The sequence below is a fragment of the Mastigoproctus giganteus genome, chromosome 2 (assembly GCF_048544385.1).
Source record: "Mastigoproctus giganteus isolate SK-2022 chromosome 2, ASM4854438v1, whole genome shotgun sequence".
NCBI classification, from domain to species: domain Eukaryota; kingdom Metazoa; phylum Arthropoda; class Arachnida; order Uropygi; family Thelyphonidae; genus Mastigoproctus; species Mastigoproctus giganteus.
The window spans coordinates 247,476,449-247,589,374 of record NC_143576.1 but is presented as its reverse complement, the minus strand read 5'-3'; the positions used below and the strand labels follow the sequence as shown (position 1 = coordinate 247,589,374).

Sequence of the window (112,926 nt, the reverse complement as noted above, 5' to 3'; positions counted from 1 at the left end):
TTATGATGACCTCCACTTCCAGCTCATCACCTTTTTACCCAGAGATAAAGAACAACACCTCCTGGACGGGAGGCAGGAATATATTACCTTCTCCAAGTTCGCTGAAGACTTGTACAGAAGAAGACGGGACCTGAACGCACACTAGCCACATAATGGCTAGTTTGCGTTCATAACACCAAAATGTGCATAACACCAAAGATAACCTACCGAACAACCATGAAGATAAACAAAAGATCTGAATGAAGGACGAATAGAGGCCGTTCTGGCGGCCTGAGCCAAGCACTAGCCTGGCTCTCCCTTAACACCCCTTCCTGGCAGAGGGACGAGACGTCCAGTCGCCTTTCCCCCCTGCTACCCCACCTTTCATTCTGGTGAGGCATGGGCATGCCTCACTGACCACCTGGGGAAATCTCCTCTGTTGCCCCCATACTTCTGACTTTATCCCCCAACCTTCTGCCTTCCCTCCCCCACTCTACCTATACACGACGCGAACGCTCTACACATTAAATTTAATGTAGCCTAAAAATAACTTCGCCCAGTCTCGGCCTCATTATCCCACGCACTGCCCTGCTTCTGCCATATGAATGCATGCACACGTGCTGTATGCAAACATCCGAAGAATTATGACTTAATGGATCGTATATATTTATATACGTGTATATTGTGTATCACTGTTGTGTTCTTATATGTATACGTGTATGTGTACATGTTTTTTTTTGTTGTTGTTTTGAAGGTCCTAACCACCGAAATCTCAGGAAATTACGTGGCAGGACCTGCCAGAGTAACTTAAGTCTACTGGGTTCCTGGTCTGCCTCCACAGGGCGATGGTGGGGCAACGCTGGGCTCCAGCGGCTAAAAGACCAGACGAAAAACGGTACACGACATTACACAGGTACAATACCCACACACTTTTAAACCTCGCATTCCCAACAAACTGGTACACCCACAAAGAAAGCAACGCGGAGATGGGGGAAACCCCTGGTGCCGCATGACAACAATATACCTTACACCTTACCTAAACATCATGGGCACAACACATGATCCACACACTTTTAATCTCTGGCTTTGGCAGAATACTGTCCTCGATACAAAGAACATACTCGGAGATGGAGTAAATCCCTGGTGCCGTTAGACTCGAAAATACTCTATACTCTAAACCTAAATATCATTGCTGGCCAGTTACACCCTTTCATGGCAATGATCTTCCCCTCTGGTGGTGCCGTCGTTCAGCAGAATAATGCGCCATGCCACACCGTCCGGATTGTTCGAGACTGGTCCGCTGATCACGACAAAGATATCCAGGTATTGCCCTGACCTCCAAATTCCCCAGACATTAATCCCATTGAGCATCTGTGGTTTGTGTTGGAACAGCAACTCCGATCTGCGGAGTCTCAACCGCGGACCTTACAGGAGTTAAAGGATCTGCTGGTTACGTGTTGGTATCAGATACCACAAGACACATTTAAAAATCTTGTAGCGTCCATGCCTCGCTGGGTACGAGCTGTTTTGGCTGCATGTGGAGGACCAACATCACATTAGGTGGTCACAATGTTTTGGGTCATCGGTGTATACTTATAACTGAAAAAAATTATACTGTGAAGTCGTTTGATTTGGATTGCACTTTGGATTCGAATAATACTATAAATGATCCTGAGGCACATAATCAACAGGATGAAACAAAATCAGAAATAGGTATGTAACTTATTCAAAGGATTTGAATAAATTGAACTAAATCTGGAAGAGTTAGAAGCAGCTGTGAAATAGATTAAAGATGGTAAGGCCCCTGGGCTATATTTAATTGAGGCATAGGTTGCAAAAAGTGGCCAAAAAAAGTAGCCATAGTAAAAATTTTAACAAAAGGTCCTGATCGTGATGTAGCTAGGTCTGAGTCTTGCCAATCAATTTAGCTGCTCTCTATAGCGGGAAAAGTATTTGAGAGATTAATAATATAATGAAAATATACAAATAAAGTTTTGTACCCAGGCAGTTTAGGTTATTATTGTTGTTGTTGTAGGATCATCAGTGACTAATGCCATATTGCTGTGTGTATAATGTCTATAAATTGCCTGTGTTCTGTAGTCTATTTTCTTCTTGCTGGACGAAAACCCGAATTTCCGGGAGTAAAAACTATGCTACCCTCGCCTGAGACCAGCTAACTCAGCCACATTATGAATAACGCCCATAAAAATTCCTCACCGCATCGAACGGACTCGAACTCCTTTCTACCCGGTGTGAGGAAGATGGCGATCCTACCAACTGTGCTACCCACGAGGGCCAGGCAGTTTGGTTCCAGAACTGCAGGTCTACTGAAGATGCAGTAAGGGTCATGATAGAAGGCACTAAATATGCATTAGAAAAATATGTAATGGGAGTATTTTTAGACTTTAAAGGAGAGTTCGATGAGATGTGGTGGGGGAGTGTATTGAGACGATTCCTGGTAATGGATTTACCAGTAAAAGTATATCAAGTAAAGAGGAGTTATTTAAGGTTATTGTGAGAACATGCTTCAATGAGATAAAAATGCAAATATCTCGAGGATCGCCCCAAGGATGGATCAGTTGAAGGACCGTATTTGTGGAATATTATATTGGAATGTGACTTACTTGATAAAGAATGGGTATGTTTATGCAGATGACTTGATTATTTTAATTAAAGACTACTCCAGAAGGCAAATTGAAGAAAAAGCACAGCAAATTATGAAGTTTATATGTGAACGGGCAAAGGATAATAAAATAGAGTTGTCCATAGTCACCTCTAAGATTATAATGCTAAATGGTAAATTAAGTATGAATAGAGCTGTTCTTCAGACTCCCACTTGTTCCTGAAGAGTGCTTCTGTGGTTATTGTTATTTGCTCGTATCAAAATAAGGATTGTAAGATAAACAAGACAAGCAAAGAGTTCATGTTGAAATAGATCGAAGATTGCAAGATAGGTGGAACAGTTCCGAACAGGGGAGAGTCAATTGTGGTTGTCTGCCTATTGTAGGAAACATGAAAGAGGGTTAGGTTGGCCTGACTTGGAATTAAATGCAACGATGATCATTACAGGACACGTACCCAAAGCCATATTGTTTGAACCAGGAATTATAACATCTAGATTGTGTGCTTGTGGTGAAATGGAGAACTCGGATCATATAGTTGCGCATAGTATGCTATATTGTAGGGTTGCTCTTACGAAGAAAGGCTTAAGTTTTGCAAGTGACAGTGTTTGGAGACTAGGCACCTGCGAGGCGATCTGATTGAAGTGTATAAAGCCTTGAATGGTTTAAGCATGCTCAATGCTGATGGCATTCTTCCTCTTGCTCAGAATAATCGTCCGAGAGGGCATAAATTGAAATTGAGGAAAGACGGTTGTAGGATAGATGTGCTGAAGTTTGCCTTTAGCCAGCAGGTAGCTGATTGCTGGAACAAACTTCCATCTGTCGTTGTAGAAGTTGATAGCTTAAATAGATTCAAGGCATAAGGAAAGTATTTTTGAGGAGCAGTCTACCTCTAATATTTATTAGGGCTCATGGATACACTGATCACTAAATTGTAACCACCCCATCTGCAATGGACTATGCTTCCAAGGTAGCAGTGGTTGCTTAAAATGGCGCATGCTTTTCTGGCAACAGCTAGTACCCCTGGTGCTTATGGACCAACGTTTCATTAGTGGGTTCTACCAGCATCCCGTAGAAGACCGTGTGAATCGTTCTAGATTGCATTTTATCCCGGACAGAAGCGGGACTTTCCAGGACGATTTTGAGGCTTGTCATTGAGCCCGAACTATGCACGACTGGTTCGAAGAACAGAGTGAAGATATCACCCATCTTGATTGGCCTCCATATTCGCTTGACTTCAATACAATTGAACGTTTGTGGGATTTTTTTGGAACGGGAAGTGAGGCGTAAGGACCTGGAACCATTATCTATTCTGACACTGTGGAAATCCTTGCTGGCAGCATGGTTGCAAATGCTTACGGACGTCTTTTAAGAAGCTCTGCGATTTCTGCCGCCCAACAACATACAGATCTCGGCATTATTTTTGATCAAAAGCTCTCCTTTCTACCGCACATAGACCACTATAAATAAAGTTCTGTCGACTCCGGTGGATGATTAAACAACAACTTATGCACGTCCATGACCGGGCGGTTGGGTGAAAATATATTAAGACATGTGTTTATCCGGTCATACTCTATGGCGCCGAAGTCTGGACTTCAACTGCTACGACCCATCTTAGACGGATTTTTGCGGGGGAATTCTAGCTACTGAAATGGGCCATATGGAAATTTTGGCTATCCCCTACACCAAGGACCACCCAGATGGCGGCAGCTCCCAATATCAGACGTCTTCCTGCCATCATTCACGAGAGAAGATTCCTCTTTGCCATCAAAATGATGGTCGACATTATTTCAGTACCAGATTTCTGGGCTAACTGCGGATGGAGGATCCCGGTCTCAAGCCTTAGGGCTAATCCAATCCTACAGGCCATTCCAAACTGGTTACAGCTATCTGATCGGTTCCTACCCGTGCAAATGCTGCATGACATGTACACTCCTTGGACGTCGACCTCTACAAATTCGCAGTCGATAAGAAATATAGGCAGAAAGTACTCTGTTGATTTCCTTCCCAAAACCACGTCAGAGGACATTAGAACCTGCTCCCGAGAACCTATCAAGCATTGCCATGGACCCATACCTCCAGTGTTCAAAAACCTTTCTGGAGTCATAATGCTTTTTTTTGTTTTTTTTTTCATCTTTGTTTATTATGTTGTGTAATTTATTTTATGTAAATCTCTGGCTTGAAGTCGTGAAGAAAAGTTGTATACAGCAATGTGCCTTCTGTATATAATAAAGAGTTCTTCATAAATCTACTGGATTCAGTACCTAGGTGAACAGTGTCTCTTGTCCTAGTATTAGATAGGTGGTCACAATTCAGTGATAACTGAGTGTTAATAGTTGAGTTTCTATGATATTATTTTAGAATTTTATATGTATAATGTATGTCGTCTTCTGTATTTTAATTTTGTATATTAGTATTAGTATTAGTAACGGCCGCATGGTGCAAGAAAGCCTATAGCTTATGCTGCACCAGCCAAAAAAAAAAAAAATCCGAACAAAACAATGATAAAAACAAAAAAAAATAAATAAATAGATAAATAAAATAAATAACTAATTAATAATAATTAATAAATAAAAAAATAAAATAAAAAATAAATAAAAAGGAAATTAAACCTATCATCCTATGCGCTTCCCTTACCCGAAAGTACTATCCAGATGACCTTTGAATTTCTCCAAACTGTCGGCCTCTACCACCCATGACGGCAACTTATTCCAGTAATTTATAACTCGCTGGCTAAAATAAAACTTCCTGCAGTCCAATCTAAACATTTCCTCCCGTAACTTGAATTTATGTCCCCTAGTTCTAGCATCTTTTATAATCTTGAAAATTTTGTCCTCATTCATTTTACTGATGCCTCTCAGAGCCTTAAACACCTCAATCAAATCTCCTCTAAGGTGTCTAGTTTCCAAACTCTGCAACCCACATATTCGAAGTCTTTCATCATAAGGACGCCCTTTTGCTGATCTCACCAGGCGAGTTACTCTTCTTTGCACCCTTTCAAGAAGCTCGATGTCTTTCTTTAGGTGCGGTCTCCATAATTGAACACAGTATTCCAAGTGTGGTCTAACATAAGCCTTATATAATGGGATTATCACGTCCCTATCTCTACTTGCAAAAGTTCGATTGATCATCGATAGGACACCATGGGCCTTCCTTGCAACCTGTTTACAATGATCAGAGAATTTCATGTCTGACCGTATCTTAACACCCAAGTCCCTTTCCTCCAGTACTGGGTTTAGTTGAACTCCACCAAGTGAATAAGTTATTTTGGGATTACTGTTTCCCAGGTGTAATACCTTACACTTTGTTGGATTAAATCACAGCTGCCATTTTTCTGACCATTCCTGAAGTCTATCTAGGTCTCTCTGAAGAAGCTCAGCTTGACAGTGATCATTAATCACTGTCAAGCTGAGCATGTAATATGGCACGTAACTCTTAGTATTTTAATTCTGTATATTGCATACTTTTTGTTTTATGTTGTATATGTGTATATCGTGTACCTTGATTTTATTTGTATATAATATATATATATATATAAATGAGTTTTTCAATGTAACTCTTCTTTAAAGGAAAAGTTTAAAGAGTTACACAGAAAAGAGGTATACAGTAGATCAAATGGTTTCAGTGAAAGTCAGTTTAATAAATTAGATATAACAGATGCACCTAAAAGCTCAAAGCAGCATTAAAAGATGCAAGAATATATGTAAGTTGTAATAATATGAATTGAATTAAGTATGCATAAATGAATGTGAAAGTTACACAAGGTGCCAGTAACTATAAGGGTGATGAAAGTAGAAAAAGAAGAGTAGTAGATTAGTGAAAGGTGAAAGAATGTTAATATCCTAGAGATTATGATGAATTAAGTAAATTATGGGCTGAATTGCCAAGCCAGTATAAAGTGGGGGAACTGTAAAGTAAAATTAGTACAACAACATACTACTAAAATAAAAATAAAATTAAAATTAAAATGGTATAGCTGTCATCAGATATGGGGGGGAACATATTTATTATTATTATTAATTCTGTATTATATTAGACCATTTAGTAAATGGTCTAATATAACACAGGGTGGTTTCATTAGACAAAAGGGTGGTTTTATAAGACAAAAGATAATACATTTTTAATTTTTGGTTTCAACACCACAGGATTTTAAATGTTACAGGATGTTACAAAAGGTGTTGAAAATGCTGTCCTTGCATCCGTACGCAGCTTTGTAGTCTTTTCTACATTGAGTTCCGAATCCTCTGAGGCATTCTTGGGTCATTTCTGATTTGCTGAAATGTTCCTTCAACCCGACGCTGCAATTTCTCAACTGTGTTAATGTCAGAAGTGTACACAAAGTTTTTACATGACCCCAGATACAAACATCCATAGGATTTAAGTCTGGTGATCTGAGAGGCCACATTACAGGCCCACCTTTATCTATCCACCGTTAATCGTACCTTCTAATTAGATACCGCCACATCTCGAGCAAAATGTGAGGATGCACGATCGTGCATAAACCACATGTTCTTGCGTTGCTGAAGTGAAACATTATCATCATCAAGTAGGTCTGTAAGAACATTCTGCAGGAACTTTAAAGGAGATTGGGCAGGCAAAGGCAGATTATGAGAAATCCTTGGAAAAGGATGCAAAGAAAAACAACGATAAGTTCTTTACCTATGTAAACTCTAGAACGAAAGGGATGAATCAGATTGGTCCACTGGATATTGATGGTTCAACTGTTGATGATCCTGCTCGAGTGGCTAACCAACTAAATGAGTATTTTGCATCTACATTCACCCATGAGGAGTTATTCAGAGAGGGGAATGCCAGAGGTGAGTTAAACTCTGGCAGTGAGGTGGATGATTTTGTAATAACTGAGAGGAAAGTGGAGGAGAAATTGTTGAAGATAAACATAAATAAGGCACCCGGAGCGGACGAGATCTATCCAGTTATATTAAAGGAGGCAGCAAAGGAAGTAAGCAAACCCTTAACCATAATTATGAGAGCTTCTTTGGACTCAGGGAGGTACCCATGGACTGGAGATCTGCAAATGTGACCCCAATTTACAAAGGAGGATCAAAGGGCAACACAAGCAATTATAGACCTGTTAGTTTAACTTCTGTTCCCGGAAAATTAATGGAGGCACTGGTTAAAGAAGCACTGCAGGATCATCTAGACAAGACTTCAGTTATAGCTCGGACACAGCACGGTTTTGTTAAGGGAAAGTCTTGCCTGACCAATTTGATTGAATACGGTAATGTGGTCACAAAGGAACTGGATGCAGGGAATAACTTTGATATCATATATTTGGATCTTATAAAGGCTTTTGATACTGTTGCACATGGAAGACTGCTGCACAAATTGGAGCAGTGTGGCATTGGAGGAAAATTGCTGCTATGGATAAAGGGATGGTTGAGTGGGATAAGACAGAGAGTGGTAATCAATGGATACTGCTCATCGTGGACTAATGTTATTAGTGGAGTCCCTCAGGGTTCAGTGTTGGATCCATTGTTGTTTTCTGTATTTATAAATGATATTGATGATGGTATATCAAACTTTATGTCCAACTTTGCAGACGACAAGAAGGTTGGCAGGGTTGCTAAGGACACTAATGACAGTACGCTGCTGCAAGAGGATCTAGAAAAGTTGAGCAGATGGGCTGAGAGGTGGCAAATGAAGTTTAACGTTGACAAATGTAAAGTACATAGGGGAAGCAGCAACCCCAGAGTGACGTATCAACTCTGTGGTACTACACTGACGGTGGTAGAGAACGAAAAGGACCTGGGGGTATTTGTTCAGGCAGATATGAAGTTTTCGGAGCAGTGCAGACGGTCTGCAAGAGTAGCTCATAGTGTCTTGTCAATGATATACAGGAATGTTTCTAGCAGGGATAAGGAGATGATTATCCCCTTATATAAGGCAATGGTCAGGCCACACCTTGAGTACGGTATACAGGTCTGTAGGCCTCATTTCAAGAAGGATATAAAGCTGCTGGAACGAGTACAGAGAAGGGCAACAAGATTAGTGAATGGAACAAAGGGTTGCTCTTATGAAGAAAGGCTTAAATTTTGCAAATTACAGTGTCTGGAGACTAGGCACCTGCGAGGTTATCTGATTGAGGTATATAAAGTCTTGAATGGTTTGAGCATGCTCAATGCTGATGGAATTCTTCCTCTTGCTCAGAATAATAATTTGAGACGGCACAAATTCAAATTGAGGAAAGATAGATATAGGATAGATATGCGGAAGTTTACCTTTAGCCAGCGGGTGGTTGGTTGGTGGAACAGACTTCCATCCTTTGTTGTGGAAGTTGATAGCCCAAATAAATTTAAGGCTGAGCTGGACAGGTACTTGGAAAGAACGGAGGGGTGAAATGGGAGAGTGTTTTTTTTTTTTTTTTTGGCTGATGATGCATAGCTTGCTTTCTTGCATCATATGCCTCTACTAATGCTAATGCTAACTTAAGGTACAGCTCTCCTGTTAGCCTCTTTGGCAGAGAGTGTGGTCAAATTAGACGGTCTCCTAGTAGCCCTGCCCAGACATTCAACGAAAAACGTTGCTGATGTAGTGACTCGTGAATTGCATTAGAATTTTCGTCGGACCAAATGTGACAGTTGTTAAAATTAAAAATACTATCATGAGTAAACCCAGCTTCGTCAGTGAACAAAATGTTTAAAAATCTCGAAAACGATTCACTTAAGGACCCATGTTTACTAGGCTTTTTTGCCTATTGTAGTCTGTACATTTCACCTGTAAATTATTTACCATCACTTTTAAAACACCCTGTATATACAGTATATAGCGCATGCCTTTATATTGTTATATTTCAGACAAGCGAAGGATATGATAGGGGTACAGTAACTGGCGATGTAAAATTCGCCACACACACTGCTATGACTCAGTTCACGCTCTTGCACTGCAACCCTTCTTGTCGAAATTCCTGTATTTTATTCTATTCTTTATAACAGTCTGCGAGGTAGCACAATGGTATCTTCACTGTCCTCACCACACCGGGTGGTAAAGGCCCCGGTTCGAATCCCGTCGATGACGCCAGGAACTTTAATGGGATTTTTTCATTCCTTGGCTGAGTTAGTCGGTCTCAGGCGTAGATAGCAAGGTTTTTTTTCCCCCAGAAACTGGGGTTTTTCGTCCAGCAAACAGACAAATCGACCATAGAACACACGCAATTAACAGACATAAGATACAAAGCATGGCATATGAATTTAATTATTCGAGTGGCCTAAATATAATACTATTCTTTCTAACACCCTTTCCTCAACATCAAGTGTTATGCTTCTGTGCCTAGCTGCTCGTACTCCATGTGAGGTGGTAGCCTTTGCTACCAAAATGTTTAATAACATTTTAAATTTGTCTTGGCGCATTATGGCCTTAGCTGCCAATGCGCCATTAAAAACCAAACCAAACCAAACCAAACTCCATGTGAGAAGCGCCCATGTTCTCTAAGAAGTTAATGAACCCTGATGAATGTGCTACGTTAGGCTGCTTTCGGCGCAGAAATGCTTCTTGGTAAAAACGTGCAGCCTCGAGTGCACTGCCGTTGGCTTTACCATACATAAAGTGCATGTCCGCATATTCTTCATTGCTGTAACCTCTTTCCATGTTGACTATCCTTTGACAAGCTAGTATGCCTGCTATGTCTCAGAGCATTGAGGCACGGGAAAGGGAAAGAAGGATCATAACCTAACCTAAACAAACAAGTCAGTGGCGGATCCCAACTCTGTACAGTTCACCATGTCAGTTGTGGATCCCAACTAGAAATGTGCAATATCTCGAAAACGATTCACTTAAGGACCCATGTTTACTAGGCTTTTTTGCATATTGTAGTCTGTACAGTTCACCTTTAACTTATTTACCATCACTTTTGAAACACCCTGTATATACAATATATAGCGCATGCCTTTATATTGTTATATTTCAGACAAGTGAAGGCAGATTACGAGAAATCTTTGCTGTGCCCGTAGGAGGCGTGCTCTCTTGTTCTTCATTTATAACAAAGGTACGCAATGTGGCTGTCGGCTGTTGTAGCCCATTCGCGACGAAGTGCGACTAGTGGTCCGTTGCGATATTTTGTTCTGCGCACCAAGGTTGTATTCTGACATGATGTGCGACATTGTGGCCCGTCTGTTTACTTGACAATTCTAGCCATCCTCCTCTGACCTCGTTCATCAACAAGCGATTTTATTCCCATGAGTGCCGTTGAGAGGATCTTTTCTGTTCGTTGCACCATTCTTGATACACCCTTGAAACTGCGGTGCTAAAAAGTTCAGGAGAACTGCCGTTTCAGAGATGCTTTGTCCGGCACGTCTTGCACCTACTACCATGCCACGTTCGAAGTCCGTTAGATCACTCCTTTTTCCCCATTCTTGCTACGATTTGTACGCTTAACTGATACTAGAAAGGTTGTTCTGCTGCATTTATATCCACAACGGTGATCATGTGACTTGCAACGTTATGGGACAAACCATTTGTGTGCACAGCAGGGGTGTACCTAATAATGTGGCAGCACAGTGTATGGGTATATATAAGAAATTACAGGTGGTCCTAATATAATCGTTTTTTGTATATTAATGACCTTCGTTTTTTGTAATTGGTTATCAAGTTTTCTCTCTGATCGCTCACTGAGGGTGATGGTAGATGGCTCTCTCTCTTTTAACTTCTCCACTAATGCTGGTTTTCCCCCAAGGTTAAATTCTTTCCCCACTCTTTTCCTCTTGTATATTAATGACCTTTTTCTATTGACCAGAAACCCTATCCATAGTTTTGCTGATGATAGCACATTGCATTCCGCCTTCCAGTTGCATTCCGGCTGACCATGGACTTTCCCGGGTTCGAATCCCGTCAATGACTCTGGGAAATTTTATCCGCTTTTTTCATTACATGGCTGAATTATTCCGTGTGTGACTAGACAGCAAGGTTCCCTCCCTCCTTAGGAAACTCAAGTTTTTCGTCCAGCAATATAGGCAAATCGACCAGAACATATGCAATTTATGGACAATCAAATATGCACATGTTTATAAGTCGGTCTACAGTGGCCCAAAAAGGGCTTTTTTTTTTTTTTGACCAAGAATACGATCAGCTGTGTTTCCAAGTCCACGATACAACGAAACCTCTTCCGTATAGGCCACCAGAGTAATTGCCCAGTCAAGGTACCCATGCTTACGGCCACCCATCGCCAGCGATGCTTAAAGTTTGCATCTGAACAGCATCATTGGACCATTGGCGACTAGAAAAATGTTGCCTTTTCTGGTGGATCGCGTTTCCTACTATGCGACGTGGATGAAAATGTGCAAAGAATCACTCCTATTCCAACCTCGCCTCTCCCAATGGAGGATGGACTTCCTCTACAGGGGTGCCATCTCTTCCTTTAACTTCTGTTTTCCTGTGGAAGTCTTTCTATCATTCACCTTCTTTGCCTTCACGTGTACTCTCAGTCTTACGCTATCTCCTCCATATTCCTTTACAATAAAAACCTGATTTATTATTTTTTTTTCCCTAGTAACCCCTAGGGAAAAAAAAAACGACTCATAGTGACCTGGTTCGGTCACTAGGGGTCGGTGATGTCCCAGAGGTCCTTAGTCTCAGAGGCCAGATGAACAAATAACCCACCACTACACTACATAAGCTATACATATATGACTCACGCTATCTGGCCGTTACAGATTGAATACAGGCCGTTACTGTATTCAACACAAGAGAACTGATTGCAGAGTTGTGGGGAACTACAGATGGCCTTTTTCCCTAAACACTATGTACTATGTACTGCATCCTGGTCAAACTCAAACAGACAAGTGGTGGTAATATTTTGATATGGAGGATGTTTTTTTTTTTTTTTTTTTTTTTGAGAATATCTCGAGGCCCTCATACTCTTAGACCGCACCCCGAAGGCTGAAAACTAATTGTCCATTGTGGTAGATAATGTACATACATCCCTTCATGGTGACTGTCTTTCCAAGATTGTTTTCAGGTGTGTTCCAGCAGGATAATGCTCCCTACCATGTTATCAGTATTTTTCGAGAGTAATTCGCCAAACACGAAGATACTTCCTTGGCAGCCAAATTTTACGGATATGAGTTTCATAGAACATCTGTAGGAGTACTTCAATTGACAAATCCCAAGTTTGGGATCCAGAATTGCAACAGTAAATAGAATATAGTGTTTCTTGTCAAGCGGCACCGAGCGTTCCCCAACTCCGCGTAGTATACTCTGTGTCGTAGTACAAACTCTGTAAAAGCTAGGAATATTGTGAGTTAGTATGTAGTCTGCGTAGTGTAATATTGGGGTACGTTGTTTCTGTTGTCATTTGGCCATTGGGCTCCTGGTAATATCCTCCGTTGCCCGTCCACCACCAAGAAGAGGTAAGCCGGGTGTAGAGTATAGATAAAGTCTCTGGATAGGGCGAACCCTGGACCAATATTGCGATAATCCACCACGGACTATCGCAATCCTGGTGACATGGTACAACATACCCCTTGCAACGTCCAGAAGCCTCATAGATTCCATGTCTGGCTGTGTGGCGGTGGTGCTGCTGGTAAGAGGAAGACAAGCCCAGTATTAAGTAGGTAGTCATAATGTTTTTACTGGACAGCCTATGTTTTAATGCTATAAAATCGAAGGTTTTAAACTTGGGAAGTAATAATCACAAAATAACTTATACACTTGAATAAGTTGAATTTAAAGCAGTAGAATAAGAAAAAGATTTTTGGATCCAGGCAGACATGCCGTGCTCTGGGCAGCAGAGACAGGCCGTTAGGTAACTAAATATCTTAGAGGAGATCTGATTGAATTCTGAGAGGGGATAGTAAATTAAGTTACCCCAATGAGCAATTGACAGCTTGAGGAAATTCAAAGATCAGCTAGATCGGAGCCTCTGTGTGAGGAGTGAAACACAGGGTAGTTTTTTTTTTTTTGTTGTTGTTGTTGTTGTTGTTTCTGGGTTCAAGTAGCCAATATATATCAACATAAGTCCCTGATAACAATGACATCATCGTGTAAATAATATAGTACAGTATAATCAGAATTTCCTTTTTTATTTTAATTATTCTTTTTTCATCGCGGTAAGTTATTAACTTATTACTCATAATTTGTTCCTTCTTTATTATCCTTACAAACACTTTTTTTGTGTTATACATGCGCTGTAATTGAATGGAGTGTAGCTATATTATAACGAAATAGTAAATTCACTAGAATATTCATAAGTTTTTATATTTTTTTCAAAAGTTGTTTACAAACAATTTTATGTAAAAAATTAATAATTATTGTTTTTAACTTTTTTTTTTTAAATTAAATTGTGTATCTATGCTTTTAGTTTCTGGTCTTGTCCACTAGGGCTTATCGTGCAAAATATTTGTATAAAATGAGAAATTGCGGCGGATTTTGTGGTGGTTGGTTTTATTGTGTGACTGGTGGAACTTTCCTTGGTTTTGTTGGGTTGTTTTTGTTATGGTGAGTACATTGGATGAAAATTTGATTATTATTTATAGTAAGATTGTTGAATTTAACAGATAAAGTTATGCGTTACTTATAAGACTGAATTGATTTTTGATTGGCATGGCTTTGAGTTGAGTTTATAATGACAGTCGTTCAAAGAATATGAGGGTTTAAGATTAATAATTCAAATATTCGCCATAAAATTTCGCTAAGTTATTCGTAGTAACTGAAGTGTGATCTTCGTTTATGCTGATCAAGATCGCGTTTTTGTGTAATATTTCCTTTTGGGAACTGTATTTCGAAGATGGTGGAAGTAAAGGTAACTGCGATCTCAAATGCGCGATTGGAAGCGTAGATAATTGAAATCACGCCGTTAGGAGATCCGGTTTCCTCTGGCCGGTTTAGGAAAGTAACAAAATCAAATTACTTCGAGCACCTTGTGTGCTTATCCATCTGTAAGGATGGTAAGTTTTCTATTTGTGTTTGAGTGCAACTCATTTCACTTGTTCAAGCTATTCTAGTGAAGCATGAACTTTGCACTTTCGTGAGTGGGGCAGATTTTCAGCTTCTGCTTTTGTAATCTGAAATTTGTTTCTCCTTATGCTTTTTGCCATGCTGGCAAGTTACCCTGCTTGCGTAGCCTAAAAAGTTGAGGAAATTAACTGTTTAATTATTAGGCGTTATAAGCGAATATCGTAACTTCAAAATGTATCAGCAAGGTAGCACTTGTAAACTGCACCCGGGGGGGGGGGGTAAATTCACCTAATTTAAAACTCGTTTTGTTGCATACTTGTATGACTAATGCTTGCCTAGCAGTCGTACTCTTCGTATTTGAAGACTAACCGATCGTTCCGAGGAGCAGTGATTGACATGTCTAGCCCGCTATGATTAGTCTTAGTGGTTAGTTCCCCCTGCTGTTTTAAAATCTAACTCTCCGATTTTAAACACCCTAAGACTAACCATAACTGGCTAGACATGTCAACCACTGCTACTTGCAACCTTCAATCGGAAGGGGTACCAGATTGTAAAGCCTAACTTGTTTATTATAAGTGGTAGTCTCTCGAAAGAGACTGACGTTCTGATTTGTAAGTACTACTCAAAGTTTGCATGGCGCGAGGGTGGAAAAAGCAGGTCTGAATAGTAAATAAGTGAATCGCAATTGCTGGTCAGTAAGAGTAGATCCCAGTAAATAGGGACGGCCCGAAATTAAACTACATTTTATATTTTTGGCTGTACATGAAGTTGTAGTTACAGTACAAAATGTGCATATTAACCAATATTTTTGGTGACATCCTTTACTAGTCCACGTCCATATGTCGGTTAATTGACCGTTAAATCTCTGATCTACCTATGAAGTAATGTTGGCTGGGACCGCTTTAATAAACAAAACGTTGGCAACTGTGCCGCAGTATAAACAATAACCCGATTTGGGTGGGGACAGGCCTGATTTACCAATGCAAATCCTCCTTCCCTCTACTTTAAACGGGATGGCGAAAATCCCACTTTCAAGTTGATTGCCATCATCGGTTGATTTGATTAAATCAACAGAATTTGCTCTGCCGGCTCGACATTTTAACTTAAGGATCATATGCATAACTTAAAGATCAAGTGAATCTTTACTCAGAAGAATACGTGGCATAATGAAAAACAGCGAGACTGAGTCCGCCTTTATTGAAGTGGAAATAATTGTGAAATGCTTTACTGCATTAGTGTCCACACTGGTCAGGAAATACCTCGACACCTGTTCGGTGAAACTACTCCAACAACTAAAGGTCGCATTTAAATAACTAGGAGCCGAATTGAAATTAAACTGAATCCCTTGAACTCTTAATGTTTATATGTGACTTTTTTTTTTTGCTTCAATAACAAATAGAATAATTTGCATGTTTTTTAACAAATCTAAAATGTTTATAAAGTAGCCAAATCTTTTGGGTGGTGGGGGTTGATTGAAAAAGTTGTAGTTCCCCCCCCCCCCATTATCATGATAGTTGAGTGACTTGCTTCTGATACTGTGCGATGTTACTTCCTTCCGGCCACTGTTTCGATGTTCGAAATATGATAATCTGACAAATTTGTCTTCAGTACAAGGCCTCCACCCATGGCTCTTTGGGACAATGAATGACAGACGCGTCTAGCTCCGCAATGATTGGCTGCCACTTTTGCGTTGGCGTGAATGCAGTTTTGCAAGAGTACAGCCGGCAGGAATAAGATGCAAAAGTCTACAATAAAATAAAAATAAATTTTCCGTTTTATACTCCGGTACGACTAAACAGTCAAGAGTTCACAAGATAGACAGAATACAAGAAACAGCACCGTATTCAGCTGTCACGGACTTGAAACCCCGTCACTCAAGGCACGTGTACTTATGCATCCGCGCGCCTCTCCCTATTGGCGCTGGACTATTCAAGGCAAAATTTTGGTTCGTGTTTATAATCTTGAACCCCTTCCTATCGACCCTTTCCCTGAGCAATGGTTAACAGGCCCTCTTACTCATTGCTTTCCTCGCAGTGATTGCAAGCTCCTACCTCTTCATCATATAGCTTATTCCTCTGCTGTTTTAAAATCGGGAACTTTTTTGCAATTTTAAAACTGCGTCGGGGGAGGTTTACATTAACTCTAAAAAGCGCTGAGAGGAATTATGCCGGTCAATCACTTGTGCTCTCAAGGAGCAGTCGGCCCCGTACTCTAAAGTTAACAGATTTTCATTTTGAACTAACTGAAGGTTATTTTAGACCACAAATTCGGTCGGATTCATACGTAAAACGGTTTCCTAATATATACAATATATTGAATCCGTCCCGAATTGGTGGCATAAGTACTGCATACTAAAAACGATAAATTACTCCCAGGACTAAATCTTCAACTCAAAATGGGTCGGTGCGATACCTGCTATCACTTTTTCGCAATACCACAGTGCAAACAATCTAAAATCCTGTATTCTTAGAAACTGAGGTACTTGATTTTAAAACTGTGCGGATTTTATAACTAGATCTCTAGTGGTAGAGGAGCACAAATCAATAAATTATATAAGCACAAACTGAAATTAGCATTTGTAAACATTGCTTTTGTTCTTTAATCTGATTTTGCTGGCAGCGAGACTTAGATCGCATGGATAATTCACAAATCAGTTTGTCTTGTATAATTTTCCCAAAATTGTAATAACCGCTTACCACGCGAAATAAGTTTAAGCTGGCAGACCTCACCCCTATACACTTGAGACGACATTTCAGGCAAGTTGCGCTGCCTATCATCAGACCTACATTGGCTACTGTCTGCCGATGCTACCAAAACCTGTTGTGCACACAGGAGCCAGTGTGGTCGGATGATAGGCGGCGGTAAGTTGCCTGAAACGTCACTTCAAATGTATAGGGCTTTGGACTAAAAGCTTAAAACTCACGTGGTAAAAGTGGCACTATAGCAATTTTTTTTCAGTAGTCTTGATTCTCATAGCAGAATTTAAGACTTGCGTTATTGTACTGTTATCAAGTGTCTTAATATAGCGAAAAGCTGGTTTCCTATGCCACATGCAGCTCACATCGAATAACTTTCGAGTGTTGTCAGTGACCACGTGCTATCTAATAGAAGGCAAGTTCTGCAAGCATCGTATAAAGGAATGTCAAGTTTGCATAGATTAAAGTCCATTCTACTTCCGGGTTTCTTTATTTCCGTTTTGATGTGCCAGGTTAAATTATTATGATTTTTTTATTATCAATAGCCATATGGTGCAAGGAAGCCTGGTGCTTATACTGCACCAGGAAAAAACAAGTTCCCAAGTTACCCTGAGAGAGACAGTTAAAAGTAGAAGGGAATCGCCAAGAAAGAAGAATGATGATATCCAGCTCAGGACCCTGGGTGTGCCAAGCCCATACTCAGCAGATGTGAGCCCCGGGGTTTATTAAATACTGCGAACTAGTACTGAATGTCTTGATAAATAAATTACGTTGCAACTACATCCTAATAATATAGAAATATGTAAAACAAACGAGCCAAAAAGTATTGTAATTAATGGAACAATGCGTAAATTTGTCAGCTGCAGACTCAAGTCTCGTTAGTTTATTTTCCCACTGCCTTTGTACGGTCAGCCACACCCGGGGAAATTAAATTAAGACTAAGTTTTCTGTTTATACAACCAGATAACATCTATTCATATAATAAAGAATAAATTGACATTCAGTAGTCACCCGAGCTTGAACCCCAGTCACTTAACTCATCACTCAACAAAAGCCTTGCCTCGTTAGGGAGGTAGGTGGGCGACCTCCGGTCCGCTGTAGTTTCCAAAATTTATATAATAAATGGCCCGCCGAATAATCATGAAATTGTTTATTGTAATTCTTATTAGCTGTTATTGTTAAACATCTTTATTTGCACCACGTCTAATGAATCATTTGAATTTGTGCCATTTATATTAAGACTCGATTAAGCAGCAGTGTTGCCAAATGGTAAGTACTGTATAGCTTTTGGCAACACTGGTAAGCAGGCATAGGCCTGCACGTATTCAGTAGTGGTTTCAGGACTGCTCTGCAGAATGTGATTGCACTGCATGCGTATCATGCGTTTTAACTGAAAATGTCAGTGAATAATATCGACGGATAAAAGTAAATTTGGAGAAGATTCACCATTTTATTTTTATGAAGGTATTTATCGAAACCTATCGCAATGCATAATTTAAAACCTAAGATTATTAAGAATTGTATAAATTCTTTAAAATTAATTTTGATTTAATTTTTTTTTGTCTATGAATATTTAAAGATTGCATAGCGTGCGATAAGATCGAACACCATAATAGCAACTTTCTGGCTGAATTCCAGATTATGGGTACACCTTGTTACGGCATGGCCAAATTCGGGACGGATTCGAACCAAAAGTGGCATTTTTAATACTTTCATTTTTAGCTAATGAATAAAGGTTGTTACGCCAGTAATTCGGGACGGATTCGAGCAAAAAAAGCCACTTCCGCCGGAGGTGTACCCATAATCTGGAGTCTAACCCAATTTTTTATTAGAATGGCTACACCATAAAACAGAATTGTTATTTTGTTACTATAATTGTAATTTGGATTTAGTTTTTCTTATTAATAATTTTATGTACGAGTAAATAACAGAACTGATTATGACAATTTTTTTCATTACATCTTAATAATCCTAAATTTTGGAAATTTAAATCTTACCCACGTGTAAATTTTATTTGGCCCGCCTCTTAAAGGTTTCCTGCCCCTGATCTAGGTCAACACTGAATTAGCTACCTTTTTCTCCTGCTACCAATAAATTGGTGGGTGCCTTAGCAGAATCAGATTCTGCTTCCTCTAGGGAGCAATAAAACGAATAAAGGTAAAATCTAAGGTATATTAAAGACAGTGGTGCCTCTGAGTATAAATTCCGACTTGGTGTGTGTGTGGGGGGGAAACAATTATTATAAGCTAGATTGCACGTTTTCCTTTAGCCAGACCTGATCATTGGAATATTCTTCCTGGGTAGTTGACTTGGAGAAATTCAGATCCTGAAGGATGCATATCAGCGACAAGGGAACACTTAAGCAGGGTTTTAATGTCCACTACCATTTAAGTCTCGACTCTAGCAAGATTGGCTCCTCCATAGCCAGGTGGGTGGGCAGGAGCAGCAGTGCGTAGCACACGCTTCGTGATTTGACCGGGGTTCAAGCCCGTGCCCGCCAAATACGGAGGATGCGGAAAGGTCAGGGAATGACCACCGCATATCTCCGGAGCAATATGGCATTAGTTGCTAATGCTCCTAAAAGTCATAACATCTAGCACGATCAAGAATCCACTACGAAAATTAAGACAATCTGGCACGTGGGCTTGAACCACAGTCCATCAAACTGCGTATGTTACTGCACTCCTGAGATTGACCAGGACATTAATTTCACCGTGTTCAGGTAATATTTACTCAAAATAAAAAGAATATAACGTGTATTTTAATATCGTAAAAAATAATTATATTAATGAGCAACAAATCGGAGCAAAATATTAGTGTTTAAAATGAACTTCTCCCTGCTATAATCAATTTTTTAACCTTATGAAAGACATTTAAAAGAAACGCTGACCGCTCATATGATCGGTCATAATTTCCTTTTAGCTCGACCGTCATTTACTCCCCGTTTCGTTTACAACAAGATATGGGGCAGTAAATAAAGCCTTGTCAATATGGGGCAGAATTTTTCGCATCATGGTCTCTGTTTGTTAAACAGGATTTTACAGCAGAGGTGTCAAACACGCGAGCCGCATGCGGGCCACATCTCCAAGTACGGCCCGAATCAGATTCATAAAGTAACATTCAAAGTGCTAAAAGAAGTCTAGTGAAGTTGGTGTTCCTGACTTATTCTTATTTGCCAAGACACTGTTCAAATGCGCATGTTTCCTGCGAGAACCTTAACTGTTTGGTAGTACTGTACATTCTTCTGCGAGCAGGTATATTTTCACTCCTGAAGACAACTTCCTAGGGCGAGATTAACAAGTGAGCACCTATCATTCACACTAAAGTTAGTCCGATTCTCTGTTACTCTGTATATATAATATTAAAAATCTTATTGTAAAGAAAATTACAATTAGTATTACATTTACTTACGGTAAATAATCTTATTTGTAGAGTTATTAAATAAACCAATTATAGATCACCACAAAATTAAAGATGACGTAAATGGATACTGTACACCATTCTATAATAAAATAAATACTTTAATTTAAAAATTAAGTAACTTAAACCCAAATTACGTGGCACCCCGGTTGAAAAATACTGCACTAGAAAGAAGGGAATGAAACAGTTGGTATCTAGATTCTATTTCATATACGAGATAGGGTGAAACCTCGTAATGCATGTTACTGTCCCACTTCCCTTTTTATGGGATTTAACACCCATAAATTTTCATTGGTGCCCAGTACTAAGCTGACAAAGCAATTTGCTGAGGATCTTTAGTAAGATACGATCGGATAATATTCTTATACGGATTTCGTTTTTCAGCTGAATTTGGGGTAATTGGCTACAGTGGAGCCGATTACATGCCTAAGGAATCTTCGATATTTAACATCAAAGGGCTCACATCTGGTGAGTATGGGCTTGGCACACCCAGGGTCCTGAGCTGGATTTCATCATTCTTCTCTTTGCTTTCTTGGTGATTTCCTTCTACTTCTGACTCTCTCTTCTCTCTCTCTCTCTCTCAGGGTAACTTGGGTATTTTTTTTTTTTGGCTGGTGCGGCATAAGCCTCGGGCTTCCTAGCACAATATAGCTAATAATAATAGAGTAAAACAACTACTTTACGTTCGAGTTGGTAGTTCGCTGTCACAAAGTTAGGGAACTCACTTTTGCCAAAAAGTAGACTATTGCTCGCTGATGTTATACGAAGACTAACCTACTCATCTGGAAATATTTGGTAAATAGTTATGAAAAATGCTTTTAAATTTTAACTAAATTCCTTCAGCTTCGTTTTTTTTTTGTAGTTTCCTTAACTACAAATTATTTCCTTAACTACAAATAACCTTGAAATTTTAAATCGGAATTTAATTTTTTGGCACTTTTTCGGAAGCCACTAAGTGGAACTATTTATTGATTTGAAATTTTTCTGTAACTTATTTAAAATTAGTGTAGCATTTATTTGTAATTCCATGATTTGGTGTGTTTGTTCTCTACGTGGCCGCTATAATTGCTTAAGTTGTTAAAATACGTATAAATTATAGCTTAATCTTCTTGAAATACTGATTACAAAGCTACGTAGAAAGCTCTTAAGTAGCTCCTATATCAATACTAAAACAGTGGCAAAATTTGAATGTTTTTATCGTTACAACACTATGCCGGCAGAAGGAGATCCTTTTAACTTTATCACGTAGTCCGCAACGTACTAAAGCTAGTATCGGTGATTGTGTATAGATCAGGGGTGGCGAACTTAATTTGTGATGCGATCTACTTTATTTCAAAATGTGCCGCGATCTACCATCTCAAGAATTTCATTACACATGGTTAAAAGTTAATCAACATTAAAATTTTGCTAATAAATTTAAAATTAAGTACAATTCAATTCTTTAAATTCATACGTTTTAATTTGAAGTTTGTCATCTGCCAAGCTTTCAAAATCGGGGATATACTGTGGTAAGGCCAACCGTAAAGAATCTTCTGTCCCTAAGAGTAGAGCGATTCTTTGTTTCAAATACGAAAAGGTCGAATCACAGATATGTGGAACCAAAACAGGAATTTAAGTTCTGCATTTTTTTTACATTTGGGTACTTTTCTTGGCAAACATTTCCAAAAGTCTTGTTTTTTTATCTGGCTTTTAGGAAGATCGTTTCGCAATGTATTAATTTCATTTTCAGCTAATATTTTCTCCATGTGAAATATCGGCAGATTTTTCTGCAATTTGTTTCGTATCTAAGTCGACATTAAAGGGTAAACATATCGAACGATGATTTCAAAATCATTCACAACTTAATTTCAGAAATATTTCAATATTAAATTCAAAAACAGGATGTTTTTGCAAATGGTATTGCATATTTGCAAAATCATTTCTTTGAGATCCTTAGCCATTGCCAAAAATTTAATGTACAAAAACTAAGCATGTCACCATTTTTCCCCCTTGTAATTAAAAATTCAATCACTTAATTTACTGGCAAAATCTGCCAGAAAGCCAGATCACACTCCGTATCTTGTAGCTGCTGATAATCTCCTTTGATCAACAACTTTAATTTCATTCAGCAAATTTCGAAATCTGTAGAAACTTATTCCGACTCAACCAGCTCACATGTGTAATATCAGAACTGGTTCATTTTCATAGTTGTATTTTGAAAAGTCTCCTTTGATTAGATTGCCCTCTGGAATTCACGATTTTGAAAGCAATGTCCATAACACTTAGTATTTAATTTTTTCTGGTTAACTCTTCGTGGATGGTACAGTAGTAACTCAAAATCGGAATTCATCATTTTGGGCTGCGCGTCGACATGAGTAGTCACGTGGTTCAATGGAGTGAGACTAATACTTAGATTGACTAATCTACTTTAATATTTAAAATTCGTCGTGATCGACCGAAATTAAAACTGCGATCGACTTGTTGGCCATCCCTGGATACAGGGTGGTTCAAAAGCCTCCTCCATATATAGGGAAAATGGTCGCGCTTTTTTAGCAGTGTCACTTTATTCACAAAACATGCTCTACATCAGGCCTGGCCAACCCAAATCGTTCTGCGGGCCGCACGTAAAAAAATGCCATAATTTATTTTATTCATTCATTTTTATTATATCTACATGAGTTTTTTTTTCTTTGCGATCACTTTTTTAAATCAACTGCAATATTTGGTAATTGCACATCTAAATTGATCTTCATCTATTATTGATGCTTGAGATTTAATTTTTATAAATTTCATTTTTGAAAAGTTTCAAACTTATGTGGATCTGAAGGTGCTAAATTTGTGTAGAAAATCTTGATTTGGGATACTTTTTCGCTCTCACATACGTTTTGTAAAAGTAGACTTTTGATGTGGCGTGAATATTTTAATTCATTGTTGCACTGTAAATCAATTACAGGCACTTCCCGACTTAAGCAATATTCGACTTACGTAATTCCCCCCCCCCCCCCCGACCGGTGTGAACTTAAAATCGTGGAAACGTATTTTGCATCCTGTAGGAATAAATGAAAGTATCGTGAAAACTTCAATGTTTGAACCCAATAACACTTGTTAATTCGTTCCAAGACCTCAAAGTTAATTTTCTCTATGTAACTAAGCTATTTAACTCTCTAAAAGGTAGTTTTTATAACTGAGTGCTTTCATCGTTATATTCTGTTTATAAGAATAAATTTTGAACGGCTTTGTTCTTTTTCTAAAGAACATTTCTGGCGGTCACTACCATAAAACAAATTTGCACTTTCCAGTTTATTAGGCTTTTCTGTTAGTGCATCTAATTATAAACGATTAGTCAAGGCGATCTTATTGCAATAATCCCGATAACTGGAATTGTGTGGGTTTTTACGTTATGGTAAAATGTTCCCTTGACTGAAATCTTCAATCATAAGAAACACTTCCAGAATCTCTTCATTCCGATTTACTTATTACAATGAAGGGAAAGCGACCGACGGAAAGTGCAAGTGATATTTGGTAGTTGGGGGTCTAACGGTTCCTGGGATTTCTCCCATCTCCATGTATGTTCTCTGTATGGGTCAAGCCAGAGATTTAAGTGTGGGACATATGTAGTATGTTGTGCCCATTATTCATCCGGCCTGTTAGCCGCCGGGCCCGTAGTGGGGCCCGACTTTACCAATACCCTCGATGGGGAGGGCGGCCGGGTGTTATCAGTGATTGAATCGGTATTCTGGCAGGTCCTGCCACCTACTTTCCTGGGATTTCAGTGGCTAGGACCAAAATAACTATTAGAAAAATAAATAGTCGCGAGGATGTTTTATTGCAAATTTGGGTTTTTGCTTTAGCACTGTTTTGGGTTTACACTTTAGGTTTTGATAAAGTCTAATTGGGTTGGGTTGGGCAAGAATTGTGATGTAGGGTTAATCACTGTGACATGACCGATTTGGGTGGGGAGGCAAAAGCCTGGGGGGGTGAAATAGGAAGCAGAGGGGTCGATAGGGAAGGTGACCCCTGGTTTTTCAGTAGGGCATGCCCATGGCTCACAAGAGGGAAATAGGGTTGGCCAGGGGGAAGAGAGTCTCTCCCCACCAGGGATTAGGGTTTAAAGAAATCTCAAGTGCAAGACTTGATAGCCAGGTGGCACTAGTTCTGATGTCATTCCAGTTCATCATTTTCAGGAACTTCGTTGTGGTGTTTGTATCAAGTCAGATGGTCGGCCGCAGGATTCTTGCTTTGGATTCTGCCAGGAGGAGTAGCCTTGCACAGGTCTCTTGAGTTTCAAATGGCATATTTCATGCTGAAGATTCTTTTGGTCTTGCTTTGACTCTTCTGTCTCTCCCCTTTATTTTTACTTCGTCCACAACATAGATCTATTGGGTGTTATGGTCCTCCCAAGGATCAGTTTGCATTGCAATAATTGTTTTCCTTGTGAATTGACAGTGATAGGATAGGAAACTAGAATTTTTTTTTCAGCCTGGACTGTACTTGTTAACAGGAGATTGCTTCTACAGGGATGGGATACACTTAAATAGAAAAGGTGCAAGAATATTTGCTGATGCTATTGAGGCAGTGTTAGGTGGGTTGGAAAACTGCTAGCTTGGGGGGAGACAAAGACGAATAGATTACCAGTAGCCACTGGCAGAGGTGAAAGATTCTTGCACTGCTTCTATTGGAATGAGCAGAAGCCTGAAAAACAAGATGCAGGATATTTCCGAGACTGCCGGGAGTCATTGCAGCACAAGTAAACACATGGGTTGTGTTAGGGTAGCTAAGAATAGAAACAGGTGCATGTATACTTGCATGTACACCAATGCTAGGAGTTTAGTAAATGAATTTGAGGTATTGCTCAAAACAACAAAGGCAGATATTGTTGGGATATCAGATGTGGTATTACACAGATAAGGAATGCAGAACTGGAATTTGGGGAGTACAACGTCTACAGAAAGGATAGACTGGAAAGGAAGGGAGGAGGGGTTAGGCTATTAGTTAAGAAATACATAAAATCCAAGGAAGTGAAGCCAGTGGACATCGCTGGACAGTGCAGTGTCAAGTCAGTTTGGTGTGACATAAGCATTGGGAGATCAAAATTGAGAGTAGGAGTGTGCTATAGGCCTAATCACTCTGATGTGTATAATAAGAAACTGTATAGGGAAATAGTGGGCCAATAAATCAGAGCCTTATAATGGGAGATTTTAATTTCCCAGATATTGACTGGAATTTGGGGGCTGGTCACACACACACTAGCAAGGCTTTTGTGGATTTATTGGATGATTGTTTTCTACATCAGCATGTTCAGGAGGCAACTAGAGGGAGGAATACTCTTGATTTGATTATCAGCAGTGATTCTTCATGCATTAAAAATCTGCAGATAAATGAACCACTAGGTGGCAGTGATCACAGTGTGCTGAAGTGGGATTTACTCAAAGAGGTAACTACCATTAGGGATAAAGGAAAGGGTTATTGCTTTCATAAAGGCAACTATGATGGACTGAGACTTTAAATTCTATACAGTGGGACCAACTGATGTTACCAACAGCAAATGCAAAATGGGAAGCATTCAAAGAACTTATCTTGGAAGCTACTAGGCTTTACATACCAACTAAGAAATATTGTTCAAGGTTTAGGCCTAAATGGATGTCAGATGAACTAATGAGGCATATGGCAGAGAAGAAACATGCATGGGATACATACAAATTAACACATGACACAGAAGCCTGTGATAGATAAAAGTTGATCTGTAACCAAGTTACAAAGGGGGTTAGGCAGACTACGAGAAATTTTTGGCAAGGGATGCAAAGAAAAACAGCAAAGAGTTCTTTACTTATGTAAACTCTAGAAGGAAGGGGATGAATCAGATTGGTCCACTTGTTATTGATGGGTCAACTGTTGATGATCCTGCTCAGGTAGCTAACAAACTAAAATGAATATTTTGCATCCTCATTCACATGAGGAGTTATTTAGTGAGGGTAAAGCCAGAGGTGTATTCAACTCTAGCAGTAAGCTAGAGAATCTTGTAATAACTGAGAGTAAAGTGGAGGAGAAATTGTTAAAGATAAACACAAAGGCACCCATGGTGGATGGGATCTATCCAGTTATATTAAAGGAGGCAGCAAAGGAAGTAAGCAAACCCTTAGCCATAATTATGAGAGCTTCCTTGGACTCAGGGGAGGTACCCATAGACTGGAGATGTGCAAATGTCACCCCAATTCACAAAGGAGGATCAAAGGCTGACACAAGTAATTATAGACCTGTGAGTTTAACTTCTGTTCCAGGAAAATTAATGGAGGCACTAGTTAAAGCACTGCAGGATCATTTAGACAAGACTTCAGCTATAGCTTGGACACAGCATGGTTTTGTTAAGGGGAAGTCATGCCTGTCCTATTTGATTGGATACTATGATGCAGTCACAAAGGAACTGGATGCAGGGAATAACTTTGATATTATATACTTGGATCTTAGAAAAGCTTTTGATACTGTTGCACATGGAAGACTGCTGCACAAATTGGAGCAGTGTGACATTGGAGGCAAACTGCTGCTGTGGATAAAGGGGTGGCTGAGGGGGAGAAGACAGTGGTAATCAATGGACACTGCTCGTCATGGACTAATGTTATTAGTGGAGTCCCTCAGGGCTCAGTGTTGGGTCCATTATTGTTTTCTGTATTCATAAATGATATTGAGAGGGTATATCAAGCTTAATGTCGAAGTTTGCAGACAATACAAAGGTAGGCAGGGTTGTCAAGGACACTACTGACATTATGCTGCTGCAACAGGATCTGGAAAGGTTGAGCAGATGGGCTGAGAGGTGGCAAATGAAGTTTAACATTGACAAATGTAAAGTACTACACATGGTAAACAGTAACCCCAGAGCAACGTATCAACTCAGTGGTACTACACTGACAGTGGTAGAGAATGAAAGGGACCTGGGGGTGGTTGTGCAGGCAGATATCAAGTTCTGAGTTGTTCAGACGGGCTGCAAGAGTATCTCATGGTGTATTGTCAATGATATATAGGAATTTTTCTAGAAGGGATAAGGAGGTGATTATTTCCTTGTATAAGCCAATGGTCAGACCACACCTAGAGTACTGTATACAAGTCTGGAGGCCTCATTTCAAGAAGGATGTAGAGCTGCTGGAACAAGTACAGAGAAGGGCAACAAGATTAGTGAATGGAACAAAGGGGTGCTCTTACGAAGAAAGGCTTAAGTTTTGCAAATTACAGTGTCTGGAGACTAGGCACCAGTGAGGTGATCTGATAGAGGTGTATAAGGCCTTGAATGGTTTGAGCATGCCTCAGTGCTGATGGGATTCTTGCTCAGAATAATCACCTGAGAGGGCATAAATTTAAATTGAGGAAAGACAGATGTAGGATAGATATGCGGAATTTTGCCTTTAGCCAGCGGGTGGTTGGTTGATGGAACAGACTTCCATCCCTTGTCGTGGAAGTTGATAGCCTAAATAAGCTTAAGACTCAGCTGGACAGGTATTTTGAACAAACAGAGGGGTGAAGTGGAAGTGGTTTTTTTGGCTGATGCTACATAAGCTTGCTTTCTTGCATGAAATGCTAATGCTAACTATTTAGAAATGAATATAGATAATTAAGGACAATTATCTATTGCACTGGAATTAGGTCTCGCTGATTCAACAGTGATCACAAATCAGCGCTCAGGTGCAACATCAAAGATGGAAAGCTGTTAATATGGATGGAAAATTGGATTCAGAAGCAAGTGTCTGAGTCTAATGGCCATATATTCAAGAAATATTTATGAAGATATTAAGAATAAGCATGCCTGGATTTAAACTTGTAGTAGCCCTAAGCTAATACATGTAAGAGGTTTTCTCTTAGTTTGCCTGTGAGAATCTTAAAAATATTTAAGATTGAGCAAGGCCCTAAGCTGTAGCATGTTTAGCTTATATGTAAATGCGTCCCTGAGGATAAGTACGGCGAACCCCAAGTCAAGTTCGTGGCAAGCAATGTGTGGTTTAATAAGTTCAAGCATCGCTCTGGTTTCCACAACGCTAAAGTATGCAGTGAAGTCACCAGTGTCCTGGCTTAAGTGCCTATTCTGCAGTAGCAGAGAAATTGTTTGGAAAACCTCTTCAAAATTTCCACAGCCCTCAACCCCTGCAACGGCATGCTTATCAGCTGGAGACGTTGATTCTGGCAACTATGCTCGAAAAGTAAAATTTGCTGACGTTATGCCTGTCCCCTCCCTTTTTTATAATTTTGAAATCTTTGTAATTGCACACTCTGTAATTTTTCCTATGCATGAGATAAAAAAATGAAGAAATTCTATTTACATGTTCGTGAAATTATTATTTGCTTCAATTAAATTCAGCGAGCACAGTTACAAGAGCTGCATAAACATTTTAGGGAAATTCCGACTTACTCGGTTCTGCAGAACGCAATCCTTACACAAGTCGGAGTGCCTGTACTTCCATATGCCATGAGTTTCTGGTTGGAAGAAGGGAAGGAGTGGTGGGGATTTGGTAAAGTACAGCTGGTCTAGTATTATTCTCGTTATTTATTGTGCCTGGTGCAGCTAATGAATGATTCCCACTGATGTAGTCAGTAGCATAAAAATCATCTGGCAGGCTGCAAAAAGTAAGGTGGCAGGCCACAGGTTGGCCAGACCTGCTCTACATGGTTGCCATTAGTTTAAAAACGCATACGGATGCGTCTCTCACTCATGTTTAACTTGCATTAACACACCTGGTGTTATGCGCATAATTGCACTTTAGGCAATTCATGTTTCGTATCTTTTCTTGGTACACCATGACCTTAAAGTGCCCCCACAAATAAGTGGACTGTTCTGGGGATCTCGTGGGCCACTCCACCGAACCACGGCGACCAATCCAGAAGCCGGAAAGTGCTGACCCAACCAACGGCTCACCCAGGTACCATAATGGGGGTGGTGCCCCGTCTTGCCGGAAATTCTCCGTGCTCGTTTAGCAGGGACTGCATGATCGTGTCTTGCATGTTTAGGTACACCTCAGCATTCAGATTTGTCAAAGGAAACTGGTCCGACAATTGTTTCCCCATATCGCGCACCACACCATCGGTTTTCCTGCATCTTTGAGGGATTCAACCAGTGCGGGTAGTATCACTCCATGGCGATTAACTTCTCCGTTAACGTAAAAATTCACTTTATCAGTGAACAAGATACCAGATGAGAAGTTTGCGTCGCCGTTCAGTTTGTTTACTGCTCATTCGTAAAATTCAATCCACTTATCCTGGGGTACTCACTAAGATGCTGCAACATTTCCATTTTGTATTGATGCCATTTCTGCTTTTTCATGATGCAGACGATACTAAATTGGTTGACATTGCTTTCTGCAGACAACAATCGTGTGCTTTTTTGGACTCTTTGCGAACGCTGCCAGCATGTCGGTTGTGTGCCTTCATTAGTGGATGTTCGTGGACGACCACTTCTCGATTGATCAGTAACTTCAGTCGTTCCAAACTTCTCAGTAAGTTTGGAAACAGTACCGCGTGTGTTCTGTGCTTGCCATGTCTCCTGTTAAATTCCATTGAAACCTTTCAACAACTTCCTGATCTGGCCAGGAGTGATTTTTACACGCTCTTTAGACAAAGACATTTTAGAAGGGTACCAAAAAACATTCTGTCTGTATTAATTTTTGAATCGCTCTGTGCGTAGTATCGCAAATCGAATTCTCACGAGTTCGAATCATGTAGATTGGCGAAAGAACTTATCTATTATAAATACTTCACGAACGTAAGAGTATAGCGTAACATAATCTCAACTTTGTAGGAGATACAAAACAACTTAAACTTCATAGCACAACCAGGCATAGTGTAATTACTGCATTAGATAACTTTATTTCAAATTATATTGAATTTGAACCAAAATCGTGCCTCCAAAGCAGCAAAGAAAAAGGCTCAAGGTAATGGAGTGCCATAACTCGGGAACAGAGGGGAGCTGTTGCCTTTTGAATCACAGCCTTATGAAATGTAGTGCTTGTTTGTTTGCAGAGGCATTAGGAATGGGACATGATATTGCCAAGATCTTTGTATGCTCCGTGTAAAAAGTGAGGATAATAAGCGCTAACTCAGCATCGTTATGGACCTTTATGATAGCTTGAACATTTGTATCCCCTAAGACGATTTAAATTGGAACCCAACAGGCTTGCAGCTCCCCACATCAACCCTAGAACTTGCATTTTGCCATCAGGCAACGCAGCAGCAAACACCAAAGCAGAATGCGCTGGTCCCACGAGCTAGTTGGCGACTATCCTCAGGAAAGAGGAAATATTGTGCAAAAGGATAGTGGCAATTCTACCAGGGTATTTTTTTTTATGAAAACCGCAAATACGAGAAGTATTAGTACTTAGTACCATTCTTGAGTTGGTATCTCTGCCAGAGGTAAAAGTTGATGTTATACAGCAGCTGTCGTCTTTTAAGGACACAAAGGTGATAGTGTTATACATATTGGCAATAATGACATTAAGAGTAGATCTGTGAGTTGTTGCATTGATGGAGAGTTAATGTTGAAAATCGCCAGTTAGGGTTAAATTTGAAAGTGCCTGCACTTCTGCCCAGACAATAGGTAGTAATATTACTTGTCAGTCAGTCTCTGGAGAGACTGCAAGGCTCGTGGAGTAGGAATTTTTTTCTAGTGTGGCTTATGCTTGTTAACAGATGAGATCCTTTAATAGAAAGGGTGCAAGAACACTTGCTGATTCTATGGAAGCAGTGTTAGGTGGGGTGGGAAAACTGCTAGCTTGGGATACATTCTAATAGACTAAAAATAGCTGCACACAGGTGAAAGTGATTGCACTGCTTCCATTCGAATGAGCAGCAGTCTGGAAAGCAAGGATTTAAAGGACTTATGGACGATGTTAGGGTAAGAGTAAGAACAGGTGCATGTATAACACTGCTAGGAGCATAGTAAATAAAATTAATTGCTGGTCAAGACATCGGATGCAGACATTTTTGAGATATCATTGACATGGTGTCACAAATGTGGAATTTGAATATAGGGAGTACAATGTGTACAGCAGGGTAAGGAGGGGTTATGTGGTTGATTAAACAATCAAAGCAGTGCATCCAGTTGACATGGGTGGCCAGTGCAATGTTGAGTCAGTTTGGTGTGACATGCACTGGGAAAGCAAAAATTAGTGTTATAGGCCTGGTGATGGGTATACCAAACTGCTGTATAGAGAAATAGTGGGCCAGTAAATCAAGTACTGTCTTATGAGATATCTTTCCAGATGACTGGAGGTTGATCACTTGCATACTAGCAAGACTTCTGTGAATATTTGTAGCAGCGTTTGAGGCAGAGGGAGTAATACTATTAATCTGATTATCAGCAGTGATTATACATACATTAACAATCTGCAGATAAAGGAACCACTAGATGGTAGTGATAAGTGTAAAAGCTCAAGGTGTTTGATTAATTGCAGTATCCAGGAGGTGATCAGCATGCAGTAGTAGTGTTTCAGTACTGAACAGCTAGTGGAATGGAACTGTCTTCAGTGGTGGGCCCAAGATTTTCTTGGGAAGACAAATCTAAGCTTTAATGATATAACAATCTATTAGTTTGATCATTTTAGCATTAGTAGGGGCACTTGATGCAAGAAAGCAAGCTTATGCAGCATCAGCCAAAAAATAAAAAATAACCACTTCCACCTCACCCTCTGTTCGTTCGAAATACCTGTCCAGCTGAGCCTTAAACTTATTTAGACTATCAACTTCCACGACAAGGGATGGAAGTCTATTCCAGCAACCAACCACCCGCTGGCTAAAGGCAAATTTTCTCACGTCTATCCTACATCTGTCTTTCCTCAATTTCAATTAGGTCGCTTTTTTAGGGGCTTTAGCTCGCTACATGACACTGACAGTAACTGAATCATTGGCACTGCAGGTACTTCATGGAAGTTGATGTTTCGTTCTTATCTGCGGATAAGAACGCTAATTTTCTGGAAACCATGCCTCAGTCAAGTATCAGCTTTTAATTCAAGGGGGAGTGAGGCTGAAGATATTGGTACTTTAGTTTTTTTTTTTTAACCACATTGTATTCTTCAGGATCTTCTGAATACAGTTAAGAAACAAAGCCCACACGTGGGGTAAAAATACCCCTAAAGTAATTTCCTGTAAATGTAGGAAGTCGTAAATTTTGTTTGGGCCCCAAACAGAAAAGCACATGTAATTTTGAGACCTTTCCAAAACGTAAATGAACAGGTATTGCATTAAAAATCACTCGCACTCTGTCTATACAATACTTCAGCTCATTTAGGTATATCCCATTTTCCTTAATATTTTTCATTGTTAATAAAGCTGTCCATCTTATCCAGGTACTAAAGAGCTGCCTCCGTAGCCAGGTGGGAAGGAGCAGCAGTGCGTAGCACACGCTTCTTGATTAGACCGGGGTTCGAGCCCGTCATCCACCAAATACAGAGGATGTGGAAAAATCAGGGAATGACCACCGCATATCCCGGAGTAATATGGCCTTAGTTGCTAATGCTCCTAAAAAATAACTGAGCTATTACCTGGAAGTTCTCTGGGCAACGTCCTCGTGGGTAGCACAGGTGATGCCATAAACTGTGCTGTCCTCCCCACACAAAGTGGAAAATACCAGAGTTGAGTCCCGTCAATGATAGGAAGAATCTTGAGTTTTTTCACAACGTTGCCAAGTTAGTCTATTTGTAATAACTGAGCACAGTGGAGAAAATTGAGGATGAACATAAAGGCACATAGATGGAATCTATCCAGTTATATTAATGGAGGCAGCAAAGGAAGTAAACAAACCCTTAGCCATAATTATGAGAGCTTCCTTGAACTCGGTGGTGGTATCCATGGACTTGATGTGCAAATACAACCCAAATTCACAAAGAAGGATCAAAGGTGACAAGTAATTACAGACCTGTTAGTTTGACTTCTGTTCTAGGGAAATTAATGAAGACACTGGTTAAAGCATTGCAGAATCATCTAGACAAGACTTCAGTTATAGCTCGGGACACAGCATGGGTTTGTTAAGGGGAAGTCTTGTCCGACCAATTTGATTGGATACTATGTGGTCACAAAGCAACTGGATGCAAAGAATAATTTTGATATCATATATTTGGATCTTAAAAGGCTTTTGATACTCTTGCACATGCAAGACTGCTGCACAAATTGGAGCAGTATGGCATTGGATGCAAATTATTAGTAACGCTCTCGGCGTTACTTTCCTTCCAAACAGCTCTTAACTCTGTACAAATCGCAAATCCACTCTACCATGTAATATTGTTCCCACACCTGGGGCAGTGCCCCCAAAACCTCAGGCTTCTAGATTCCAAATTCAGGAGGTTAGTTAGGTTAATTAACGACTTGTCTCTCCACTCTGTCTCAGACGTACTGTTTCTGCTGCTTGCCTTTTCTACATACGATACTTCATGGGCACTGCTCTTCTGAATTGGCTTCTATAATTCTCGTTCTTTCAAAACAGTCAGAACACGTGCCGCCAACATCCATTTATTGGCTAACTTAACTCACTGAACCAACTTCATCTTCCTGGTTTATTCATTCAACTGCTGTTTTCTGGAACAACCTTCCTTCATACATATTTCCTGAAAATTAGTCTACAGAAGTCTAATGTCAACAAATCTTCTCAACCTCCAACCCAAGTACTTTACTAGGTACTACAGGTTCTAATACCTCGTGTTTGTGCTTTTCATAAAAAAAAGCACAATATGAGTTGCAGATCAAATGATGCCTCCCACACTACCATCGTAGTTTCTTAAGAGTTATCTGTGGGTATCTTCATCGATATTACATAGATATTAAACTCTTAACGTATTATGCCTTGTGCTATTTTTTATTTTTAAATAAAAAATAGCAAATTTTCTTCCCAGAAACGGAGTCTTCTGGGAAGAAAAACAGCAAATTGACCAGAGAACACTCAATTCAGACACGACACATAGGTAGTTTAACATTCCGGGTGACCCTAATATTTTTCTTTTACGTTCTTTTCCCTGTTAGAAAGGATGCTAGAGGGGTTTACTGGTACTGTATACCAGAATTAATTGGGTTAGGTCAGTGGAAGCTTCAAGTATATGGTGGCAGTTTCAGCGGAGGGGTCTGCAACTGAACCACCCACGATATAAGCAGAACTGCAACAGTAGTTCTGTCAGCTACAGGCGTGGTTAAGACGAACAAATGTCTGAATAACTTTATTGGTTTGTCATCAATTTCAGAAGTAATTGAACAGTTACAATGAATGTTTCATTGGTTCAACTTTTTGCCAAGAATTTCACTTTCATATTCAAATCCTAATTTAATTTCTGTTAGTGATCAGTGGTTTGAGATGAGACTCGGCTGCCTCACAGGGCAACTAGACGCATTGGCACCAGAGCTGGATTTAAACTTGACCCGAAGCTATAACATGTAAGGCCCCTCACCGGTTCACTGTAATCACCTTAAAAATATTAAGGTAGACGAGGCCTTAAACTGTAGATTTTAGTTTGTAAACTGCCCTTGATTAGCGCTCTCCTATCTGCAACGATTCACCGTGACAGTTAACGTTAAATTACTTCAGTTTTTTGAATTTGTACTTGGGTTTTTACCATAGGGCTGATAAAAATGAACCCAACAATAATTGTTTTACTGCCATTTGCTGATGCTTTTAAAGCTACTGATGTGCAATAAAAGCCAGTTTCGAACAATGAGCCATTAGTTGCAATTACATGCTCCTTAGTCGCAGCTCTATAAAAAAATAATGGGACCGATCGTTTTTTAGTGCAAATTAAATGCGGTCGAACCGATGCTGAGCACTTAGTGACAATAGCTGATTCGAATGGCTTGCCACACTGCTTTCATAACTGTAGTGGTTGCATCCTAAGGGAAATTTCCATTCTAAAATTGAACGAAAAATGATCATGCTATCGTAAACTGATACAGCCGGTCGGTCCTTAGGAAGGGAACAGCTTAGAATTAAGAGCCCCAAATCTTTTACCTCCTCAGCTAAGGCAAGGAAAACTTGCTGCCTTTTCCCACCATTAATTATCTTACCTGGGCTTTCTGAACTCTGGACCGACCATGATAACACGACCACTAATAAAATTTGCAATTGCGTTATCGGTAAAACTGAAAGTAACTTAACTTTTTACACTTTAATTTTCCCTTGAATGTAAGTAAATCGGCTTAAAAGTAACAGGTGATTCGACATGTACAGTATTATACATGCGTGACTGTACTTTTTCACAACATTTACGACTGTATTTGCATATTTTTTTAACAAAATACAGAATTCTGTTTTGCCGGGCGAACAAATTCCAGCGTGGTGCCGGTTCGCGCGAAACAACTACACACGACAGTTCAGACAAACTCGTGTGTAATCATTAACTTAGATCAACTACTGTGACAAGACTTTACTAAAGGAGTTTCGAACAGTGTCGTGCCCTTTCGTATATAACAGTTGGCGTTTCCAGCAGACGCTGGTTTTGACATTACCCTGAACTTGCTCTCCTTGACTGGCTGCCTAGCTTCGTTGTTTTTGAAACAAACGGAGGAAGCAAGCTTTCGATTATGTTATTTTTAACACTAACTTTAATCTAGACTTTCTCTGAAAAGTTCAGTTGTAGAGTGATAATCAAATCTTATGCTTGAACAAAATTTGATTATCCCTCACTTTTCTGAATTGTGAACTACTTATACCTGTGATTTGATAAATCAAATGTTCTATAAATTAACTACTTGGGTATATTGCAGTCCTTTGTATGGGAAGAGTGTGATAAATGGCACTTGCCACACTTCTGATAGACCAGAGGGAGATCTGGAGCAGAATTATTTTCCCCTTCATAGGAGCTAAGAATTGTTGTGGTGGGCTTTTCTTTTTAACCTTAAAAATTAAAATTGTTTTAACTGAACTTTAAAACAGTGCAAGTTGTACTTTTTTTTTGGGCTAAAAAAATTAACTTAACCATCAATGGTGTAGAGTAACTTTAAGCACAAATCCTGTATTCCAATACTGTATTCAAGAATGTCATGTTATGAGTCAGTAGACTTCGACTTCAAAGTGCTTGAAGTTGTTAATGGTCCAGGTAGATCCCTGCCCCTCACAGTTTAACTTGAAGAGGCATGGCTGCAGTGAGTTATTTACACAACCAATAATTCTTACCACTTTTAGGTAAGAAGTAAAATCCATTTTCTGGGGTGGGGTGAAGCTTGCTTTTTTCCATTTTTTTATAAATGGAATAAGCTATATAAACAAGCTGTTTGCATTTAACTGCATACATTTATATAAATGGCCATAAACAATCAAATTTATTTCTAAATTAACTATTTAGTCTTTAAATAAAATTTCTAAATTAAATAAAAATAACTGAATAAATACTTGTCTAAACAAAGCATGTTTTTATAAACATGCACTGCAAAATTGAACTAGCTATCTAGTGCTAGACTTAATCTGTTTTGACCCACCTAATTTCATGTTTGACCCCTTAAATCATTTGCTAGTTCAAGCTTCAAGGATAATTGTTCAGATGCAACTGCAAATTTTATATTGAATTCTTTAAATTTGATTTTTCATACTACAAAGTAGTGGCCACTTGTATAGTTCATTCAGTTCCTGTTATAATGCATTCTGGTCTCATGATCAATCATATGAAGTGGGAATCCTGTTTATAATGCTCCTTAGGCTTGATCCATTTTGAAAGTACTAATGTATTTTTTTGGTGGATGGATTGCTTCCCCTGAATCTGAGCTGTAAACTACTGTAACTGAACCTTCAACTTTAACTTGTTATAGTTAACTGTTTGTTAATGACCAACTACTCATTCAAATATGTCAATACAAGCTTCTAAAGAAAATTATGAAAATAGTAACTTCAATAAAAATTGAAGTTACTCCTATCATAAATAGTAAGCTTGTCATTGACAAGCTTAATGATCAGATGTATATCCCTGCCATGAAACACCAGGAACTGGATGTTAGGAACACTGTTGGATGAGTGAAATTGTCATTACTATATCTAGTTTCTTGGAACTGGGAAATAACCCAGTAGAGTTCTGTGCTTAGCCTAGGGTTCAAGTTCCCTATTTTTTATCAAACTTTATTTAGAACATGTTATAGATATGACAAGCTTTAGTGCTTGGATCCAACTCAACTTAGATTCAGTTGCAACCTACATTTCTTTGACTTTTATAAGGAGCTGGAGCTTAACAAACCAAAGATAAACCTATTAGGTTGCCAATATTAAATATAAACATTGGTCATTTAATTTTAAGGCTTTTAACACTAAGGATCTAGTATTAAATCTGTCAAGGTTTAACTATTTACAAAGTAGTGAGAACACTTATTGACCAAAAGTTTTCCAAATTTTTTTTATAAAAATTTGGCACTCTGCTAGAAGTAACCCCTTACATATATTGTCTCAGATATACTGCAATATAAATCTTGCAATTCTGCCTGTGCAGCTGTAGTGCATTAGGTATCAATCTGAATTGATTCCAACTTATTGAGTCCAAACAAGTGCTGCCAACACCTGTCCAACTTAACTCATAGAACCAACTTTTCATCTTCCTAGTTTATCATTTGTTTTCTGGAACAAACCTTCCTTCACACTAATTTCCTGAAAATTGGTCTATAGAAGTTCAAGTCTAATGTCAACATATCATCTTTTGTCTTCTCAACCTCCAACCCAAACATGGTACTAAGTACTATAGGTTCTATACCCATTGTTTGGGGTTTCCTTAAGGGGATGGTGGTTGGATGTCACATTGGTAATCTGTATGAAACTTATCCTCCAGAAATTAAAGATGGAAGACTAGTTGACCCTTTAAGATGTAGGTGGTCTCTTGAACTTCTCTCTTCTGAACAATAGAGGTTCATGCACATCTGCAGAAAAGTTAGTCAGTTTGACAGCATCTGGTTTTGTTCTTATTTTTAATATTTTTTTCAAAGCTAAACTTAAATTACTTGTTATAGAATACTACTTGAAATATCAAGTTTAGATTTCAGACCAAGAAAAGTGCAATGCTTGACAGAGTAATATACTGAAAGATGCAGACTAATAATTGTAATGCTTTATCAAACACATCCACTTCAGTAGCATTTAAGTCTATTTTTATAACTGAACTTATTTTAAACATGTTTTTCTTATTATAGCATTCAGTATAAACAACTTCATTCTAAATTGGTCACTATAGTTAAAATATGCTCAACTATCAGTTATGTCACTTTTTTCTGGTAAATCAAATGTAAGGTATGTATAGGCAGTCAGGCCCTGTGGGCCATAAATTGTCAAACCCTGCCTTCTAATATTGAGTATGTGCAAAGAGCTAAATTCTTTGTTAATCATCAAAATAGTCTCGTATTTGCTAAACTGTTTAGTACAAGTTTAAAATTGCATATATTCTATGGTTTAATTCAAGCCCATAGAACATCTACTGGCTATTATCATAATAATATGGCCAACAAGTTTGTTTTTCAGCAGTTTCTACTAGAGATAGCATAGTGATTTGACTACTCAGTGAGTAGAGCTTTAGACACAATGTCCTATTCTAATAGCAACAGCTGTTACACAAGTGCTACATTTAAAATAACACAATCAGATTCAATTATGTACATAGTCCCAAGTTCCTAAATCCAACTAGACTTGATGGATCTGAGTCTACTGTAGTGCATTCAGTATTTCTGAAGTAAAACTGTAGCAATCAGTCCCTTTTTGTCAGGACTAGTATACTAAATTGGAAAGGATAATTTATCATGGGCTCTGATTTAGAAATGTATGAAATCTGCATTGGACTAGGTAAATTATTTCAGATAAGTGTCAAGAAGCATAGTAAGTTGACACATCTGTCTAAAATCATGTTTCTTAATCAATAACATGTTTAGACATTAGCACCTCAAAAGTGCTACAGAATTTAGTTTAGTGTTCAACTGTTTGGATCCATAAACACTGCTACTTGTATATACATCTCTGTATAAGTGGGCCACAATTTAATTTAAATTTATGGTACTATGCTATGTTCTTTGGTCTCTATATTGGTGACCAAAAATCATAGTTTAAGGCATTTCTACAAATTATGTAGAAGGCTTGTCACTTCAAAAGCACAACTGATGGTCACTTGCTTGCCTAGGAAGTGTGAAATCCTCTTTTAATGAAGTGACAAATGGTTCCTCCAGTTGCTTAAGCTAATTTTAAATATAAACTAGCACATGTGTAAGCATCCAGAGAACAGTGAATTTATAGTTAATGTATAAACTTATGCATTACTTGACAGACTACAAAATAAAGGTCCAAGTTGGATTCAACTCCAACATGCCAGGGGTTGTTAACACAGTGAATGATTTAACCAGCTTGTATTGGTGGTGACAAGTACTAAACTGAGGAAATGAGTTCTACAAATTTTACTTTGCTTTCATGTCACTGATGTGCAACAAAATGGCTTATTTACAGAAATACCAAATCTTATTCTGTGTTGCACATGCTGAAGTTCACTTCAAATATTTGTCTTTATTTTAGCTAGTATTGTCCATTGTTTACTTCCACTCAACTTTTACATTTCTTGTTCAAGTTTTTAAGACTTGAACAAATATCTGCAATAAATGATGATACAGATTAATTATCATGGAACCAACTTTTTGGTTACCTGATATTTAGTCTATACATAATTTCTTATTGTATAAATACTAATGTAAGTTTGTAGTCTGAAGTTCAATTCAGGTTTAAAGTTATATAGAATCTAAGGGCTGATCCATAAAAGGAAATTCCTCTTCACCTGTAGGAAAATTAATTTTAAAGTTTTGTATATCTTATTTTTCTGTACTTTACCTAGGCAAAAATTATGCCCGGATCTGCTATTAGAAATGCCTGTTTGAGGCCACAACAAGAAAATTTGAATATCATCAAATGAATCTATACCTTCAATGACTTTTGGTTAAACTGGCCACTTACTTGCTACTGTACTGTTAAGTGCAACTAACTTGATAGTTGACTCAGCAGTGACTTGTTTTGGCTATTAGTAATAGGTACCCAAAAACTTTCCTAAGCAAAAGTGATTTAAGATTTATTGGGCATGTCTGGTCCCTAATAAAAATTAAAAGAACCCAACCTTTAATAGCTTTATATAGCTAGTAGTAACTAAGCATTAAGTTTAAACATTTTACCTCCTAGCTCTTCATATTTCTTGATAGCTTTAGATAGCTGTTTTATTGAAGTTGAGTATTGGATAATCTAATATTAAGTCCAGCAGAGCTTAATGGACTAAAGTATACCAAAGCAACTACCAGTCAATGGTATTATCCTGTAGGCAAAAAAGACATCTGCCTAGAGCATCAATCAGATGGGTCCCCAAATCCCTTTCAAAAAGTGATTGCTTTATTTTTATCAGAAACTAAACTTTCTACCTGGCAGGTTGAACTTCATTTAGATTAACTTAAATTCAAGTTTTTCAAAAATGGCTTTACTGATTTTGGAAATTTTATTTAGTTCCTTAAATAGTTATACCAATTTTGAAATTTTATATTTAGTTTTTAGATAGTTTATTTAAAAAATAAAGGCTGCCACCTTGTATACAACTAGCATTGCCACTGCCCTTATGCTTAAGGCAGTACAATAGCAGAAACAAGGTAGCCACAATGTCAGTTGCATAAGTACATGTGCCATGAGTGACTAGGGTTCAAGCCTGTGACTGCTGAATATAGTGCTGTTTCTTGTAATCTATCTTATGAACTCCTAACCATTTGATCATCCTAGAGTATAAACAGAATTTACTTTATTATTATCAACCAGTCTTGAGTGCATGTCCAAGCAGAACTGAGGTGCAGTAGAATATTTAGCATGTTTGATTTTAATTAGTGGAAGAATTTAATGTTGATGGGCCCCCCCAAATTCCATTTTACCTTGGGCCCCATGAAGGTAAAAAAAACTCTCCTGCTACCAGTTGCATTGGTAATATTTGCACTCTAAAAACATTGAATTGATCCTTGTCAAAGCTTCAATTTCTGGGCCTTAAACAATCATGACTTCTAAAAAGACTCCTCTTTGTCTTCCTAAGACAAACTGAATGTAGAAGTAATCAAATTACTTGGATATCTACCTTTTTTAAATAAATTCTAATCCCTTACTTCTAGATTATTTGATTTTATTGCTTGCATAATTTACTTAATTCCTTTCTAGTCTTCTGATAGAATGGAAGTGCCTCCTTCTCCACCAAGTTCTGTATCCAGTAACCCCAAGTATGGAACACTGGTCCCTAATCGAATTTTTGTAGGTGGAATTTCATCAAGTGTAAGTCTGTTTAGCTATTAATACTTATCATTTTCTAAATACAAACTTGTAATTATTGAATATGGTTTAGTACTCACTAATACTATTTAGTGTTATTTTGAATGGCTTTTTAATATGAATTAAACTGAATTTGTTAAATTACAGGGAAATGAGATTCAAATGTTTAAGCTCCATTATTTGCAATTGCCTAGGTTTTTTTCATGTAAGTTTGCATTTTTTAGTAAAAGGCATTTGAATACTACCAGAGCAGTTGACAAAGATACCAAGGAAGGTGGAAGTCTATCTGATAGATGATTATCTAGTCAAAGATAATTGCTGATCACAAAAGACAAATTTTCAAATGTATATAAATTTCTAATTTAATCAGAGTAGTTTATACTTTTTTCTTTATAAAAAGAATACACTTTATAAATTAAGTGTTAGGTACTAGACATCATGTGAACTTTCTGCCTCTCCCTCAAACAGATTAGATGCAAAGCACTCGTCTATAGTTTTGTCCTGTTATAAAAAAAGGCAACACATCTTTTCCTCAATGATGTTTGATAATAAAAATTTGAAATCACAAAGAAATAAGTGAACATGCACTACTTCTCCACAAAGTCCAGGTTTATTGATGCATTTGTCTCAATGATTGATCAGTTTATCAATACCAGTACTGAAGAAGTCCCATGCCCACATGCAGTAACCAACATTGTACTGCCTGAACTTTCTCATCCATGGTGAAATGCTTTCCTGAAAGGTCTTTCAGAAGGCAGAACAAATGGAAGTCTGAAGGGGTTAAGTGTGGGCTATAGGGGATGTGACAGTTTACAAACAACTATGGCACAACCACTCAAGAGTGGTGTGGGCAGTGTGAAGCTATGCTGTGCAACAAAATCACACTGTTTGTCAGGAGTCCTGGTCTTTTGCATCAAATGTTAGCTTTCAGTTTTTCCAGCTTTGAACAGTAAAGCTGTGCATAGATTGTTCCTCCCTTCAGCAAGAAATCAAACAAGGAACACTTTGGCAATCCCAGAACACAGGCCATGACTTTTTGGACACTGGGAACAGTTTAGAATTTGTGTACAGCAAGATTGTTTCCAGGTCATGGAGTCTTGTTTGCCCTCTGGGGTAAAGTGATGAACCAAATGTTTCATCTGCTATGACTATGCAAGCAAGGAAAATACTCCTTCATGGCTGTATTGCAACAGGTTCTCCAGTCATCCCATGTGTCTTGCTTTGTCCTCCAATTGTTGGAGCACTCAGTGGTAGCACACCTTTCAAAAGCAAAGGACATCATGAATGGTGAACTTATCTTCACTGTTCATGCAATTTCACAAATTTGTTTCACTCCTGTTTTCAAGAATGATACCCTTAATGCACAAAAGTTGTCTTGCTTGAAGACCTGTCTGCCCAATGTCAACATAGCCTGCTTTAAATTCATTACACCAAAAACATGTCATCACCTTTTTGCCATACACTGTAACCATTTCATGTTGAATGTCACTTGGTGAAGACCCTTTTGCTTGAAAATAACCTCACAAACACCTGTTTTGGACCACTCTCAGTAGCCACAGTTTTGCAACTGGAATCTGCTGTGATGCAACACTGCACTGGCAGTCTTTTTGAATGTTATTAACAAGTATCTGTCCACTGCATTTCATCTCATTCCCTTTCACCATTAAGAGATGTTGCCTTACTTCTTGGTGTTAATGTCCTGGTGGTATGAGATTGTTAATACAGACTTGCCTGTGCCAGTGTTTTTATACTTAGATACTAGCAGTTTAGTGCAACTGGCAATAACTGCTTGTCTTTAAGTTCTATGTTGAACTATGTAGTGTAATTATTGGCATATCTTTTGAGGGAGCCCTGTGATCATGTACCTCAAACCATCTAAGATTCTATCAGTTTCTTGCAACAACTGACTAACTGGTTAAAATATTTTTATTTAAATAAAAAATTTATATATATATATATATATATATATACACATAAGATAAAAGCATTAAAATACAATAAGATAAGTTAATATGTATAATAAAATCATTAAAATATATAGTATATTTCAAAGCAAAGTGCCTCTTCACATCAGCTAGTCTGACTAGTATACTTGAGTATGTAGTAATGGTTACAATAACATGAGTCTGGTGTTGGTAAAGCAGAATTACATACACATGATGATTGCCAGTGCTCATCACAGTACATTCTATAATAGGGTTTAAATGTACTCCCCTCATCCTATTCATAATACTATTATTGGTGGCTGTGTAGTGCTTCAGGCCAAGAGTGCTGGTGGTAATCATGTGAATAGTCTATTTCAATATCCTATTGGATATTGAAACCTCTAAGATTCTCTTGCATTAATTTATCAGAATTTCTGTATAATTCTGTTTTTTTACAGAAATTAGATAGTTAATAAATTTAATAGTATAAAATGTTTTTCCTTTCCTTTCTAAGGAAACCACTGCTATACTAAACTGAAGTCACATTTGGGATTGGTGTACTAAGTTATAAACAAATGTACATAAGGGCCCTTCTGAAATTTTCTAAATAGAAAAGGCACTTAGCATTAGTGCTAGTTGATGCATATAATGCAAGAAACCAAGCTTATGCAGCATCAGCCAAAAACCTCACTTCACCCATTCACTCCAAATGCCTGTCTAGCTCAGACTTAAATTTAAGCTATAAACTTCCACAAGAGTGTTCCAGCAATCAATTACCTGCTGGATAAGGCAAGTTTCTGCACATCTGTTCTACAACTCTTTCCTCAACTTGAATCTATGCCCCCTCAGATTTGTAATCTGAGGAAGAATGCCATCAGCATTGAGCTTGCTCAACATGTTCAAGGCCTTGTACACCTCAATCAGATTACCTTGCAACTGCTACAATTTGCAGAACTTGGCCCTTGGTAAGTTTGTTTCTCTCCCTAATCTTGTTGCCCTTTGTACTCTTTCTAGTAACTCCTTCCTAAAATGAGGCCTCCAGACTTGAGAGTTCTAGCTTATATTAATCTCTCAATTCTCCAAACAGTGTAGGTTAGTATAATCCATATTATTACATTGTTGGTAAGATATCAGCTGAAGCACTGAAATTGAAGTAGTTAGTTCAATAACTGCAGATTGAATAGCCCATATAAAAAAACTGACCACTAATTGGTAGTCTTAATGGAAGGATACTTACAATACTTGGTGTCTTACTCTTTCATCAGTATAGAATAGTCTATTTTTCTGATGTACACTTTTCCAAACTAAACTTTTAGTCAAGTGATACAATAGATCAGATATATAAAAATTTGAATGATTTTTATAGGTTAATTCAATAGGGGCAGCAGAAATTGTTTAGGGATAGTCAGTCCTTGTATGTAACATGTTTACACTACACTGATTTGATCATTTATAAATAGGTAACTATGTTGTATTAACACTAACTTAATTTGCTTATGCATAATTCTCCTTTTTATTTACAAGAAATGGCAGTTCAATGTGGAATAACCCTAACTGAATGCAACACTATAGGAATGAAGATTCTGAAAGTATGTTTATCAGTGAAGGGGAAACATTTTGCCATAACAAACTGGCACAATTTCAGCTGTTGGTATTATCACAAATGCAATTAGGTAGTTTATAACAGATTCCACCAGCAGAAAGAACTGGAAAATGGTTTGTTTTATGGTTGTGATCTCCAAAAATGTGTTTTAGTAAAATGTGAGGTAGTTAGTGTCTCTGCCTTTACAGTGTTTATTCAGTTGCTGCGCTCACACAGCTTTGTTTATGTGTCTCAAGCATGCCTCATTTTATGGTTGTGCTCTATTCCCTAAAAATGAGTAAAATACTTAAGGTGTAAAAAGCAAGTGTCCTGCTGAAGACTCTAGATTCAAAGAGAAAGAATATGGATAGACAGAGGTGGACTGAGTTAAATTCTTATGGGGGAAAATTTGTAACACCCTCATACTAGCATTTATGGCCAAAATCACACTGGCATCTGGCCCACTGGGGTTTCCTCAGTAAGGTTTATGGTCAGTCTGCCTCTGTCCATACAGAAAATATGAAATTCTGTGAAACATTTTTGAGCAAAACAAAAAAATATGATATTGCACATGCTACAGTCTTAAATGAGGCAATCTGAGAATTATTAATGCAGAGAAAATCCTTTCATAGCAGGAACTCAGTCTAATAAAATCCATTAGATCAAGACAAAGAATTGGAAGAGATGGAATGGCTGTCATCTGTTTTTGGATAGAAAATCAAAGAAAAAGTGTGCTTACAATAAAAGCATTAGCAATATTTTATTACCAATACTAAGACTACAATTATTTGTTTGTTAATGTTTTTTGGTTACAAATGTGTTCAATCTTGGGTGGTTGGCACCTAACCCTATTTTTCCCATAGGGCCTATTATTTATATTGCACAAGTGTTTCTATGAGCACAACTATTGTGCTAGTCAAGGACTGACTGTATATACTAAGTGGTTCAAATTTAATTTGAATGCTTCTCTTTTGAAGAGGATTGAAATAGAAACAAGTGATTAAATTTAATAGCAATTAGATTACTTGTATCTGTCAAGAGGAGACATATTCAGGAGCAGATTAAGGTCAGTTGAGGCCCCAGGTGCAGAAGAAAATATTGGGCCCCTTAAAAAAAAAAAACAAAATTAAAAATACATAGTTAAATATTTTTAAATAAAAAAATATGTACTATTAATGTTTTATATTTCAATAAAATTTATTCAAATTTTATTCAAAACTGATTATGATTAATAATCAGTTTTGAACTAATATGTTCAACTAATTTGGGGTTTTGTGTGGGCCCTTCAGAAGTCGGGGTGCACACCCAGTGCACCTGCCATTAAATCCACCTCTACATATTCTTATATATACATGAATTCCCCAACTTAAGTAATATTTGACTTTATGTAAGTTTTTGCCAGCAGGTGCAAACTGAAAAATATGGAAATGTATTTTGCATCTGTAGGGATAAATGGAAGTATTGTGAAAATATTGTAATGTGAACCCAATAACTTTTTTGTAATATGTTCCAAGTCCTTGGAAGTTAAATTTAGCTGTATTACTAACCTATATCTAAAGGTTATAATAGAAATTGCACTACCCTTTCATCATTATCATATTCTGTTATAAGAATCTATTTTGAATGGCTTTGTGATATCTTTCTAAAACACATTTCTGGCAGTCACTACCATAAAACAATTTTGCACTTTCCAGTTTACTTGGGTTTTCTGTTATAAATGGGTAGTAAACTATTGCATTTGTGATAATCCCAATAACTGGAATTGTGTGGGTTTTTACATTACAGTATTTATGATGAAATGCATTCCCTTCACTGAAATCTTTAATCATATAAACAAATTTTCAGAAACTTTTTTTTCTTCATTCCTATTTATGCAATATGATAAAGGGAAAGGGACCAACAGAAAGTGGCAGTGCCAGGAAACAATCATTTATAAATGAATTAAGTACAAAGCAGGACAAAGTTTGTCATCTCTTGCAAGCAAATTAGGTCTTGCTGCTTTAACAGTGAACACAAGTGTTCAGGTGCTATATCAAAGATGGGACATTCTATTAATAATATAGATGGAAAATCAGATGCAGAACTCAGTGCCCCTGAGTCCAATGGCCATTCAAGCAAAAGCAAGAAATATTTATGAAGATATTAAGGATAAGTATGGCAAACCCCAAGCCAAGTTTGTGGCAAGCAGCAGGTGGTTTAATAGGTTCAAGCATGCTGGTTTCCAAAATGTTCAAGTATGCAGTTAAGTCACTAGTGCAGATATAGAGAAATTGCAGTGTTAAATTATTGAAGGTGGCTATTCAATGCATAAAACTGTCAATGTTGACAAGACTGCTGAGAAAAATAGATACGTACAATGATAACCCAGTTTAATGTAATATAATAAGTAGCAGGCAGTGGCTTTCAAGACTAGTCTTTCAACTCCATTGATCATCTAGCATTAAAACAGTTCTCTAGGATGGGGTGTAAACATGCCTTTGTGGCAGTTTATTACCTTTGGATTGTTTAATATGTTAAGTGACTCTAGCCCATAGGTGGTGGCAAAAATGTTGAGTGGTCTACCTATTTCAAAGTCACATTTGGGATCAAGATCATGGTTGGTGGCCCAGAAATGTTCCACAACTGCAGACTGGTCAGTTTCAGCTTGCCAAAACTGACCATGATCTTGATCCCAAACATGACTTTGAAATAGTAGACCACTCACAACATTTTTGCCACCGCCTATGGCTAGTCATTTAACATTAAACAATCCAAAGGCACTAAACCACCACAAAGGCATACATCTACACCCCATCCTAGAGACAAGCATTTTAATGCTAGATGATCAGTGGAGTAAAACAGCACACATCCATGCAACAACAGTAGCAAATGAATTACATGCCTCACTCAGCTCATTGTGCTTATCTGTTGTATTTAAATTTAGTTGAAAGACTAGTCTTGAAAGCTACTGCCTGCTACTTGTTATATATTTATTATATTACATTAAACTGGGTTATCATTGTACGTATCTTTTTCTCAACCATGGACCCCAGTACACCAGGCCCATTCATTACTAAGACTGCTGTATATTAAAAAAATACCAGATCAAACATTGCCAAAGAGGAAAACAATGCCAGGTTTCAAGGCTTCAAAAGATAGGGCCATGCTCTTGCTTGGGACTAATGCAGTGGGAGGTTACAGATTAAAACCACTGCTTGTGTACCATTCTAGATGCCCTTGTGCATTTAAGGGCAACAAAGCCACCCTACCCATGCATTTCCAATCAAACCAGAGCATGGATAACAATCTGAAGATTGGTTTAAATCTGCTTCATTCCAGAGGTTAAAATCATTGTAAAGACAATGTTCCTTTCAATATTTTGCTTCTATTAGATGGATAATGCTCCTGGACATCCTAATCTAGATTTCAATTCTAATGCAAAAGTCATATTTCTACTGCCAAACACTCCACTTGTCAACCTATGGATCAGGGTGTTATTTCAAATTTAAAAGCATGCTATTTAAGCACAACATTTGCTTGGGCATTGTCTGCAGTATAGAGATGGAGAGAATGGGATTATTCTCTCCTTCAGACTACACATGAAGAGGCTCCATTTCCTTTTGAAAGATAGATTCTTTCTCTCCTTTAGACTGTACATATGAGGGACTATTTCAAATTGAAGTTTGCCTTTAGCTAGTAAGTTAGTGGTTAGGATGTAGATTGCTAGAACAACTTTCATCTGTTGTAGAAATTGATATTTGAAAATTTCAAAGAAATATACATTGGAGGGAATGAATATATGAATGCCAAGCTTTTTGCTGATGCTCTAAACTTGGTTTCTTGCATTATTTGCTGCTGCTAATGTTATGGATTTTATTTTTTATGTACTGACCCTTGTGTTATAGTTTTTTGCAAAGTTACACAATCATTGTATAAATACCCTTCACAGCATGTTGACATTATTGGAGCTTTGTCAGTTTCCTATATAAACTTCATTTTTAAATTAGATTAGATATTCTATTAAGTTTGAATAACAAACTAATATGAAGTCATGTTTCCTGTCTCTTAGACAACAGAAGGAGAACTTCATTCATTGTTCTCAAGATATGGTAATGTGAAAGCAACAAAGATAATCACAGACAGAGCTGGAATTTCAAAAGGGTAAGTTTAATTCTGTTGAGCTTATAAACAAATTTGAGTATAACTTATCAAAATACCATAGCAAGGAAAAATATCTACTTCATTTGTTAATGTGTTGTCCTAATGGCCATTCCTTTAAAAAACCTTGTTATTTTACTAAATTATTTGAATGAAACTACTTGGCATGATAGCCAGTCATTGGATGACCATCTGTTTCTCCCTTTACTTTAGGAGCAAGTGATGCTATAGCATCAACAGTAGTTGCTATTGAGTAAAATAGGATTCTATGTTAATGCTGGTTTCTTCACTGAATTTTGTTTATCTACATATGAAAGATTACCTTTTTAACTCTTGCTAAATTTGAAAAATTAGCAATGTACACAACATTAAGAGACCAGGTCTAAGTACCTGTTTGTCACGAAGTTTCAAGCTTCTTAGCAGAAAATGCTTTCCTGATGTTTATTTACAGGCCTGTTTTTGCATTAAAGCAAGGTTGAGGAACACTTGTAAATATCCTATGATCAGTTTGACTTCAATGGCAAGGGAAAAATGGTATGAAAGAAAGCATACATCTGTAAGTTACAAAAATAGCAAATTTTCTTGCTCCTCCACAAAGGCTTGAGAATCTGTAGCACTTCAGCTCAAAGAGCTATTGCTTAACTGGAACTTGTATCAGAGTAACATTCAAGATATTGTCCCTTAGCTTACAACACTGATAGTGCTTCAGATTGCAAATCTAAGATGACTAAATGTATCATTGAAAATAAAGTACAGGCAAACTCTTTATGGCAACCCCCTTTTTAATGTCTGAACACAACATCCTATGGTTGATCCTAGCCAATTTCTCATTAACCTAATACTCCTATATATTCAGTATAACTACCTTAGAAAAAAAATTTCAATAACACCATAAATTTCTACCTCAATCTGAATTTTCATTTCCTTATTATAATATTGTCATTAATGACAAGGCTTCAAATATTGAGTAATTACAGCCTGACAGTGAAATTCTTTTTAAAGATTTGCCATGCTCTTTTCTTGTAGTGAAGTAATCAAATGAACATTGGTTAGAAATCAGTGTATTGGTATGGCTCCAAGGAAGTGGATGGATTTGCCTATCACAAAAAAAATTAGGATTTTGCATGTTATAGATAATGGTGTACATTCTAAGACTAACATTGCCAAACAGTTCCACTTTCCTAAGTGTATTCTGAAAGAGTGGCAAAGTTTTTAGACTGCTTCTGCACCTGGTAGAATTAAAGCATGAAAGGTAAGTATCTGGATATTGAAAAGGTACTTTAGGAAAGGCTAATGTCTACAAAAAGTTCCTGTAGATAGTAAGCCTTTTAAAAGCTAAGGCTGAATTGTTTGTGCATCAAATGAATATTGAAGAATTAAGTTTGGATAGATGGTTCCAGAAACTTAAGACTTGTGGTCTGTTTTTCAAAGTGTAGTGAAAGTGCAGCTGTGGAGAGTGACTACAAAGGAATGGAAGGAAAATTATTTAAAAAATGTTTTGCTGACAAAACTGCAATCACATCTTCAATGCTGATGAAACTGGACTTTATTAAATTGCTACTAGATAAAACACTTGCATTTAAAGGCAAATGTAGTAGTAGAAAAAAGGCCAAACAGATTACCATGCTTCTAACAACAAACATGACTGGCACAGAAGCTTCCTCCTTTAATTGTTGGGAAAGCCCAGAAGCTTTAAAGGTTTGAAGACCCTGTATTGAGCAAACCAAAGACATGACTTCACAAATCTATGAAGAATGCATGAGGGACTTAAATCACAGGATGAGCAAGAAATTTTTTATTTTGTGAATAACTGTACTTGTTGTCAAGTACCTACATGTGAAGTCCAGTTTTTCAGCCACTATAAAGGTGTAATCTAGTTAAGTAAAACTAGCAAAGAATGCTATTAAATAAAAATTGGTCTCAAAAGCAATTTTTATTTAACCATGGAATGAAACTGATGAAATTGACTGCCAACTACTTCAGACACAGGATTTACCACCTTCAGTGATGCATTTGTGAAGTTTTGCATGCTTCCTCCTCTAATTTAATAATGTAGTAAATCTAAGATAATACATTGTATTAGAATTACATTAAATATTCAAGCTTTTACTCATTTGTTTGGGATTTTGCACTATCAATGTTCTTCCTATATAACATTTTCAGTTTTTCTCATTCCCTGGAGGAACATTATAGAACTTTGACTGTATATACAAGGTGTAGTAATATTCTTCCTGGAGTGGTACAATGAAAAGAAAAAGTGAAGGAGCTAAAACACATCTTTATTCAAAGTAATTGCCACCTGATTGAATGAACTTACTGTTGTCAAAGATGTTTAGTTTGTTCATTTTTTCTTTATCCTAAGATCTTTGAGGGCAGCTTTCACCTTGGTAGACTGGCAGAATAGAGCCAGTAGTTGATCTGGACAGTGCCATGTTTTGTCTGACATTGTCAAGTGATGAATGGGTAGAGACATTATTCAACAGGAACAGACTTCCTTTTCCCCTGAAATTGCAGCTCACCTGGGAAATGGATTTCAATAGTCTTAGAAGCACATGCAAAACAACCCCAGGGGTTCACATCTGGTGAGTATGGGCTTGGCACACCCAGGGTCCTGAGCTGGATATCATCATTCCCTTGGTGATTCCCTTCTACTTTTGTCTCTCTCTCAGGGTTACTTGGAAACTTTTTTTTTTTTTTTTCTGGTGCAGCATAAGCCTCAGGCTGCCTTGCATCATATAGATATTAATAATAAAATAGAATACAGCATTGACTCTGTACCCTTTTAGGTACAAATTCCTTGTGAATTTGTACTCTGTTAGTTGAAAACATCAACTGGGACTCTTGATCTAGACTTGTGTAAACATTTTGGGCCTTGATGATTTCAAAGTCCACTGCATGCATTAAGTCTTGGTGAAAAACCAACACTCATGGACAATACAGTTCAAGCAACTAGACTAGTCTTGGTTTGGATGAAGTCTTTGCATGATAATGTTTCTGCCTCATTTGTGCAGCTATGTAACACATTCTGCACAGATCTTTCCCCAAATTTTTTTGTAGAATTTGACATTTTCCTTATTAGTAATGGCCATATGATGCAAGAAAGACTGCAGCTTATGCTGGACCAGCCAAAAATACTTAAAACAAAATAAGAATTAACTTTTTAATAATAAATTGATAAGAGAAAAGGAAATGACAACCTATGCATGTCCCATCCAGCTGACCTTTGAATTTCTTTACTCAGCCTCTACCACCCATGCAGGTAACTTATTCCAATAATTTTTAACTTGCTGGCTAAAATAACTTCCTGCAATCCAGTCTAAACTCCCTTTCCCCCATAACTTGAAATTATGACCCCTAGTTCTAGAATCATTTTAACTGAATTTTGACCTTGTTCATTTTGCTTATGCATTAAACACCTCAGTCAAGTCTCCTTTAAGGTGCCTGGTTTCCAAGCTCTGCAACCCACATTCTAAGTCTTTCCTCATATGGATGCCCTTTTGCCAATCTCACCAGGTGAGGTACTCTTGTACCCTTTCAAGAACAATGTCTTTCTTTAGGTGCAAGTCTTCATACTTGAACACAGTATTCAAAGTGTGGTCTAATAAAAATAGCCTTTTAATGGGATTGACATCCTTCTCTACTAGTGATTGTTTGTTTGATAAATCATCTATAGGACACCATGGGCCCTCTTTGCAACCAGTCTACAATGCTTGGAGAGAACTTCATCTGACCATGTTGTGATACCAAGTCCCTTTCCTCTGCTACTGGCTTTAGTTCAACTCTGCCAAGTAAGTTATTTTGGGGTTACTGTTCCCCAGGTGCAATACCTTACACCTTTGCTGGATTAAAGCATAGCTGCCATTTTTCTGACCATCTCTGAAGCCTATCTAGGTCATTCTGAAGCTGTGCTTGGCAGCAACCATCAACTACTCTGCAGATTTTTATCTGCAAATTTAGGCATCACACCTATCTCTTCATTGATATCATTTATGAAAATCAAAAACAATTGTCCTAATACTATTCCTCGGGGAACCCCACTCCTTACATCAACCCAATATGAGGAATAACCGTTTCACAACCTCCTGCCCTGAAGCCACCCCTGCTATCCATCTTAGGATTTTTCCCTCTGATTCCAACCTGTTCCAGCTTATAAAGTAACTGCTCATGTGGGACTGAGTCAAATGCTTTGCTGAAATCCAAATAAACAAATTCCCCAAGTCCAGCTCTTGATTGACCCTATAAAAATAGCTAACCAGATTAATTAAACATGATTTTCCCTTTACAAAATCATTCTGAGTACTCTTCAGAATTCCATTTCTAAGTGATCCTGAATTCCACCCTTGACCCCATAGTCCATGATTTTCCCTTCTACTGAAGTTAGACTAACCAGCTGGTAATTTCCCACTTCACTCTTAGAACTGCCCTTATGTATTGGAGATACATTGGCACTTTTCCAATCCAATGGAATCAATCCAGAGTCCAGTGATGCTCTCATAATTAGCCTTAGTGGTTCAATGCACTCACTTGCTGCCTCCCATAAGATTATAGTGTCAATTCTATCAACCCCAGGAGCCTTACTGGCCTATAGACTCAAGTTTTCATTAAACTTATGAATTTTCAACATCATTAATTACATTTTTTTTCAACTTCACTCCCAGAATTTGTCATTGATATGAAGGGTTCCCTTCTGTAAATATCAATGCAAAGTAACTGAATTCATCTGCAACTTCAGCTTGGGTACCTAATACTATCCCACATCCATTACATAAGGGTCTGATCTGGTTTGTTCTTTGCATTTATATATGTGAAGAATTCCTTATCCCCCTGTTTGGCAGAGATTTCTCATCTGCCTTTTTCAAGCCTACTCTTTTCAGTGGCATTATTAGAAATCAATTTGTAACTGTTATAGGCTTCAGTACTTTCTATTGCTATAACTTTTCCATGCAGTCTTTTTCTGCTCAAGCAATTTAGCAACTTCATTGTTCATCCAACTTGGAATCCTTTTGGAGTTTTTTAATGCTATATAAGCATTCAAGGCTTCTGTGATTAATGTAAAGGTATACCATAATTCAATTGTATTTGTTCTGAGATATCTACCTAGTTAAGAGACCATGTAGCACTTTAAGGCATAATTTCCTTTCCTGAAATTATAACCCATTCCTTTGCCTTTAACTACTGCTACCTCTCCATTGTCCACCATACAACTCCATCACTTCCTTCTACTGGTTCCTGTACTGTCAGCCCTATTGTGTCATCTGGTTCATGGGTGATGAGGTAGAGTATTCTTTTCCCTAGTATTTTCCCTGACATGTTGATACAAGTAACAATTGGGACAATTTAAAAATTGTCCCCCATATGGAGTTTCCTTCCCATTTGCTCCAATCAATTACAGACAAATTGAAATTGCCCATAAGACATTTGCTTACTTGCCCATTCATTTGCATGTAGAGGCTCATCTTCACAATCAACTGGCCTGTAGGTTACTCTCACCTTTTGCTTCCAACTATTTCACACCAAACAGATTCTAGGTGCCTCTGTAGCCAGGTGGGAAGGAGCAGCAGTGCATAGCAGTCTTCTTGATTAGACCAAATACAGAGGATGCGGAAAGGTCAGATTCAACCACTGCATATTCCCGGCACAATATGGCCTTAGTTGCTAGTGCTCCTAAAAACCAAATAACCAAACAGATTCTATACTAGCATGCAAAACGTATGAATCCAGGAAAGCTTTCATTGCATTTGGGCTACTTTTGATAAGAAGAATGACCTCACTGCCCCTTCTATCTTCCCTGTCCTTCCCAAATACATTATACATGCTGTACTGAGACTCATCCTCCCTTATCTCCTGGTTGCACTGTTTTTGTAAGCTCTATTTCAGCATTACTTGTCCTAACTAGCAGTTCAAATGCCATCAATTTTATTGATGGCACTTCTGACATTCTTGTATAAACAATTAAGATTTGTATAGTTAACTACTCTGACACATACCCTTAAAGGTGTTTAAGCTCACTTCCCTGGCATTTGCTACCCACTCAGAACATCTTGCTACTATGTTCTGTTGCAGTAACAAATACTCTTGAGATATGTGCAAGAGTTAACTTGACCAATACTATCAGACAAACATGTATCTATATTACCCTTGCCCCAAACTAGCAGTTTCCCTGAACCTTTAAGGTATCCTCAATAATACTGTAAAAAACCTTGGCACCTTTGTTTAAATGTATCCAGTCTCTATAAAATTCCTATCTACAGGTGTGGGCCAAGCTGATAGAAATCCCCCCAAAAGCCTTGCAGAGTAGAGTTAATCCACATGGCTTTCACCATATCTCTCCTATTGTGCCTGGGCAGAATTGCAGACACATTGTGACCTAACTTGCAACATTTCTTCAGCATGGTCCTATATTTGTTTAACAAATTGTTAGATTGTGTATGCTTAATGTCATTAGTCCCCACATGAATAATCTCTTTTCCCTGCTTAAAATCTGACAGTCTGTTGGTGATATCATTAATAGTTCCTACTGGCAGACATACCCTGGTTCTAGTCCACCTATCCTTATTACAAAATGTTTCCCTGACAGTAGTCTCTTAATAGAACTAATTCCTTTTGAATCAGAATAGTTTGCACTTGGTTATTTTGTTCTGGGGCCCAAATTTGGATTGCATCATTTGGTAGCTTGCTAGGGTCCTGACAAGCTCCCAGTTACATTATTCTCAAAGGCAGTCACCCACTTTTTTTGAGTGACTGACTCTGTTCTAGCAATGCACCAAATTGTAACCTAACATTGGTGCACTCCTTACAATACAAATAAGCTCCAAGTGAGCTAGGATTATTCATTAGGTCAACCTTGGAATACATGCCACAGGTTCTGCAAAGGATAAAATTGTGACTCTCCCAGAAATTGCTATCAGCTATTTCCATACAAGTCATGGTGCCCTCTGACAAAGTGCTCAAGGCAGATTTTGAAATAACAATTATGAAACTTGCTAATTAATAAAAAAACTTTCAAAATTATTCATAATATAAAACTATTACAGGGAAAACCTATGTAAATAAACTTTACAATATACTAAACCTCTGAAATCCTGCTCTAATCCCACTTCACTAATCCTGCTTTAATCCCCTCTTGTTTATGCATCATTAATGTCACTATGAAAGATAATAGGCACAAAGCACATCTGCTTGCCATAAATGCCAACAGTGCAACTGATGTCCAACTCTTTTGCCATCATTGAGGATCAAAGATCTAGTCAATTTCCTTGAACCCCTGCAAATGTCTGTTTAAAGTAGTTGATGGATCCTTGTATCAGTCTTTGAATTGCTTATCCTATTCACACTCGTGCAACTTTGTTTCATCACTTAACAGTTAATGTTTCTTGCATTTCTCTTGCAGTTTTGCTCTTTAAAATAATTTGATATTTGTTGCTCAATTGTAAAATTGATAAGGAATGTTAATGCTACCAAGTTGGTTATTACTTCAGCCTACTAGACAACCTCTGTACCATCTGGAAGTTTTGAATTACAACATACCACTTCATATTTATTTTAACTCACTGAACATGACTGCACCAGCCCAGAAATTTTATTTCTACACCTTATGTATTGTTGAACTGTATATCCAATTCATTTAGCCTTGTTTAAAACTTGCAGCCTGCTATAATTTGTGGATTCTTTTAGTAAATCAGTTACTCAGTATTTATTTCTAGAAATACTTAATGTTCCTATTGTTGGAAACAAATGCTGTATAGCAGAACTGACATTCTAAGAAATAAGAGCACAGCTAAAATTCAGTTGCTATGCTACTACTTTGAGTTAAATCATCCAAGAAAGCTTAATTACAAATGGTCAGTGACCAACTCTGGATCAAATATTAGCTGAAATTATGCTAACACTTGATCTGTTCATACAAAACAGTTTTGTCAACAAAACTGAAGAGTGATTAACAAATTTGTTTATGGGTCATACTTTGCCCACTTGCACTTGCAAGTGAATGTCTATGCATTGTGTCAAACTGCTTGCTGTGATTCAAATGTCTTCACTTCTCACTTTAGGACTCTAAATTTTAGATATTTAACTTCAAATTACTTGCTTTTACTTTGAGTAGTAAGCACTCAAAGATACTTGTATAAGCAGTGTTCTAAATGTTTGCATCTGGGGAGAAGCTTAGTTATCCAACTTTCTTGGTGAGACATTTGCAGTAGTGTTAGTTCTGTAGGCCACATCTAAGGAATGATCACTCTGAAAGACTGATAATAGCAAACCCCCTTCCTATGGGGGGTGGCACAATATCACCTTAATTGCCCACTTTGTATTAAATCTCAGACTGAAGACTACAAAGATAGGCTATATTACTTAAACTAGACACCTTAGGAATCTGGAAGTGAAGGCATTGGGATAAATTTACAACTGGAAGACAATCTTCTAATTCTCTCTCCTCTGGCCACACTGTACTTGCCACATCAATATCTGGGAGATTGACTGCATTACTTCAAATGGTGACCCTTCAAGAGAAGGCAATGCACATAATGGACTTTTCAAAACAGTCCATTATCAGAAGATAGTGGTAATCAATGGACACTGCTCATCGTGAACTAATGTCAGTAGTGGAGTCCCTCAGGGTTCAGTGTTGGGTCCATTGTTTTCTGTATTTATAAATGATATTGATGATGGTATAGCAGGCATAATGTCCAAGTTTGCAGACTATATGAAGGTTGGCAGGGTTGTTAAGGACACTAAAGACAGTATGCTACCTGATTGAGGTGTATAAAGCCTTGAATGGTTTGAGCATGTATCACTGCTGATTATTCTTGCTCAGAATAATCACCTGAGAGCATAAATTCAAATTGAGGAAAGACAGATATAGGATAGATGTGCAGAAGTTTGCCTTTAGCCAACAGGTAGTTGATTAGTGGAACAGACAACCATCTTTTGTTGTGAAAGTTGATAGTCTAAATAAATTAAGGCTGAACTGGACAGATGTTTTGAACAAAGAGGGGTGAAATGGGAGCATTTCTTTGGCTGATTCTGCATAAGCTTGCTTTCTTGCATCATGCTAATAATGCAACATTTTTCCATAACTTGGTATGGAAAAGATCCACCTTCAGATAATGCTATCTGACATTGGTTAAACCAATTTCAACAGACTAGTAGTTTTCTGCACTGAAAAGGAGTGGGAAGACTCAACACTTAGCAGGAAAATGTTGATCAAATCCATGAAGTGTTTTCTCAAAGCCCACAAAAATCAACTAGACATCATCTTTGCAGTTATGTATACCACAAACAACTGTTTGGAGGGTTGTTTATAACCACCATCTTTATGCCTACAAACTGCAAATTGTGTAGGCTTTAAAGCCCCAGGATAAACCCTCAGTTTTCATTTTGTCAAAGCTGATGAATTGCATTTGGAGATGAAGTGATGTTTTACATATCAGGGAGAGTAATTCCCTATAACTATAGAATATGGGGATCAGAAAACCCTCTCACAATTTGAAAGATATAGTTTAAAGGTCAGTGTCTAGTGTGCTTTGTCATGTTCCCAAGTTTTGGGCCCTCTTTGTGGAAGCAACAGTGGTGATGTATCTGGACATGATACAGCTGTATCTGTTACCCCAGTTGGAAAATCATCAGCCAAATGAGGTGTTCCAGCAGGATAGTGCACTGCCACATTGGACTTGTCAGAATTTCTTGACATGCATTTTTCTCGGCATGGTGGACCAATTCAGTGGCCACCGCACTTGGCCAATTTTACAATGCTAGATTTCTTCCTGTGGGGATGTGTGAAGGACATTGTGTACAAGATCACTGATCTCACTTGATGAACTGAAGCTCAGATTGTTGCTCTGATCAAAGCAGTTTCACTGAAAATGCTGGAGAACACTTGAGGGAAATTTGAAATATCATTTGGACATCTGCATGCCACAAAAGTGCACATGTTGAAGTTTAACATTCTGCAGTATTGATTCTATAGGTAATAAAACTGAGTTACATTTTCATATTCCATAAGCAGTCTTATTTTGGTTCAGGTTATAAAATTATAGGCCACAGAAACCCCACCAATTTAGTCACCCTGTACTTCTAACCAATATTTAGACATTTTAATGTGCATATTAAAGTACAAACAAGAACTATTGAAGTTCTTGCTATCAAACATAGTATTTTAGTATTTATTTCTGCAAATACTTAGTATTGATGCCATGCTAACATTTGAAAATGAAGTGAGCACCTTGATAAGTTTTTCCTCCATAACTTTCTAGAAATGCCAATTTCAGAGTATGCATATTGGCTTTTGTTGCCCATTAATTTGCATTTAAGCAACTACTGCTCTTGTGACTCCCACTTAGCATTAGAATTAGTAGAGGCATTTGATGCAAGAAAGCAAGCTTATGCAGCATCAGCCAAAAAAAACCACTTCACCCCTCTGTTTGTTCAAAATACCTGTCCAGCTGAGCCTTAACCTTATTTAGGCTATCAACTTCCACAACAAGGGATGGAAGTCTGTTCCACCAACCACCTGCTGGCTAAAGGCAAATTTCCACACATCTATCCTACATCTTTCCTCAATTTAAATTTATACCCTCTCAGGTGATTATTCTGAGTGAGAGGAAGAATCCCATCAGCATTGAGCATGCTCAAACCATTCAAGGCTTTATACACCTCTATCAGATCACCTTGCTGGTGCCTAGTCTCCAGACACTAATTTGCAAAACTTAAGCCCTTTCTTTGTAAGAGCACCCCTTTGTTCCATTCACTAATCTTGTTGCCCTTCTCTGTACTCATTCCAGCAGCTCTACATCCTTGAAATTAGGCCTCCAGACTTGTATACAGTACTCTAGGTGTGGCCTGACCATTCCCTTATACAAGGGAATAATCACCTCCTTATCCCTGCTAGAAAAATTCCTATTTATCATTGACAACACACCATGAGCAACTCTTGCAGCCCATCTGCACTGCTCAGAGAACTTCATATCTGCCTGCACAACCACCCCCAGGTCCCTTTCATTCTCTACCACTGTCAGTGTAGTACCACAGAGTTGATATGTTGCTCTGGGATTGCTGTTTCCCATTTGTAGTACTTGACATTGTCAATGTTGAACTTCATTTGCCACCTCTCAGCCCATCTGCTTAACCTTTCCAGATCCTGTTTCAGCAGTGTAGTGTCCTTGACAACCCTGCCTACCTTTGTATAGTCTGTAGACTTTGACATTAAGCTTGATATACCCTAATCAATATCATTTATGAATACAGAAAACAATAATGGACCCAACACTAGTCCCTGAGGGACTCCACTAATAACATTAGTCCACAACAAGCAGTGTCTATTGATTACCACTGTCTTCTCCCCCTCAGCCACCCCTTTATCCACAGCAGCAATTTGCCTCTAATGCCACACTGCTCCAATTTGTGCAGCAGTCTTCCATGTGTAACAGTATCAAAAGCCTTTCTAAGATCCAAGTATATAATATCTAAGTTATTCCCTGCATCCAGTTCCTTTGTGACTGCATCATAGTATCCAATCAAATTGGTCAGGCAAGACTTCCCCTTAACAAAACCATGCTGTGTCTGAGCTATAGCTGAAGTCTTGTCTAAATGATCCTGCAGTGCTTTAACTAGTGCCCCCATTAATTTTCCTGGAACAGAAGTTAAACTCACAGGTCTATAATTACTTGTGTCAGCCTTTTATCCTCCTTTGTGAATTGGGGTGACATTTGCACATCTCCAGTCTGTGGGTACCTTCCCTGAGTGCAAGGAAGCTCTCATAATTTGGCTAAGGGTTTGCTTACTTCCTTTGCTGCCTCCTTTAATATAACTGGATAGATCCCATCCACCCTGGGTGCCTTTCTTGTGTTTATCTTCAACAATTTCTCCTCCACTTTACTCAGTTATTACAAGATTCTCTAGCTTATGCTCGAGTTGAATACACCTCTGGCTTTCCCCATGCTAAATAACTCATGTGTGAATGTCGATGCATAATATTCATTTAGTTTGTTAGTTATATGAGCAGGATTGTCAACAGTTGACATCTATCAAGTGGACCAATCTGATTCATCCCCTTCCTTCTAGAGTTTACATAAGTAAAGAACTCTTTGCTGTTTTTCTTTGCATCCCTTGCCAAAGATTTCTTGTAATCTGCCTTTGCCTGCCTAACCTCCTTTGTAACTTGGTTACAGATCAACTTGTATCTATCATAGGCTTCTGTGTCTTGTGTTAATTTGTATGTATCCCATGCATGTTTCTTCTCAGCCATATGCCTCATCAGTTCATCTGACATCCATTTAGACCTAAACCTTGAACAATATTTCTTAGTTGGTATGTAAAGCCTAGTAGCTTCCAAGATAAATTCTTTGATTGCTTCCCATTTTGCATTTGCTGTTGGTAACATCATCATTTGGTCCCACTGTATAGAATTTAAATACTGTCTCAGTCCATTGTAGTCACCTTTACAAAAGCAAGAACCCTTCCCTTTACCCCTAATGGTAGTTACCTCTTTGAGTAAATCCCACTTCAGTGCACTGTGATCACTGCCACCTAGTGGTTCATTTATCTGCAGATTCTTAATGCATGAAGAATCACTCTTGATAATCAAATCAGGAGTATTCCTCCCTCCTGAACATGATGTAGAAAACAATCATCCAATAAATCCACAAAAGCCTTGCTAGTGTGTGTGACCAGCCCCCAAATTCCAGTCAATATCTGGGAAATTAAAATCTCCCATTGTAAGACTGATTTACTGGCCCACTCTATTTCCCTGTACAATTTCTTGTTATACTCATCAGTCATTAGGCCTATAGCACACTCCTACTCAATTTTGATCTCCCAGTGCTTATGTCACACCAAACTGACTTGACACAGCACTGTCCAGCAATGTCCACTGGCTTCACTTCCTTGGATTTTATGTATTTCTTAACTAATAGCATAACCCCTCCTCCCTTCCTATCCAGTCTATCCTTTCTGTAGACATTGTACTCCCCAAATTCCAGTTCTGCATTCTTTATCTGTGTGACACCATGTCTCTGATATCCCAACAATATCTGCCTTTGATGTTTTGAGCAATACCTCAAATTCATCAAATTTATTTACTAAACTCCTAGCATTGGTGTACATGCACCTATTTCTATTCTTAGCTACCCTAACACAACCTATGGTGTTTACTTGTACCGCAATGACTTCCAGCATTCTCTGAAATATCCTGCATCTTGTTTTTCAGGCTTCTGCTTGTTCCAATAGAAGCAGTGCAAGAATCTCTTTCACCTCTGCCAGTGGCTACTGTTAATCTATTCGTCTTTGTCTCCCCCCAAGCTAGCAGTTTTCCAACCCACCTAACACTGCCTCGATAGCATCAGCAAATATTCTTGCACCCATTCTATTTAAGTGTATCCCATCCCTGTAGAAGCAATCCCTCCTGTTAACAAGTTCAGTCCAGGCTGAAAAAAATTCTACCCCTTGAGCCTTGCACAATCTTTCCAGGGCCAAATTGATCAACAAGGCTCTCATCATATACTCCCTTCTATCGTGTCTGGGCAGAATTGCAGACACTTTCAATTTCAACACTTTGATTTCAGTCAACTAAAAATCTTGTAGCCTTGCTTAACTTGATTATTCAAGTTAATTGAAAAAATGAAACAGGTTTGCTTATCTATAATTTAGATAAATAGTAATGGTACTTCATATGAAGCTTATGACAGCCATAGTTTAAGTTTTAAACACTTTCTCCACTTCACATTGAAGCTTTATATAGTCAAGAAACTGTTCTATTTTTAGATATGGATTTGTGACATTTGAAACAGAAGAGGAGGCTCAAAGGATCCAGAAAGAAGTATAAATTTGAAAATATTAAAAGAATCTTTCTAATCTAAACTAAATAGAATTATGGATTTCCTGGCTAACAATTTTTTAAATCTGGCATATTTAAGTACATTAAAAATTAAAAGATTACTTAAAATTATCACTTTACTCTTCCTCTTATTGTTAGATATTAGCATTAGTAGAGGCATATGATGCAAGTTTATGCAGCATCAGCCAAAAAATAAATAAAAACACTTCCACTTCCCCCTCCATTCATTCAAAATACCTGTCCAGCTAAGCCTTAAATTTATTTAGGCTATCAACTTTTACAACAAGGGATGGAAGTCTTCCTCCAAATAACTACCCACTGGTTAAAGGCTAATTTCTGCAGCAATCTATCCCATATTTGTCTTTCCTCAATCTGAATTTGTCCTCAGGTGATTATTCAGAGGAAGAATCCCATCAGCATTGAGCATGCTCAAATCATTCAAGGCTTTATACACCTATCACCTTGCTGGTGCCTAGTCTCCAGATGCTGTAATTTGCAGAACTTAAGCCTTTGTTCGTAAGAGCAACCTTTTGTTCTATTCACTAATCTTGTTGCCCTTCTCTGTACTTGTTCCAGCAGCTTCTCATCCTTTTGAAATGAGGCCTCCAGACCTGTATACAGGACTCGAGGTGTGGCCTGACCATTGCCTTATACAAGGGAATCACCTTATCCTACTAGAAAAATTCCTGTATATCATTGATAAGACACCATGAGCTACTCTTGCAGCCCATCTGCACTGCTCAGGGAACTTCATATCTAACTGCACAATTACCCCAGGTCCTCTTCATTCTCTACCACTGTGAGTGTAGTACCACAGAGTTGATACATTGCTCTGGGGTTACTGTTTCCCATATGTAGTACTCTACATTTGTCAATATTAAACTTCATTTGCCACCTCTCAGCCCATCTGCTCCATCTTTCCAGATCCTGTTGCAGCAGCATAGACTCAGTATTGTCCTTAACAACCCTGCCAACTTTTGTATTGTCTGCAAACTTGGACATTAAGCTTGATATGCCATCATCAATATTATTTATAAATACAGAAAACAATGGACCCAACAGTGAACCCTAAGGGACTCCACTAATAACATTAGTCCACAATGAGTAGTGTCCATTGATTACCACTGTCTTTTTCCCCCCTCAACCACCCCTTTATTCATAGCAGCAATTTGCCTCCAATGCCACACTGCTCCAATTTGTGTAGCAGTCTTCCATGTGCAACAGTATCAAAAGTCTTTCTAAGATCCAAATATATAATATCAAAGTTATTCCCTGCATCCAGTTCTTTTGTGACTGCATCATAGTATCCAATCAAATTGGTCAGGCAAGACTTCCCCTTAACAAAACCATGCTATGTCTGAGCTATAACTGAAGTCTTGTCTAAATGATCCTGCAGTGTTTCTTTAACCAGTGCCTCAATTTGTGTTTCAGGAAAATTAATAATCTTCAAGTCTATAATTACTTGTGTCAGCCTTTGTGAATTGGGGTCACATTTGCACATCTCCAGTCTATGGGTACCTCCCTGAGTCCAAGGAAGCTCTCATAATTATGGCTAAGGGTTTGCTTACTTCCTTTGCTGCCTCCTTTAATATAACAGAATAGATCCCATCCACCCCAGGTGCCTTTCTTGTGTTTATCTTGATTTTACTCCATTTTACTCAATTATAACAAGATTATCTAGTTTACTGCCAGAGTTGAATACACCTCTGGCATTTCCCTAGCTAAATAATTCATGTGTGAATGTCTATGCAAAATATTCATTTAGTTTGTTAGCTACCTAAGCAGGATCATCAACAGTTGAACCATCAATATCTAGTGGACCAATCTGATTCATCCCCTTCCTTCTAGAGTTTACATAAGAAAAGAACTCTTTGCTGGTTTTCTTTGCATCCTTTGCAAAAGATTTCTCACCTGACTTTGCCTGCCTAATCTCCTTTGTAACTTGTTTACAGATCAACTTATATCTATCATAGGCTTCTGTCACATGTTAATTTATATGTATACCATGCATTTTTCTTCTCTGCCATATGTCTCATTAGTTCATCTGACATCCAATTAGGCCTAAACCTTGAACAATATTTCTTAGTTGGTATGTAAAGCCTAGTAGCTTCCAGGAGAAGTTCTTTGAATGCTTTCCATTTTGAATTTGCTGTTGGTAACATCAGTTGGACCCATTGTATAGAGTTTAAATACTGTCTCAGACCATCGTAGTTGCCTTTATGAAAGCAATAACCCTTCCCTTTACCCCTGATGGTAGTTACCTCTTTGGGTAAATCCCACTTCAGCACACTGCCACCTAGTGGTTCCTCTATGTGCAGATTCTTAATGCATGAAGAATCACTACTGATAATCAAATCAAGAGTATTACTCCCTCTAGTTACCTCCCAAACATGCTGATGTAGAAAACAATCATCCAATAAATCCACAAAAGCCTTGCTAGTGTATGAGTGACCAACCCACAAATTCCATTTAATATCTCTGAAATTAAAATCCCCCATTATAAGACATTTACTGGCCCACTATTTTCCTGTACAGTTTCTTATACTCATTAGGCGTATAGAACACTCCTACTCAATTTTGATCTAATGCTTATGTCACACCAAACTGACTTGACACTGCACTGTCCAGCAATGTTGACTGGCTTCACTTCCTTGGTTTTTATGTGTTTCTTAATTGATAGCATAACCCCTCCTCCCTTCCTATCCTTTCTGTAGACATTGTACTCCCCAAATTCCAGTTCTGCATTCCTTATATCTGTGTGACACCACATCTCTGATATCCCAACAATATCTGCCTTTGATGCTTTGAGCAATACCTCAAATTTATTTACCAAACTCCTAGCATTGGTGTACACAGAGGTATACATGCACCTGTTCTTTTTCTTAGCTACCCTAACACAACCCATGTGTTTACTTGTACAGTAATACCCCGACTTACGCGAACTCTGAGTTACGCGGTTCTTGATTTTTTTCGTTTGGCAACGCTGCCGCCCACTATCTTCAAGGTCGTTTTTCATATGTTATCAATATACGGTGCGATGGCGGAGAATGAGAGCGAAAGATGAACAAAATTCAACTTTGCTGCTTTTATGTTTTTTATATCAGTGAAGGGGAAACACATTTCACCATAATAACGTAAAAACCAACACAATTCCAGCTATCGGTATAATCGCAAATGCAATTAGATCGAGTTTACTACCAGTTTATAACATTTCACTAGCAGAAACGCAACTGGATTTTTATTGTTTTATGGAAATGTGAGGTGTTAATAGTGTATCTCTGCCTTTATGGTGTTGTTTATTCAGTTGCTACATGCACACAGCTTTGTTTATGCGTATCAAGCGTGCCTCCTCGTTTTGTAATTGCACTTTATTCCCTAAAAATGAGTAAAATACTTAATTAAAAAGTGAAAAGGAATCGTCCTGGTGAAGACACTGCAGATTCAGAGAGAAAAAGAAAAGCAATTATCGATAAACAGAGGCGGACTGGGTCAAAAATTCTTACCCAGGAAAATTTATAGTGGCCTCATACTATGGTTTATGGCCAAAATCACACTGGCCCACCGGGGTTTCCCCGGTAAGGCTTATGGCCAGTCCACCTCTGTCGATAGAGAAAAAATATGAAATTGTGAAACGCTTTGAGCAAAATGAAAGACCATGTGATATTGCACGTGCTACAGGCCTAAATGAAGCAACAGCGAAAAGCACATGACAATTGCAAACTTGACAGGTTGAAAATTGAAAAGAGCTCAATTGTAAAGGGCTTAAAAATTTAGAAAACAGACTCCAACGAAGAACGTGTTATAGCTACAAAGCAAGGAATAAAAAAATTATTAGCTTGCTACGAAGAAATTCTGCGTGAAAAAAAGAACGCGCTGTGTCATCAGACGAATTTGTTAATTTTATGAAGCCATCGACATCGAAATAACTTTTTTACGTAAGTCATTTGTTTTTTTAATACATTTTGTATTAATATATGTATAAAGAACTGCAATTTTATTAATATTTTTCTTCTAAACTAGTGTTTTTGTTAGTCCTTGGTCCCAATTAAGCAAAATTTGCATGTATTTATATGCAAAGTTGTACCCCGACTTATGTGATTTTCGTCGGACCCACCTATCGCGTAACTTCGGGGTATTACTGTACTGCAATGACTCCCAGCAGTCTCTGAAATATCCTGCATCTTGTTTTCTGGGCTTCTGCTCATTCCCATAGAAGCAGTGCAAGAATCATTTTCACCTCTGCCAGTGGCTACTGTTAATCTATTAGTCCTTCTGTCCCCCAAGCTAGCAGTTTTCCAACCCACCTAACACTGCCTCAACAGCATCAGCAAATATTCTTGCACCCTTTCTATTTAAGTGTATCCCATTCCTGTAGAAGCTGTCTCTCCTGTTAACAAGTACAGACCAGGCTGAAAAAATTCTACCCCTTGAGCCTTGCACAATCTTTCCAGGGCCAAATTGATTGACAAGGCTCATTATATACTCCCTCCTATCATGTCTAGGCAGAATTGCAGACACTTTCAAATTCAACCCTAATTCACAGCTTTTTTTCAACAGTGATCTGTACTTGTTAAGTAATTCTGCTGGTCTACTCTTAATATCATTAGTGTCAATGTGTACAACTATATCACCTTTTGTGCCCTTAAAAGATATCTGCTCTACAACATCAACCTTTGTCCCTGGCAGACATACCCTGGTCCTGTTCCATCTATCCTTTTCACAAAACATATTCCCCATTTCCCTGACAATAGTCACCACCAACAACTACTAGTTCCTGTGGGACCAGCACATTCTGCCTTGGGGTTTGCCACTGTGTTACATAATGATTAAGTGCAAGCTCTGGCATTGATGTGGGCAGCTGAGATCTTGATGGGCCCTCCCTTTAAATCCTTCAAGGGCATCTGCCTTGTCCTTCAAGCTCTCATATAGCCTCATAACAACACTGAGTTGCCTGATTTTGCTACACTCCTTGCATCCCTCACACAGACATCCCCTGTGGAAATATCATGTCCTGTACCTGATTGCTCCACCAACATCATGCAAGCAGTGCATTTTAAAAGGCTGATTCAGAGTGAACTGCCCCATTAGCTTGAGCCTTTTGCTTTGCTGCTCTAGTCTGAGTCATGATTTTGATTTAATTTCAATAATTTAAATTTCAATACAAAATTATATCCCTAAACTTGTATCCCAACACAGTTATAATGCTATATATATATTTTTTAGTATCAAATATTGAGTTCTATTTATAATTTCCATATCAAGTTATGTATTATGTTTTGTAATCTAAGTCATGTGTTTAGTTAAAAGTTCAATTTAATTGATAACAAAGTTTAACAAAATTAGATTTTGCTGATTAATTGAATATTATATACTATACAAATGCTATCTAATTCAGGATATACGTATTGTATAACAATGGTGCAAGTTAAGAACGGTAAATCTACGCACACTTAAGTATTTAACTTCCAAATCTCACTGTCAATTCAGAATAAACTAACGATCCTGACTAAGTCTAAGCTACTTATAGAAAATAATTTGTATCAATTGGTAAATAAAGCACCTAAATATGGCTAAAAAACTTCTTGTTCAGCGGAGTGCAACTCATAACACGTGGAGTTGATACTCTTATCAATACTTTTATGCAATTACAAGGCCCCAAGTAAAGAATAAATACACCAGATTAATCAGAAAATCACAAAATAATGCTATACTACTAAATTTAAATCAAGTTTTTGAAAAACAATTTCAAATCAATAAGAAAATCCACTTAGTGGCTTTTGAACAAGTCTGGCTCCCACTACTTATTAGAATGAGAGTAGGCTAGCCATCTTTTTGTGGTACAACAAATAGCTATTGAGTAACTTGGCCATTTTTTGAAAGTCCAATTTCTCATGTCATTGGCTGGACTTAACTCTGGTCTTTCCTATCATGTGTGGGAGAACGGTTATCAATTTTGTTACCTGTGCATATAGCACAATGGATATAATCTCCATTCACCATGTAATCTACCAAAAGTTGTATGCAAAAACTGGACATTCATTTAATGGGGACTAGTTACTATAAAACAAAATCAATTTGTGTGAAAAGACTAGCACTCTACATTCAAAGCTCCTCTAGATTTTTTTTTTCAAACCATAGGTTAGGTGGCTGAACAGTTGTGAATAGTCTTCTAGGACTATTCCTAGAAATATTCTTAAAATTAACTATTTGAGTATAGTCTTTCTAATACACTATACAGAAACAAAGCATTTATACCAAAAATTACTATTGATTTCAATCATTAAATTGAAATTTTTAGCAATATGGTTGATGTACATAATGGTGTACAATGATTTTGGGAGATTGCCTAAAATTCAGTGATTAGTTTTTTTTGCACTTATAAAGTGGAAATTCTTGTTGAATTTGTTACTTTTAGCAGTTAATGAGAAACTGCTATGCATGAAAGGTGAATTTCAATTGGAGGCATCCTTGGAAAATGATCAATTCAAAATCAATAGGCATGGAGTTTTTTGGCCTTTAGCTACTTTAGTGAATGCAGCTTTGAAAGGGAAATGATTCTTTGGCTCATAAATTTTTGTATTAATGCCATCAGAACAAAGCACTCACTTAAACATTTTAGTGACAGTATTTAAATTACAATGTCAGCTTACACACCAGAATTCTACAAATTGTAGAAAATAGTCTTATTATTAATTCAATACATTCATGCTGCTAATACTACTTTATTGTAGTACACAAATGCTTATTTTCAAAAATAAGCTTTCATTTAAAAATGAAATTAAAGTATTTTACTTTAAAATTTTAGTTTCCATTTACCAAGTCAACTTCTTGAGTACCTTATTTGCTAGCATAAAACTTTATTACTGTCAACTGCAATTATCTACTTTCTAATTATATAACAATTTCACAAATAAAGGTTCATTTTCAGTAATGAAAGTAGATCTAAGGTGCTATAAGGTTGGAGACTAGGGTTAGAGAATCCTATATAATTGATTGCCAAGACAAGATGCTCAGACAGCTGTCTTGACTTTAAACTTGTAGCCTGCCAGCAGCCTATATAAGAACTATGGGCAATATGATGCTTGGTGGAAATTAGAATTTGGGCTTTATTATTTTATTTTCATTTCTAAACAGCAAATTTAGTCTACCCAATATCTAATTTTAGGTTGATGGTATTGTTCTCAGAGAAAGAAAATTAAATATTGCTCCAGCAATAAAGAAACAAGTAAGTAGTACTTATTTCAAGCTTTGAATTTATTGGTTTTGGTTTTATTCAGTTTTTAGCACTGACTTCTATTTTTTTCTTTCAGCCACCCTTTGCCAGAGTTTTAGGTATGTTTTCTTTCATTATATAATTTCTCATTATTTTGAACCACTTTTCTACAAAAATTAATTTCAACTAAATTAAACTAGTATTGCTTAAACTTTAGAATTAATATTTGCTATAGTTAATTATTGTCATTAACAATTAAGGTTAATTCTAATATCCAATTCTAGTAATATTGGAGTTCCATGAAAACTTGCTTCATATGGTTTGCTTCTAGTTACATTAAGGTTATGTTTTTGGCCAAATATTAAGAGGTGATCAAAATACATGTCTAGTGGAACTAGTTAGCTAACTCCACTTAGTGATAATTTCTGACTGTTAATATGGAAGGTTAGAAATGCAACCATGCTGGTCTTAGAGGGTCGGCAAACTATAGTATAACCAAGAAATGTATAAAAACACTGGCAAAATCTTGATACCAGAAACCTAATCCCACTTTCATGGTAGGGTGGCTTTGTAGTTGGGTTCTTGAGTATTAACACAGCTAGTAAACTTGAGTATCTTGATGTGTATTATTAACTAATTGTGTATTATCAGTTGAATTAAAACTTAAGTTTTAATAGTACTTTATTCATTACTAGATTTTCAGTATTTTAGCCATACAAAAAGAGCAGTATTGAAATTTTACTTTTACTTCAGATGCAGCACATGTAGTGCCAAATGGGACAGTTCTTTATCCTGCTACAGTTCCTGTGGCTTACAATACCTCTGCTGTAGTGAGTGGAACAGAAAATATGTATTCATCTCAAGTAAGTTTTCCTGAAATGTTAAATTGATGTGGGTTTTCATACAGTCTTTAGAAATCCTAATTCCTATAATATTTTTAGGGGCAGGCTGTCCCCAGGGTGCACTGCACCTGGGCATCAATGTCCAAGGTTTACCTGAAACTTTAATATTTAAAGAAAACAAAGGGTGCCAAATTACAATTGGCACTTGGGTGCCACATTCCCTAGAAATGCCCCAGAGTGTTTTGTTAAACACTACAGCAGCTATATTCATTATCATAGCAATAGATGAGCCAAAAGTTTCTAGACTAGGAACAAAACTTATTTGCAGCTTGCATTTCTTAAATGTTGATATTGTTCCCTTCAAAGTAGCCCCTCTGGTGTTTTTTTGTAATCAATCCAGTACTTCTCCCACTGAAGCATCTCTACAACAATTTTCTTTAATTCAGCTTTTATCTCTGTACTGAATTTTCCTTTTAATGGGATTTTCCACTTTGAAGAAGTTGAGGTGCTAAGTTGGGAGAATAGGGAGGGTAAGACCACTTTCTTGGCTAAAAACTGCTGAACTGAAATCTGACTGGCAAATTCTAATGATATAGAACTCAATCCTGAGTGCCATTTGTTTGTACAATTTTCTTCCAACATTGAAGTTAGGCCTGGCAATGAACAATTTCCTCAGTCAAAGAAAACCAGCATGCATGCCCTTGATGGTTAATTCATGTCTCTTTTGGACATGGAGGCAAATCCTACTGGAAGGACAATTGCTTTTTTGAATTGTAATCCCTTAGCAGCCTATGCTTGCAGATCCCTTCATTTTTTGCCTTGCTTATCACTTGTGCAAACAAAGCACAAACTTTGCAGTAATCTACATGTTTAAATTTTCAATTAGTGTTGGCATATACCATATAGGCCTAGAATATCAATTGCTAATTGTATTCTGCCTTAATGGATGACTTGATGCCTTTTTTTCAACACTTTCATCCTCCCAATGTGATAATGGATAACTTGCTCTGAAGTTTATCTGCTTGGAAATGTGAATATCTTTTGACAATTTTTTTTCTCTGAAACATTGTCAAGTTTGACAATGTTCTATAACATTTACAAAAATTAAGCAACTCAAACAGTTAGTTGCACAAAATCACAACATCCTATTGGTGCAAAACTCTCCACACTAACTCAGCAGAATTAGTTTAGCAGTATCTGACAGTATACTGCTATCTGTGGTTAGTGCTCCAGCCAGTCTGGAAACTTGACTTGCATTTCTTATCTAGTATGCTATGTATAATGCAGTGGAGTAATGTTTCATTGCATTCTACAAAGGGTACTAGGAAAGTTTTTTGCAATATGATGCAACAATGAATCACAGGAAGCTGCATGTTGAGACATGTGCATAGTAGCCGCCGCACCAAGTCGATGGGCTCAGTTATTCATTAGTAGTGAGAGTGTAAAGTGCTTGCGATGGCATCGTGGTCACGAAATGAGATAAGGACAGTTTTGCAGTATAATTTCGTGCGTGGTTTAACCATAGACCAGTGCTTAAAAGAAATGACTCTTGCACTAGATGATGATTGTCCACATCGTACAACAATATTCAGGTGGTATAGAGAATTCCAAAGGGGAAATTTCACTCTGGAGGATTCTGAGAGGCCAGGAAGGCCACAAATGTCAGTTACGGAGGAAAACATTACTGCTGTGAGGAAAGTGCTTGACGAAAACAGGCAAGTGACCTACCAACAGATAGAGGATACTTTGGGCCTAAATGCACCAGCAATTCGTTAGATTCTGCAAGATCATTTGCACGTGAAGAAACTTTGTTCTCTCTGGGTGCCGCATCAACTGACTGAAGAGCAGATGACACGACATGTGACTTGGTGCCGGGAGATGTTAAAGTTTGATAAGGGACAATCTCAGTATGCGAACAACATCGTGACAGGTGATGAGACTTGGCTGTACTATTACAATCTGCCGACCAAGGCTCAAAACAAAGTTTGGGTCTTTGATGATGACACACCCGTAATTGTCAGAAAATCCTGATCTGTAAAGAAGAAAATGATAGCTGTATTTTTCAAATCGAGTGGAATTGTGGAACGTGTCGTTTTGGACACGCAGAAGACAGTCACAGCTAAGTGGTATACTGAACAATGCCTGCCTAAAGTCATTGGATCTATGAAGAACCTGCGGCCAAAGTCAAGAATGGATACCTGGTACCTCCATCACAATAATGCTGCAGCTCACTGCGCCAAAGCCTGCACAGAATATTTGACCACGACAGGACTGAAACTTCTCGAGTATCCTCCCTACAGTCCAGACCTTGCTCCCTGCAACTTCACTGTTCCCACATGTGAAAATGAAGCTAAAAGGGAGGTGGTTTTCCAGTGATGAGGACCTTCTACAGGCTTGGGACAACGAGTGTGCTTTACTCCCTAGTGAAACTTGTCAGAACTGGTGTAAAGATTGGTTTTGGAGGATGGAGAGGTGTATTGAATGTAGAGGAAATTACTTTGAAAAAATTAAATAAACAAAGCTGTATTGCAAAACTTTCCTAGTACCCTTTGTATATAGCCAGTGGTGGATAGGGGCACATGCCTCCCAATTTGTATTTTCAGAAAATACCAATCATTTAAATTTCCTTTTTCAGCTACAAATTTTTTCATTGTTAACATAGGATTTTATCTATTTTTGCATTATGGCTCAGCAATTTTCAACTGACTACAGTTAGCAACACTGCTAATGATTGCCATTCTAGTGCACAAAATGGTGCCTTCCTGTCACAAATGGTATCCCTCCTGTCACTTTTCTGGATCTGCCACTTTATACAGCAATGGTCTGCTTCTATAGTTTAGAGTTTTTTTTTATATTAAGTTTCTGTCAAGATGACTTGTTTTGTCACATGAACTAGTTCATAAAGTTGCATCTTTTTTTCATCCTATAAATAATTATTCTACAAATAGGCTTCATGGTTTTAATTGCTTTGATATTCTAAAAATCTTATGCAGTTATACCTTAGCAGGGCTTGTATTTTTATCACCAAGATAATTCTTGATGCTTTATCTGCTTTTAGTTCTCATTTAAAACTTACTGAATCAATACAGCTTTTACCAGGTATAATCTTTTCAGAAAAGCTTTAGTGTGCTTGTTTTCACTTATTTGATTTTGGATTAACCCAAAGGTATGTTGCCTTTCAAGAAATTAAACTGGGGCTTAAATACTTTGGTGTCCACCTTAACATTGCAGCCTACCCTCTTGTGTCTGGTTGCATGGCAGGATTGCTATAAGCACCTAGTTCCCAGAAGGTAACTATGACTATCAGGGAGTGGAACTCCTGGAATAAACTTGATAATTTCTGCCAGGAGCAGAAATTGGTGATATTGTAGAAAATGCACTATTTTTAATAGTGCAAAAGGCCTTGCTTTACTAACAAATAAGGCCTCAGGTTACCTTGTGCTTAAGCATGAGGTGGTGTTGAGAGTTAAGGCAGAATTTCAATGGATCTGAAATCTTTCCAAGTCATAGGGAATTGAGCCTGGTCATAATTTAGTTCTGTCCCAGTTAATTCATGTGAGTAATACTAAAGCTGAGTTCAGCTGTGGAACTATAGCTGGTAAGCCTATTTTTACTGCAAATTCCTGGTTGAGTGTTCAAATACTGCACCATATTGATAAATTGTGCATCAATTTTTGTACAAATTGATTTTTAAATTAATTTCAATAATTTGTAGTACAAATTGTAAATATTGCAATATCCTTAGTATGTTTAACAATAACCTTATCAAGAAGCATAAGGGACTTAAATACTTTGATATACTATGTTTTGGAGGGAACTAGCATAATCTGTCTAGCAGGATAGCATATTAGACTACTTGTCTAAAAGTGACTTTTAGCATCTTTCATTTTAAGAAAAGTCAAAACAGTTAACTAAAACTTCATATTTAGACCAACTTTGTTGAAGAAAATTAGATTTGACAGTTCTGTCTGCTTTATGTTCATGTGAACAATATTGTAATTAGTTACACTATAGCTGATAGGTTTGGCTAGATTCTGAAAGTATCAGAATATCAAATATAAAAGTATCTAAATAGCAAATATGCAAGAAAGCAAGCTTATATAGAATCAGCTGAAAAACAATGCCTCATTTCTCCTGTTTATCCCTCCAATAATTTTTATAGTTCTTTGAATTTAAGTTAACCTCCACAATAAGTTTGTTCCAGCAATCAACTGCCTGCTGCTAAAGGCAAACTTCCTCATCTATTCTGCAAACATTCTTCCTCAATTTGAATTTGTTCCCCCTCGTGTATGTTCTGAGCAAGAATTGCTCAATCCATTCAGATAGTACAATATAGAAAGCTTATTAAAGCTGACTCAGTTCAAATTATCTGTGCTTTCCTTTCAGTAACTTTAACTTCTGTTTTTGCAAAGGGGTATTTACCCAATTTTTAATGAAAAATGCAAATTCTCTAAGAGGAGTTACTCCTGTCCACAAATCTTGCTCAGTTTAGTGCTTAAAAGGGAATTTAGCTTTATCTTATGTGCAAAATGTATATGGAACTTACTACAAAATTAATTCATAGGAATATCCTTGGAATTCAGGTAGGCAAGTCTTGGCTACCTGGAACCAAATGACCAGTATCTGAAGTTCTAATCTCAATATTGGAATTCTGAATCTTAATTTCATTTAAATCTTATCCAATTAGGCACTGTTAATGCAAATGTGTCATGTTTATATGTAATAAATTAACCATAGTTAATTATAATGGCACTTATCTCATTATGAATGCCTTGGCAAAAATTTGCCTCTACAGTTATACAAGCAAGTAATGCTGCCCAAGGTAACTTATGCTCAGTAAATACCACCACCCAGACACCTCTTCCAGGGCTATTTGGTCCTTCATCAATAGGTGGGTAGGTACTTGTTGGTATAACTATCAACTCAGTTATGAAAATACCTTCAATATGAGATGCCAAATGGTGTCTAGTAGTCTTAAGACTTAATAAATTTGGGGCTAAAAGCCCCATACTATGCAAAAACAGGCATATAGTTAGTGCAAAGGCATGCCTATGATAATTTAATCAACATTAATTATTTCAAGTATAACCAGACAAATTATTGAAAGGATTTTCATTGGTATAATGAAACTATACCATTATAAACTTTGGTTAACTGTATGAAGATATGATGCATTTGCACTAAAGTCTACATTTTCTGAGGCTTTTAACCCTGACTTAAGTCCTCATAAGCCTTTAAATATCTGTGTGCAAGTCTGTAAGTGTAGGTATGCATGAACAAATCTTAAACTGCCCAGAACTTTTCTTTTACCAGTTTATCTAAATGTGCTTCAATCGCTTATATCAATTATACTTGGCCAGAAATTTAAATGACTAAATATATTTAAATCAATGGTATGGATTAGGCAAACTTTTTCCAGTAAAGTTTAAATCCTTTAAAAACAAGGCAAACTTATCTTCAGTATCTATAATAAAATTGTATACACCCTTTACATCTAGCAGTAAAGGAGACTGTTCTCTTAACAGTCGGATTAGAATTTTTCTGACTTAACCACTCTAATAGCATAAATTCTTCTATAGCCATTTAATGACTAGTCTGAATTGCTTAGTTTATAAATTGTGTAGACAATCCAGGTAAAATGAGATTGCTTAAGTTCTAGCAGCAGATATGTATGTAGTCTGGCACTCAACTCTTAAATAAATCCTTTAGAAACTAAAATTCCAATATGATGGCTTCCAGTTTAAACAATGGAATCAAATCACCAAAACTTAAACCTTTATCCTTGTGGTGAAAGCTTAGCCAGGCCACCAGTGGAAAGACTACTGTAATTGGAGTGTGATAACTAGGGAAAGGCCACCATTCCATTTTTGTGGAACTACTTGATCAGTGTCAACTGATATACTAAGTGCATTATGTATGCACTCAATCTATAGTTGCCTACATCTTTTAGGTGCTCTGGACAAGCATTCTCTCTAATGCTTCCTTATTGACTAACACAACATTAAACTAGTCATGGTGTGCCAATCATGACTTCCAGTATCACCGAGTGACCTCAGTGGTTTTGCATTAGTATAGGCATATGATGCAAGCTTTATATAGCATCAGCCAAAAAACCATCCCATTTCACCCATCCATTCACTCCAAGTTTGTCTAGTTCTGCCTAGAATTTAAGCTGTCAACTTCAAAGGATCAGTTTGCAATCAACCACCTAACTAAATTTCTGCACATCTATTCTACAACTGTCTTTACTGAATTTCACAAGGAAATCAGGCAACAACTCAGCGTTGTTATGGGCCTTTATGAGACCTTGAAGGACAGGGTGGATGCCCTCTAAGGAAATAAATTGAGGGCCCCATCAAGCTCTCAGCTGCCCACATCAATGCCAGAGCTTGCACTTGGTCATCAGGCAACACAGGGGCAGCCCCCTAGGCAGAATGCGCTAGTCCCACAGGAACTAGTAGTTGTTGGTGACTCTTGTCAGGGAAATGGGGAACATGCTTTGTAAAAAGGATAGGTGGAATAGGACCAGGGTATGTCTGCCAGGGGCAAAGGTTGATGACGTTGTAGAGCAGATATCATCTTTTAAGGGCACAAAAGGTGATATAGTTGTACACGTTGGCACTAATGATATTAAGAGTAGGAGACCAACGGAATTACTTAGCAAGTACAGGTCACTGTTGAAAAAAAGCCATGAATTAGGGTTGAACTTGAAAGTGTCTGCAATTCTGCCCAGACATGATAGGAGGGAGTATATGATGAGAGCCTTGTCGATCAATTTGGCCCTGGAGGGATTGTGCAAGGCTCAAGGGGTAGAATTTTTTTCAGCCTGGACTGTACTTAACAGGAGAGATTGCTTCTACAGGGATGGGATACACTTAAATAGAAAGGGTGCAAGAATTTTTGCTGATGCTGTAGAGGCAGTGTTAGGTGGGTCGGAAAACTGCTAGTTGGGGGATACAAGGACTAATAGATTAACAGTAGCCACTGGCAGAGGTGGAAGTGATTCTTGCACTGCTTCTATTCAAATGAGCAGAAGTCTGAAAAACAAGATGCAGGATATTTCAGAGACTGCTGGTAGTCATTGTGTTACAAGTAAACACATGGGTTGTGTTAGGGTAGCTAAGAATAGAAACAGGTGCATGTATACCTGCGTGTACACCAATGCTAGGAGTTTGGTAAATAAATTTGATGAATTTGAGGTATTGCTCAAAACATCAAAGGCAGATATTGTTGGGATATCAGACGTGGTGTCACACAGATATAAGGGATGCAGAACTGCAATTTGGGGAATACTATGTGTATAGAAAGGATAGACAGGACAGGAGGGGAGGAGGGGTTATGCTATTAATTAAGAAATGCAAAGTCAAAGGAGGTGAAGCCAGTTGACATCGATGGACAGGGCAGTGTAGAGTCAGTTTGGTGTGACATAAGCATAGGGAAATCAAAATTGAGAGTAGGAGTGTGCTATAGGCCTAATGACTCTGAGTATAATAATATATTGTACAGGGAAATAGTGGGCCAGTAAATCGGAGTCTTATAATGGGGATTTTAATTTCCCAGATATTGACTGGAATTTGTGGGTTGGTCACTCGCACACTAGCAAGGCTTTTGTGGATTTATTGGATGATTGTTTTCTACATCAGCATGTTCGTGAGGCAACAAGAGGGAGCAATACTCTTGATCTGATTATCAGTAGTGATTCTTCATGCATTAAGAACCTGCAGATAAAGGAACCACTAGGTGGCAGTGATCAGTGTGTTGAAGTGGGATTTACTCAAGGAGGTAACTACCATCAGAGGTAAAGGGAAGGGTTTTTGTTTTCGTAAAGGCGACTATGATGGTCTGAGACAGAATTTAAATTCTATACAGTGGGACCAACTGATGATGTTACCAACAGCAAACTCAAAATGGGAAGCATTCAAGGAACTAATCTTGGTGGCTACCAGGCTTTACATACCAACTAAGAAATATTGTTCAAGGTTTAGGCCTAAATGGTTGTCAGATGGACTAATGAGACATGTGGCAGAGAAGAAAAATGCATGGGATACATACAAATTAATGGGTGACATGGAAGCCTATGATAGATATAAGTTGGTCTGTAACCAAGTCACAAAGGAGATTAGGCAGGCAAAGGCAGACTACGAAAAATCCTTGGCAAAGGATGCAAAGAAAAACAAAGGAGTTCTTTACATACTTGAACTCGAGAAGGAAAGGGATGAATCAGATTGGTCCACTGGATATTGATGGTTGAACAGTTGAGGATCCTGCTCAGGTGGCTAACAATCTAAACTATTTTGCATCTACATTCACGCATGAGGAGTTATTCAGGAAGGAGAAGGATGTAGGTAAAGTAAACATTGGCATTGAGCTGGATGATTTTGTAATAACTGAGAGGAAAGTGGAGGGGAGATTGAGGATAAACATAAAAAAGGCACCTGGGGTGGATGGGATCTATCCAGTTATATTAAAGGAGGCAGCAAAGGAAGTATGCAAACCCCTAGCCATAATTATGAGAGCTTCTTTGGACTCAGGGGAGGTACCCATAGACTGGAGATGTGCAAATGTAACCCCAATTCACAAAGGAGGATCAAAGGCTGATGCAAGTAATTATAGACCTGTTAGTTTAACTTCTGTTCCAGATAAATTAATGGAGGCACTGGTTAAAGAAGCACTGCAGGATCATTTAGACAAGAATTCAGTTATAGCTCAGACGCAGCATGGTTTTGTTAAGGGCAAGTCTTGCCTGACCAATTTGATTGGATACTATGATGTAGTCACAAAAGAACTGGATGCAGGGAATAACTTTGATATTATATATTTGGATCTTAGAAAGGCTTTTGATACTGTTGCACATGGAAGACTGCTGCACAAATTGGAGCAGTGTGGCATTGGAGGCAAATTGCTGCTATGGATAAGGGGATGGTTGAGTGGCAGAAGACAGAGTGGTAATCAATGGACACTGCTCAACATGGACTAATGTTATTAGTGGAGTTCCTCAAGGTTCAGTGTTGGGTCCATTGTTTTCGGTGTTTATTAATGATATTGATGATGGGATATCAAGTTTAATGTCTAAGTTTGCAGATGATACAAAGGTTGGCAGGGTCGTTAAGGACACTACTGACGCTATGCTGCTGCAACAGGATCTGGAAAGGTTGAACAGATGGGCTGAGAGGTGGCAAATGAAGTTTAACATTGACAAATGTAAAGTACTACATATGGGTAACAGTAACCCCAGAGCAATGTATCAACTCTGCAGTACTACACTGACAGTGGTGGAGAATGAAAAGGACCTGGGGGTAATTGTGCAGGCAGATATGAAGTTCTCTGAGCAGTGCAGACAAGCTGCAAGAGTAGCTCATGGTGTCTTGTCAATGATATACAGGAATTTTTCTAGCAGGGATAAGGAGGTGATTATTCCCTTGTATAAGGCAATGGTTAGGCCACATCTTGAGTACTGTATACAGGTCTGGAGGCCTCATTTCAAGAAGGATGTAGAGCTGCTGGAACGGGTACAGAGAAGGGTAACAAGATTAGTAAATGGAACAAAGGGTTGCTCTTACGAAGAAAGGCTTAAGTTTTGCAAATTACAGAGTCTGGAGACTAGGCACCGGCGAGGTGATCTGATAGAGGTGTATAAGGCTTTGAATGGTTTGAGCATGCAATGCCAATGGGATTCTTCATCTTTCTCAGAATAATCACCTCAGAGGGCATAAATTCAAATTGAAGGACAGATGTCAGATAGATGTGCAGAAATTTGCCTTTGGCCAGCGGGTGGTTGGTTGGTGGAACAGACTTCCATCACTTGTTGAAGTTGATAGCCTAAACAAATTTAAAGCTCAACTGGACAGGTATTTCGAACGAACGGAGGGGTGAAATGGGAGTTTTTTTGGCTGATGCTGAATAAGCTTGCTTTCTTGCATCATATGCCTCTACTAATGCTAATGCTAATTTAAATTAGCATCAGAGGTATGCAAGAAAACAAGCTTATGTAGCATCAGCCAGAAAATCATTTCACATCCATTCCCTCTAAATGTTTGTCCAATTCCTCCTTGAATTTAAGCTATCATTTGCTAGCTAAAGGCAAATTTCTACACCTGTTTTTCCTCAGTTTGAATTTTTGCCCCTTCAGGTTTATAATCTAAGTAAGAATCATCCCAGCAGAATTGAGCCTACTGCTCAACCCATTCAAAGCCTTATACACCTCAATCAGATCACCTTGTAGGTGGCTGGTCTCCAGATGTTGCAATTTATAGAAATTAGTCTTTTCTTGGCAAGACTGCCCCTCTGTTCCCCTTGCCAATCTTGTTGTCCTTCTCTGTACTTGCTCAAGCAACTCATTTCCTAAAATGAGGCCTCCAAATCAGTACACAGTACTCAAGGTGTGGCCTAGCCATTGCCTTATACAAAGGGATGATCATCTTTGTCCTACTAGCAAAATTCCTGTATATCATTCACAATACCCTATGACCTGCTTTGCTAGCCTGTCTGCACTGATCAGAAAATTTTGTATCTGACTGCACAATTACTCCCACGTCTTCATTTTCTATCACCCTAAGTGTAGAATGATAAAGTTGGTATGTTACTCTTACTTATACCCATATACAGTAATTATCATTTGTCAATGATAAACTTCAGTTGCCACTTCTCAGCCCATTTGCCCAACTTTTCTAGATCTTGTTGCAGTAGCATACTGTCATTAACAACCCTGCCAACCTTTATAATCTGCAAAATTCAATATTAAGCCTTATTTGCCTTCATCAGTATCATGTATAAATATACAAAACAGTGGTCCCAACATAGTGAACCCCAGGGCTTCACTAATGACATTAGTCCACGAAGTAGTGTACATTGATTACTACTCTCCTCCCACTCACCCACCCTTTTTTCTATTGTAGCAACTTTCCTTTAATACTATACTGCTCCAACTTGTACAATAGTCTTCCATGCTCAACAGTGTCAAAAGCTTTCCTAAAATCCAGTTATGTGACAAGACTTTCCTTTAACAAACCCATGTTGTCTGAATTATTACTGCAGTCTTGATCCTGCAATGCATCTTTAACCAGTGATTCACTTATTTTCCCTGGAATGGTTAATAAAATAACTGGTCTAATTACTTGTCACCCTTAGATCCCCTTTGTGAATTGTGCCAATACATTTGCACATTTCCAGTCCATTGGGACTTCCCCTGAATCAAAGGATGCCCCCATAATTATGGCTGAGGTTTGCTTACACCCTTGCTTCCTCCTTTAATATCACTGGATAGAGCCATCCATCCCAGGTGCCTTTATGTTTAACTTCAACAATTTCTTCTCTACTTGCTCCCAGTTATATAATCTGAGCAGTGTGAAGAATCTCATCAGCATTGAGTTTGCTCAACCTGTTCAAAGCCTTGTACACCTCACAGGTGTCTAGTCTCCAGACACTAATCTGGAGAACTTCTGCCTTTCTTGGCAGAAGCAACTTTGTTTCACTTGCTGATCTCATTGTCCTTCTCTGTAATTATTCCAACAGCCCTTCATCCTTCCTAAAATGAGTCTCCAGACCTGTATACAGTACTCAAGGTGTGGCTTGACCATTGCCTTATGGGGATAATTGCCTTATTCCTCTATCAAAGCCTTGAATGGTTTGAGCATGCTCAATGCTGAAGGGATTCTTCCCTTTGCTCAGAACCTGAGGTCATAAATTCAAATTGAGGAAAGAAAGTTGTAGGATAGATATGCAGAAGTGTTCCAACTAACTACCTGCTGGCTAAAGGCAGACTTCCATCTTTTGTTGTGGAAGTTGATAGCCTAAATTTAAGGCTGAGCTGGACAGGTATTTGGAAAAATGGACAGGTGAAATGAGTCAGTTTTTTGACTGATGCTGCATAAGCTTGATTTCTTACATCATATGCCTATGCTAATCATTGAAAAGACCCCATGAGCTTGTGCAGCCTGTCCATACTGTTCAGAGAACTTCATATCTGACTACAGTTATCCCCTGTTCTTTTTCATTCTCCACTGCCCTGAGTTTAGTATCACACAGTTGGTACATTTTTCTGGAGCATACTGCTACTTGTATGCAGTATTTAACATTTGTTAATGTTAGACTGAAATATAGCAACTGAAGTTTATCTGCCCAAACTTTCTAGATTCCATTGCAGTACTTTATTGTCATTAACAACTCTGCAAACTTCAACATTAAGCTTGATATACCTTGATCAATATCATTTTTAAATATATAAAACAATGTGCCCAACACTGAATTCTGGTGGACTCTAATAATATTAGTGTAGGAAGAACAGTGTCCATTGATTACCACTTTCTTCTCCCACTTGACAATCCTCTTATCCATTGTAGCAACTTGCCCTTCATGCCATACTACTCAAATTTGTATAGTAGTTTTCCATGTTTATCAGTGTCAACATTTCCTGAAATCAAAGTATAACAAACTTGTTTTCATCCAGTTCCTTTGACTGCATTATAGTACCAGTCAAATTTGTCAGACAAGGCTTCCCCTTAAACCCATGCTGTGTCCAAAATATAGCTTGTCATCTCTAGATGATCCTGCAATGCTTCTTTAACCAGTTACTCCATAGTTTAACTTTTTCCAAGAAAAACAGGTCTAATTACCCTTTGAATTGGGATATTTTCATATCTCAGGTCAGCAGGACTTACCCTGAGTCAAAGGATTCCCTTTTAATTTTGACAAGCTAAAACTGTTTGCCATCTTGATAATGAACAAAATAAATAACCTCCTGTACCTGTCTTATTGTTATTGACCATTAGATAATCAAACCCCCTCCCCAGGCAAGAATTTTTTGCCAAAACACCTACATTTCAACTTTTCTGGTTATTAAATTGTTTGCTTGCTACTCAGTGATCACATCACCAATGAACCATGTTCTTTGGTTATCTAGTCTAATGGTATCTGAATAGTTCATATGGTCTTTTTAGGTAAAGGCAGACTACAATCCCAATATTGGTATGTACCTCTGTCCAAGTATTCTTTGAAGCTACCTTATAGTATATAATATAGGAATTATTTCCTGACTATAGTAGTGTGCTTTACTTTGAGTGACTTGGCCCTTATTTGGATAATAACACAGCTTGGACTTGCCACTTTAGTTAACATGTTAACTGTAGTACTAGAAATAAGCTTTTTGGAATAAAATGATCCTATAGAGCAGTATATTTGAAATTAACTTGATTCACTATACAATATATTGTAAAGATTACAATAACTTTATTGTCTTTTTTATTCATGTGATATCTTAATCTGTTTAAATACTCTAGGCTGCTTATCCAGTTTTCTATTCTCAACCCTTGTATGTTCCCCAGCACCAGTACTACCAACCAGCGGTAAGTGTGAAGTACCAGCTTTTCTAGTCTACCACTTTTAATGGTTTATCCAAATCATGGATTTAGGCTATTTGCATAATATAAGTGACACTAGTTACTGTTTCATTTTGCAGTAAATGCATATCAGGTCTAATGAGTTATGGTGCCTGTAGGCAGGAAATGTATTTGTGCCTATTTCATACAAACTTAGTTTTTTTCTTCCCTTTATTAACAAAAAATATATTGGGTATTCAATGTTAACCCCTTAAAGGTAATGTTTAAAGAGCTACATATGAAAAGAGGTTTAGTTGATGAAATGGTTTCAGTGAATGAAAGATTAATAAATTGGGTATGACAGATGCACTTAAAAATGCAAATCAGCATTAAAGGATGCAAGAGTATATATAAGTTGTATAATATATTGAACTAAGTATGCATAAATGGATGTGAAAGTTAGTGCCAGTAACTAGAAGGGTGAGGAAAGAAAGTGAAGTAGACTTGTGAAAGAATCCTAGAGGTTATTATAATGATTTAAAAAAATTATGGGCTGAATTGCCAAGCCAATACAAAGTGGGGAACTGAAGTAAAATTAGTACACTAAAATAAATGGTATAGCTGTCATCAGATATGGAGAACATTTTTTTTTTAGTAAATGGTCTAATATAGGCAATGCAAAAATGCTTGATCTGATATCAGCTGAAATAAATTAATACATGATCAGGGGACTATCCAATAAATCCACAAGTCTTGTTAGTGTGAGTAATCAAATCCACAAGTTCCAGGCAAGATCTGGGAAGTTATCTCCCATTGACATTCTGATTTACTAGCCCACCCTTTCTCTGTACAATTTTTAGTCTTACTCAGATTTATTAGGCCTATAACACCTACTCTTATTTTTGATTTCCTAGTGCTTATGTCACACCAAACTGACTCAACATTGCACTGTCCATCTATGTCAACTGGATGCACTTCCTTTTGATTTTGTTTTTCTTAATAAACAGCATAACCCCTCCATTCCTGTCCTTTCTGTACACATTGTACTCCCCAAATTCCAATTCTGCATTTCTAATGTGTGACAGCATGTCTCATATCCCAACAATATCCACCTTTGTTCTTGACCAACACTTAAAATTTATTTACTATACTTCTAGCATTGGTGTACATGCATTTATTCTTAGTTACCCTAACACATGTATTTGTTTCATGACTGCCACAGTCTCTGAAACTCCCAGCAGACCCTCTCCAGGCTGCTCTTTCTACTAAAAGTAGTGCAAGAATCAACTTGACCTCTGCAGCCACTAATTGCAATCACTTCCAAGCTAGAAATTTTCAAACCTGCCTAATGCTACCTCAATAGCATCAGCAAACACTCTTGCACCTTTTCTATGTAAGTGTATCCCAACCCTGTAGAAGCAATCTCCTGTTAACAAGCACAGACCACACTGAAAAAATTCTATCCCATGAGCCTTGCACAATTTCTCCAGGGCTGAATTGATTGACAAGGCTAATCATATACCCCCTCATATTGTCTGGGCAGAATTGCACACACTTTCAAATTTAACCCTAACTCAACTTTTTTCAACATTGACCTCTACTTAGCATTAGTAGAGACATATGATGCAAGAAAGCAAGCTTATGCAGCATCAGCAAAAGACCCATTTCACCTCTCCATTCATTCCAAATGCCTCTACAGCTCAGACTAAATTTATTTAGACCATAGACTTCCACAACAAAAGGTGGAAGTCTGTTCCACCAATCAACTACCTGCTGGCTAAAGGCAAAATTCTACACATCTATTCTACAACTGTCTTTTCCTCAATTTGAAACTGTCCCCTCAGGTTAATCTGAGCAAGAGTAAGAATTCCATCAGCATTCAGCTTGCTCAACCCATTCAAGGCCTTATACACCTCAATCAGATCACCTCACAGGTGCCTACTCTCCAGGTGCTGCAATTTTCAGAATTTAAGCCTTTCTTGGTAAGAGCATCTTTGTTCCCTTCAATCTTGTTGCCCTTCTTTGTACTTGTTCTAGCAACTCTACATCCTTCCTAAAATGAAGCCTCCAGACCTGTACACAGTACTTGAAGTGTGGCCTCACCATTGCCTTATATAATGGGATAATTACCTCCTTATCCCTGCTAGCTAAATTCCTATATATCATTGACAAGACTCCATGACCTGCCCTGGCAGCCAGTCTGCACTGCTCAGTGAACTTTATATTTGACTGCACAATTACCCCAGGTCTTCAACTTCCCTGAGTGTAGTACCACACAGTTGGTACATTTATTTTTGGTTATTGCTACCCATATGCAGTAATTTGACTTTGTCAATGTTAAACTTCAGTTGCCACTTCATTGATAAATATACAAAACAATGGGCCCAACATCAAACACAGGGGAACTCTACTAATAACAATTGTTCACAATGAGCAGTGTCCATTTATTACCATTCCCTTATCCATTGCAGCAACTTGCCCTTAATGCCATACTGCTCCAATTTGTGAAGTAGTCTCATGTGCAACAGTATCAAAAGGATTTCCTGAAATCCAAGTATATAATGCCAGAATTATTTTGGTCATTCAGTTCCTTTGTGACCACCTAGTATCCAATCAAATTGGTCAGACAAGACCTCCCTTTAACAAACCTATGCTGTGTCTTAACTATTATTGCAGTCTTGTCTAGATGATCCTGCAATGCATCTTTAACCAGCAATTCCATTATTTTCCCCAGAACAAAAGTCAAACTATCAAGTATAGTTACTTGTTGCCTTTTGAATCCCCTTTGTGAATTTTTGATACATTTGCACACCTCCAGTTGATGAGACCTGAGTCAAGGATGCTCTCATAACTATGGCTAAGAGTTTGCTTACTTCCTTTGCTGTCTCCTTTAATATAACTGGATAGATCCTGTCCACCCCCTAGATGCCTTTTTATGTTCAACTTCAATTTATCCTCCACTTTGCTCAGTGATTACAAAATCATTTTGCTTCCTATTAGAATTTGATAAACTTCTGGCACTCCCCTCATTGAATAACTGTGGGAATCAAGATGCAAAATACTCATTCCATTTATCAGCTATCTGGGCATGATCATCAATAGTCAATCCATCTATTAAGTGATGGATTATCACTTAATCCATCAGTCAATTATCAGTCAATCCATCTATTAAGTGAAGGAAAGTGAATCTGATTCAACACTTTCCTTCTATGCCTTACATAAATAAACTTTGCTGTTTTTCTTTGCAAAAAAATTTATCTGCCTAACCTTTGACTTGATTAGACTAGTTTATATCTGCCATAGGCTTCTGTGTCACCTGATACTTTATGTATCCCATACCTTTTTCTCTGCCACAAGCCTCATTAATTCATCTGACATCCATTTAGGCCTAACCTTTAGGTATTTCTTAGTTGGAATGAAAAGCCTAGTAGCCTCCAAAATTAAGTCCCTGAAGCATTCCCATTTAGAATTCAACATTGGTGACATCAATTGGATCACACTATACAGAATTTAAACTGAGACCCTTGTAATCTCCTTTGCAAAAGCCCTTCCCTTAACCCTTGATGGTAGGTTGCATCTTTAAGTAATTCCCACATCAGTAAATTGTGATCAATATCACAGAGTGGTTCCTTTATCTGCAAATTCTTAATGCATGAATGATCACTAATCAGATCAAGAGCTGTGAATGAAAAAAGCGTGAATTACGGTTGAATTTAAGTGTCTGCAATTCTGCCCTGACACACTAGGGAGTATATGATGAGAGCCTTTGTATCAATTTGGCCCTGGAAAGATTGTGCAAGGCTCAAGGGCTTTTTAAGCCTGGTCTGTACTTAGCAGGAGACTGCTTCTACAGGGATGGAATACCCTTAAATAGAAAGGGTGCAAGAATATTTGCTGATGCTATCAAGGCAGTGTTAGGTGGTTTGGAATACTGCTAGCTTGGGGATACATGGAACTAATAGATTGCCAGTAGCCACTGGCAGAGGTGAAAGTGATTCTTGCACTGCTATTGGAATGAGCAGCAGCCTCAAACAAGATGCAGAGTATTTCAGCAATTGCTGGGAGTCATTGCAGTACAAATAAACATGGGTTGTTCCAAATTAGTGTCTGGAGACTAGGCACCTGTGAGGTGATCTGATTGAGATGTATAAAGCCAATGGCATTGAGCATGCTCAATGCTGATGGGATTCTTCCTCTTGCTCAGAATAATCACCTGAGAAGGCATAAATTCAAATTGAGGAAAGATAGATGTGTGGAAATTGGCCTTTAGCCAGTGGGTAGTTGGTTGGTGAAACAGAATTCCATCCCTTGTGGAAGTTGATAGCCTAAATAAATTTAAGGCTCAGCTGGACAGGTATTTCAAACAAACAGAGGGGTGAAGTAGAAGTTTTTTGGGTGATGCTGCATAAGCTTGCTTTCTTGCATCATATGCTATTCCCAATCTCATTGTTTGGCATTACAAGAATGAAAAATGGGATGACCTGTGATATTTCTTTTTCTTGGTCAGATTACTGTTTAAAAACTTATTTCTGAGTTTGCTCAGATATCAATGAAATTATTATTGTAGGAATGGAATCCTTTATTCCACACTCCAGTTCAAAATCTTTATCTAAACCTTGGTTTTCCAATAAATGTGCTAAGGCTGTTCAAGAGAAGAACATTGCATATCATTGGCTTGTTTCCAATTCTTCAGTTTCATTTTCTGCCTACTCCAAAGCTTGCAACAATTGTAAAGCAGTTAACCAGTCCAAACTAGATTTTGAACAGGCTAAGAGTAGAAAATGTGCTTCTTGCTCTAATGGTAACCAAGCATTCTGGTCTCTTGCCATAGCTATTGGCCACAACTTTACCCAATCTCTGCTCCCACCTCTGCCAAAACCAGATAGTTCTGTCACTTCAGCCAAGGATAAAGCTGACCTGCTAGCATCCCATTTTTCCAACTCTTGTATTAATGATCTTGGTAAAACACTTCCCAACACTCCATCAGTGCCCCCTGTGGTCTTCTGTCAGAAAGATATTGACAAATCTTGATGCTAAGAAAGCTCCAGGTCCTGATGGTATTTCTTGTTCTCAAAACCTGTGCTCCTGTTCTGTACTGCTTTTTTTCACTTTCTTATTCCAAAGGTGTTTTTTCCTTCTGCTTGGAAGTTTGCTCATATCCAGCCAGTTCCTAAAAAGGTGACCAATCCCTCCCATCCAGTTATTGTCCCATTGCAATTACTTCTACTCATTCTAAAGTAATGGAGAAATCAATGAACTGCTAACTTTTAAACTACCTAGAAACCTTCCATCTAATCAATGATTGCCAGTATGGATTTTGTCAATCCACTGGTATAATATTCTGGCTTATGTTACCCATTTATGGACATTTTCAGTGAAACAAGCAGTTGCTCTTGACATCTCAAAGGCTTTTGATCATGTTTGGCATGAAGGTCTTCTAAACAAGCTACCATCTTACAGTTTGCCAACTGTTTTTGGTAATTGGTTATCCAGTTTTCTCTGATCACTCACTGAGGGTAATGGTAGCTGGCTCTGTCCTATAATTTCTCCACTAATGCTGGTGTCCCTCAAGGTAGTTTTTTCCCCACTTTTCTTATATATTGACCTTCCATTCACTGGAAATCCTATCCATAGTTTGCAATGATAGTACATTGCATTCCACTTTCCATTTTGAGAAACCTTGCCCTGCTCAATCAGCTTAAACTTGTCAAATATTTACTACAAATTCTTTACATGCCATCTTCAGGTAATCCTCCAGTGTGGCAAAGACAACTTATTTCAATTGTAAAACTCAGTCTTGTCTTGCAAAAATTATCCTTAAACTCCTATGCTTATCTTTGGTGTCACTGATTTCTAGGCAAAATCTTTTGGGATTACCCTGACTTCTAATCTCTTGTGCACAAGCACATTACAAATATTGCTTCCTCTGCATCTAAGAAACTTGGTTTTCCCTTTTGCTGTGTTACTTTTTTCCAAACAGTTCACTCTATACAAATTGCAAATCTACCTTACCATGGAATATTGTTCCCATATCTGGGACAGTGCCCCCAAAACCTGATGCTTCTAGATTCCATTCAGAAGAGGGCAATTAGGTTAATCAATGATTCATCTCTAACAGTCTCTTCACTTGCTGTCTCATAGACTGTTTCTGCTGCATGCATTTTCTGCAAATACTTCCATGGGCACTGTTCTTCTGAATTGGCTTCTATAATTTCTGCTCTTTCAAAACTGTCCAAACATGCTGCCACCAACCAACATCCATGTACTGTCCAACTTCAAACTCACAGAACCAACTTTTCATCTTCATAGTTTATTCATACAACTGACATTTTCTGGAACAACCTTCCTTCATATGTATTTCCTGAAAATTAGTGTACAGAAGTTAATCTAATGTCAACAAATCTTTTAGTCCCTTCAACCCAAGCATGGTACTATAGGTTCTAATACCTTGTTCAGGGTTTTTGTGAAAATTTTAAAAGTACCTTGCATTTACCAGTGTTAAACCATAATTGCCAGTTATCTGATCTGCATAATTGTTCAGGTCTTGTTGCAGTAGCATACCTTAATTTACTGTCATTAAACACTTTGCTGTCAACCTCTCATCTAAAAACTTGAACCTCAAGCCTCATGTTCAATATCATTAATATTGTTTAACTGGTCTAACAACAAATCCTTGGGACTCCACTTGTAACATTAGTACAAAAAGCTATACCCATTTATAACCACCTTGTCTCCTGCCACTCAGCCATCCCTCTATCATAGCAGTAACATGATCCTAATGCCACACTGTTACAATTTGTACAGCAGTCTTTCACATGGAACAGTGTCAAAGGCTCTAAATGCCAATTCCTTTGTTAATGTTAGTGTCCAGTCAGATTGGTCAGACAGGATACCCTTTACAGAAATCATAGCATATATTAATTCTATTCCTGTTTAGATGATTCTGCAATACTTTAACCAGCAACTCTTTTTTCTTAACAGTCAAGCTTGTCTTAGTTCTGAATTTAACAAACAAGGTAGACAAATAGCATTAAAACTGAATTTTGTTAGTTGCTATGGGCTGAATGTGCAAAAGTTTCAATTTGCTATCTTCAAAACACTTGCACATTCAATCTGTAGCAACTTCCCCTAAATCCAAGTATACACTATTATAGCAAATAGTTTGCTTACCTCTTTTGCTGTTGTTAATATGTGGTAGAGCACCAGTGTCTTATTCCTTTGTTTCAACAATTTTTCACTTCTAATAACAAATCATTTTGCCCCCTTTAGGCAGAAGTAGTGATTTCCCTGCAGGTTATTCCACATTATCAGCCCACACAATACAAATTGACCAATGAATATTACTACAGACATTACACAATCTCCCAACCAGCTTTCAAATACCACATGGGTTTAGAAGCTAAATCCTTGTTCTATCTTTTCTTTACTGCAGTAAAGATTTTAAAGTGATTGCTAAATACTTAAGTCACTTTAAATGGGTAAATTCCTTTATGGAGTTGTAAGGTAGATCTTGTTTGAGTTGTCATGAAAATAACTATTAGATAAAACATCCAGTTTTGGAAAACTGCAACAGACCAATCTTTTCTGATAGTCTTACTATACTCTATTCATTGCATACTATAGGAAGTTTGCTCTTTGGTGTTTAGCTCAGTTGTCAGTGGCATATTGACAGTTTTGACATTTTGAAGGACCAACAATGTTTCAATTTCAAAAGGTTCAATTCCTATTGATATAGGAATTATTTGTAGTGCTACCACTAAAGTGGTTTAAACTCTGCAGTTAACATAATTCTCTAGTATGGGACATTGCTGAAGAATATTATGCAAAAAATAGAAATAACCAGGGTATGTAGAAGGGATTATAGACAGACCCCCTCCTCTCTAAGAGGTCTGAAACAGAGGGTTGAAGTTATACTGGCTAATGGTAGCCTTGGCCTTGTAGGCCATGGCCATTTGTCTTAATTTTTCTCAGTGAAATTTAGAGGTGTGGTAAGGATGGATTTTTCCATTGAACTGATTAGCATTAGTAGATGCATATGATGCAAGAAAACAAGCTTATGCAGCATTAGCCAAAAACTCCTATTTCACCCCTCCATTCAATCCAAATACCTGACCAGCTCAGCCTTAAATTTATTTAGGCTATCAACTTCCACAACAAAGGATGGAAGTCTGTTCCACCAACCAACTACATGCTGGCTAATGGCAAACTTCCCCACATCTATCCTACACCTGTCTTTCCTCAATTTGAATTTATGCCTTCTCAGGTGATTATTTTGAGAAAGAGGAAGAATCTATTGGTATTGACATGCTCAAACCATTCAAGGCTTTATACACCTCAATCAGATCACCTTGCAGTTGCCTAGTCTCCAGACACTAATTTGCACAATTTCTTTGTAAGAGCCATTTCTTTGTAAGAGCAACCATTTGTTCCATTCACTAATCTTGTTGCCCTTCTCTGTACTTGTTCCAACAGCTCTACATCCTTAAAATGAGGCCTTCAGACCTGTATACAGTACTCAAGGCTTCAGTTCAGGTTCAAACTTGTGTATTAAGTTTGAATTAATAGCTCATATTACAAGTACTTATCTACCTATGCTTCTAGCACATTGTACTAATATACAATCAGTGCCTTTGTCCAGTCTTCTGGTAGTTTTCTTTTGTGATAACTACAAGGGTTATTCCAGAGTAATGAACAGAAGCAGTTAATTTAATTTTGTAACAATTTACTTTCACTGTAGTCTGTCCCAACAGTTCAATAACTGAATGCCATTTAACTGTGCTGAAGTTAAGCTGTATGCTTTGGGTCACAGCTACACCCAATGCTGTAGACACCTTTGTCTATGTAATGATTCTTGAGCAAGGGAAATGTTTCATATTTGAAAGGACTTGTATCAGGACTGAGGGGATAGTACTTTCACTTGTAATTGGTGAAAACAAGCCATACAAACAATATGGGCACAAGCTTCCAACATCTGACCAATGTCAGGTAATTTGACAAATGTGTAGTACACTACTTATTGATCTTACAAGTGGCACACTATCAACAGCAATAATACCCTCAGAATTGAAGCCATGGCCATTCAATTTTTGCCAGTGAAATTTAGGCTTGGTAATGGATATTTTCATTGAACTAATTTGCTTCAGTTCAGGTTCAAACATTGTGTATCCAAGTCTCAATGGTAGTAATGCATTTTAGAAACTCCACCTTATCAACATGTAACTGCATTCCAATTTTTCTTTATGCTTCATCTGACAGCAAGTGTGGGACCCATTGGTCAGTGACCTTTTATTTAACACCAATTAAAATTCAATAAGCAATATCAGTATTGCAGATAATCTTTCTGCCCAAGAGTTGCTTGTCTTCAATACCAATTTGTTCTTTAGCCTTTGAGACTAACATGTAATAGTGCTGATCTACTCAATTTGTCATACTTTGTGTAACAGTTCATGAATTTGTTGGCATTCAACCCTGGTTAACTTTGACAAAAGACCTTTGATCTGAAACTAATCTCACCTGAAGCAGTACTGCCACTTTTAAAAGCATCTGCACAAACATTTAATGCAGAAACTTTTTAATAGCTATGTTGACATTAAACTTCAAATTATCCTCAAATGTCAGCTGTGTAGGAAGTGAAGAGCACATTTATTACTTTTGGAATAACCCTCATATTTTCCAAAGACTTGCTATGAATAATAGTACTCAAATTTTCCCTATATTAATTTTACTCTTTGATTCCTTTAACTCAAATGTTTAATTCTGTTTTTTGACTTAGTTCTCACTTTGGAATACTTCCATCTTTCTGATACTTTATTCAAAGTTTTTTCTTTTTCCTCTAGTTTTTCACATTAAGCTTTTTGCACCATTTCTATTCTGAGATTTTTGACTTGATCTCTTATACCTTTTGGCATTTTGGCAAGTCAATATCAGGACTCCATTTAGCTTTTGAGTAAGCTTTTTGTATTTAATGGTTGATAATATAAGCTTAATTTGTCCATCTTAATTATTAAACCTTGGTTTCCACAGTTTAAAAGTGCAGTAACTGATATTTTAAACTTAAGAAAATTTTTGAATCTTATCTTAAACATTACTTTAACACAATATATCCTTTATGTATTGGCATTGGTAAGGAACTAAGTTTAATGTCCAATAAACTCCCTGAAGGTTTGTTTTAGGCCATATTATAATATTTAAATTAACTTAATTGCTCTATTTCATAATAGAGGCAGTAATTAAAGCTCAGTTCAATTGGTTTAAACCAATCTATTTCTTAGCATCAAACCACACCTGTATTATAGAAGACCTATCTATACATTACTTTGCCACTTATCAGAAGTGGCATAATTGGTTTGTGCTTAATGGACAATGTCTTTATATGATCCTAGAGTTCCCTATTACCACAACTTCAGGAAACTAATCAGTTGTTTCAATAAGCACAGTTTCATAAATGCTAGGTCATGTTGCATGACCTGTTTCCAGTGGGTTAATTTTTTTTGATATAAAGTACCCACAACTGGCTCCTGACTTAATGTACTATTTGGTAGGGTTACTTTGAGTTTTGAAGCCAGATTTATATGATTTTAAAAAAGTAACCAATAAACCTTGAGTACTGGATACAGGTCTTAATGCCTCATTTTAAGAAGGATGTAGAGCTGTTGGAACAAGTACAGAGAAGGACAAGATTAGTGAATGGAACAAAAGGTTGCTCTTACAAAGAAAGGCTCAAGTTTTGCAAATTAGTGTCTGGAGACTAGGCACCTGCAATGTGACTTGATTGGGGTGTATAAAGCCTTGAAATGGTTTGAGCATGCTCAATGCTGATATGATTCTTCTTGCTCAGAATAATTGCCTGAGAGGGCATAAATTCAAATTGAGGAAAGACAGTTCTAGGATAGATATGCAGAAGTTTGCCTTTAGCCAGCAGGTGGTTGATTGCTAGAACAAACTTTCTTCTTTCACTGTAGAAGTTGATAGCTTAAATAGATTCAAGGCAGAACTATCCAAACATTTGGAGTGAGTGGATGGGTGAAATGAGAAGATGCTTTTTTAGCTGATGCTATATAAGCTTGCTTTCTTGCATCATGTGCCTTTGCTAATGCAAACAGCCATGACATAACTAGATTTTCTACCACAAATTGCACATGCACTTTGCTAGGATGTGCACATCTGTATTTGCTAACTTCATTTTCTTAACTCAATGTCAGTTTATAGTAAATTTCTAATATTTATAGAAATTCTCACCTGAGTAGTTCTTGGTCTGAATTCTATTTTATAGAAAAAGGATCTCAAGAACTTGATGCATAATGTTTACTGTTCCCAACTTAACATTAACTTAGTATTTTAATATAAACTAGTTTTATATATGATGCTAAGAATTGATCCCCAAGCAGGCTTTGATACAACTTAAGTTAATTTTGTCACTGTCTGACTAGTACAGTTTATTTTTGATGTACCAAAAATAACTCCAATTTAAATATTGGAATTGAATTTTATTATTCTTCTGGTATATTTACTTTAAATTTCTTGAACTGAAAAGTTTTTGCTATAAAATTCTATAGCACCATATAAATCCATTTTTGCTATGGAAATGTAACAGTTCCTTTTAACCACTCATGGCCCCAATTCTTGGTTATGCAATTGGTTGGGAAATTTTATCCAGAAAGTATTTTATACTTTATATAATACACTATCCAAATTAACTCATTTAAAACTTTGGTTTTCCAAAAACCAAAGTAAAGAAAACTATATTCTTATTATTTTTTTATATCTGCTTGTTTAAATTCAAACCAGTCTTATCATTAAAACAAATCATTACTTTCATAAAACATTTGCCATATGGTTAGTATATAGCAGGTTCCCAAATATACAGGGTGGGCCAAAAGTAGGTATACAGTTCTGATCAGGTGTCTTACTGTGACACACAGTAACACATCAATTCTGGTTAGCAAGGTGTTACTGTGTCCTGGGGAGAGGTTCCAGGAATGTTGCAATGTTGGAGGGCATTTTGCACACCTAAGACTATACATGAGCCAATCAGTACTGTATACCTATTTTTGACCCACCCTGTATTTGGGACTCACATGGAGTTTGAATAAAGCCATCTTGTTTGGATATTCTTTTCTTCCAAACAGCTGTTCACTCTGATCAAATCCATCCTACCATGGAATATTGTTCCCAAAACCTCAGGCTTCTAGATTCCATTCAGAAGAGGGTTGTTAAGTTAATTAACAACTCCTCTAACAGTCTTTCCACTTGCTGTCTCATAGATGTACTGTTTCAGCTTCATGCCTTTCTACATTTTTCATTTATTAACACAACTGTATATGCATTCTCAAGATGCATGTTAATCAATTTATATACAGATTTATATATGCTGTACACTTGCTTGTGTGTGTGTCCTGATATGAAGATGAAGGGTGGCTTTTCTACAGATACTTCTATGGGCACTGTTCTTCTGAATTGGCCTCTAATTTCCACTCTTTCAAAACAGTCAACACATGCTGCCAACATCCACTTTCTGTCCAACTTACTCACAGAACCAACTTCATCTTTGTTTATTCATTCAACTGCCATTTTCTAGAACAACCTTCCTTAATAATTTCCTGAAAATTAGCCTACAGAAGTTAAAGTAATGTCAACAAATCTTTCAGCCTCTAAGCACAGTACTAAGTACTATAGGTTTCTAATACCTCTTGTTTGGGTTTTCATAAAATCCTGTCCCATGAGGGTTGCTATTAAGTTAAACATTTTTAACTTAGTCTCATCAGTAACCTAAACTAAGTGTCAACAGTATATTTTGTTATGCCTTAATAGGTTCATGGACTCTTTGCTCCATGGGTTTAAGATCCCTGCCATGTTTTCAGGATGGATATGTAAGTTATAGGGCTACAATTAAAAGGTAACAGTCATTTTTAGTCTTAAGCTATATCTGGATCTTATTTGGTTGAAATTTCAATTAGTTAAAATTGAACATAATATTGTTTATTAATTTTTCTTAACTGCTTTCTCAGTGGAAATGTCTTTCAGTTTAGTTTTTAGACTAAACTGAAAGACATGTGCTACCTGAAATTTAAAATCTAGTAGCATGACTACTACTCCCCTGTATAGTTAGCTTTTATTCATTCAAAGCTAAATATTTGTACTAAGTTGAGCATTTTTGTCTACATTCAATTTGTCAAGTTCACCTTAAACTAATTTTTCAGTTCTCTAAGGAAAAAAAAAGCAGCTGATTAGTTATATTTAAAATCATAACAGTAATACAATGCCAATGCCTGCAATCTTTACAACTTAAACTTCCAAATGAGGCATGATTTAATGCAGTTCTTTTCATATTATAAAACAACCAAATGGTTATTGTAACATTCTGTTTTGCAGTTACACAACTGCATAACCCTAAAATACAATGAATCTAACACTTCAGATGGTTTTAACATTAGTAGAGGCATATGATGTAAGAAAGCAAACTTTATACAGCATCAGCCAAAACTTCTATTTAAACTGCCCATTTCTATAACAGATTGAAGTTTGGTTCCAAAAATCAACCACCTGCTGACTAAAGGCAAGTTTCCACACATCTATAACTGTCTTTCCTCAATTTGAATTTGTCCCCTCATACAATTAATCTGTGGAAGAGGAGGATTCCACTATATCATGATTCATTGAGATTAAATCATTCAGATGCTGCATAGTATTTTGAATGAGATACAAAAACATGAAGGTGATAAATTTGTGGAGCAATTTTCATTACAGCTGGAATCCAGGCATACTAAGCCTAAGTGCTAAGGATGTTAATAGATCAATCATTTGTGCATAGGGTTGAGCAGGTTGAATGCTGATAAGATTCTTTCTCTTCCTCAGATTAAGAACCCAAGTTAATAGATTCAAATTGAGGAAAGGCAGTTGTAGAATGGATGTGCAGAAGTTTGCCTTTAGCCAGTGGGTGGTTGATTGGTGGAACAGACTTCCATCTTTTGTTATGGCAGTTTATAGCCTAAATTAAAGCTGAGCTGGACAGGCATTTGGAATGGAGGGGTGAAATGGAAGGTTTGCAGCTGATGCTGCATAAGCTTGCTTTCTTGCATCGTATGCCTCTATTCTATTCTGGAATGTCCAGATGGAGTTCTGGACATCTTTGGAATCCACTGTCTTCATTTTTAGAACTTAGGCAAGACTGCCTTCCATGTCTTGGCAAGCAATAGTCATTGCCATGGGATCTAGGGCTCTGAAAACTTTCCAGAGCCCTATAATTATTAAACTTAATGACTTGCAGAATTGACTATATCTATGACTATAATATTGCCTTTGTCTAGCTGACTGAGTAAACAAAGCATGATTTTTCTCAGTAAAGGAAACTTCTCCATTAATGTTCTCAGACCAGATGTCCATATGAAACCTTTACAATTTAACTTAAAAATCACTAAGTTGAAGGTTTCATATGGATGCTACTTAGTATAGTCAATTTTAAGAAATTGAAATATTTCTGCCCAACAAGAGATCCAGTGGCATGTAACATAAAAACAAACCACCCTGGTGCCTTTGAAATGCCTTATGTAAGTTTTTTTTTTTTTTTTTTTGTCTGATTTGGTCCTCTAAAGTAGTAATGTTTTTAACTTTTCTAATGTATTTTCCTATAGCCTATTTTAGTTTCTAAGCTTGTCTATAAATGATAGACATTTTTTCCTATGTATATTTTACCATTAAATTTTTGGACCCCTCAATTTCTGGTTTTAATGCTGTTCTCAAGCATGTGAGCAACAACTTGTATCATTTTGGATCACTATAGCAATACAGTATTACTGTCATTGGTGCTAAGAACATCAGTTTCTAGAGAAACTTAATTTAGTGAATTCATTGCATAATCTAATGTATTGTTTGTAAGCAGGAATATAATATTTAATAGCATATTGATATCTTTTTGATCAGCAGAAATACTGCAAAGTGTATATCAGAAATGGCTTACAACAAATTTAAATCTTATTTGCAGGAAGCAATTTCCTGGATATACTAAATTCTTAAAACAAGTTTTTGACTTGTTTCTTTTTTAGTCAACACCATACATCTATTCATCATTGTCTCCTACATCTCATACTTCTGGAGTACCTGGAACTACAGAAGCATATCATTATAGTCCTCTTCTTCAGTCATCACATATTGGAACATATACCTGTACTGTACCAAATACAGAATATGCTGAATCAACAGATTCAGAATCTTCATCTGAGGTAAATAAAGACTTCTCTTGATTAGATTAAGTATTTAAACTCTTGTATAATCTAAGAATGTATACATTGAGAATAATTGCCTTGTGACCAGCATGTGTTCTGGAAGTTTCCAGAACACATGCTGGTCTCTTCAATTTTATAATGAAGATTCAATTACAGAATAAGCTTTATTTCTTGCAGGTGAATACACTAGAACTTCCTAGCTAAGAATATTCATGCTTCTTGATCAAAAGAATCAAGCATTGATATGCCTGGAACTTAAATTATTTCAGAGCTAAGGACAAAAGTCAACCTGCAGATTTTTGGCTACTTCCAAATTATATCCCTCTCTTCTGCCAGAACTTGTTTTTCTGACCTTTCAGACTTAGTCATTACCTTGGGAGGTAACTTGTTCCAATGATTTAACTCACTGACTGAAGTCTACATTCTGGTCTAATTCTTCCCCTTTTTTAAGACCCATGATTCTTAGCATTTAATACTGAATTCCTTTCATTTTACTATTCCTTGAGCCTTGTCTATTAAATCCCTGTCAATCAAGGCCATCTGACCTTGATGTCAGATGGTGGTGCCCACAAACTGGCACCAACATTTCTGAGAATGTTGGCAGAAATTTTAGGATGTAAACATTGTTGGGAATTAAACACTTCCCCTATTTTCCTTGCATATACTACTAAAATATTTGATACTTCAACTACTGAAAGACAAGTTCAAATGTCTAATATGCATTGACAAACTAGTCTAAGTTCATTTAAATGAACATTTCTGCAAAGTAACTTGAGTGGAAGGTTGTAAATCTTGCTGACTCAGTGATACATACTATGAAATATAGTGCAGTGTTTTTAGTTCCTAACTTACAAGACAAAAGCAGCCACAAGTAGGATAGTACTACCTGAGGGCCCTACCTTAAAAAACAGGGAAAATAAAAATACATGTTAACCATTTATTTAAATAAATATGTACTATTAATGTTTTATTTCCTATAAAATTTGAATATAATTAATATTAGCATAATAATCACAAAGTTTTGAATTAATATGTTCAACTAATTTGTTGGGGTTTTGTGTATAAAGTTAGGGTTTTGCATGGGCCCTTCAGAAGTTGGGCATGCACCTGCTGTTAAATCTGTCTCTGGGCCTGTTAAATCAATCCTTCTCATTAGGAGAGGAATATTGTCCTCAAATTTAAGTATTTGGAGGTGTGCAAGAGTAGTGGGGCAGCTGTGAAGTATGTAATACTAGCATACTGTGCTTTCTCAAATAACTTTACCTTTCCAATGCACCATAAAAGAACTAAATGGGACAATATTATAGTGCCAGAATTTTCCTCCAGTAGAATTTGAGAAACAAGACCATCTTTATTAGAGAAGAAATGGATATTGGAACTTGATGAAAAATTCTGAAGTTAAGACTTCCCCCTTTATGACAAATCTCCAATATTTGGAAGTTTGATTTCTTACAACTACCTATATAAATTTCCCCCCCCTGCTAAAAGGAATCAACATTTAAATTTTAAAATGTCTGTTTTCAACTTGGATGAATTGTGTAATAAAGCCTACTCTGGTTTCTGAATGACAAATCCAAACATGTCAAATGGTTGTGGAAGTGCAGTGGACTTGCAAAAGATGAACAATTACTCTTGTTTGTACTATCTATTCCTGTGTGCAATGGTTGCATAGTGTTCTCAATTAACTGCTACTGGAGAAATAAATGCAATAAGGCTTTGGAAATTTAAAGTGAAATTGCAGTAAAGAAATTATAAATATACATGTAAGGACACTTGTAAACCTGTACTTAAGAAAAGGATATTGTCAAAGCAGCCAAGTCAATTATTTTATATTCAAATAATGAACTGCATTTTTTATGCACAAGATGCAACAATACACTTGCATATACTAACTTTAATTGTCTTGTTTATTAAATTGATTTTGTTGATTAACATTTTAATTCTTGTACTAACTTAATTTCTAATTGAAACATTTTAAAGTTTGATATGTACTTTGCAAAAATAGTAACTAACTGAAGTTAAACCACTAAAATGGCAAAACAGTGTACTATATACTGTTGCCATTGCCCTTTTCCCCATATGCCAATATACCACAGACATTGGAATATCCCACAATACAGAAATGAAAAGGTGGTCACCCTACTGCAGATCAGTATTAAGTGTCAGATTGCACAAGCAAGCAAACTTATACAGCATCACTCAAATTCCCACATTCTGTCCAACCATTCTAATTATTCATTAACCCCCTTCAAATAACTTTGCAGGAATGGCTATACCTAATTTTCTAATGCTTCCTTCTATCTTTCCAATCTTGCATAAACTTATTTCTTATAAGATTATCCTTTGTACTGCTTAATTTTGAAAGCTGATTCTTAGATAGCTTTATATTCAAAATTCTAATTCCACAGGCTTTTATTCTCATGACTTATTTTAAAATTTAATCTTTGCTTTTTTTTAGCCTAAAAGCTGACTAGTATTCTCAAAGGTCAACTTTGCCAGTCTTTTACCTGACATGTGAATTTCATTCATGCAGGGTCATATTCAGCTTTTTCTTTTTTACATTAGTACAGTACCTCAGTCCTAGTATTCTAGAACTTGGCTCTCAAGAATGACCACAAGGATCTGATAACCATCATTACACCTAGTTTTCAGCCTGTAATGTCTAATTTCATCTGTACTTGCTTTCTTTTCTATCTCAATATAATATCCAAAACTTCACTTCCCTTGAAAAATGATTCAGGTATCCATAAACTGACTGCCCTTATTTTTGATTACTTCAATAATAATTTTCCTGCTATAAGAATTAATGCCAAAACACCTTAATTCTTTCTCAATACATTAAACCCTCTATTTTATAGACTAATAAAGGTTATCCTATTGGTGAATATCCATTGGTTTTTTTTTTAGACCTCTTGTACCCACTCAATTAAATTTAGTCAGTTTATATATAAAATTCTGAAATAAAGTTCAACTTAGCTACCTTTTCTGGTTGCTTTATATATATAAGCAAATTTACTCTGTATAGTGGTTTTTCAGAAAAAGAAGTGGAGCTAAGAAGCAAGACTTGACATACATAAAGTAAACTCCTTAAGCTTAGCCTTGTTTTTTCACAATACCTGAATTTTTTTTGTTTCTCCTAGATGTAAAGGAACAATTTCTCTAACAGCTTTAACTTCTGTACATGCTTTTTTACCAGTTTCCTTAGGAGCTGTGATGCACTGTAATTGAGGTTATTAATAAATAAATCAAAGTGCACTTAACTTGATATGAATTAAGTGATTTTTGTAGTCTTTGCAATAAATGTATGAATGGTTAAGATTAGTGCTGATGTTTACAAGCTTGGAATCACTTGTTTGAAGGTCTACAAGTAAATTTTCCATAAAAAAAATTGAAACTGATACTTGCTTAATATTCCAATTTTGGTTGCTTTGGTGCAGAACTTGAAAGTGGAAGCAACTCTCAGTCCTATTAAATTGAAGTATGTAAAACTTAATTTTGTCATTTCAGACATCTTGGTCCTCTATCTTTATATTCCAATGGATTTACTTGCCAAAACCTCTATGGTAGATCCAGTGTTCATAATTCTTTTCTCTTCACTACTTTTTGCAGTTTACATTGCAAGTTCTTGAACATCTGTCACAAAGGTTGAATTAAATTTCACAAATGAAGAAACTATTTCAGATGGAAATGTCCTTTCATCCCAGATCTAGGAATCCATTTTCCAGCAGAATCTTTATTTGGCTTATTTTAAGAAAAATAGTCTAGGAAACTATCCATAATTAAGTAAGTTTGGTTCCCACTTTGGCCATTTGTCTAACCAGTATATCAGATGGTTTCAGTGAATTAGATGTTTCATGTCAATGAGTCCAACTAATTGGAGATTAGTGTTCATACATTTATTTTGAAATCCATTATGTAATAGGTAAATTAAATAACTGTTTACTAATGTTCATATGCTATCCATTGTTAGCAATGGCAAATTGTCTAGGATCTTGATTCATGCATAGTGTTACACTGATGTGTAGGAGTGGCTCCACATGGATCCCTGGACAAATGCCCTAATTACCTGCCAAGAGTTTGCAAACAACATTGCAGAAACACTATCTGTATTTGACCAGAAAGTGGCTCCTGATACTTCAGGAGCAAAGTTCAGAGTTTGAGAAATCTATTTGCCTCTAAATGTAATCTGAAAGGAAAGTGGCCTACAGAATTTTTCAACATGCCCCTGGGCCAAAAATATCCAACACTTCCATTTATTAAGTAGTTAGGTCCATACAACTTAATAAGTAATGTTGAAGTTGAACTACCTCAAACTAGTAGTTCATGGGTTGTTAGACAGATGTAGCATATTGCTGTTTCCCTCAAATTTAAAATATCCTGCAGTGCCTGAGTTTGCTGGGTGTAGTAGTGGCAAATGATCAAAGGAAAGCAAGCTTATATAGCATCTAAGAAACTACATTACCCATTTATACCCTCCAAGAATCTTTTATTCTTCCTTGAATTTGTTTAAACCTCCCACTTCCATAACAGAAGGAAGCCTGTTCCAACAATCAACCACCTACTGGCTGAAGGTAAACTTCATCTATCCAGCAACCATCCTTCCTTAACCTGAATTTATGCTTTCTCACATGTGTAGCCTCAGCAAGAGGCCATGCTTGCTCAATCCATTTTAAGGGCTTAACCACCTCAATCAGGTGTTTAGTCTGCAGAAACTAATTTTTAGAACTCAACTTCCTTGGTAAAAGCACCCTTTTGTTCCCTTATCCAATTTGGTTGCCTTTCTATATATAGCCTATATTTACAATGTACAACCTGCATGTAACTAAATTCCTAGTGAATGAAATTTCACCATCTTGATCCATTAATTTTTCAACAATGCCAGATTTCATTTAAAATAGAATGGTAATTTAACTTTATTTTCATAAATAGACCTTTACTTACAGGTCAAGTTTTTATTCTGGATGTTCAGGTTTTGGCTCTCCCAATTCCTCCATAGAAACAATATAAATTTGAAGCAAGAACTTGGGTCTTAGGACTTTTCTACTAAATTTAATGTTAATAGATTAGCTATTTTGGTTGTCTCGTCTTTTAAAGTACTACACAAATCCTAAATTTCAACTATCATATGAATATTGAATGGTAAATACTTGAACATGTTTCAAACTCCTGAGGTATGTTTGATAACAAAACAACTGAAATCTAGCATGATTATGTAATTTATCTAATTTATTCAGATTAGTGGAAATAATTCCTTAATGGAAACTGCAAACATTCTTTTCAATTATCAGGGAGTCAAGATGCCCCTTCCTAAGACAGAAAGCAACAGTGGAAAACAAGGAAATTCCAATACTACAACTAACAGAACATCAGGAAAAGTTCCAGTCACCACAACCACAGCAAGATTAGCAACCATCCCTCACACAGTAGTTCATCCCATCTCAGCACATCAGTTAGTAGCCAAAACTGTCAATGGTGTTACAGTAATGGCTTATCCAAGTCCTGTTATGATAGCTCCTCCTTATTACCATATGAAAGATCATAATCCAGTGGAGCATGATTCTGCAATCTTGGATATGCACTACTATCATCCCAGTGTGCTGACACCACCAACAACACCACTTACTCCCTTAAATTGCGACTATGCAGTAGCATCAAATGACTCTGCACGGAAAACTTGAATTGGTTGCAGTTTTGTTAAAGTGAATATTGCAGCACATCTAGTCAAGTGTTAACTCGAGTATATTTATGAGTATACTTGCCCCTGCAAGTGTGGTTAATGTTAAACATCTAGTATTTATTTATATTAATATTTTTGAATAATAACTTAATCCTTGTACTAGATTGTGTGTAACTATACTCATTATTTTGTATAAGCATCAGTCACCACAAATATATAGAATATGTAAATATGAGCTTAGTGGATTAATTAGAACTAGAGGACTTATTCTAATGATACTTAGTCATTTCTAGTAATGTAGTAAATGATTTAAAGTTGTATAACTTTTGGCGGCCCTAAGACAAAGACTTTTATAGATATTTCTACTTGAATGCTATAACTGCATATTTGATGTCCTAGAAATTTTTTCAGTAACTGTAATAAGCTTTTAAAACTTTTATCAAACTGTTGCACTACAGAATTGGATATAATGAAGTGGGTGCATATTTTTTAAAGTACTGGAAATTTGACTTAAATTCTAATAGAATGTTATTTTACACTTATACTATGAAACAAACCAGATTCTTTTAAAAAATTATGCTTTGTGAAATACTTAAACCAGTGAATTTAAAATTAGCAATCTGTTGGTTTTGGTCCAGTAAGTTTCGATTTTTGGCTCGTTTAGTTTTTGATTTTTTTCTAATGTTTATATTTTACATGTGCAGTAAAGTTTTAAGCTTGAACTTTTGAAAGAATCATGGGACTTCCTATGGACTTTAATTCTTAAACTACAGACTGTTGATTTCATCGAAGTGAAGATATGCTATGTAATTTGTGTATACTTGAAGATGGACATCTAAGGATGTAATGTCCTCTTCATTAAGGAATGTCTCATCTTTCCTAGCAGATGTTATAATAAAGCACTATATATATTATATAGCACTTCCTAAATGTCAAATAAAGGATTAAGCTATCAGTTGAAACTTTATTCAGTGTAAACTTTGCTAGAGCAAAACACCATAAACTGATTTATTCACTCAGTTTACATTGAAAAACAGTTGAGTAATCTTTTACACTTGTAACTTCCTTCTGACTTACATCCTCAATTTTTTAATATGCTTGCATGGCATCTGTGGATATCCTTTGTTTTAATTATAGGTTTCTAGCTACCTTACCAAATTTAATGACTTATTATAACTTAAACTCAATTAAAATCTCAAATGAGAAACCAATAAATTTAAGGTGACTGATCCCCATATTGAAAACCAGCCACTCATCTAGCAGACAATATGAATGTATTTAGTTTAAATTTAACTAGCAAAATAGTCTAAAGGAAGACTATATACACACCATTCACTGGTTTACTAAATGCTATGGGAATTGCATAAAAGAAAGCTTTGCTCTCCTGGTATCTGTTATACATAATTGTTTGATAGTATATAAAAATATACTATATAATCAGAATATTAATGGGGAAAAGGTACATGCAAACTTGATTTAATTTACAAATTTTAAACTAAATAGTGATGCCTGCCAGATCTGATAGTAATAGAAGGTTAATATGCTATATTAGATTATGGAAGCCTTCACTATCAAACTTTGATAGGATAGCAATCAAGCTAGGTCTTTGTCATGTGGTGACAGTTCTGTGGAAACTTCTACATTCAACAATTTTATCTTGCTCATCCCTCAGATTTTCTGTATACTATATATTCTATTTTAGTTTTGCTAGACAAAACTAACTGCAGTTGAGTGGAAGGATCTACTCTAACTATAGTAAAAGTAGCCTGTAAATGCTTTCTATCCTGGTAATGAAGTATTTAATTTTCCTACTAGTGTAAATTAAATCATTGCCTTTCTTGGTGCAAGAGAAATTATACTTATCTACCTCATTTCCCATGAGGGTGCAAGTTTAAAACAATTTGCATTTGATACATAATATACCATATGTGGTAGTGCATTTAAATGAGTCTCCCTTTCAAATCCTTATGGCAGCATAGTGATGGTACTCTTTTTCTCTAACATATAGAAAACTATGCTTGATCCTTGTTGACAGGAACTTATTTTTCATGCTGTTTGAATTTGTTTTGGTTGAAGATTTTAAACTTTTCTGAACATTTTTCCTCAATGTTTTAAGTATATTCAGACTAATCAATTTACTTGATATGCCAGTTCTTTTGGTTATTCCCAGTAGACCAGTTTGTCAATCTGGCAACAACCTAAGTTTGACCAATGATTAATTAAGGTGATACAAAAGACTAATTATACATTATTAAGTAAATTATAATTTAAACCTATAGTAATTTTTCTTTTTAAGTAAAGTTCTAAAGTCCAAACTTGAACAATAACATGAAAATGCATGGAAACCACAGCATTTCCTAAGTGAAATGCTAACAAGGCTTTGCAGAAAAACTATGGGAATGTGCAAGCACAAATCCACTGTGCTTAGATAGCATCAGTTCGGTGATAGAACAATAGTCAGAACCTGACTATCTCAGGATATCCATGTACATGACTTGTAGTAGATGTGAAAATTCTTGACTAGGGAAGGAGTCTAGTGCTATAATCCTTAGTCAAGGATTATAGCACTAGACTCCTTTTCCTAAATAAAGGGAGATGGTTTACATTTGTGTCATAACTTCAAGATTTCATTTTTGGGAGGTTGAAGGAAAGTTTAGGATTTAGCAATCCTAAATCCAAATCAGTTTGAAAGAAATAATCAATATAAAAGGATTCCACTTTTTGTAGAAGACATGTAATTGATATGTTGTCAAAAACATTGAATATTTGTTCATAATATTTGCCTCATTTACAAATTAAATTCTTAATCAGGAATTAGTTAAATGAAGTAACATCAATTAATTTAACATTTAAGTTGTTACTTGATTAAGTAACATTAAACAAGATATGTAGCACACCACTATTACTTTAACTAGTAATATAATGGAAAATTTTTTTATGTATACTTTTGGTATACATAACTTCAGATGTAGGAAGTTCTCTTCTTGCCAAATTGAACATTTCTATAAGAAATAAAAAAAAAATTACCAGGAAGTGTTTGCTAGTTAAACTACCAGATAAACTATGATCTTATTAGAACCTTGTTACTCATCTTTAATTGGTAATTTTTAAATTTTACTTATGACAAAGTTAATTTTACTTATTTTTACATCTAGGTAAATGTTGACACTGGGCTTTTTCTTACAAAAAGCCATATGTAAGGCTATATTTTTTCCTCTCTCCCCTTATCTGGCATACTGCCACAGGTAAGATTTAGGTAACTTCTACCCCTATAATTATATAGCATGATAACTTGCATTTATATCAATTTCCAAAGAAATTGAATCAAACCTTAACATCTACATGGCTATCTCACATAGCAACAGTGCACATAGCCTCAATTGTTGAGGAAATTCTATATGAATTAAGCAGCAGAACAGTTCTCAGCCTAGACTAGATATTGACCTTTTTTTTTTCTAGATTGAAAGGTAAAGTAAAAAGGTGTCCATCTTGCATCAGATGGAGTTAATGTAACTCTGGGTATATCTTGGAGGCTTCTCTGAGGTTTTAAAAATGAGTGGAGATGGGATAAGTAAACTAAATGTGGGTTATGTCAAAGCAGTAACCATCAGCCTTGAAACAACTGTTTCAGTCAACTATTTTATCAAAATAGTGACTACTGATAGTAACTAAAGAGGCTGGTGTCTAAATTAGTCAAGTGCTATTGTTGGTTTGCCACTGTTACAGGATCAAATTTTCTAGAGCCAAACTCCTTGGCTGAGATTCACTATCCTGGTCATATTCCAGCTAGCATACTAGATAGGATGGCTTTTTTCATACTCTGAAAAAGGTCTCTGGTTCAAATCCAGTCTTGAAAAGAATTAGGATTTCATGTCAATTAATTGGTCTTGAGTAACAAGTTTTCTTCCAGAAACTAGCAAAATAGACAAACTGACCAAAGTATACTGTGCAACATGCTGGTCCTTTGTCTTAGTTTTAGCACATACTAAGACAGTCCTCTGTGTAGAGGTGACTAATTCTGGGGCAGTGACCTTTATAATTACAAAATTGCAAAGAAATTCTAATAGAGCTAGATTTTTGGGTAGGGAAAGTTTCTAACCTGATACTTCAGGAGCTGTCTTCCCTTCTGAGGCTGCAATAGATTTAACAAGATATTTGCAATTTTATAAACTGCACAAACTTGCAATGAAGACTTGCAAGTTCCTTTCTATTTAATTTAATTCAATATGACAGTACAGGTGCTAATTTTTAGCTATATTAAACTTAATCTTAAGAATAGAGGCAATATCATAAAATGGGACTATCCAAATAGACTTAATAGCATGTATATCTCTTTAGAGGAAACTAGAGCATATTCAAAGGAACTTTTAACTAGGTTTGAGGATAAATTTTTTCTAACAGCTACAATATTAGGAAAAAATGCCCTTAAAATCCACAAGGTGTATTCATGTATGAAATAGTATTCAATAAACAGTTTAAAATGGCATGTGTTTCATTTATTTTCACACTCTTGGATAACAAGACCAAATATTGTCAAATTCTTCTAGTAAGAAGAAAATAAACCTAAGCTTATTTTCAAGGTGCAAAACTTCTGTAAATATTAAATCAACATCAGTATGAGTCCTGTGTATCAGTTCTTTTGCTAAGATGGTAGCATCTGATTTATACTTTTCTATATAAAAGTAGTTTACAATAGCTCAGCTGTTTTAGGTGTCTTATACAATTGGCTCTAATTGTCCAGGGCTGGACATGTTAAACCTATGGAATTGGTCCTCATTTGTGTATGTAACTGTTTCCAATATATAAGATTTATTAATAATAGTAAATGATACAAGAAAGTAAGGTCATAGCATTGGCCCAAAAAGAACTTGTCCATATCATTGTCCTCTCTGACCCCTGTTATTTGTTAATTTTTTATTAAATTCACTCAAATTACCTTTTGGCTAAAAGTAAAAATATTAATCTAACCTGTGGTCATCCTTTTAAAACTTAAATTGGTCTTGCTTGAGCAAGAGGAAGGATGCCATCAGCATTTAGTTTAATCCATTACAAAAACCATAAGCACCTAAATCAGATCTCTTACAGGTGCATGGTCTCCAGATGTTGCAATTTATAGCACTGAAAATATCATTTCTAAGTTTTAGAATTCATTATACATGTCTACTTTTAACAAATCTATGGCTAAAATAGTCATGTACCTTAAATTTATGTAGTAAAAACAGTTCACCTGTGGCATATTACAAGGTGGGGCCCTGGTGCAATGGCTTGTTAATTTTTAAGATTTTTTTTCTCTTGCCCTTTGAGTTTCTTCTTGGTTTAGAGCCCTTATGTATCTGCACAATAAGAACTTCTGCTGCAAATAAATATCCAGTATTAAGTCTCTTGGAAGCTGTGCCAAAGCAACCAAGTTTCAGTGTTTGAGTGGTATAACTTGCACTGAGATTTAACTTTTCCATATTATGAAAATTCAAATGTTCTTTTCATAATGATTGGACTTGAATCTCTTTCCCACATGTTGAAGCAGGCTGATTTTTAACCACTAACTGCAAGGGCTCTTGATGTACTCAATAGTAATGCAAACCCACTATATGGACTGTCCATAGATGGATGCTTTAGCCATCTATCCTAAGATTTTTGTTATTAGAATAGTTCAGGTTGAGGAATATGTAAGATTTGAATGAGATATTGTATATGCAAATGTCTCTGCTCATGTAACATCAGATAAGAAATATGGATCTTGTAACATTTTGTTTTGATTAGATCTTGTTACATTTGAAGGTTTTGATTGATGACAAAACTGCTTTCTTTCATATTATAATTATTAGCCATATGGTGAAAGAAAGCCTAAGGCTTATGCTGCACCAGCCAAACAAATTTCTGAATTACCCTGAGAAAGTCAGAAAAAGGAAGGAATTGCCAGGAAAAAATATCTAGCTTAGGACCCTGGGTGTGCTAAGCCCATACTCCCCAGATGTTGAGCCCCTGGGGCAAAAGTGAAATTCTTATTCTGGTTAGTATGGTACATGAAATACTGGCATCCTAGCAGCTGCTGTATGACAATTCCTTAATACAGTGGTGCTTCTGTGTATATACTGTTCTAAAAAAACTTATTTTACATCTACATCCAAGATTATAGATTATCTTCATAGTTGTCTTTGATCTGATTTCATGTTTGTGAAAATTCAGTCAGGCACAACCAAGAAAGTAGCAGGATCAAATCTGGCTCATTTTTTTTTATTCCAAATATTTTATATTTGGAACTTCTAAGTATTTGTGCTATATGCTTAGGATATTATATTGATATGTATATATCAATGAAAAACAGATGGAAGCCTGCTCCAACAATTAACCATCTGCTTGCTGAAGGCAAACTTCCACACATTGATCCTGCAACCATCCTTCCTCATCTTGAATGTATGCCCCTCATGCATATAGTCTCAGCAAGTGGAAGAATACCATTTAACATTCAGCTTAATTCATTCATGGCTTTAAACACCTCAATGAGATCTCCCTGCAGGTGCCTGGTTGTGAGACACTGCAGAACTGAAGCTTTTCTAGATAAAAGCACCCTCTGCAATTTTGTTTTCTTTAGTTTTGTTTTTATATCATGAGTGTAATATCCACTACTTAATGTTCCCTTAGATAGCACAGATAGGTATCACTGTCCTCCCAATGTGTGGAAGAGACCAGAATTTGAATCCCATCAACAACATGGAAATTTTATGGGCTTCTTTTAATAACTCAATTGAATTAGTTGGTCTTGTGATTGTAACATGTTTTTTCTCCTATAAACATTGGCTTTTACATCCAGCAAACAAGCAAATTGACCATAGAACACATGCAATTTATAGACGTACAGTGGCGGACAAAAAAATTGCATTACTTGTGAATTTTGCAAATGTATTGTGGTACATTATGGGTTGCTAAAATGTTTGAAATGCATTTGTTAGATGGGAAATATCTGTGAAAGAAATCCAATAAAGACTCCACCTGATATACCTAATTGTCATAAATATCTTTCCAAAGGGTAAAATTTGTAATTAATGGAATTATTGTTATGTACTGTAAATCAGCAAAAGTCCTTAATATTTTGTTCCTCTAGCTGCAATTACAACCTTGCAACAATCTGGCATAGAGTTAACCAACTTCTGGATATGTGGTTACCCAATTTTGTGGTATCACACACCCTTACAATGCACTCTTGTAGCTGAACTTTACTTGTTTGGCTTTGGCTGGGCAATTTTAGACATTATGTACTGGCAATTTTCAATAGGATTCAAATATGCACTGTTGCCAGGCCAGCCAGCATTTCTAAGGTATGACTGAACCTTAAGGGAGAAAAATGAGGGAAAAT

At 37.1% G+C, this 112,926-nt stretch overlaps 1 protein-coding gene across 1 annotated transcript; it reads left to right on the top strand.

The window, feature by feature from the left end:
- The first annotated feature begins 13,975 nt into the window (after positions 1–13,975).
- Positions 13,976–106,450, top strand: LOC150090353 (uncharacterized). Its single transcript, XM_090369085.1, has 10 exons — positions 13,976–14,048; positions 41,727–41,837; positions 49,390–49,481; positions 63,234–63,288; positions 70,472–70,531; positions 70,617–70,638; positions 71,273–71,382; positions 84,636–84,701; positions 99,716–99,892; positions 105,184–106,450. Exons 1-10 carry the CDS (start codon positions 14,046–14,048, stop codon positions 105,571–105,573), a joined length of 1,086 nt encoding a protein of 361 aa, XP_090225211.1. The 5' UTR covers positions 13,976–14,045; the 3' UTR covers positions 105,574–106,450.
- The last annotated feature ends 6,476 nt before the right edge of the window (positions 106,451–112,926 follow it).

What these genes read in the sequence shown, in the direction of transcription:
- LOC150090353 (XM_090369085.1), top strand. An exon ending in TAGGTGGAATTTCATCAAGT is followed by an intron (nt 41,838 to 49,389) that starts GTAAGTCTGTTT and finishes CCTGTCTCTTAG; the next exon opens with ACAACAGAAGGAGAACTTCA. An exon ending in ATTCAGAATCTTCATCTGAG is followed by an intron (nt 99,893 to 105,183) that starts GTAAATAAAGAC and finishes TTCAATTATCAG; the next exon opens with GGAGTCAAGATGCCCCTTCC.